Source organism: Bubalus bubalis, chromosome 16, assembly GCF_019923935.1.
Source record: "Bubalus bubalis isolate 160015118507 breed Murrah chromosome 16, NDDB_SH_1, whole genome shotgun sequence".
NCBI classification, from domain to species: Eukaryota; Metazoa; Chordata; class Mammalia; order Artiodactyla; family Bovidae; genus Bubalus; species Bubalus bubalis.
Genome location: NC_059172.1, coordinates 28,947,715 through 29,073,181, shown reverse-complemented (window position 1 = coordinate 29,073,181; position 125,467 = coordinate 28,947,715). Strand labels below are relative to the sequence as shown.

The following is a 125,467-nucleotide window of genomic DNA, read 5'->3' as shown; positions in this document are numbered from 1 at the left end:
TTAGTGGTAAAGAATCCACCTGCCAATGCAGGAGATACAGGTTTAATCCCTAGGTCAGGAAGATCCCCTGGAGAAGGAAATGGCAACCCACTTCAGTATTCTTGCCTGGGAAATCCCACTGGACAGAGGAGCCTGGTGGGCTATGGTCCTTTGGGGTCGCAAAGAGTCAGACACAACTTAGCGAATAAATAACAACAAAGGAGGGTAAGCCCGAACAAAAGAAGACTTGCTGGACCCTAGCTCTGAAACCAAGGCATGGATATTTCTATTTCACTATTCTCTTTGCTGGCTGAGGTCGCCTTGGCCTCTGTCCCTCAATCAGAGAGAATTCTATACTGGCTTTTCCTCCAGCAAGCCCAAATCCAAACCAGGATAGCCAACAATAAAAATGAATGGGGAACAGCGACAACCATCAGATACAAAGTGGCCTGGTCTGGGAATCCCTGGTTACAGCGATGCCTCCTCGGTCCAGGTGAGAGGTTCACTGATGCAGCCGTGACACAAACATATGAAGCACGACAGCGAGGACCTGAGGCCTCCTGGCTTGGGTCATGCAGTACATTTCTCTCCTTTCCTCCTTTGTCCAGAAGAAACCAACTTCTTCAAGTGTGCTGCCATCCAGATGGCTTTGGAAGGCCAGGAGCTGCTGCTGGTCTCAAGGCATAGCCACGGGACACCCCAGGGTTTCATATTTTCTCCCTGTTTCCATTTTTCATTGTAAATTGGTTTTTTATTGTGCAAATAAAATAGTGATAAAAACAGAAACCTCAAAAATAGGAGAAAGAGGAAAGAGAGCATTCACTCACTCATCATCTGTTTCCATTTCTTCTTGCCCCTTCCTGCTATTCACTGTGAGCACAATTTGGGGGGAGGCAGCTTTTTTTTTTTTTTAATGTAAGACCTTCAGCTCAGACTTCCTTGGTGGTTGAGTGGTTAAGAATCTCCCTGCCAATGCAGGGGACACAGGTTCAATCCCTGGTTCGATCCCACACGCTGCAGGGCAACTAAGTCTGTGTGCCATAGCTACTGAAACCTGCGAGCCCTAGATCCCCCTGCAATGCCACTGCAAAGAGAAGCCCAAGCACCGCAATTAGAGAAAGCCTGCGTGCAGCAACAAAGATCCAGAGTAGCCAATAAATCAGATAAAATACAAAGACTTTCACCTCATGTACTTTATTATTTTTTAATATTTATTTATTTGGCTGCATCAGGTCTTAGTGGAGGCACATGGGCTCTTCATTACTGTGCAGGCTTCTCTGCAGTCTCCAGAGCATGCGGGCTCAGTAGGTGAAGTTTGTGGACTTAGTTGCCCTACATGTGGAATCTTCGTTCCCCAAACAGGGATCAAATCCATATTATCTGCATTGGAAGGTGAATTCTTAACCCCTGGACAGCCAGGAAGCCCCTGGGGTAGCAGCTTTGATCACTGATACAATTATATACCCTTATTGCTCAACATCGTATTGTACAACTTTTTCTGTTTTGCTACTTACTGTCAATCTCTGGTGTCCACACAGTCTTGACCTTGTTTGCTCACTCAAGACTAAAGAAAGATTGCCAGCATCATGTAAAAGGGATGCCCCATAGATAATATAGTGGTCATTGACTCTTGACATCATGGTGCATAGGAAAGCACTGGCTGCTCAGCCATTGCATAGACTTGGGCTGGAATCTACTTCGAAGCTGGATAGCCCTGGGTAGATCACTCCATTCCTTTGAACCTCAGGTCCTTGTCTGTATTGTGGGGATGCAGTTCATACCACCCTCATAGGATTGCTACCGCTGTGAGGATTAAATAAAATACCAAAAGGCAAATGCCCCATAATGGTGCCCCCCTGCCTCTGCCCTTGCTGCGACTGACACAGGGTCTACTCTGCTCTGCCATTCTTAAGACTCCTGCCCACTTTGGACCTTCTCACCTCCACTGAGCCCAGAAAGCCTCCTGGATGAGTCCACCTTAATTTCGACAAGCACTCCAAGCCTGTATATTTATTATTCACTGGATGAATGCATCATCTTTTACTTAGGTATTCTCCTCTGATGGAAATGTTGCCTGTTTTCCAGTTTTTCGCTGTTTCCAATAATGATGCAATACATATCTTCATATATATTGCTCATTCCATCCTTAAAAAAAGTATTCCTTAAGAACAACCCCCCCCCCAAAAAAAAGAACAACCCCCAGGAACAGGATCACCAGAACAGATGTTAGACTCATTTTAACAACGTCTCATGTATATTTCCAAGTTTTAAAAATATTTTAATTTTCACTTATTTATTTGACTATGCCGAGTGTTAGTTGTGGCACACAGGATCTTTGATCTTCATTGTGGCATGTGGGATCTTTAGTTACAACCTGTGGGATCTTTACCCGAGGTATTCGGGATCTTTTGGTTACAGCATGCAAACTTAGCAACGAGTAGAATCTAGTTCCCTGACCAGGGATCAAACTGGGGCTCCCTGCATTTGGAGCTCGGGCTCTTAGCCACTGGACCACCAGGGAAGTCCCTTCAAGTTGTTTTTCAGAAGACTTGTATCTATTATTTTGCCACCAACTCAAGAGATAGGACCACTGGGACTACATTACAGGCTCTTGGGTTCTGGCCACAAACTCTCATTCCTGCTTTATTTTCCACCATTTTCTTCCCTAAGATGCCTCCCACACTGCAATTGCACAGGACAACTCAATATTTTCCCTCCAAAATAATGCTCCAATACTTTTGTGCCTTTGTACTTCCTATTACTCCCCATCACCCTTGCCTGGAATATCTTTTATCTTAACATATCCACTCACCACAGATCTCATCCTCTGTGAAACTGAGAACTTCTATGCTATCTTCAAGACCCAGCTCAAATGTCCCTTCCCTGTGAACTAGTTCCAATCCTCCTCCTCAGTAGAGTTAGTTACTCTTGCTGCATGTGGTGATGGGAGGGATCCTTGGCATCCAAATGCTTTCCAAGAACAGTCATCCTTGTGACTTCCCTGGTGGTCCAGTGGTTAGATTCAGTGCTTCCATTGCAGGGGGCCCAGGTTTGGTTCCTGGTCAGGGAACTAGGCCCTACATGCCACAGCTAAGACCTGGTGCAGCCAAATAAAATAAATAAATAAAAGCCCTGCATCTCCATGTTAAAGAAAAAAGGAAAAAAGCAGCAGTCCTACTCTAACCCCAATTTACACCCCCAAATCTGTGTGATTCTACTCTCTCCTCCTCCCTCATTCCCTGCACGAGGCAATTACCAAGTTATGCTAATTCAAATCCTAATTACAATTTTGGATCCATTTCTCTCTCTCCTTGCCATCACCATTGACCATCACCTCTCATCAGGATTCCTGGAATAGTTTCCTAAAAGAAAAGAAAAAGAATGTGTACACAGTTCAAAAGTCAAATGTTCTCTAAAGCTTATAATAAAAAATGTAGATTATTTTGGGAGAGACTAAGATGGGAGACACTTCCCATCTCTCCCCATACTAAGCCCATCTCCTCGGAGATAACTAGACAATTTCAACTCTTCCAGCTGTTTCTTTTGGGATTTACTTCTGTTTTCCAAATAATACAACTATCCTTTTGTTTCTTGATTTTTAAGTGCACTGTATATTGATTTTAAACAATGGAAGATTTCTGTAACACCACTTCCCTGCCCCATCTTCCAATATAATTATATCACAATTTTTTGTTACATATTATGACCAGGAGTACCATTAAAAATATTTGCCTTCTGAGATGCCAGCATTATCTCTAGAACCATTGTCTCTAGGGGGGTGAGGTTTGAGCCTGCTGGGGGAAGGCAGAACAATTAGGAAAGGGGGTTGCAGTGTAGGAGGAGGGGCAGGCTGAGCACGGGCTGACAGCCTGGTGTTCCTATGCAGAACCTCCTGGGCCATGTAAGTGTAGCAAGCAAGGCTGAGTTAAGCGTTCTGGGGATGCCAAAGGCAGTGCCCAGGAGGGGCTGGAGACTGCCTACTTACACAGGCAGTGACTGATCCAAACACATGCTGGTCTTTCCAGCTGTGCTAGCTGTTGTCTCTGCAATCGTGAACCCTGGGAAGGTTCAAGGAGTTCTAAGATGTTGGGGGGAGGGGGATGAGGGGCGGGCAGTGAGGGCAGCTGGAACAGTGGCAGTGGGGTACTCAGGGAGCCTGGGGTAGCTACTGTTTACTAACCACTGTAGAAAAATGTCAAAATGTTAACAACTTATGAAGTCTAATATAATTAATACAGTCCTGTTGACCCTGATTTTGACTATGTAAATGTTATTCATAGTCAAGCCTCATAGGACTTTGTGATTGCATTTCCATTTTTGTTAAGATTTTTCCTTGGACTTTTTCCTAGAGTTAATAATTGTCCTGTTATTTTCTTTTGCTTAGTTTCAATACACTCATCACTAAATCTTCTCCCAAACTCTTTGGTAGGATAATATGATTACCAAATCCATCAAGTCAACTCTCACTTTCAGTTATATCCCAGGCACCATGCTAGGCACTAGGGACTGTGTCTAGAAACTGTGAACAAGAAAGACGTGGTTTCTGCTTTCACTGAGTTTCAGTCCAGCAAGGGTTAAGATATAAGTAATTACAGTAATTTTTAGTCACAATGAGAGAGGTCTGGGTTCCTCTTAGAACATACAGCAGAAATACCTCACTCAGCTAGAAAGACAGGAAAGATTTCAGACCCGAAGAATGGAAGGAAGCAATTCATCTAGATAATATATGTTTATTGAGAGCCTCTTGTATGCCAGCCACTGTTCTAAATGCTGAGAACACAGTACCAAAAAGACAGACCAAGCCCCTGCCTTCCTGGAGCTTACATTCTAGGGAGGGGAGACAGATAATAAACACAAGATAATTTTCAATTGAAACAAGGACTATAAATAAACAGGATGATTTAATGGCTGAAGCAGGATGTGGGGGAGATGAGGCTAGTTCAAACAGATTGGCAAGGTCGTGGAAAGTTGCTCTGAGGAAGGGATATCTGATGAACAAAAATAGCCAGGTATGTGAAGAGCCAGAGACAGCGAGTTACAGGCAGAAAGAACAGTATATGAAGATTCTGAGGAGAAGAAAATCACAGTTTTAGAGCAGAATTGAAAGCAATTCCATGTAGCTGGAACACAAAGGGCAGGGGGCAGTTGCTGGAGAAAAGAGGATGGATGTGAGCTACAGGGTGGGAGTTCTGGCATCTCCTAAGATTATTATTTGTTGTTCAGTCGCTCAATCGTGTCTGATTCTTTTCAACCCCATGGACTATACCACGCCAGACTTCCCTGTCCTTCACCATCTCTAGGAGCTTGCTCAAACTCATGTCCATTGAATCAGTGATGCCATCCAACCATCTCATCCTCTGTCATCCCCTTCTCCTCCTGCCTTCAATCTTTCCCAGCATCAGAGTCTTTTCTAATGAGTTGGCTCTTTGCATTTGGTGGCCAAAGTACTGGAGCTCCAGTTTCAGCATCAGTCCTTCCAATGAATATTCAGGACTGATTTCCTTTAGGATTGACTGGTTTGATCTCCTTACTGTCCAAGGGACTCTTAAGAGTCTTCTCCAACACCACAGTTTGAAAGCATCAATTCTTTGGCACACAGCCTTCTATATGGTCCAACTCTCACATCCATACATAACTACTGGGGAAACCATAGCTTTGACTATATGGACTTTTGTTGGTAAAGTAATGTGTCTGCTTTTTGTATGATATCTAGGTTTGTCACAGTTTTTCCTCCAAGGAGCAAGCACCTTTTAATTTTGTGGCTGCCGTCACCATCTGCAGTGATTTTGGAGCCCAAGAAAATAAAATCTATCACTGTTTCCATTGTTTCCTCATCTATTTGCCATGAAGTGATGGGACTGAATGCCATAATCTAAGTTTTTTGAATGCTGAATTTTAAGACAGCTTTTTCACTCTCCTCTTTCACCTTCATTAAGAGGCTCTTCAGTTCCTCTTTGCTTTCTTCCATAAGAATTGTTATTATAATTATATATATTATTATATTATAAATATAATACTAGAGTATTGTAATTATTGATAAAACCCCTATTCTGCAGTTATTTGTCTGTTTGCTCTAAGACACATTCCCCCACTCTTTGCTTTCTTCAGTATAATAAGTAATATAGAAACTTGAGAAATACATTTTTTTAAAGCCTCTCTTGCCAGAAGAAAGGTATTGGCAGGAGACTGAAAGGCGCTGTGAAGGGAAGAAGCCATAGTTTTGTCCCATTTTTTGGTGGTGCCTCCACCAGCAGCACCTCTAATAGATCAGTACCTACCGTGGGGTGGCTTCGCCCAGGGTGACAGTACCTTCCCCATCTCCCCTTTTCTCTTCTAACTCCCATAAGCTGTTTCTTCCTTAGGCTACTCTCAACAATTTCTTGTTCTCAATCCTTTTCTGTTTGAAATGATCTAGAGCAGTACGGCAACCCACTCCAGTGTTCTTGCCTGGAGAATCCCGGGGACGGCAGAGCCTAGTGGGCTGCCGTCTATGGGGTCGCACAGAGTCGGACACCACTGAAGCGACTTAGCAGCCGCAGCAGCAGCAGAGCAGTACGGCGGAGAAGACAATGGCACCCCACTCCAGTACTCTTGCCTGGAAAATCCCATGGATGGAGGAGCTTGGTAGGCTGCAGTCCATGGGGTTGCTAAGAGTCGGACACGGCTGAGCGACTTCACTTTCACTTTTCACTTTCATGCATTGGAGAAGGAAATGGCAACCCACTCCAGTGTTCTTGCCTGGAGAATCCCAGGGACGGGAAGCCTGGTGGGCTGCCGTCTATGGGGTCGCACAGAGTTGGACACGACTGAAGCGACTTAGCAGCAGCAGAGCAGTATGGTCCCATATGATATTCTGTGATGATAGAAATGTCCTAACTGCACTGACCTATACAGTATCCATTAGGCATATATGGCTACTGACTTCTTGAAATGTGACTAGTGTAACTTAGGAACTGATTTTTTAATTACTTTTCATTTTAGTAATTTAAATGTAAATAGCCACCCGTGGTTAATGGCTACCATACAGGACAGCACAGACCTAGAAGGATTTGTTTTTCTGACGGATATTGGCTGATACAATAGTTGATATCAAAAGTGGTTGTGGGAAATCAACCCTCAAATATAGGACTCTGGGAGACTTTCCTGGTGATCCCAGTGCCTAAGACTTCCTGCTCCCAATGGAGGGGGCTCAGGTTTGATCCCTGATCAGGGAACTAGATCCCTCATGCCACAACTAAAGATTCCGAGTGCCACAACCAGACCCATGACAGCCAGATAAATAAATATTTTTTAAAAAGATGGGACCCTGGGATTGCTAAATGACCTCACTGGGCTTGAATTCAGTGATGAGCTCATTGCCAGTGGAAAATGAGTTACTAGGCAGCAAAGAACCCCAACCTCATGGAAGATGGCAGGCAGTAACAGGACTCCAAGTTGGTTTGACATACTCCAGAGGTCCCTAAAGTAGGCAAATTCAGTGGAACAGAGAAAGACAGTATAGTTCACAGGCAAACAGCAGGAACAATGGCATGATATAGCTGGTTTTATTGCCCTGAAGTCCCCTGGGGCAATCCAATGGGCCTAGATGGCAGCTACACACCAATGGATTTGCACTGTCACTGAGGAGCCCTGGGTAAGGGCTCAGAACCTTTTATAACAAGCAACCAACAAGCCAGTCTCCTTCCCCAAGGGAGTGAGAAGAGCTGTACAACAGTCATGCTGTGGTCACCTTGGTCTACTTCACTGTCTTTGAGATTAGTTGCAGAAATGACCCAGAGTCCGAGCATGGATAGTCCTCGCAGTCTGGCACACTTAACAAGGATCTACAGAGACCCTTGGGGCCCCTGGTGGGCTGCCTCTTCCAGTAACTAGTGATCCATAACTTGCAATAGCAAAAGAGTTACTTAAACCACCACCTGTGAAATTAAAACAAAAAGAATTTTTTAAAAAACCTATCACCTGTGACTACCTGGGATGAACTGCCTTTTGGTGGCCAGTCTTTGGGAGAACAAATTTCAGCAGACCATGCTGCTGAAATTATTGTTATGGTCAGAACTGTGACTACAAGGGTTTTGAGACAGGTTGGCTGCTTCTGACTGCACGAGAAGGCTTGTTGGAAGAAAATCATAAGCTCAGAGTTCTAAACTCTCCAGTTGTAGGCACACTGAGAGAAGTAGAGAGTTTCTACTATGACTCTAAAATAATTTTATACCTATTATAGCTTCAGGACTAATATAATTGAAAATCAGATGCAAACTTTGATTCTCTGACTGCCCAATTAAAATGTTAGTGGAATTCACAGATTTCTTAGAGGAAAGTTAGGGCATGAATGGGAAGGAATGGAATCCTGAGATTTAGAATAGAGAGATTTGGTTTGATTCAGACAAATAAGAGAATCTGAAGTGCCCAAAGTCTCCTGCGATCCAGAAATATTAATATAAAGAAGCTTCAGTTCAGTTCAGTTCAGTCGCTCAGTCGTGTCCAACTCTTTGCAACCCCATGAATTGCAGCACGCCAGGCCTCCCTGACCATCACCAACTCCCAGAGTCTACCCAAACTCATGTCCATCGGGTCGGTGATGCCATCCAGCCATCTCATCCTCTGTCGTCCCCTTCTCCTCCTGCCCCCAATCCCTCCCAGCATCAGAGTCTTTTCCAATGAGTCAACTCTTCACATGAGGTGGCCAAAGTACTGAAGTTTCAGCGTTAGCATCAGTCCTTCCAAAGAATGCCCAGGACTGATCTCCTTTAGAATGGGCTAGATGGATCTCCTTGAAGTCCAAGGGACTCTCAAGAGTCTTCTCCAACACCACAGTTCAAAAGCATCCATTCTTCGGTGCTCAGCTTTCTTCACAGTCCAACTCTCACATCCATACATGACCACAGGAAAAACCATAGCCTTGACTAGACGGACCTTTGTTGGCCAAGTAATGTCTCTGCTTTTGAATATGCTATCTAGGTTGGTCATAACTCTCCTTCCAAGGAGTAAGCGTCTTTTAATTTAATGGCTGCAATCACCATCTGCAGTGATTTTGCAGCCCAAGAAAATAAAGTCTAACATTGTTTCCACTGTTTCCCCATCTATTTCCCATAAAGTGATGGGACCAGATGCCATGATCTTAGTTTTCTGAATGTTGAGCTTTAAGCCAACTTTTTCACTCTCCTCTTTCACTTTCATTAAGAGGCTCTTTAGTTCCTCTTCACTTTCTGCCATAAGGGTGGTGTCATCTGCATATCTGAGGTTATTGATATTTCTCCTGGCAATCTTGACTCCAGCTTGTGTTTATGGAACTCTTTTCTGTCTAATTTCTTGGGGAAGTATGAGAATATGATCAAGTTTTTTTAAATCACTCCTTACATAGGGTGTGTGTGTGTGTGTGTGTGTGTGTGTGTGTGTGTGTGTGTGTTTGTGTGTATTGTAAGAGAGAAAGAGAGGGAGAGCAGAGAGCAGCACATGTGTGCATAAAGGCGTCTGTATCCCCTAGGACCATTTAGGACCCTATGTTTGAAGATGGAATGTACAAACTCAAAGTTCTTTCCAAGTCAGAAGAATCTAGGTCTCCCATCTCCTTCAAATCACTTTCATTCTATGTCTAGCCTTGGCTGTTAGCATAATAGAGGCAGGCAAGGTCCATGTGGAAACACAAAATTCTCAATCATAAATCTATCAGCCTTAGAAAACATTCACAGCCTCTTGCCAAGTCTGATTTCAATTCTCCTCTTGAGGGCCCACATTTCTCTCTCCCATTTGTTCTACGCTTTTATTGTTTGTTTATTGAAATACTCCACTTGCTGGAAGGCTCCCAAGGAAGTAAGTCATAATGCTATTTTGTTACAGCTGGGATTCTGGGGATGATGAGGGAGGGAAGGTGAATGTGGTGTTATGTGGGACTCCACACAACACCCATGGCAACTTCATTGATAAGACTTCAGTGCAGTGATAAAACTTCAACACCCTACTTGTCTGAGGATAGAGCAATGAATAAGTTGGGGGACCCTGCCCTCAACTCATGGTCTTACAATCTAGTGGTGAAACTTAAGTGAAAGTTGCTCAGTCGTGTTCGACTCTTCACAACCCCATAAACTATAGCCCGTCAGGCTCCTCTGTCCATGGAATTCTTCAGGCAAGGATACTGGAGCGGGTAGCCATTTCCTTCTCCAGGGGATCTTCCTGACCCAGGGGTTGAACCCTGTTCTCCCACACTGCAGGCAGATTCTTTACTGTCTGTGCCACCAAGGAAGCCCCAACAATCTAGTGGTAAAGATAGAGAAGAAAAAGGGACTCCCTGGTGGTTCAGTGGTTAAGACTTCGCCTTCCAATGCAGGGAGTGCTGGTTTAAACCCTGGATGGGGAGCTAGGATCCCACATGCCTCACAGCCAAAAAAAAAAAAAAACAAAGCATAAAACAAGAAACTATATTGTAACAAATTCAATAAAGACTTAAAAAATGGTCCATATTAAAAAAATCTCTAAAAGAAAATAGAGAGAGAGAGAGAGAAAAAAAAAAGGTACAATCCAAGGAGATCAATGTTAGAAGCAAGGGCAAGGCGCTTCAGGATCAACTGAGTTGAGAATAGGAGGTGGAGAAAGAGGGGGTGCTTTCCTGAACCTCATCCTGAAGGATGAGGAGAGGTGTTCCAGACAAGCATATGGGTGGGGTTGGCGTTGATTCTGGCAGAGGAAGTAGCACGTGCAAAGTCTTGGAGGGGAGATATAGTGTGTCTCTTCAGGGACAGCGGTGACCAGTAACCAGAATTTGAAGGGAAAGTGATATAAGATGAGGCTGCACTGGTGAGCAGGGACACCTGTTCTGGAGGAATTTTAGGTGTAAGAGTGACATGGTCGGCTTTCTCTGTCAGAAATGTCATTCTAGAGAATAGCACGGGGGCCAAGAAACCGGTTAAGAGGTTGCTGCCTTACTCCAGGCTGCATTACTCAGAGAGATGTTGGAGGCTTGAAACAGGGTGGTAGGAGTAGGAAGAGAGAAGGATTCAAGAATTTCAGTGTTATTGAAAAGGCAGAATTAACCAGACCTTAGTAACCTATTAGACATGGAGAGTGAGAGAGAGAGGGAAGGGTGGATGGTGAGCCCAAGTGTATGGCCTGGCTAACTGCATGTTCTCTTTAAGTGTGAATCAATGGGAGGTTCAAGCAAGTGCTCATGGAACTCAGAGGCTAGAGAGACCTTTGTGGGGAGAGACATGGGAGGTGTGGTTAGTGAGGGTCTCTGCTTTCAGAGAGGAGGTTAAATGAGAAGAGTAGGAGGGAAAGATGGGTCAGTGGAAGAGCATGGGATTTTGGCATCAGAGATACTGGGATTCAAATCCCTGCTCTGCCATTAATTTGCTGTGTGATCCAGGCCAATCTTGGGTTCTCTGAGCTTCAGTATCATCATGTGTAAAATTTAGGCTAAGGCTAATTCCTACCCCTACTGGAAAAATTTAGTTTGTAAAAGTATAAGCACTGGACTTAGGCTAATTATCATTGTCTTCAAGTGCATATGTGCACAAATTCACCTTCTGTAATCCATCAGCAAATAGTGAGTACTTATAAGAACATTGTTCTAGGGGAGGAGCCAAGATGGCGGAGGAGTAGGACGGGGAGAACACTTTCTCCCCCACAAATTCATCAAAAGAGCATTTAAACATCAAGTAAATTCCACAAAACAACTTCTGAATGCTGGCAGAGGACATCAGGCACCCAGAAAAGCAACCCAACTCTTCAAAAGGAGGTAGGAAAAAATATAAAAGACAAAAAAAGAGACAAAAGAGGGAGGGACGGAGTTCCATCCCGGGAAGGGAGTCTTAAAAAGAGAGAAGTTTCCAAACACCAGGAAACCTTCTCACTGCCGAATCTGTGCCGAGCTTTGGATGCACAGAGGGCAACATAACAAAGAGAAAAAATAAATAAACAATTAAAACTCTCAGATTGCGAGCCCTATGGTAACTCCCCCAGCGGAGAAGCAGCGCAGACGCCTGCACACGCCATTAGCAAGCGGGGGCTGGGCAGGGAGGCACGGCGCGGGCTGCATCGCTTAGAGTAAGAATCTGGCCTGATTACCCTGAGCACTATCTGAGCGAAATAATTTGGGCTAGCAAACCAGACTGTGGGATATCTACCACGCAAAAAGCCAGCCCTAACCTAAGACACCGCCAGGCCTGCGCACGGAACAAAGGACTGAACAGAGATAGCCGGCTGCAGACCTTCCCCCTCCGGTGACAGGCAGCCAGAGCCAGAAGGGGGCAATCGCAGCCCCAGAGAGACATTATTTATAAAACTGTAAGCAGGCTTCTTTGCTAACTAAAACTTCTTGGGGGTCTGGACGGTCAACATCTGCCTGAGAAGGTGCGCCGGTTTTACACCCAGATAACCGAGTGGCGGGGAGGCGATAAGTCGCAGCATTGGCGCTCACCAAACACCTCATCACCTGAGCTGCTCGGACCTGGGAAGAGCACAAAACGCAGGCCCAACCGAGTCTGCGCCTCTGAGGACTACCCGAGTGCCTGAACCTGAGCGGCTTGGACCTGGGAGGTGCATGCAGCCCAGGGCCGGCCTCGGATTGTTCCCAGTGGAACAACCTAGAGCCCAAGCAGTGTGGGCAGGGAGGCTACACGCACCGTGAGCGGGGGCAGACCCAGTGTGGCTGAGGCACTGCGAGCACACGCCAGTGTTATTTGTTTGCAGCATCCCTCCCTCCCTCCCCACAGCGCGACTGAACAAGTGAGCCTAAAAAAAAAAAAGTCCTCCACCGTCCCCTTTGTGTCAGGGCGGAAACCAGACACTGTAGAGACCAGCAAACAGAAGAAGCTATAACAGAGGGAAACGCCTTGGAAGCTACAGGCAATAGATTAAAACCCTGTGGTTACTATGGACTACATAGGAAGGGGCCTATAGATCTTGAGAAATATAAGTCAGACCAAGGAACTAGCCAAAAATGAACTGAACCCACAATACTCACAACAAAACCAGAGAAAGTCCTAGATATATTTTTACTATTTTTACGATCATTCTTTCTTTCTTTTTTTTTTTCAATTTTTAAAAAAAAATTTTAAGTCCTCTATTGTTCCTTTAATTTTCACTTTTATAACCTATTACTTTGCAAAAAAAAAAAAAAAAGACCCTATTTTTTTCTTCTTCAGCAAACTTCATATATATATATTATAATTTTTTGACCTTGTTTTTTTTTTTTTCTTCTTTTCTTTAACATTGTATTTTTGAAATTCCAAACTCTACTCTAGATTTTTAATTTTAGCTTTTTGGTATATGTTATCAATCTTGTACCTATAGTTTTTTTAATAATTTCTGTGACTTTTTTTTTCTCTGTTTCTTTCTCTTCTTCTTTTAAATAACATTGTATATCTGAAATTCCAAACTCTACTCTAGATTTTTATTTATGCTTTTTGGTATTTGATATCAATTTTGTACCTGTATTTTCTTTATAATTTTTGCAACATTGTTAGTTTTTGTTTGTTTGTTTGTTTTCTCTCTTTATTTTTCTTATCCTTTTTTTTAACATTGTATTTTTGAAATTCCAAAGTCTACTCTAGATTTTTAATTTTTGCTTTTTGGTATTAGTTATCAATTTTGTACCTGTATTTTCTTTATAATTTTTGCGACCTTGTTTGTTTTTCTTTGTTCATTTTTTCTCTCTTTCTTTTCCTTCTTCTTTTCTTTAACATCGTAGTTTTGAAATTCAAAACTCTACTCTGGATTTTTAATTTTTGCTTTTATGTATTTGTTACCAATTTTGTACCTTTAAGAACCCAATCTTCAGGACCCATTTTTCACTAGGGAGCAAGATTACTGGCTTGACTGCTCTCTCTCCCTTTGGACTCTCCTTTTTCTCCACCAGATCGCCTGTGTCTCCTCCCTAACCCCTCTCTACTCTACCCAACTCTGTGAATTTCTGTGTGTTCCAGACGGTGGAGAACACTTAGGGAACTGATTACTGGCTGGATCTGTCTCCCTCCTTTTCATTCCCCCCTTTTATCCTCCTGGCCACCTCTGTCTCCTTCCTCCTTCTTCTCTTCTCTGTATAACTCCGTGAACATCTCTGAGCTGTCCAGTTGTGGAGTGCACATAAGGAAGTGACTACTGGCTAGCCCACTCTCTCCACTATTGATTCCACCTCACCTCATTTGGGTCACCTCTAACTCCCTCCTCCCTCTTCTCTTCTCCATGTAATGCTGTGAACCTCTCTGAGTGACCCTCACAGTAGAGAAACTTTTCATCTTTAACGTATCAGTTTTATCAATGGTGCTCTATAGAAGGAGAAGTTTTGAAACTACTGTAAAAATAAGACCGATAACTGGAAGCAGGAGGCTTAAGTCCAAACCCTGACTCCAGGGAACTCCTGACTCCAAGGAACATTAATTGACAGGAGCTCATCAAACGCCTCCATACCGACACTGAAACCAAGCACCACACAAGGGCCAACAAGTTCCAGGGCAAGACATACCAAGCAAATTCTCCAGCAACAAAGGAACGTAGCCCTGAGCCTCAAGATACAGGCTGCCCAAAGTCACCCCAAAACTATAGACATCTCATAACTCATTACTGGACATTTCATTGCACTCCAGGGAGAAGAAATACAGCTCCACCCACCAGAACACCGACACAAGCTTCCCTAACCAGGAAACCTTGACAAGCCACCTGTACAAACCCACACACAGCGAGGAAACGCCACAATAAAGAAAACTCCACAAACTGCCAGAATACAGAAAGGACACCCCAAACTCAGCAATTTAAACAAGATGAAGAGACAGAGGAATACCCAGCAGATAAAGGAACAGGATAAATGCCCACCAAACCAAACAAAAGAGGAAGAGATAGGGGAATCTACCTGATAAAGAATTCCGAATAATGATAGTGAAATTGATCCAAAATCTTATAATTAAAATGGAATCACAGATAAATAGCCTGGAGACAAGGATTGAGAAGATGCAAGAAAGGTTTAACAAGGACCTAGAAGAAATAAAAAAGAGTCAATATATAATGAATAATGCAATAAATGAAATTAAAAACACTCTGGAGGCAACAAATAGTAGAATAACAGAGGCAGAAGATAGGATTAGTGAATTAGAAGATAGAATGGTAGAAATAAATGAATCAGAGAGGATAAAAGAAAAACGAATTAAAAGAAATGAGGACAATCTCAGAGACCTCCAGGACAATATTAAACGCTACAACATTCGAATCATAGGGGTCCCAGAAGAAGAAGACAAAAAGAAAGACCATGAGAAAATACTTGAGGAGATAATAGTTGAAAACTTCCCTAAAATGGGGAAGGAAATAATCACCCAAGTCCAAGAAACCCAGAGAGTCCCAAACAGGATAAACCCAAGGTGAAACACCCCAAGACACATATTAATCAAATTAACAAAGATCAAACACAAAGAACAAATATTAAAAGCAGCAAGGGAAAAACAACAAATAACACACAAGGGAATTCCCATAAGGATAACAGCTGATCTTTCAATAGAAACTCTTCAAGCCAGGAGGGAATGGCAAGACATACTTAAAGTGATGAAAGAAAATAACCTACAGCCCAGATTATTGTACCCAGCAAGGATCTCATTCAAGTATGAAGGAGAAATCAAAAGCTTTTCAGACAAGCAAAAGCTGAGAGAATTCTGCACCACCAAACCAGCTCTCCAACAAATACTAAAGGATATTCTCTAGACAGGAAACACAAAAACGGTGTATAAATTCGAACCCAAAACAATAAAGTAAATGGCAACGGGATCATACTTATCAGTAATTACCTTAAACGTAAATGGGTTGAATGCCCCAACCAAAAGACAAAGACTGGCTGAATGGATACAAAAACAAGACCCCTACATATGTTGTCTACAAGAGACCCACCTCAAAACAGGGGACACATACAGACTGAAAGTGAAGGGCTGGAAAAAGATTTTCCATGCAAATAGGGACCAAAAGAAAGCAGGAGTAGCAATACTCATATCAGATAAAATAGACTTTAAAACAAAGGCTGTGAAAAGAGACAAAGAAGGTCACTACATAATGATCAAAGGATCAATCCAAGAAGAAGATATAACAATTATAAATATATATGCACCCAACACGGGAGCACTGCAGTATGTAAGACAAATGCTAACAAGTATGAAAGGAGAAATGAACAATAACACAATAATAGTGGGAGACTTTAATACCCCACTTACACCTATGGATAGATCAACTAAACAGAAAATTAACAAGGAAACACAAACTTTAAACGATACAATAGACCAGTTAGACCTAATTGATATCTATAGGACATCTCATCCCAAAACAATGAATTTCACCTTTTTCTCAAGCGCACATGGAACCTTCTCCAGGATAGATCACATCCTGGGCCATAAAGCTAGCCTTGGTAAATTCAAAAAAATAGAAATCATTCCAAGCATCTTTTCTGACCATAATGCAGTAAGATTAGATCTCAGTTACAGGAGAAAAACTATTAAAAATTCCAACATATGGAGGCTGAACAACACGCTGCTGAATAACCAACAAATCACAGATGAAATCAAAAAAGAAATCAAAATTTGCATAGAAACGAATGAAGATGAAAACACAACAAACCAAAACCTGTGGGACACGGTAAAAGCAGTCCTAAGGGGAAAGTTCATAGCAATACAGGCACACCTCAAGAAACAAGAAAAAAGTCAAATAAATAACCTAACTCTACACCTAAAGCAACTAGAAAAGGAAGAAATGAAGAACCCGAGGGTTAGTAGAAGGAAAGAAATCTTAAAAATTAGAGCAGAAATAAATGCAAAAGAAACAAAAGAGACTATAGCAAAAATCAACAAAACCAAAAGCTGGTTCTTTGAAAGGATAAATAAAATTGACAAACCATTAGCCAGACTCATCAAGAAACAAAGGGAGAAAAATCAAATCAATAAAATTAGAAATGAAAATGGAGAGATCACAACAGACAACACAGAAATACAAAGGATCATAAGAGACTACTATCAACAATTATATGCCAATAAAATGGACAACGTGGAAGAAATGGACAAATTCTTAGAAAAGTACAACTTTCCAAAACTCGACCAGGAAGAAATAGAAAATCTTAACAGACCCATCACAAGCACAGAAATTGAAACTGTAATCAAAAATCTTCCAGCAAACAAAAGCCCAGGTCCAGATGGCTTCACAGCTGAATTCTACCAAAAATTTAGAGAAGAGCTAACACCTATCCTGCTCAAACTCTTCCAGAAAATTGCAGAGGAAGGTAAACTTCCAAACTCATTCTATGAGGCCACCATCACCCTAATACCAAAACCTGACAAAGATGCCACAAAAAAAGAAAACTACAGGCCAATATCACTGATGAACATAGATGCAAAAATCCTTAACAAAATTCTAGCAATCAGAATCCAACAACACATTAAAAAGATCATACACCATGACCAAGTGGGCTTTATCCCAGGGATGCAAGGATTCTTCAATATCCGCAAATCAATCAATGTAATACACCACATTAACAAATTGAAAAATAAAAACCATATGATTATCTCGATAGATGCAGAGAAAGCCTTTGACAAAATTCAACATCCATTTATGATAAAAACTCTCCAGAAAGCAGGAATAGAAGGAACATACCTCAACATAATAAAAGCTATATATGACAAACCCACAGCAAACATTATCCTCAATGGTGAAAAATTGAAAGCATTTCCTCTAAAGTCAGGAACAAGACAAGGGTGCCCACTCTCACCATTACTATTCAACATAGTTTTGGAAGTTTTGGCCACAGCAAGCAGAGCAGAAAAAGAAATAAAAGGGATCCAAATTGGAAAAGAAGAAGTAAAACTCTATTTGCAGATGACATGATCCTCTACATAGAAAACCCTAAAGACTCCACCAGAAAATTACTAGAACTAATCAATGACTATAGTAAAGTTGCAGGATATAAAATCAACACACAGAAATCCCTTGCATTCCTATACACTAATAAATAAGGAAACAATTCCATTCACCATTGCAATGGAAAGAATAAAATACTTAGGAATATATCTACCTAAAGAAACTAAAGACCTATATATAGAAAACTATAAAACACTGGTGAAAGAAATCAAAGAGGACATTAATAGATGGAGAAATATACCATGTTCATGGATTGGAAGAATCAATATAGTGAAAATGAGTATACTACCCAAAGCAATTTATAGATTCAATGCAATCCCTATCAAGCTACCAACGGTATTCTTCACAGAGCTAGAACAAATAATTTCACAATTTGTATGGAAATACAAAAAACCTCGAAGAGCCAAAGCAATCTTGAGAAAGAAGAATGGAACTGGAGGAATCAACCTACCTGACTTCAGGCTCTACTACAAAGCCACAGTCATCAAGACAGTATGGTACTGGCACAAAGACAGAAATATAGATCAATGGAACAAAATAGAAAGCCCAGAGATAAATCCACGCACATATGGACATCTTATCTTTGACAAAGGAGGCAAGAATATACAATGGATTCAAGACAATCTCTTTAACAAGTGGTGCTGGGAAATCTGGTCAACCACTTGTAAAAGAATGAAACTAGAACACTTTATAACACCATACACAAAAATAAACTCAAAATGGATTAAAGATCTAAACGTAAGACCAGAAACTATAAAACTCCTAGAGGAGAACATAGGCAAAACACTCTCTGACATACATCACAGCAGGATCCTCTATGACCCATCTCCCAGAATATTGGAAATAAAAGCACAAATAAACAAATGGGACCTAATTAACCTTAAAAGCTTCTACACATCAAAGGAAACTATTAGCAAGGTGAAAAGACAGCCTTCAGAATGGGAGAAAATAATAGCAAATGAAGCAACTGACAAACAACTAATCTCAAAAATATACAAGCAACTCCTACAGCTCTACTCCAGAAAAATAAATGACCCAATCAAAAAATGGGCCAAAGAACTAAATAGACATTTCTCCAAAGAAGACATAGAGATGGCTAACAAACACATGAAAAGATGCTCAACATCACTCATTATCAGAGAAATGCAAATCAAAACCACTATGAGGTACTATTTCACACCAGTCAGAATGGCTGCGCTCCAAAAGTCTACAAATAATAAATGCTGGAGAGGGTGTGGAGAAAAGGGAACCCTCTTACACTGTTGGTGGGAATGCAAACTAGTACAGCCACTATGGAGAACAGTGTGGAGATTCCTTAAAAAACTGGAAATAGACCTGCCTTATGATCCAGCAATCCCACTGCTGGGCAGACACACTGAGGAAACCAGAAGGGAAAGAGACACGTGTACCCCAATGTTCATCGCAGCACTGTTTATAATAGCCAGGACATGGAAGCAACCTAGATGTCCATCAGCAGATGAATGGATAAGAAAGCGGTGGTACATATACACAATGGAGTATTACTCAGCCATTAAAAAGAATACATTTGAATCAGTTCTAATGAGGTGGATGAAACTGGAGCCTATTATACAGAGTGAAGTAAGCCAGAAAGAAAAACACCAATACAGTATACTAACGCATATATATGGAATTTAGAAAGATGGTAACAATAACCCTGTGTACGAGACAGCAAAAGAGACACTGATGTATAGAACAGTCTTATGGACTCTGTGGGAGAGGGAGAGGGTGGGAAGATTTGGGAGAATGGCATTGAAACATGTAAAATATCATGTATGAAATGAGTTGCCAGTCCAGGTTCGATGCACGATACTGGATGCTTGGGGCTAGTGCACTGGGACGACCCAGAGGGATGGTATGGGGAGGGAGGAGGGAGGAGGGTTCAGGATGGGGAACACATGTATACCTGTGGCGGATTCATTTTGATATTTGGCAAAACTAATACAATTATGTAAAGTTTAAAAATAAAATAAAATTAAAAAAAAAAAAAGAAGAACATTGTTCTAGTTGTTTTAAATCACTAAGTCATGTCCGACCCTTACAACCCTGTGGACTGTAGCCCATCAGGCTCCTCTACCCATGGGATTTCCCAGGCAAGAATACTGAAGTGGGTTGCCATTCCCTTCTCCAGGGGATCACTTATAAGAACATAGGCATCATTTATTAAGCCTCATTCAATTTGATAAGCATTACGTATAGCCACTGGGCTTCCCTAGTGGCTCAGTGGTAAAGAATCTGCCTGCAATGCAGGAGACCTGGGTCCGATCCCTGGGTTGGGAAGATTCCCTGGAGGAGGATGGCAACCCACTCCAGTATTCTTGCTTAGAGAATCCCATGGACAGATGAGATTGGCTGGCTACAGTCCATAGGGTTGCAAAGAGTCAGACACAAATGAAGTGACTAAGCAGCAGCAGCAGCATGTATAGCCACCATCTAATTTAGCCTTCACCATAATTCTAATGGATATTATATGATCATCCCCATTCTATAGAGGAGGAGCTGCTGCTGCTGCTAAGTCGCTTCAGTCGTGTCTGACTCTGTGCGACCCCATAGATGGCAGCCCACCAGGCTCCCCTGTCCCTGGGATTCTCCAGGCAAGAACACTGGAATGGGTCGCCATTTCCTTCTCCAATGCGTGAAAGTGAAAAGTGAAAGTGAAGTCACTGAGTCGTGTCCGACTCTTTGCAACCCCATGGACTGTAGCCCACCAGGCACCTCCGTCCATGGGATTTTCCAGGCAAGAGTACTGGAGTTGGGTGCCATCGCCTTCTCACATAGAGGAGGAGAATGATACTCAAAAAGAACTTTGCCTAATGTCACACTACTAGTAAGTGCTAGAGCAGGGATAAGAGCCTGGATCTGACAAAGCCATAGTTCTAGGTGCTTCGAGAAGATGGTTCCTGCCCATCAAGCTTCACTCTTAAGCTGAGGACTCAAAGGCCAAGAAGTGAGATCTATTCTTGTTGGTAGATGGGTTGTTAGTCTTAGACCATCAATCCCTTAAGCAGGGGAGGCCTCTAGTGCCCTCTTGGGGCAAGGGCGTCAGGGCAGTGGGCCTCTTAGCAGAATCATTTCTTACAGGGTCCCCTGTCACAAAGGCATAGGTAATTGTTCCTGAAGGATTAAGGCTGGCAAATTAACAATCACAACTAGAGGACGTTACCTATGAACTGCTTCTAGTGCACATGCTTTTGACTTTTTCAGGCCGGGGTCAACTGCAGGAACCTTTGTGGGAGACCTCAGCCTGCTGCTCAAATCCTCTGGCAATAATTATGTACAAAATTGTAATAAACAGCTACATTTACTGAGCACCAAAGACTTTATATATGCCATCTCATTTAACTTTATAACCATCCAACAAACTAGAAAATTAGCATTCTAGGAGATGTGTGACTTGAATAAGTTCACACAGCTAATAAGAGTTAATAACAATAGCCAACATATATTTAATGCTTATCACATGTCAGGTTTCATGACAGACACTGTTGGTTTTCTACATAACAACTATTTCACCCCTTCTCTACTCACGGAATCCTAGTTTTGTTCAGCTATCCATCCCTAAGAGAAGAGGACTCTATCTCCAGCCTGACTGGCCGAGCCAGTCAATCATGGTGATTCTATTCCCTTCTGTCAGTGATTAGATTAAAGGCAGCCTTATGACCCAGCTTCAGCCAAAAATGTGAGATGGAGCATCAGTGAGGAAGTAGCGTCAAGACTTCAATGGGAGAGACAGTGTGTTTTATAATAACATCAGGGAAAGGTTTTCTTGCTCTTAAAAAAACATAAAATAAATGACCCTCTTTTGCTTTTATACATTGTAGTGTCAGAATGTGATGCCTGGAACTGTGGCAGTCATTTTATGATCATGAGGAAGACCAACCTAGGAAAGCCTGTAAGCTGAGGTTGAAAGAGCATAAAGATGGAGCAAATCTGATTTCTTTATGAATAAACCAATCCTGGAACTTTCCTATTTCTAGATTTCTTGTTCTGTGAAATAATAAATTGTCCTAATCATTTCAGCCACTTGTAGTTTTTGTTATTTTCAACTGAAAACATTCTAACTGGTACACATGTACTGCATACATGTACACATGTACTTAATAGCTTATCACCAAAAATCAGTGATGATGGTGTTATTGTCCCTATTTTACATATCAGAAAATGAAGGCTCAGAGAACTTGGGTAACTTGTCCTTAGTCAGAGAGATAGGAAATAGTAGAGTAGTGTCTGAACTAGCTCTGTCTAAATCTGGAGCCAGAGTTCTTTTTTTTTTTAATTATTTATTTTTGGCTGTCCTGGGTCTTTTGCTGCTCATGGGCTTTCTCTGGTTATGGTGAGTGGGAGCTACTCTTCATTGTGCTGTGTGGGCTTCTCATTATGGTGGTTTCTCTAGTTGCAGAGTACAGGCTCTAGGGTGTGTGGGCTCAGTTGGTTGTAGTGCATAGGCTTAGTTGCCCCAAGGCATTGGGATCTTCCCAGACCAGGGATCAGACCTGTGTCCCTGGCATTGGCAGGCAGATTATTAACTACTGAACCACCAGGAAAGTCCCAGAGCCAAAGTTCTTAACCACATCATACTTATGTGAGACAATTAAAGCCCAATCTTGTCTGGTTGGCTCCAAGACCATGATTATTCCTTCAGATTTCATTGCTTCCCAATTTCTGGGATGAAGTTCTCAGAAACTTGAATCCATGATGACTGGTACTTACGGTATGATGTTCCCCCATCAGGAAGAGGAAGGGCAGTCACAGAGTGCAGGCCGCATAGTTGCAATCGAAAGGGACCCAGACCTATGAGTATGAGTCCCCGTTACCAGCAGACTGAGACTTCCCTGCCACTATGGCTTGAGGACATCTGTTCTAAGTGATTGCCTGGCCTCCAAAGAGAGACAACTGGATTAACACTAATGCTTTTGTATATAAAATTCCTCTTTTGTCCCAGGTATTTAGTTCTACCTGGATGGACCTAACCAGTTTCCAACTGCCCCAGTAAGAAATTACTTTGCATCATCCCCTGGTAGCGAATCGGGGGTGACAGGAAGGGAATTCTTATAATCAAATTCAGGATTAGACAAAATAACAGTTAAGGTTCCATTCCTTTTCTGAAGAGTCTATAATTACCTGAGAGGTACCAAGAAACCTAGAAAAGCATTTTGGGATCATTCTGAGATAGTTTCAACATGCCAGGGAAAATGATTTGAATTTGATAGTAAATGAGTAGCCAGTGAAGGCTTTTGATCAGAAACACAACATGCTCAGCATTGTGATTTAGTGTATGTTATTTCAGCAGGTATAAGCAGAATTGATGTAAGAAAAGATGGGGATGGGAAGACCAGTCTGAAGATTTAAGGGACCCCCTTCTCCTTTACCACCTAATGAAGGCACTACTTTCTGATTAGCAGAGCCCAAGTGTCTTGCATACCACAGAAAACAGCTTCAGTGACCTGGGAAGAAACTCACACCTCACTCTGAATGTTCCCACCCAGCTCAAGGCTCACACATGTCACGCTGCACACAGCAGAGGTGCTGACAGAGCCAGAGGACCAGGATCAGTTACACGGAGAGAGGAGGTAAGACTGCCAGAGCCAAGCTGCAGAGAATTATCACTGAAGACAGCAGGCCCCAAAGGAGCTTGAGGCAGCCTCTCAGCCAGCTGCAAGGAGCTCAGAGCAGGAGTTCCAGGCTCTGGGAAGGCTGGAGGTCTTAGACAGTAACTTGGAAGTGCAGGGTCATCAGTCCCAGGATGTGAGGACTGGGGGGTTTCTGAAGGATCCAGTAACCCTCTTCCTGAGAAGCTGGGCCAGTTCTGCATGATTACTGGGGGCAGCCTGGTCTTATGGCTCTGGTTCTGGAAGCAGGGGTTGCACTGCATTTCCTCCACGCTGTCACCAGCTGCAGAGAACTCCTGTTGTTAGCTGCCTTTGGGGCCATGGACAAGCTCTTTTCTGAGCCCTCTCAATTTCTTTCTACTTGATTCATCAACTACTCAAGGCTGTGAGAGTCAGTGTTGGCTTCTCTTCGACAAGCTCTGGCCAGACGTGCACATGTCTCCTACACCTTTAAGACCAGCACTCCCGGCACATTCCTTCTTGATGGCCTGTGAACATTGCAAGATTTTACGAAAAGTAAGGCGGCCCCATGAAGTCATCGGTCTTTATATAGCAAACCCCTGCAAGGCAACATAAATGAGCAAGGGGCCTGGGTTTAAGAGAAAGTTGCATTTCTCCAACAGATACACGTTTCTTCACGTCCACAAAGAAACATGGTATTCCTTTTTTTTTTTTTTTCATTGCCATGGCCCTTGTGATCTAACCTCCATTTCCCCCACTTTTCACAGAGACATGGGTACTAAGAAATATTTGTTCTCTTAAAGAAAAACATGAGCACAAGTGTGATGATCAACAGTGTGGTGGAGACTAGCAGGTTATAAAACACCTTTGGCATTCAAGAAGGACAAACAACACTCGGCTCATGTGAGAATGAGAGTGTGGTAATGGCTAGATCTTCTGATTTTTCAACAGAAGCTGGAGATCCAGAATTTTACGTAAAACCTCCCAGTTTTAAAACATTGGCTCATTTCCCTGCACTTACCAACTATGTCTCTATGCTCTTCCCACCACACCAAGCCAGCTGTCACTCCTGCCCAGACCTTGATCTCTCTGTAATGTTGGTCCCTGTCTGCAATGCTTGTCCTCCCTTTCTCTGCCTGAGAATCTCTTACAATTTCTCAAGACCCAGATTGAACCACCCATCCTTCTAACATCTACCTTTCTCTTTGTAAGATCAGGTGCTCTTCATTCTTTCTCTGCCCCCACAGTACCCCACACATACTTCAACCAGACCTCTTACCACACTGTCCTGGAATTGCTGGTTTCCTTGTCTTTTGTTCACCAACCTGAGAACTCCCTGAGGGTAGGAACTTTTATAGTCTCTGATATGAGAACCTAGGGTAGGACGGTGAGAAATATGCCAAGAAAGTATTGGGTTGGCCAAAAAGTTCATTTGGGTTTTCCCATAAGATGTTATGGAAAAACCCAAATGAATTTTTGGTCAACCCAATAGAAATACTTTCTACTATACAGAGAAGATAAATATTCAGACAAGACAGAGAGCCAAAGGCTTGAACATTTCAAGTAATAGGTCCAGGAGGTGATTATAGGTGATAAAGAGAAGACAAGCCCAGAAGCCAGGAATTAGGGTGATTAAAATAGGTTGGGAACTGGAATGGTTTAAGACAGATGCTGTGGATGGAAATAGTGTCTGGAGCCTGTTTTTACAGGGTGCTGAGAATGTAATAGGGGCAGAGAAGGGTCTCATTGCCTTAACATCTTTGTGGTGGCCTCCACTATTAGCCTGATAGTCTGATGAGTTTCCCTTCTCCATTTCAATGATTCATTCTCAGCAAGCATCTGTTGAGCATCTATTCTGTGCCAGGCTGTTAGGTACCGTAACTATATAGTGGAATCAGATATCATCCCTGGGCTTGAGCTTGTGATCTGGTGGAGGAAATAGATGCATAAATAGATAATGACAAGAAAATGAAATAAGTGCTACAACAGAGAGAAGCACAGAATGCTCTGGTAGCACAGAGCAAAGGCTCTCGATCCATTAAGATCCAGAAATGTAATTTGCCTGAGGACATACAACTAGGGAGGATTAGAACTCGGACCCATTAGACTTAAAAAGCTATTCTTTTTCCATTGTAGAAAATTGGGACAAGACAGAAATGACGATAGAAGAAATTTATGTGTGTATGCTTGGTTAAGCTGCAACTGTATGAGTCTAGGTTAAACTTGGTTAAAAAAAAAACGGTAGTTGCCTGAGATTTGGGAAGCAGAAGTGAATCAGAAGGTGCAGCTCTCTGAAGTTGTGGGTCTGAAGGCAGACATGGAGGTGCCAGCACATTTTAGCTTGTCTTCATTCTCCTCCACTCCACACCCTGGTCTTCCCACTGCTGACTCTCCTGGCCAATCGTAACTCCAAGTCCACCACCAGACGTTTGGCTGTGCACCCACAGACTTCCCCCTGAGACGTCTCCATCAGCTCCCCCATCACAGTCCCATTCTGTAGCTTGGTGTCCTTGGCTTCTTCTAGGATTGGTGACTCCTAGGATTGGATCCGTTGGTGACTCCACTGGTCCACTTTCAGAGCTCCACTATCAGAGCTCCACTGCCCCAACTCCTCCCACATTGTACAAGTTTCAATTCCTACGATAAACCCCTTATCCCATAATTCAGAGTAGTTCTGCTTTCTTAGTTGAACACTTACTGAAATACTGTGCTTTTCGCAAAGATGAAAATAATTGAGTAGATAGAAGAACTGACTGAGATTGAAAGTCTGTTTTCACCATTATCTCTGTAACTCCAATGCCTCTGCACTTAGCAATTCAGTAAATATTTGTTGAATTGGGTTGAATTTGTAGGTTGCTTCCAGTTCATTAGTACAGATCTCATTTCAAAGAATAGCTTCTGGGGAAGAGATTTTTTTTTTTTAATTTTTAATTTTTTTGCTTTTGCTTCTGTTTAGTTATTTTCCTAGGATCAATGCAAAGGTATGGAGTCCTTTATGACTCAGGTTCTGACTCAGGACAGCATCTGTTGCATTGGCTATATATGTTCGTTTCCTGGGGTACAATATATTTTCCTCTGGCTTCTATTTTCCTCTTTCTTCCTTTCTATCCCTTGCAAAAACAGAGGAAAACCTCACTCTTGTGCACTTTCTTCGAAGAAAGTATTTCACACTCTAATCAGATCAGGAAAAAAAAAAAAAAAAAAAACCCCATATATCAAGTTACCCTCATGGGAATGCTCCTCTGGCAGGGGCTGAGTTGGAAGTGAGAGAAACAAAGACATCTGGAAGTGGAGGGGCTCTGCTCACTTGGGTTGCATGGACAGCAATCAACTCTGAACCATTTAATTGCAGGGGAATTTCCTTCTTGCCACTTAGACCATTCAGCACTGGTTGAGAGAAGACACATTACATGCTCACTTTGCCTCCTGGAAAGCTGGGTTAAATGTTGTTTCAATTAGATAACCATTTATGGAATGTCTGTCCTAAGCTAGTCCCTAATGTAGCTGCTGGAGATACTGCCCTTGAGGCATTTTCAGCCAAAGAGGGAGGGAAACACGATGAGTTATAGCACAAGTTAGTTCATACCAAGTGCTAGAAAATAGGAGAGGAAATACCTCTCCTATAGAAAATACCAACAGAGGAGGGAGCAATTACACTTGATGAGGGACTCTGGTGAGGGGGCGGGGGTGAGGGAAGAACGCTAATGGAAACATTAAAGAATGTACTGACAGAGGGACCTAACATTTTTAAAGCACTGAACTGGGTTTCAGAGAGCTAACAGTTACTGATAATTTATCCTGTGCTGGTCGCTGATCTAGGTGCCATATATATGTTATAACATTAAATCTTCCCCAAAACCCATGTGGAGGAAACAGAGGCACAAAGAAGTGAGGTAACTCATTCAAGAACTTAAAAAGAGGTAGCACTGAATTCCAACCCAAATCTTTTTGATTTCCAAGAACATGCCCCGCTCCCATCTGCTTGGAGAATGATTTTCAAAAGACATTTGAGATGGACAGTAAAGAATAAGAAGGATTTTGATAGGCTTCAAAAGGCAAGGGGCTGCATTGAAGGCATGGGGGGAAGGCATTCCAGGCAGAGAAAGAGTGGAAAGAGAACAGCCCCAGGGCAGAGCATGAAGGTGTGAGGCCTGCTTGGCAAACCTTAGGCAGTCTGGGGTGACTGTGGAAAGACACTGCCACATGCACATACCAACCACTGTCCTTTTGGGTTCAACACGCCATTCAGTAATTCACTCAACAGTTTTGGGAATTTAGAAGTCAAAATCCTCAGTCCTTGCTCTCAAGGAGTCTCCGATCTAATGAGACTCTGGTGAGATAACTATCAGCAGATTGCCTTGTACATTTCAGGTAGGGGGTGTGTGTGTGTGTGTGTGTGTGTGTGTGCGCGCGCGCACACACATGCATGTGAGCATTTCCTTCCCACAATCATTTCTCACCACATATATTCCCCAGGCTCTCCATAAGCACGTGTTCCTTTATTACCTCTGCCTTTAGCAAGGATTGGATTTGAACTGCTGGCCTTGACGTGATAAGTTTAAAGCCTGCAGCATCTCAGCAAGTGCCCTCTCCACCCATAAGAGACCTGATCTGGTGTTCCACTAGCTCACTTAGAAAATAATGATCAATCCTAGGGTTACAAGGGAAAAAAAACTTTCACTGAAACTGACAAGAAAGCAGACACTTTCTACTATTTCTCTGCAGACTTCACAAGTGCTCAACACTTCTTGAAAGAGAATATGGCTCTGAGGCTTTCGTTCTGCTGGCTGGAGGAGAGTTTTAAAAAATACATTTCATCTCTGGCAAATCACCTCAGAACGTCATAAACAGCTGGAAACTCTCTGAGGTGAAGACAAGTTGAATATTATGTTTGGATTTATAGTCCCCTCCCCCTTACCCCATGTAGCTGATTTCCATTTCCGACAGGGTTATTATTTCCATCTTTATGAAATATCTTGGATCTCATCTCAGATAATTAGTAATTATCATCAGCTCCTCACCTGAGGCACCTTAGCACTTGGGTGAACCTAATTTTTTTATTTAAAAAATGAACTAGGGAAAAGTTAATGTGTGAGATTATGTCTTTAATTCTATTTTCATTTGCAATTCCCTTTGCCTTTCTAATGATCAGGTCATTAATCAGTGTCAAATCACCATCCAGAGCACAGACAGTAAGTACTCTTGTTACTTGGGCTCCAATATGGATTAAATGGCAGTAACTTGTGTTTTTGGGTCTGGTGCTCTTTTGTGAGGTGGTATGGTGATTATTTAGGGTACAGACAAAATCTCAGAGGCCATCTAAGGTTTTTAGCCAAGACTGTACATTACAGCCTTCTGAAATTTGATAGAACTTCCCAAGCTGTTCTGACAGGTACTCCCAGTTGAGGACCACTAACTGGGAATCCAATATCCCTCATTTCACTTCTATGTGTCCTACGCTTCCATGCCTTTGCTTCTCCTATTTTCTCTGCTGTGATACCCTTGATACCCTCTTCTTACTTCTCTGTCTGGTAGAATCCTGCTACTTTGTGAAGCCCAGCTCAAATGCTACCTCTGCTAAGGAGCCTTCTGTGATGGAAATAATCCTTTTCTCCTTGATCCCATAGCACTCATTAAATGCCACGTCATCGTGGACATTGTGTTATCACGTTCTCCTATGGTAAATAGAGCTATCTGCGTATGTCTACCTTCCCCACTCAACAGTGAGGTCCAGGAGGATAATGGTTATAACTTATTCATCTTCGTAACTTCAGGGCCTGACATTCATTCAAAGAATAATATCAGATCAGATCAGTCGCTCAGTTGTGTCCGACTCTTTGCGACCCCATGAATCGCAGCACACCAGGCCTCCCTGTCCATCACCAACTCCCGGAGTTCACCCAGACTCACGTCCATCGAGTCAGTGATGCCATCCAGCCATCTCATCCTCTGTCATCCCCTTCTCCTCTTGCCCCCAATCCCTCCCAGCATCAAAGAATAAATTGATACCCAAAAGTAGTAAACATTGGCCTGCTAAATTTAGCCAGATCTGGGCTTCCTTTGCATTTATTCACTAGGATGCTTACAAAGAAAGATGTGCAAGGATGTGAAAGGTAAGGACCTAAAGGGCCATGATGTTAAGCTTTTAACTTTTTTTTAAGAACATCACTTTTCCAACAAACACAATAACTGCTTTTATCCAAATTAGTAAGGCTAGATACCTACTAGAAATTGAAGATGGGTTTTCAGAAAAGCAGACAATCTCACCAAAACCCAAATCTTAATCAATTGGTTCAAATGGTAAACTTTTACATGTGCCTATTTATTCATATAATCCCCACTTAGATCAAGATATAGAACATTTATAGCACACTGGCACATTCCTACATGCTCCATTCAAGTATTTGCTCTCTTCAAGGTATTTACTTTTCACACTTCTAAAACTATAAATTATATCTGATGGCTTTTGATCTTTATATAAATGGAATTTCACAGTATGATTGCAACCTCCTAGTCTCTGAGCAACCCAGGTCTGCTGTCATAATGAGAAGGAATGAGTGTGTTTTGCATGTGAGAGGGATATGAATTGTTGTGGACATTTTCCAAAAATAGGCACAGCATCATGTCTGGCCCTACATGTTCTTTCAGGACTCTACCACTCTTCCATCAAGCAATGGAACCCATTTCCCACTTTCCCCTTAAATTCAGGTGGGCTTAACTGCTCTAGTCAAGAGTATGGCAGAAAAAAGGCTCGGACTTCCATAGCTTGATCATAAAAATGATAGTTTCCTTCTCTTCAGTCACTTGTCCTTCAAATCTGGCTACATGTTGTAAGGATGCCCAGGCCACATGGAGATGCCACATACAGATATTCCCAAGAATAATTCCAGCAAAGATTCCAGGCAACAACCAACATCAATTGTTAATTATATGAATAAATGAGCACTCATATGCTTCCAACTCTTAAGGTATCAAGTTGCCCCAGCTCATGCCCAGAGTAGAGATGAGTTGTCCCCACTAAACCCAAACTTGGAGATTCAGGAGCAAAATAGATTGTTCAAGGCAAAGCAAAGGTTTGTTATGCAACCACAGATAACTAAGAGTCTGTAGTGTCTGTGTGTTCTTGAGAAGAGTCTTCTGGTGATATCCGACTTTGGACAATTTTTTCTCTTTAGGCCATTGTAAAATGTAACAATAATTACTACGTTAAGGGAATTTTGAGGTTCAAATGAGGTAATACATGCCCAAGTGCTCTTTTTATAATAGGATCCAAACCACCTAAAGGAAATCAACATTGCATATTTATCAGAAGGACTGATGCTGAAGCTCCAATACTTTGGCCACTTGATGCGAAGAGCTGACTCACTGGAAAAGATCCTGATGCTAGGAAAGATTGAAGACAAAAGAAGAGGGCAGCAGAAGATGAGCTGGTTAGATGGCATCACTGACTCAAAGAACACGAATTTGAGCAAACTGCAGGATAGTAAAGGACAGGGAAGCTGGGAGTGCCGCAGTCCATGGGGTCGCAGAGTTGCACACGACTTAGCGAATGAACAAAAATGCTACCTAATATTATTTCAACTTAGTTTCATCAAGCTGTTCTAGATTTACTGTTTTGTACCAAGTCCCTTTCATGGTATGTATGTGTCATATACACAAATATAAACCATCTTTCTGTATACACATAGGCAGGCACATCATAATACCACAGCTTCTATTTTGCTTAGATCACTTGCTCTGGGGGAATCCAGCTACAATGTCATAAGGATGCTCAAGCAGCCTTATAAGAAGTCCCTGTAGTGAGAAACTCTTTCATCACTAGTTTGCCAACCATGTGAGTGCCCTACCTTGGAAGCTGATCCTCCAGCCCTAGTCAGCTTTCAGATGATTGCAACCTCTTAGAGCTCCAAAGCCAGAACCACTCTCCTAAGCCACCCACAGAAACTGCAAAAACTGTTGAAATTAAAAAAAAATTTTTTTAAGTCACTAAGGTTTGGGATAATGTATTATACACTAATATTTAACTAATAGATCAATCAACATGGGGAGGGATGCAGAGATGAAACTGATCCAAGGTTGAGGGCTGCTTTAGGGTCTATGTGGAAGGATAGAGACGGTCGAATGGACTTGAAAGCGCTGATGAGACTGAGCTTGAAATAAATCATCTTGGGTGTCCAGGGTAGAAAGCAAAATCAGAGGAGGGAGGACTTGGAACTGGGAGACTGTGAACTACACATTTCACTGAAGCTGAAGATCAGACTTAGTGAGGGTAAAGGAATAAGAAATCTGTAATAAATGAGTTTTGATTGTGGAATACCTTGCTTAGTGATTTAAAAGGTGGAACAATTCTGGAGAACAAAGTGCAGGACGGCAATGATGGGGAAAGGTTTGTATACTTTTCTGGGGAGTACATGGGCCAAGCAATGGGGTAACCTAAGCAGGTATCAGCAGATTATTAAAAATCTCCTTAAGAGTCTTTCATCCCTAGAGTTACAAAATGAGAGTGGAATGGAGTTTGAATGGCTTGATGGTAAAAGCCTTAATACAAGAGTAGTTGGCTTTAATACAGATGGTAGTGACAAATTAGAAGAAAGTCAGCCCTTATTTCTGGTTCAGGATACTGAAGATGGGAGGAGGAGAATTCCATTTGAAAGAGTTTCAAGGGAAGCAGTGAACTTGAGGAAAACATTAGATTTTAGACAAGATTAAAAGGCTATGATTTTTCCTGTGGTCATGTACGGATGTGAGAGTTGGACTGTGAAGAAGGCTGAGCGCTGAAGAATTGATGCTTTTGAACTGTGGTGTTGGAGAAGACTCTTGAGAGTCCCTTGGACTGCAAGGAGATCCAACCAGTCCATTCTAAAGGAGATCAGCCCTGGGATTTCTTTGGAAGGAATGATGCTAAAGCTGAAACTCCAGTACTTTGTCCACCTCATGCGAAGAGTTGACTCATTGGAAAAGACTCTGATGCTGGGAAGGATTGGGGGCAAGAGGAGAAGGGGACGACGGAGGATGAGATGACTGGATGGCATCGACTCGATGGACGTGAGTCTGGGTGAACTCCAGGAGTTGGTGATGGACAGGGAGGCCTGGTGTGCTGCGATTCATGGGGTCGCAAAAGAGTCGGACATGACTGAGCGACTGATCTGATCTGATCTGAAAAGGTGACAGCAGTGTTCTAGGAACAGGTTAGATGAGTAAGCATGTTTCTTTAGTTCAGCATGGGTTTGCTCATAAAAAAGCTAAAACTTTATTCTTTTTAAAAAAAAATATTTATTTTTATTTTGGCTGTGCTGGGTCTTTTTTGGCTGAAGCTGCGTGGGCTTCTCATTGCAGTATTTCCTCTTGTTGTGGAGCACAGACTCTAGGCCATGCGAGCTTCAATAGTTGCGATTCCCAGGCTCTACAGCACAAGTTCAGTAGTTGCTCCTCAGCTTGTGGGATCTTCCTGGATCAGGGAAGTAAACCTGTGTCTCATGCACTGGCAGGTAGATACTTTACCACTGAGCCACCAGGGAAGCCCTACAATTTTATCACTAGCATCTATGCATGCTTAGTTGCTCAGTTGTGTCCAACTCTTTGCAACCACATGAACTGTAGCCTACCAGGCTCCTCCATCCATGGGATTCTCCAGGCAAGAACTCTGGAGTGGGTTGCCATTCCCTTCCCAGGGTTACCTTCCTGACCCAGCAATCAAACCTAGGTCTCCTGTATTACAGGCAGATCCTTTTACCATCTGAGCCACCAGGGAAGCCCGTTGGCATGTGGGAGCTTTCCAAATTTTATGTAGGTGACTGACGTGTTTGAAAATCACAAAACTCACCCTGACTGTAGTGGCTGTGTGGCAGATGTAGTGGCAAGGAATACAGAAGTTCCTTTGGAGAAAGAGGGTTGGTAAAAAGGTCCATTCCACACAGATGATGAGGCATCACCATCAGCCTACTAAAACAATGAGGTCAGCTACTTGGGAAGTAGAGACTATAGAACTGAATGGTTAGCTGGAGAGAGGAATGGAGGCAGTTGACAATGCAAAGGCCAGATCTTTTAATCATTTTTGAACCTGTTCCAGACTGCTCAAAGCACTTCTGATCCTTCACTGAGCCTGGATATGTATAATAATTGTCAGTTATCTCCAGTTTACTTCCCTTCTTTCTTTTCTGTCCCCCAAATCCACTTATTTTTGATCTATTTTATATTCTACTTTTTTTTTAATTTTGGTCTTGTTATCCCTTTTTAGCACACACCCTGGCTATACTAGTGCGGTAATACAACTTTTTGATGGTACGAATCTAAAGGCAGTGTGATAAAGTGGAAAGGGCTGGTTTCTAGTCTCACTCCTGCCATGAAATTCCTATATGACTCTCGTTAACTCACTTCACTTCTTTAGACCCCCAATTTTTTTAATTTAGAAAATGAATCTTTAAGGTCTTATCCATTTCAATTTTCCTACCTGTACAATATCATAGGAGCTTAACAAATATTTTCATAAGAGTGAAATCTACCATCTCCAATATAGTACTGCAAAATTAGAATGGTAGATGACATGCATCTTGAAGTTTGTTCCAAGAAACATACTTAATCTGCTTTGTCAATAGGGGGATACAGTTTGAAATAGGTATTGAACTACATTTCCACAGACCAGAGGTAGAGGAGAATGGTTCTCACTTTATTTACATTTCCTGGAGTTAAAGTGACTTCACTTGAAATCATGGCTTTGCTACTTACCAGCTTGTTACCTTGGGCAAACTATTTGGTATCTCTGTGCCTTAATCTCTTCATCTATAAAATAGGGGTAATAATATATCTCATAAGGCTACTGTGGAGATTAGATACGTTTGAAGCAACAGTTGAACTGGACATGGAACAACAGACTGGTTCTAAATAGGAAAAGAAGTACATCAAGGCTGTATATTGTCACCCTGCTTATTTAACTTCTATGCAGAGTACATCATGAGAAACGCTGGGCTGGAAGAAGCACAAGCTGGAATCAAGATTGCCGGGAGAAATATCAATCACCTCAGACATGCAGATGACATCACCCTTATGGCAGAAAGTGAGGAGGAACTCAAAAGCCTCTTGATGAAAGTGAAAGAGGAGAGTGAAAAAGTTGGCTTAAAGCTCAACATTCAGAAAACTAAGATCTTGGCATCTGGTCCCATCACTTCATGGGAAATAGATGGGGAAACAGTGGAAACAGTGTCACACTTTAGTTTTTTGGGCTCCAAAATCACTGCAGATGGTGACTGCAGCCATGAAATTAAAAGACGCTTACTCCTTGGAAGGAAAGTTATGACCAACCTAGATAGCACATTGAAAAGCAGAGACATTACTTTTCCAACAAAGGTCCATTTAGTCAAGGCTATGGTTTTTCCAGTGGTCATGTACGGATGTGAGAGCTGGACTGTGAAGAAAGCTGAGCGCCGAAGAATTGATGCTTTTGAACTGTGGTGTTGGAGAAGACTCTTGAGAGTCCCATGGACTGCAAGGAGATCCAACCAGTCCATTCTGAAGGAGATCAGCCCTGGGATTTCTTTGGTAGGAATGATGCTGAAGCTGAAACTCCAGTACTTTGGCCACCTCATGCGAAGAGTTGACTCATTGGAAAAGACTCTGATGCTGGGAGAGATTGGGGGCAGGAGAAGGGGACGACAGAGGATGAGTTGGCTGGATGGCATCACTGACTCGATGGACTTGAGTCTGAGTGAACTCCAGGAGTTGGTGATAGACTGGGAGGCCTGGCGTGCTGCGATTCATGGGGTCGCAAAGAGTTGGACACGATTGAGCAACTGAACTGACTGACTGACTAGATATGTAACTGCATCTGTAAGAGAAAGCCGTAGATAAGTATTAGCTATTATTATGTGCTAGGCAGAAGAGTACAAACTCTTGTGCCTCTCCTTAAAGAGCTCACTCTCTGTCAGAAAGATTTTCATACAAATGACTGTAACTCAATGTTCTGCGTTCTGTAACAAGAACTTACTACAATAAGTGGTGTAGGAGCAGAGACAAAAAAATGCCTCGCTTATCCAAGAGGGAAAGGTAGGGACAGGATAATTGTCTTGAGCGTAAAGTTTAAGTCTGATCATTAAAGAAGAGAATTTAATGTTAGGAATATTTGGGGACATGGAGCAGAGAGAGGCATCGTGTGGAAGGCAGCTTCTTGCTGCAAAAGACAAACAGGTTCTGAGCAAAGGGAGTATGTGTGGTAGATTAGAGGTAGTAGTTGATGACAGAACATCATTACTTGAGAGCTTGTTAGAAATACAGGATCTTAGTCCCTACTGAGATCTACTCAATCAAAATCTGTATTTGAATAAGATACTTAGGTGGTTCACTCAACACTGAAGTTCGTGAAGCACTAGCCCAGGGCAGACTCTGGAGCCAAGGTGCTTAGGTTTAAATCCTGGCTTTACCATTTACTTATTATTATTTTTCTGGCTGAGTCACTGCAACATGGGAACTGGTTTTCCGACCAGGGATTGAACCCATGCCCCCTGCAGTGGAAGCACAGAATCCTAACTGCTGGACTGCCAGGCAAGTCCCACCATTTATTTACTATGTGTAACTTTAGGCAAGCTAAATTCCTTCCTATGCCTCAGTTTCCTCATTTGTAATCAGAGATAAACAGTATCTACCTCATAAAAGTTTTAAGAATGGAATGAATATTTTAAAAGCTTAGAACAGTATTGGCACCTATCAAGCACAAGGATAGTATAAGCTATAGTAATTCTTGACTCATATACTAATTATGATCAGAATTGGTTTTATAAGCAGCTTGTCTTTCCATTTCTACTCCATTACCTGTCACCTTGACATATGTTGTAGAGGAAGACACTTGGAAGTCAGAAGACCTGGGGGAAAACCTAGCTCCCTTCAATTCCTAGCTTTGTGGAATAGGGTGAGTTCTTGATCTGTGTTTTTCTTTTGCATAGTAGGGAGTAATCTTAATTAGACTTGGCTCACTAAGATGCTATGAGACTCAAAGAATATTTAAAATCTTCTATTAAAGTTTCATTTATCATCTTTCCAAGAGTTAAGAAACTGGTCAGAAAACAGGTGATACTTTTAGGACAGAGGGAAGAGAATGCATTGGAAGATTAGGGATGAGGTGGTGGGAGACTATTTGTCCCACTTCCTGACTTTCTCAAGGGACAGACTTGGGTTCCAACACTATAAAATTTTCCTGGGCCTCAGAGAGGATTCTTAGCTAATGGGCAAATAGTACACACATGTTGTTATTTATTTTTTTCTACCTAACCTACAATGGAAATCCAAGAACTTTTCTGTACGTTGTGTATCACATCCCAATAGGGTAAAATTAACCTAACACTTCTTGTTAATATCATAAAACAGATTAAAAACTCCTTTCCATTTGACCATTTTTACCAGAGCAGTCGTTTCCCAAAGAAAAAAATTTGAAAGGGTGGGAAATCACAAAATTTGATTAGATCTTCAACAATAACGGGTACTGGCTTCGATCTTACGGCCGCAATTAACTATATATTGGGCTCTTTTTCTCATCCATACCCTCTTCACACAATTGTTCTGTGATTAAGAACAAAGGCTAAAGGGTGAACCTACCAAGTCGCTGGGCCTCAAATAAATCCCTTCTCCTTCTTGCCTTTGACAGAAATGGCACTATCATTCCCACTTCACAGGTGGAGAAACCCGAAGTCGAGAACGCTCGGGTCCCCTTTCTCTACTTGCAACTTCGCAACCCCAAGTTCGGGTACGCCCAACTGCGGTTTCCACTGTGTCAGGTCTGGCAGTGTGGATGTTCTCTCCTCAAGCTGCGTCTGGCGGGGCTGGAGGCCGTAATAATTGCTCCCAATACTCTTGAGGAATCCGAGCCTAATCCTCAACGGCGCTTCAGGGACCAACAAACTTCCCAACCGTTCCTAACCCCGCCTAGAATAAAGGTCGCAGGGAACCCTCGGCTCCAGCTACCGACGCCATCTTGGCCGCTACGTGTGACGCCACACGTAGCGAAACACGCAGCGGAGAGCCAGCCCATTGGCTGAGAGACCCGAGGACAGGCGCGCGAAGCTGGGAGAGGAGGGTATGGGAAAAACTACAATCCCAGCCTTCTTTGCGCGTGCCCACCGAGAGCGAAAGAGGAGGGAGTTTGAGTTCAGACCACAAGTCCCAGCAATCCTCGCGATGTCTCTCCCTTTGCTTTCAAAACGTGGAGGAAAAGAGGGACAGAAGAATGGAGATCTTCTGGTGTCCGTACTTCGAAAGGCGGGAAAGGCGAACTACACCTCCCGACTTGCAACGCGCGGCTGCGCCTGCGCCCTGATACCTGTCGCCATCTTGCCCGTTCAGAGGCACCGCAAACAAACCCAATTCCTGGTGTCCCCTAGTCTTGGCGGAGGAGCCTTTTAGATGAGCTCAGAAAGGCCGGGCAGGTGGGTGACTCTCAGACAGAGTGCTGGGAAGAGCTGGCAGGATAGCCAGTCTGAAGGACCGCCGGGCCAAGCATTTGGAGCCTGGCTTGGGGCGCCCAGCCCCATCCTCCGTTGTCTCCTAACGGGATCGTGGGGCTCCCCGAAGTGGGCTTAGGGGAACTGGCAGGCCTAGTGCTGGAATTGCGGGGGTCCAGCTCCTGGGGGCCTGCCGGTGAGTCTTGGTCATCTACCTGGCTGTCCGAGCGTCTACTCTTTCTCTCCGTTGTCCTCTCCGCTAAGGAGGGAGCGAGGCGCTGATGCCTACCAGAGCCCTTGACTCCGGCTACTGGTCCTTACAGAGCTTGGGTCGCGGGCTTGACATTGGGGTGGGCGCTGAGCGGCACGGGTGAGGAGGGTGGGCGGGCTACTCTTGTTGTGGTGTTGCGAGAGAGTGCGTGTTTGGGGAGGGGGCGGGGCGGGCTGGCCTCCTTGACACTTGAGTCGGGGGAGGATTAGACAGGATTCCGTTTCCCGGAGCGGGCTCCGGCAACCTCTGCCCAGGTTTCCAGTGCGATGCGGCCCCGCAGTAAGGTCCTCTGGCGGGGACGCATCGGGATGCCGTGACGTGGTGCTTGATTCCGGCGGTCGCCGGCCACCTCCAAGATCCTGTCGGGAGGCGGGGACTGGCTTGTGGAGGGAGCGGATTCCTTTGGCTCTGCCCCTTCTTCCTCTTCCCCACCCCTTTTCTTTATGTCATTCTGCCGACTGGGGCGCGCAGTCCAGTTCTCCTTGCTCTGGGTTGGTTCTTAGCTGAGAGGACTATGGGAAGTAGGGGGAGGGGGTTCAACTCCAGGCGTGGAGCTGGAGTTAGCAGCCCTAGCTCTTGGAAAAGAGATAGCAGTTATTACGGATCGATGCCTGATTCCTAGTCTAGACACTGAGCTCGCTTCTTCTTACATTCACTCATTCATTCATTCGTGTTACTCTTCTCAATCACTCATTTATTTAACAGATATTTACAGCAGATCTGCTGTGGGCTAAGCAGGTATTGTGTAAGGGCCCAGCGCCGTTGTCTTTTTCTAGACCAGGGGATTACCAGTCCGAAGTTTCTGACATCTAAACTTTTGGGAAACGCTTTTGTAAAGACTTCGGGGTGTAAATTCATCTTTCATTGTTAAGACGAGGAGACAGTTCCATTTATCCACTTAGCATCTTAGGATCTTTACATACTGTATCTCATGTAATTCATAGTGAGAAACCTGGCAGAAGTCAAGTAAATTAATTGCCCAAGATTACATAGGTAGTGGCACCTATTAAATAATGTGCCTGCCACTAGAATAAGAACTTCACATACACTGTTATTCAGTTCTTATAGCTGGGTGATAAAACCTCTACTTTATAGTAACACATGTTCAAGTAGACCTGTTTACCCAGGATCACACAGCCAGTAAGTTGTAAGATCTAATTAAAGCCTATAGGTGTCTGATACCTATGTTCTTTCCATGTGATAGCCTGGAATAGTAAACTCCCAAATGGTTAAGTTCTTCATTTGTCAGAAGTTGTAAAATGTGGAGGTGAAATAGGATTTTGAGATACTTTTACTGGTTTTGCTTCTTAACGTGTGGATAGCCAGGTGAGTGGGCTTTTGAATGCACTTTAGCAATGTGCCCTTTTGTAATTTGACCTTTTGGTTTTTGCTTTGGAAGGGAAGACAAGCTCTTTGGGGCTACCAAAAAGAAGCAGCAATGCCTGTTGTGTGGCCAACACTTTTGGATCTCAGCAGGGATGAATGCAAAAGGATTCTTCGAAAATTGGGTATGATTTTCATTTCTGATGTTTTGTGCCTCTCTGTGATGCTTTTTGCTTTCTATTTGGGTCATGACTGTTTGCATGGATGTCATATTTCATGCTGTGTTAGAAATCCTTTAGAGGTATATAGTTCTTGTTTTACTCTTTGTTATTTCCTTAGTGCCTAGCATAGTGCTTTGTACACAGTAGATGCATGAATCATATTAATAATAATTGCAGCTAAGAATTCTTCAGGGCTACTGGACTGAGTCCTTTACATTCAATATCTCATTTAATTGTCACTCAAACCAGATAGGTATTTTTCTTTTTATGTCCACATTTTACAGATGACAAAACTGAAGCTTAGAACCCAGACTAATTCTTTAGTAAGTCGTGGGGTCAGAATTTCAACCCAGGGAATAGGATTCCAGTCTCACTTTAACATACTCTTAGGCTTCATGAGTGTGTGTGAATTACATGTGTGTGCGTGTGTGCTCAGTTGCTCAGTTGTATCTGCGACCCCATGGACTGGAGCCATACTGTTTCTGAATTCTGAGTTAATGTAAGCTATGATGACTTTCCCAAATTATATTTTACTCTCAGTAATAAAACACCATTTATGCTTGTAATGAACTATTTAGTGCTTCTTTTCCTTTAGGGCAGTCTTTCTCAAACAGCATTTAGGGAGAGAATTAAGCCCTAATGCTAAGGCCTTCATTGTATGTAATGAACCAAGTTTTCTACCTGCATCTAGAATGGTATGTTATGTATTATCTTTGGGACAATTGAGAAAAAAAGAGTTACTCAAATCATTTTCTGTATTCTGTGATTCAAATGAGAATCCTTGGTTGAGAAATGTAGCCTTAGACTCTGAGATTCAAGGAGGACATTTTTGTCTTATTTACCACTGTAGTCTCAGACCAGCACATAGTAATGACTCAATAAATGAAAAAAATAATTTGGAAAAGAACATTAAATGTTTTGGCAGAGGAGAGCCTGGTAAGCTGCCGTCTATGGGGTCGCACCGAGTCGGACACGACTGAAGCGACTTAGCAGCAGCAGCAATTATTTAGATATCTGTGATTTTGAAGGGGAAAATGCGGACTTTAAATTCACATAGATTTAGGATCTTGGTCCTGTTACTAATGACTGACATCCAAAAGCAAGTTGTTTAATCTCCCTAAATCTATTGATAATTTTGTAAATGAAGGGTAATAATAATCTGCCTCATAAGTTTGTGGGTTAAGTGTATACAGAAAGGGCCTATCACAGTGTCCAACATCTGAGTATATAGCATTTTAAAGCAATTGCTTTCAGACATTTATTTATTTGCAGTTGAATCTTTTCTTCACAAGAAATCTTTGTTGGAAATTCCTGTGGATAAATCTGAATCATAGCTAGTCTGGCCTTAACTGCTAATAACCTTTGCCCTTTTTATTTCCCCTTAGGGGCTACCATGAAGATTTCTATATTTTAAACTATTTCTTAGCATTGTACTCCAGTACCTTGGTGGTTTTTTTTTTTTTTTTTTGGTCAATTATTCCTTTATTTTATTTTTTTAAATTTAACCTTATAAGTTAAATTTTTACTACCCATTCAAGGTTTTCTATACACTGATAGACAATTGGTCTAACTTGTTAGCTACCAGTTATAAAATTGGATTTGTATTTATTTCATAGCTGAAATAGTTACAGAGTTATTGTGATCTGTTCAGATCACAGCTGCAGTCAGCTGCTTTAGTTTCTGGGCTTTTGGAACCTCAAATCAAGAGATTATGTTTAAATATAAAAATTGTAAGCTTTAAGTCTTAGATTTATCCTTACTTTTAGTCAGAGCTGTGTAGGTAATGTTGCTGAAGAGCTGCTTCTGTACTGAAGAGAACAGCCTTCCTATAGGGTAATGTCATCTTCAAGGATCCTTCTTTTGGGAGGTGAGCTTTGATAGTGATTTGCGGAATGACTTCCTCCTCACCCGTTGGCTCATTATCATAACAGTGAAACCTTTGAATTGCTTTCAGACACTGGCTCTAGGTCCAGAGTTTAGAGAAGGTACTGTGTTTAAGAGTTAGCTTAAAATATTTTAAGGATTAGCTTTTAAAAAGATTCTTCTAAAACAGTTATAAATTATTTTAATATAAGATGTTAAACATTTATATTTTACTTGTGAAAGTGTTAGTTGCTCAGTTGTGTAGCCCACCAGGCTCATCATTACTTGGGATTCTCCAGGCAAGAATACTGAAGTGGGTTGCCATTTCCTTCTCCAGGGGATCTTCCTGACTCAGATCAAACGTGGGTCTCCTGCCTTGCAGGCAGATTCTTTACTGTTTGAGCCACCAGAGAAGCCCACATAGACATTGGGATAGAGAATTTCTATCTCTATATAATGCTAACATGGGGCTTTATGAAATACAGTATTCATATTGAATGGCAGGTTTGCTTAAATGGAATGGGTTGAGGCGTTATTAAAATAGTTCAGATCTTTTGTTTTCTGTGGTTTTTCATGTGTTAATTGTTTCATTATACTTAAGTCTCATTAAAGTTCACACTGTAATAGAAGGGTATAAAAAATAATACCAGAAATTCAACTGAGCTTGATATTTGTCAGAATCTTAGGATTCTCATCAAAATGGAAATCCACAAATGTGAATGAGGTTGGGAAGCTAGCAGATGTTCTTTATAGTGAGTGAATTTCTCATTGAATGAAAGGAAAGTGTGCCTTGGATTGTGTACCTGTGAGAACTGTGTTCTGAGTTATATAGTTTTGTGTGTGGTTGCTACCTCTTCTATCCATGACTTTTTAGTTAGACTTGGAATGAGACTTGAGTTGTCAAAATCTTTGTCTTTAGTTAATTTCACTTTCTAAAAAATACTGTGAAATAGTGAAATTTTGATCACCATAAATTTCACAGGCCAAAAGTGAACCTTTTCCTCAAATCACTTCTCTCTGACCTCTCCATTTCTTTTTATGGTATTGTCATTTTCCTAAATATCTTGGAAACTGAAAAACCTGGTTATTTTCCTTCTGCCATTCCTTCCACATTTAATCAATCACTGAGTCATATCAAAAACTTTTTAGACTGGGGATAGTGGCTTTTCTTAGTCTGGCCCCAAATTCTTTTTCTATTTTTATCCTTGTTGGATTTTAATCACTTTGAGAATACGGACCTTGTTTTGTTTATATAAAGATTCGCCTTGGTACCTTGCAGTAGTAGTAGTGTTCAGTTAGTAGTTAGGTTTGAATTAGTGACTAGCCAAGTACAGACATATTTTTACTTTTCCTAGTATAAAACTCTCAAAACAGTGACTATTACTGGAAGTTTAACATCTTTATGAAACATTATATGCTCTTTTACTCTATATTCTTTTTGCACATTTGCATCCCGGCCACCCCCGCCCTGCCTAGAGCACAGTTCTGTTTCTGAGTAAAGCTTATGCTTCTAGACTAGATGATGTTTTTCCTCTGTGCCTTTACCACTGTATTGTAAACTGTATCAGAATTGTCTGATGACTTGTTTCATTGTAACTTTACTCTAGAGTTAACTTCTTAAGGCAGGGTTTAGCATACTATCTCATATATATAATGGGATTCAACACTGATTTGTTGAACAAAATACTCGATAAATGAGGCATAAACATTTAGAGTATAGGATTTCTTAAGTTATCCCCAGTGTCTTTCTGAACTCTACTTTGGGTTCTGATAAAAGCTGAAATATGTTTTTTGGATCAAAGTATTTCCAGGGAAGCAGAGATTGTCCTTCCAGAAGGACCACATGAAACATCTACCTAATATCCAGTGTAGATTGAACATGCAGGATGTTTACACATGGAATAATTCAGTTGGACAAGACATGTCTAGTTAATATGGTCAACTCACTCTTCTATATAAATTCTTTTTTTTTTTTGACAGAACTGTGGATAATACAAACTGAATGAGGCTACTATTTTACTGTTATTGTAGTATCTTGAATGCAGCTATGCATGCCTTAGTTATTTGGCTAACATTCAGTATCTATTATATGTAAGGCATTGGCAAATACTGGTAGTAAGTTGGATCTATTAAGAAGATAACTGTAGTTTGGATACTTATTTCCCATCATTTTGTTTTGTTCAGGTCTACTTGTCTCATAGTGTTTATGGTTTGAAACAACTATTTTATTATTTCTCATGATTCTGTGGGTTGCTCGTGTTGCCTGAGCTCGCTCACATGGCTCTATTCAGCTGGAAGCTTAGCTGGTTAGTTGGGCTCAGCTAAGGTGGCTGGGCCGCTCTCTCCATGTGACCTTTCATCCTGTGCTTCTTCACAGCTTGGTGATCTTAAGGTTCCAAGAGAACAAGGCCCTGTGTGCAAGGCTGCTGTTTGCATCATGTATGTGATGTTCCATTGGCCAAAGCAAGTCACATGCCAAGTCCAGAGTCATTGTTGGAGGTACTATAGAAAGGTAGTACATGAGGAAGTTCACTGAGAAGCAGGCATGGTTCATTGGGAGCCATTGAGGGCTTTTTGGTTTTATAGTTTAACCACTACTAGGGACAACAGTTTCATTAAATAATAGTTGTTGCTGTGGAAAGTTAGTGAAATGAAACTGTCTGGAATTAGGTTTCTGTGTATTATGTCCTAATTTCTGTAAGAGTGAAAATTCACGTTTGCTAATCTGCCTTAGTCATTTTGCTGGTGGTTTCAATTTGTTGGTGGTTTCTTCAAGGTACCTTCAAAGTGTCTTCTAGGACACTAGGTAAAGAAGCTAGGATCAGAGATGAGAAAGGACTTACCCAGGGTCACACAACTAATGTCAGTGCTGGAGCCAGAATCTGGTCATTTGACTCTTGATCCAGTAGTTTTTCAGTTGCACGCTACTCACAGATGGAATATAGGTTGAATTCTTAGGCAAGCTTAAGGAATTATTTCAAAATTTTATCAGCAAAGCTACCTATCAATAATACTAAGAACTTCTCTTACCAGCCTTATTATACCACTGGGAACCTATTCCCAGTTGTTGGTAGCATCCTAGTTGAATGTTCTTCAGTGATATGTAAAGCAAAATATTTAGACTTTTCTTCCTAAACTTTTACACACATGACTTCTGTGAGGCAGTAAAAAAGAAAATAAGCTTATAAAAGCCACATTTAATGTATGTTAGTAGATAAAATTTTTAATAAGAGGACATTAATGAAATATTTGCATATTGATTTTTAGGTTTCCTGCCTTGAAGTTTCACTGTATATAGCCATACTATTAAAATATTGATGGTCTATTTTGATAAAATAATTTTCTTCTTCTAGAATTGGAGGCATATGCTGGAGTTATCAGTGCACTTCGGGCACAGGGAGATCTCACCAAGGAAAAGAAAGATCTTCTTGGAGAACTCTCAAAAGTTCTTAGGTAAATTATCATAAAAGTTTGTGAGACATGACTCTAGGAATTTCATTTTGAGATATTTTGGTACTTTTCACTCTTAGGTGTTCAAGTTGTTGGTACTTAGAGATCCCATCCCAGTTGTGTGCTTTGTTACAGAAAATTATGTAATTTACCATTTATTCTGTACTTTAATCAGAAAAGGTTTAAGGCAGGTTATTTTAGCTTTGGGCTAGTTGGAAAAGGGAAATATTTTTAACCTGGGTAAAGGAAAGAAGAGCTAGGAGTGACTGGATATGAAGATCTAGAGTGGCCAAGTGGCATCTGTTAGGGGGTAGAAGAAGACACTAGGAAGTTGTTGTCTTAGTTATAGAAACGGGTAGTGATTATATAGTCATAGCATTAGGGACAGTTGATCCCTTCAACTTCCCATTAGTGTGGGACTTCAATTCATTAAAAAAAAACCTGGTGAAAGGGGTTCTTTGATACTTTGCCTTGATCCATTCTTAACATCTTGAGCTTTCTCAGAAAATTCAGTGTTTTTTTAACTGAAATTTCCTTTCTACATTTAAGACCATTTTGTCCTATATTTAAAGTGAAAATAGGGAAGAGATTTCCTCCCCCCCCATGTTCAATTATCAGTCAAGTAGATATGTTATTAAATCCTGTCTTAATGCCTCCATACTTAACAATTTATATTTTTTGTTTGTTGTTTATATTGCCTCATAAATTCTGCTTTTAAGCCCCTTAAATATTTTAATCAATGGTATAGATTTAGCTTAGTAATAAAGATTACAGTTTCAAGGGTGGTATTCATTTTATTGAGTATTTATGAATGGAATGGGTATAGCCTTTTTTTTAGTTGTTTAGATTTAACTTTACATATATTTAATCAGGATCAACATAAGCACATTTTTACCATAGTGGTGATGTGATATAATGCAGAAGACATGTAGCTTCAGTGTTGAGTAATAAAGGAGTAATATCCTGGTATCAAGTTTCATAGCATATGAAACATTATCTTGTCACTTTTATTTCTTTAGTATATTCACTGAACATAAAATTTTAGACTCTTAAGCTTTAGAAACGACTTTCTTTTGAGGGCCAAAATCTCAGTAACCATGATTAGAGGTCATTCAGTGGTTTGTATTTTTAGATAACAGGAACCTCTGCTGATCTTGACTATGGTCTGACATTTCTGAGTTTTGGACGTTAATGACTTCATATCAAACTGAATTTGTCTTTCTGTGATTTGTAATTTGTATAATTTGTACAAATTTATAATTTGTAATTTATAATTAGAATTTAGTTACAAATTCTCTCTACAATTACACAGAATCAGTCTGAATCCTTTTCTATGACTTTAATTAAAGCATTTGAAAATATATATATTAGACCCTTGTCTTTATCTTTTTTACACATCAATTCCCCTCCTCCCCCACAAACAAAATGTTGACTTAAACATAAATAAAAGTATAGAGAAGAGCTGCCTGCTTGGCAGAGTTCTATAATGGCTATTTTTTTTCATAGCATCTCAACAGAACGCCACCGTGCTGAAGTTCGGAGAGCAGTAAACGATGAACGGTTAACAACAATTGCACATAAGTAAGCCATTAGTCATACCACCCCTGATTTTTCATGACGTAGTATACCATAGTTTTGAAACAGTCTTCCTATTGTGTAGAGATTCCTGAGTCTTTTATCTTGATAGTAATATCTCTGTACTCAGGGATCCTAACCATAGCTGTGTTAACTGTTTATTTTATTGGTTATGTTTTGCCTTTGGTTAGGCAAGCTTTAAGTACTCAGGTCAAATCCTGTTACAATGTAATCTCTGTGTACCTAAAGGCCTCAGCAGTTTAGCAGGTGATTCCTTTATTTGAAACAAAGTTTAATAACAAAGTAGCGTGCTTCCCAAATTTGACAGCCCCTTAGAGTTTCTTTGTAACAGTATTTGATATGTATACATATTGCTTTGTAAATAGGCATTATAAATTTTTTGACTAATATTTCATGTATTTTGAGATTCAGAAAAAAGATTGTAACATATAGCCTGGTTTTAAGAAATATGAATACAATGTATTTTAATTTATTTTGAAAAGACAACAAAATACAATTATAAAGGATTCTTATCAAATTGCTTTCAGATCATTATAACTATTTGATAGATGGGGTGGAGGGTGGTGGAAGGTAGGGACTGAGCATTAATGGAGTATGTATGGAGAGAGTGCCTCCTGAAAAATAGAAAAGAGCAGAAATTATCCTTTAAATGTTAATGCAAGATGGTAGGAACATTTGATAATTAATAAGGTATGTTATAGAATAATTCATTTGCTTTTTATTTTTGTCTTAATATGAAGTAAAGCTACAAGAAAAATTTTGATACCTTTCCATTCTGTAATAAATAGTGCTTTTAACCCAATTGGCAGTATTAGTATTGACCCCAAAGATCCATTAGCTTCATGTTGTACTTCTCTGTTCCTCATTTTACTTGACTGATAAAATGGGGTGCTATCTTTTTAACTGCATAGTTTGAAAGATAAGCAGTTTGAATTTGGAGATTTTTCAGTGGTAGATATCTATGCACTGTGGAAATTTGGAAATTTTCCTCTAGTGACATTAAGTATTGTTAGGCCAACATGGCTGAAACATTTAAATATTAATGTGCTCCTTCTTTTAAATTTCTCTAAACTTTTAAATTGAGATACTCTAAAAATAGTAATTGAGCCTAGATTCTAATTTGAGAACTGGTAATAGGAAACTTATGTGCCAGATAATGAAGTAGTGAATAGTAGTTTGCAATCAGGGGCACTTAGAGACAAAATTAGTACCTTAAAAACATTGGAACAATATTGTGGGGCAATTAGTTATAAGTTGATGCATCAGTTTCATACTTAAAGATAACATTTATTTAGTCTCCTTTTCCTTTTTTCCCCTTTAAAGAATGAATTTATCCTTATATTTGGGTGAAAGACCAAGTTACAGGTATGCAAATAGGTTATTATTATTTCAGGCTTTTTCTTGTATTTATTTCAAAATTGAAGCTCTCAATTATTCAGGGGCACATACTTCATTTATGAATTAACCGAGCCCCTTGCTTTTCCTTCTCTTCTCCTCCTCCCCTTCCTAATACTGCCCACCCTTTAGCTATTTTGCTGCTTGAAAGTAGTCAGAGGGTGGGAAGGGAGAGGAGGTGAAAATTTTAATTAGTCATTTTACTACTTGTTAGTTGTTCTGGAAAAGGTTTGATGGAAGAAATTTTAAGTATTTGCCAAAGTATTTTGGTTAATATGTGAGTTTCTTTAATCTGACCTCTCCCTTTCCCTCCTCTCTCTATTAGCATGGATAATTGAGAGTTGGCTTCTACCTACCTGTTTCCTCTTTTTTTCTCTCCTTTTCTGATTTCTTTAATACATGAATTTAATTTTTTGAAAAACGTTTACTTCAGTGTATAATTTTAAGCTTCTCAGGCGTTTCCATACTCCTGTTTTAATATTTTATATTGTGGTTTTAGTTTGACCAGATGTTGTATTTACTTGTGGAGCCCAACGGGCAATGAGTGGGTAATGCTGAGGAAGACATAGATCCCTCATCTGTCCGTCTCCTTTGCCGTCTGTAGCAACAGAATCTAGTTCTAAAGATTATCTATAGGTTTCATACTCTGAGCCTGAAAAAAGTAACTTGAGCCAAGGAGGAATGCATCTGAACTGACTGCATTCCCTTTCTCCTCTCCCTTCCCTCCCCCACTCAAAACAGCAGCTTAGGCCAGAAGGAATGTTTGAAAGGTGAAAAGAAAGCCAAGAAGATTGAGCACAAAGGAGGTGGAAACAAAAGGAGTCGAGTGTCTGGGATCAAAGAAAAGCCTCGCTTGAACCATAACACGTTTTTATTATTTGATACTCTAATTCAGTTTTGAAACATGACAGAATATTATAGTATTAAAGCCTGGAATGTTAAGAGACCTCACAGTTTTTAATTGGGCCACTCTCGGATCTAAAGAAAGTAGCTATCCAGAATGACTGATCTCTTAACTCCTTCCCCATCAGCTAGTCATTCATGGATACTGTATGAGCCTCTCTGTGAGGGTTTCATGCTGGTGCCATGCACACCAAAGGATGCAAGGGCCAAGGTAGTTCTACTAGTGTCAGACTTCTCAGAAAAGGGGCTTGGAGCAAGGTTTCCACCCCCCTCTTGCTATATTTAGTATAAATAAAGAGATGTTCTCTGAAACTTAGGAATCCCAGGGAAGCCATGGAATAAGATGTTTACAGAAACCTGTAAAATTCTTTTTAGATGATTTGTGCAGCTAATGCATATTTACACCCTCATTAATAAGCAAATAGGAATTTTAAATCTAATTCTAACATGATGAGTAATTTTTCACTCACTCAAAAAAATTTGAGCATGTTTGCGTGAGTAGAAATTTGGAAGATTTATAGATGTTTTTAAAAGTTGCAGTTGTGTTTTTTGCACTGCAGATTCTGTCTTTTCAATAGCATATATATTCGTGTGTTTAAATTATTAATCTTCCATAATTTCTGCCACTATTTAACAGTGTACCAGGTAAGTGTAGACATCATTTTATTTGTGTGGTAAACTTTCATCAGCAAATTTTTTAGCGACTTTCTAGTAAAATGGTAGCAAAATAGGAGTAAGCCAAGAAAATACTGAATAGCTTTTAGAATTTTTTCCCTTTGACAATCAGTAATAGCCCTTTTCTGTCTCTCTCGTTGTACCATTCTCTGTTTCAAAACTAGCATCAATTTGGAGATTACATGGTAACAGATTTGTGAGGGTTATCGGGGTCTTAGGAATCCCTCTTTCCCGTGTCTTAGGTAGGCCTGTGTTAAACCATAGGGAATTTGCAGATTTTCCACAATAACTCAGTTGGATTCATCAACTCCTAGAAATTCTTTTCTTAACTGAATGTAAATTCTTCTCAAGTTGTAATTTGTTTCATTTACTGAAAGTTTGTAGATTAGACAACAGTGTCTAGTTAGTATAAATCAAAGGCAAAAGTTTGACATGAAACACATTTGAAAATTTTTATACCTTGTACTTGTGTTGTGGCAGTTCATTTCAATAGCATGATGTATGCTTGTTAAAGGAGCTGTTTAGTAACTGTGTGACCCTAAGCAAGTTATTCAACCTCTTGGTAACTCAATTTTCCCATCTATAAAACGGAGATGATAATATTACCAATTTCATAGGATTGAAAGAATTATATGAGTTAATACAGGCAAAATATTTAGAACAATATATCACATATACTAAGTGCTAATTGATGTTAACTATCATCATCACTGTCATCATCATCATTCCACTATCCACTAACAAGAACTTTTGTGTACTCTATCAAGAATCAGTGGACACACAGAATCTTAAACTCTAGGTTGGGTTGTAGAATCTTTGGTTTTGAAAAAGGTGCGCAAGTATTTCCAACTTAGTGAAGAAATTGATTGATTGATTCTGGGTGAATTTTAAACCTTGACAGTCACCATTAGTTAGACCGCTGCCTTTATTGAAGCCAAGCAAAGGGAAGAGAAAAGCTGTCTTTTCATGCTTCAACCTCCGTTTGGACTCCTAGGATAAAATTTGCTCAACAAGTTTAGAGTAAAATTGAGAATAGTGTCTGCTAAGGAATAGAGTTCAGTTGCCTCAAACATTTCTAAGAGTGAAGAATAATATAAATAAGTAAAATTAAAATAGTGGCAGATTTCTTCCAGTGTCCTCAGATCTAGTCTACTTATTTTTAATAGAAAGGATAATAATATAACACATTGTCAGTGACACCTGCAGTGATATGTACAGCTTCGCACCTCCCAGTACCTAGTCTCCCTCGTTTACTGCCTCAGTTTCCCTTGTTTGAAAGCCTTAGAACCTCTGGCCATGCAGGCAGTTAAGATAATTTTGCAAAAATTCAGTGAATTTCATCCTTAATTATTAAGGAAAGTCTGATTTTTGAAATTGAGTAATTTTTACCTTTTTAGCCTAATTACAACATTGTTCTAAAAGTTGGTAGAAATACTAGTTTTCATCTTCAATACCAACCAGATTTAAACTAATGAAAATAATGTTGATGTTTATTTACAAGGCATGGGACAATTTTCCACAGTTTCAGAGATGTTCGTTATAAGATTCAGATTATGGAATAAAATGTGTGAAAACCTAAGTGTATGTAAGATTCCTTAAATTCTGATTTTTATTCATAGTTTTGATCTTGCTTAAAATAAAGCCTCTCCTGTTCACTCAGGGTACTTTTTTTATAATTTAAAAAGTTATATTTGAATATATGTATTTAATTCAGTTTTAGCTATCGAGAACTCGTGTAGCAGCATTTTCTTTTTTGTTTAGTATGTCTGGACCTAATAGCTCCTCAGAATGGTCCATTGAAGGTCGTCGATTGGTACCCCTGATGCCCCGGCTGGTTCCCCAAACTGCCTTCACTGTAACAGCTAATGCTGTTGCCAATGCAGCAGTTCAGCACAATGCATCTCTTCCAGTGCCTGCAGAAACAGGAAACAAGGAAGGTGAGTAAAGAAATATTTCAGTGTGTAGAGATGACTTTCCTTGGATACTTTCAAGAAAAGTTATCTTATCTTTCATCTGTTTTTGTCCCAGTATTCAAACGCTGTGAAACGTAGTGAATAACTCTTGTTCTGAAACTAGAAACTGCCGAGTTTTTAGTCTCAGCCAAAATTAAATATCCCTTTTGTTCAAAGTGAATTACATTAATCACAAAATTGCAAAAAGCCTTGGAATGAATTTTTTGATAGGAACCTGTCTTGTTAGAAGTGGATAAAAGGCCTTAGAAAATTAATAAGGCAATAGAAGTCATTTATAATAGCTGCTGGAGAAAGATCCTGAACTGATACTTTAGAAAATAAAGTTCTGTTTTTGTCTTCTGAAATCAGTGGTATATGCTGCTTCTCTGTTCCAGTCAATGTGTTTAATCTGTTAGGGGTTACATGGCTGATGGAGAAGGCTTTCTTATTGTTATTTAATCTAGTCATTGACACATGCTTTAAAATTCCTTGGAATTTCCTAAGGTAACCAAGAGTAATATTAAATTTGAGAGTGCATGTTTGAGTTGACTTCAGTAGCTTAGTTTGGTGTTATATGAAAATGACCCTGAAAATAACACAGTTGTCAGATTATTTTGGGGAATTATCTTTTTTTGACTATCTATGGATAGTGGAACAGAATGAGACATTCCTTTCATACATGCCAGACTCTTTTACATGTAAAGAAGCTATATTTAGGGAGAGACAGTTACTAAGTGTGCAAACTTGGCCTTCATTGAATTCCTGTTTTCTTTGTTGCAGGAGAGATATCTTTTTTCTCTGCCCTCTTTTATCTCTTCTGTTTACCACCTCTCTGATTCAGTGGAAAGAATATAGAATTTTTGATAGTTCTAATCTAGGTTTAAGTCCTCATTTGTCATTTCCTTGCTCTGTGACCTCTACCCAGTCTTTGAGCTTCTGTGAGCCTTGGGTTCCTCGTCCTTAAAATGAGGATGTGGTGTTGTGAGATTAGTGATAATATATGGGAAGACTTTAGCATAATCCATGGTACTCATTCCTGCTTGTTACTGTTATTCAAGCAGTTAAAATACTGTGTTGTCATTACCTTAGTTATTATTGCACTGTTTAGATGGCAAGTGACTAGTGAGTTGTTTATAAGAGAAATTTACCTTGGTTTTCTCTAGGGGCTAAGTTGGAAATTTCTGTGGTTAGGGAAAACTGATCCATCACTCCATCATTGATACTGCTATTAGTATTAGAAAAGAGTATAAGTATATGCTTTTTGTCCAACTCCTGCCGTGAGTAAATAATGATTTTCATTTTTCTCAGTTTTGAACTTGGTTTCTTTGTAACTGTGCTCTTCTCTGTTGTCAATGCCACCTGTAGACAGCTGCTAAATACTTGGGGAAAACCTAGTTAAGTGATGATTTTCAGGAAAGGTTATTAATTTTTTTAACCTGTGGACCTAATTCTTAGTATTGGCTGCTAACTTCTGGTTATATGAAAATGTTAAAATTGGCCTGAAGTAAAAAAAATTATCTTTGTGTATGTGTGGACCGTTTTGGTGAAAGTTAACAGTGGACTTTTTTATCGTTCCTTCAGTAGTGGTTTGCTATTCCTACACAAGTACCACGTCAACCCCAACCTCTACCCCTGTTCCAAGTGGCAGCATAGCAACGGTTAAGTCTCCAAGACCTGCCAGTCCTGCCTCCAATGTAGTTGTCTTGCCAAGTGGAAGTACTGTTTATGTCAAAAGTAAGTGATATTCTCAGTGTTATCAGGGCCATCTTGGCTAAAAGCTGCAGCATAGGCTCTGATTAGATCTGCCTTCCTGATTAATTCATTGGCCCACTGGCTATAAGCAGTGGTTGGTTTTTGAACATTGTAAAGAATTCCTTTCCTGTAATTGTAGTCTTTGTAGTGTTTTTAAAAATTATGCAACATATCATCTAATTGTTAAATTTCAGTGAAGCATTCTAGAGCATCTTTCTTTCATATTTCTAGTTGACTGTAATTTTTTGAGGTTTATTTGAGTTGTTAACCCTTTGATTCTACCCTGTGAAGCACTTTGATGTCCAGTTCATTTTTTGCTTTCAATGTCTGTTATGTCAGTATTGATTTGCTTTTAGTGTTAACTCGAGATCATTACTATTTGACTTTCATTTTTCTCAATGTAGTTATAAACTTAATTTCTTTGTAACTTTTAGAGGTGGACTTTTCAGTTTTAGACAAATAATTTTAGCTCATGTCAGTCTTGGTTAGAGTCTAAAACTTAAAGGTATAAGGAGTTATGTTTTATCACCAATTCCATGAGTCATGCTGAGTGCTTTTGTAAATGTCTGCTTTATAAAGATTTCCTATGTATATTGCAAAATTTTGTTTTTCATTTGATTTTTTTCTTAAGTACAAGACAATTGAGGCTTTGGTACATAAAGAAAAAATTTAAACTTCGGGAGTATTATACCTGATTTCTGTGGATTTAGCCAAAATGGTCTTTTAAAATAACTGTAGAGGTCTATTTTTTAATTGTTTTTTAAATGTTGAAAGTGAATCCCAAACATGAAGAAAGTATTTCACATAATATATAGCTTGAAGTACCTGAAAGTTTATTGCTTTATTCTCAGAAATCACACAGGCAACATTAGTTTGAGATATGATCATTCATTCTCCTAACTTCATATGTGCAAGGCACTGTACCAGGGAAACAAACCAATAAGACTGAGTTGTTGACCTCTGAGAGTCCCTTAATAACAGGAGATGTGCAGACTGACTGCCACATTGCCATGGGATAAGTGATACCAAAAAGAATGTATGAAGTGCTTTCCAAGCTCAGAGGCGACATGGATTAGCATTGCTTGGAGTAAGGGAAGGCTTCACTGAGGAAATAGCTTATAGGATGATGATTGCTGGATGATGAAGAGGTCATTGATGATACTTGGTGTTCCCCAAAGAACAAGAGTATATAGAGATTCCACATGGATAGAGAATGTGATAAGTTGGCTTTGGGGAATGGTGAACATGTCAGTTTGCAAGGATTATAGGGTGGGTGGAATAGGGTATTGTGTTCTTAGAAAGATATGGGACCTTGAATGAGACAGTAATGATTTTTGTGCCTTATCTTGTAGGGAGGTAAAACTAAAAGATTTGAGGCAGGGCACTGGCATGATTAGATGTGAGATTTTTATAACTTGTAGTAGGTTGAAAGGTAGAATGGAAGTGGAGAAATTAGAATCATGTACACCTTTTAGGAGGTTGTCGCTGAAACACAGGCAGGAGATAAGGAGGCCTGACATGGCTGTAGGGTTAAAGTCGGGAAGACTCAGAGATAGCTCCCCTAAGGGAGGATTGATGAACTGTCTGATTGGGCATGAGGCAAAGGGAGAGGTCAAGGATGACTGATGACACAATGATTTTAAAATGAAGTATAAATACAAGATTAGATTGCTATAAAATTTAACGATGTTGTTATTGCCTTACAGGTGTTAGCTGTTCAGATGAAGATGAAAAACCCAGAAAACGAAGGCGAACAAACTCTTCCAGCTCCTCCCCTGTCGTCCTTAAGGAAGTTCCAAAGGCTGTCGTTCCGGTCTCGAAGACGATCACTGTGCCTGTGAGTGGCAGTCCTAAGATGAGCAACATCATGCAGAGCATTGCCAACTCCCTGCCACCTCACATGTCTCCTGTGAAAATAACCTTCACCAAACCATCAACACAGACGACAAACTCAACAACACAGAAGGTATGTAGTAGAGGGAATCTCTGTCTGCCAGGTGCTGCTTTAATCTCTTTCAGTCAATGTGATTCAGATTTAACAAACATGCACTGAGTACTTACTATGTGCTTGGCATTATGGTGGAAATGTTCACATCTTTCTTTAATTCTACATATAAAGCTTTGGGTTAGATATTATTATTTTACTTTTTGTTTATGTTTTTGTAGATGAGGCTCAGAGATGCCACATGACTTGCCTGATATGATATAGCTAGCAGATCTTCTAAGACTTCCATTTATTTCACTTTTATGGTTCTATTTGGAAAAAAAATTAAAATATAGAGGATTCTTTCAGCCTCTATTTGGATAACTTTACCTTTAGGAACTCAGTATTTATGCTGCCAGAGTAATGAAGTTGTCAGACAGTTAGGTGTTTCATAGAGGAAAGGAAGGATATGATTAAGTGAATAATTGTTATCATCTTATTTTTTAATTCTTGAAAGCTATCATTAATTCATTTCTAAACTCTTCTCTCAGTATGTTCAAGTCATCAATATTTGGTCAGTTTTGTTATTAGAACCCTCTACTTCCGACATTAATCTGGAAACTGATGGTGCCCTAGGCTTGTTACACACTGCTGTGTCTAAGATCTCCCTTCACTGTCATTCTGATCTTCCCCTTTCTTGGTTTATTTACAAATTTGCTGAAGTATATCCTCCAGTAGCTTCTTGGTATATGAGTGGGGTGGAAAGTAGAGTTGTTCAGACCTTTTGTGTGTGCGTGTGTGTGTGCACGCATGTGCATATACTCAAGTTGTGTCCGACTCTTTGCAACCCTGTGGACTGTAGCCTTCCAGGCCACTCTGTCCATGGGATTGTCCAGGCAAACATACTGGAGTGGGTTGTCATTGGAACCCACTGGAGTGGGTTCCTCCTCCAGAGGATCTTCCTGACCCAGGGATCGAACCCATGTCTTCCACATCTCCTGCATTGCAGGTGGATTCTTTACCACTGCGCCACCTGGGAAGTCTTTGAGACCCTACATGGTAGACTGGAAATTTCTTTATTCTATCCTCCTACTGTCTTGATGTCAATTTAGCAAGGTAAGTATTCTAGGTGGGAGATCATTTTCCTTGAGAATTTAAAGATGCTGCTTCACTGGCTGTTGGCTTACAGTATTGCTTTTGAGAAGTCCAGTAATGCCATTATTATTCCAGACCCTCATTTTCTCTTGGAAAGCTCTTAGTAACTGTCAGAGTTCTGAAACTTCAAGGTAATTTTCCGTGGTTGTGGGTCTTTATTTTATCCATTGAGTTGTGGACTCAAGTGGCCCCTGTTATTCTAGTCACTCCTATCCTTCAATTCTGGAAAATTTCTTGAATTATTTCTTTGATTTTTCTCTGTCTTTTTTTGGATCACCTCTTATTCTGGATATTAAATGCCTAGATTGATCCTGGAATTTCAATCTTTCTCATCCCCAATTTCCATTTGTTTGCTTTTCCTACTGTAGTAAAGTAGTTAAAAGCTTGGATTTTAGAAGTAGACTTTCTGAATTTTGAATCCCATTTTTTGCTACTTACTAGTTATGTGACTTTGGGAAAACTAAACTCTTGATGTAAGTTTTTCTGTAGTAAAATAGTGAGAATAATATATCTATTTTATAGGGTTTTAAGGTGTAAATAAATGAGATAATAAATGTAAATGCGTAGGATAGAGCCTGGCACATAGTAAATGCTCTGTATTATTTTCTTTATTTTTTAACTTTATCCTTCATTACTTGTCAGAATTTTTCATTTTGGTTTTTCTGTTTAAAATTTCTAGTAACTTTCTTGCTCTCTGAAAGTTCCTTTTTTTTTTTTAATAGTATCTTGCTCTTTCATGGTCACTATGTTCTTTTCTAATGATAGGATAATTTAAAATTTTTTTTTCTTTGATATTTTCTCTCGTAAATTTCTTTTACTTATTTGTTTTGATCTCTGTCTTTAAGTTTCCTTAAACGTTGGCCACATCTATATATGGAAATGGGGACTAAAAAGCTGATGAAAGCTTTGTGAGTTGGATGGGACATAACTGGCTGGTGACTTTCATTGTGGGTTGACTTAGCTGGGCTGTTCTGTTGATAAACACTCAGTACCACTTTACCTCCGCCAGTTGTCATTCTCATTAAGGCTTTTTCTGGACGGATTCTTTAGAGAAGAATCTTCTAGTCTTCGCCTACAGTAGTAAGCCTGTCTGCCAATATTTTGCGAACGAAGGGAGGGAGAGGGCTGGATAGTCTAATCATTCAGTACATAAACTTTACTAAACCCCTCTGTTTTCACCATAGCACTTACTCTCCTCAGCCTTGTATCATCAAATTCCCTTGGATTCAATCTCTCCCTCAAGAGAATAAGTTTTTAGTCTTCCTTTAGGATAGGGGAGGATAGCTGGGGATCCTAATGCTGCTTGAACAGGTTTTCAACTGATTTCCATTTTTTTAATCCCTCTGTTACCCCCACTTCAGAAGCATCTGGTACTCTCAAGTTCCTGAGTCTTTCTGGGATTCTCTGAAAGCTGTCTTATTTTTTGTTTCTCTGCTTGCTGGTCTTAGATGTTCAGTTTTTTGAGTATGCTCGATTGGTTATTACTTCTGTTTTCCACTTTTCAAAAACGTGGTAGCTGTTGTCTCCTTTCTATTTTAACCTTTTGGGTTTATGTGCCTCTTCTGAAAAATCCCTTCATACTGTTTTAGAGGGATTTGGGGGAAGGAGTAGAGGTGAATTCTTGTTTTCAGGAGTTTGCTTTCCTACTTTTAAGTCTTTAGATCCATGATAACTTTCATTTAAAGAAGCTCCTTGAGTTTCTTGGAAAGATGTCATTATATAATATATAAAAATTTTAATTTTCTTGATAAACTAGAAATGATAATGAATTGATCTGTGGAATATAATTTTGTCTTCAGCCTTAGGATGAGGCACCATAGTTTAGTATTAAAAATCAGGTAAGGATTTTTATAGTCAAAGAGGCCTGGGTTAGAACCCCAGCTCTTCCAGTATGACTTGAGATAAATTAACCTTTCTAAATCTGTTTATCCATCTGTGAGATGAGGATAATACCTATTTTATAAGGTTATTGTGAGGATTAAATGAGACTGGGTATTTTATTTTTAATATTTATTTTTATTTATTTGGCTGCATAGAGTCTTAGTTGTGGCACATGGGAACTAGTTCCCTGACCCCCAGGGATCGAACCCAGCCCCCCTGTATCGGGAGCACAGAGTCTTAGCCACTGGACCACCGGGGAATTCCCGAGATTGGGTATTTTAAAGTACACAAAATGTATGTACTCAAAAAATGTTAGGTCTCTTCCCTTGCTGGTGTTTTAATGGAAAGCAGTGTTACCTAACACTAACTTTCTAATCTTTTTTGGTAGACTTATATAAAAATATTTTACTGGAAGAGATAAACCTATAAGTCAAGTCAGTGAACTTTAAAAAAAAATTTATTTATACTATTGGGAATGAACTGTTCCAAATAATGAATTTATTTCACTAAGCCTCCCCCTTAATATATAGGAATTGACTATTTTTGCTGACTTCTTAAATGTTACACTGAACATAATTTTTGTATTTGTATTTGATGGCTCCAGGGTAATCTTTCTGAATATCAATTCTTATACATTTTAATTATTGTTTTCTGGGCCAGCTGGATATTAGGTGTCTTTAGCCTGCTATACTCCAAGAATATTTAAATCTACTTCTGTAAATTTTTACTACCTTCTTTGCTGGATCCATTTTATCAGTAATTCTCTTCTCATCTCCCTCTTCTCTTCTGCTCTTTTGATATTTGAGAAATAATGTAGCAAAGTTATACCTAAAAGAGCACCCACCTCTAGTCTATGTCCTATTATTTCCTTATTCTGTCTTATTTTACTTTTATTCATTATACTTATAACTAGTTGACATTATGTTACTTGTTTGTTTATTTTCTGTTTCTCCCATACAGTATAAGTTACTGAAGGTAGAGACTTGATCTTATTCATTACTATTTCCTAGTGTTTAGAACAGTGCTTGACATGCAGTAGGTGTTAACTAATATTTGTTGAATGAATAAGTATATATGGTTCTAGTAGTTGCTCTCAATCTCTCTTGAGCCTCAGTCTCCCTTAAAAACAAAGATAAAAATAGTGCTTACTACTTAATTGAGATGATTCGTGCAATGTACTTAACATAGTACATATGATGAATACTCAGTAAATGTCACCTGACATTTAAATTAACTTTCCAGTCTTCTTAGTAAACCTATATAAAAATTCTTATACTAGATGGGGGCTCACCTATAAGTGAAATTGGTGGACTTTTTAATTTTAATTTTTCCTTTTCTTCTGAATTGTCAATTGAAAATGGATAGTTGAGATTGTCAGACTTGTAATGCTCATAAGAGGACATATTTATCTCCAAAGTCATGCATGAGTCATCCCATAATATTCCAGGCTTAGAACCTTAGATTTGTCCTACTGTGTTGAATAAACATGTAAAACAAATTAAATTGGCTTTTCTGGTGGCTCAGTGGTAAAGAATCCACCTGCCAGTGCAGGAGACATGGGTTCAGTTCCTGCTCCCAGAAGATCCCACATGCCATTTAGCAACTAAGCCCCTTTACTGCAGCTACTGAACCTGTGCTCTAGAGCCCGGGAGCCGTAACTGCTGAGTCCATGTGCCACACCTGCTGAAGCCTGCATGCCCTGGAGCCTGTGTTCCAAAGAGAAGCCGTTGCAATGAGAAGCCCACGCACTGCAACTAGAGTAGCCCCCACTTGCCATACCTTGAGAAAGCCTGCCCAGCAATGAAGACCCAGCACAGCCAAAAAAAAAATTAAGACCTATTCATTCCACAAATATTTACTAAGTATCTAGTATTTATTTTGTTTTAGGTGCAAAACTATACTCTTTTACTTCATGTGTATTCAGTGCCATTAATTTTGTTATTTCTTGGAGAAGCTGAATGTGGGTAGGACTAATAGATACACTGGATTTTTGGTATGTTTTTTGTTTTCCTTTTGCTGGATAATTGGATTTTTTTGAAATCTCTGTAAAGCTGTTACCATTATTCTATTCACCTTGGATTTCTCACAAATCCTATGGAAGTCAACTTAGGAATTACTTTACATTAAGTATAATTATTTATGACTTTGTGGACTTGATTCAAACTCAAATAGGTCATGTATTTTCAGGGTAGACAAATTTCCACCTGTGTTAATGTGGTGCCTTCATTTTAAGTATAACATTGGTACAACACTTATATAAACAAAGCAACAGAATATAGCTTTATGCTTTCACATGCTTGATTGATATTTTTCATTTTATCCTTAGGGTGCAAGTCCCAGCACTCTTAAGGAGTTTTTGTGAGTGCTAGAAGGTCAGTAATTTGAATTATGGCCTGAATAAACACTGTGTGGTTCTCTTGGTTTCAAAATCCCTTTGTTTCCCTTATTGTAACACGTAACTGAAGTACAAGTAAATTTTCTTCAAGGTGGATCTCTAATTTTGGATAACCCCTTTTCAAATCAGAAATTAGCTTGCAGACTGAAATCTCAAAGTATATTTTATCATTTATACCTATAATCTAAAACATGCTTTCAAAGATTCTATATTTATTTTGCTGAAATGTTATTGTCTTAATATTAGAAGTCTACATGTATACTCTAGTTCTAAAATTAAAAATATTTGACCCAAGTGTGAATGCTTCCCTTTCCCTACCCATGACAGATATTGCCTGTTAAGTGTGGCATACTTTCCTGCCAAGCCTTGGCTAATTCTCATCTGTGCCGCAGAGTCCCTCTAAAAACTGTGCTCTAGGAAGGTACTACCATTAGTTCAGAATTGGCAAATATGAAACCTACCATTACTATTACTACTATTAATTGGCTTGGCTAGTTGATAGTAACTGTGAGCTCTTTGGATTCTCAGGAGTATCAGAATTTGGGAAAAAGATATATAAAATTTTTTAATGAAACAAAAATAGAGAACATTAAAATAAATTTCCACATTAATTTGATATATTAAAATTTTAATTTTCAGGTTGATTTGATCTATAACAGCTTTACTGATATCCTTGTAACATTTATTAAGTAGTAGTAATAAGATACTATTAAGTACCATTTGTAAACTGCCAAATATTGACCACCTGCTATGTGCCTAGCACTATGTTAGATGCTTCACATCATTATCTCACTTAATCCTTATAATGGTTTGTAAGGTAAGTATTATTATCCCTATTTTATAGATGAAAATTGAAACATAGAGATTTTCACATATCCGGGGCCCTACCATTTGTTAGTAGCAGAGATTCTCTACTCAGAGTTCTCAGGTTCATTTGACTCTTAACTTCGGGTCTTTTTACTATATTGGTCTACTTCTCAGTTTATATGAAGGCTAATGGTTGTGTTTGTAGTAGTGCTATGTAGAGGTTTGCTGATTGAGTCTATGTAGAAGTACGCTGGTCAGCTCTATAGAGGTTTTTGCTGGTGAAGACTCGTATGTCTCTTGACTCCTCAAATAATCAACAAACTTCTTAAAGTAATGGACACTACTTAGAATTCTCTAACACTGGAATATATAATAATAATATGACGTCAAAGCTTCTTTGAGATGTCAGTACTGAGTACAGACAGACATCAGTAAGTTTGACTTACTGATTTAATTTCAGACATTCTTTAGGACTGATATAAAAATTAAAAAAAAGAATTTCTCCCTTAAATTCTTTGGGTTTTTCAAAACAATTTTCTGTCCTAGGTAGGTAAAAAGTAATTCTGGTTAAAGAGGAAAAATTCACTTAGTATCATTTGGGGTATCACTAAACTACCATTATCCTTGCCCAGAATAAAGCTGATACTACAGATTTATAAATGGTTTTGTGTTCTCAACTGTAAAATGGGGATAATAATAGTAATCTCTGTGGTAAAATTGTTAGGAGATTTCAATAAACCAGTGTGTATTAGCTCTAGGAGCTAATCTTGATTCTCTTCTTTTCCTCAACTCTGCCATTTCCATACATCAGCAAGTCCTGTTGACTCTTTGTCTTAAAGTAATCTGAATCTGATCACTCCTCTTTGACTACTAACACCCTAGTCCGAGCAGCCTCTCCCATTTCTTGCCTAGTCTACTGCAGTGACTTCTTTACTAGTCTCACTGCTTCCACTCTTACCTCTCATCACCTAGCAACTAGAATGATATTTTAAACTATAAATCAGGTTTTGCTATTTCTTTACTTAAAATCTTCCCATGGCTTCCCATTATACTTAGTATAAAATTTAGATTCTTTACTCTGGTTTGCAAATTTGATCTGGCCTCTGCTTACTTTTGTAACCCTTCCTTGCCCTGTATACTTTTGCTGCACTGGCTCTCTTTTCTGTTTTTAAATACATCAGACTAATTCCTACCTTTGATCTTTTGCGCCGTCCTGTTCCCTCTTTCTGAAATGCTTTCTCCTCTGTCACCTACATTTTTCAAGTCCTAGTGGTTAACCTTGAAGTCTCTATCCTGCCTCTTTTTTCCTCCATTTTCTGTGTCTGTGAGCAAATCCAGTTGGTTTTCCTTTAAATATATTCAGAATTTGTTCACTTTTTGTCAGTTCTACTACAGACATTTTGGTCACCATCTTCTCTGCTTGGTTTTCAGGAGTCTCCTAATTTGTCTTTCTGTTTCTCCTGTCTCTGCCTGGCTGTACTTTTCACCTAGCAAATTGAGTAGTGCTTTTTAAAAAGTACTTTATTTTTTTGAACAGATTTGGATTTATAGGAAAATTGAAAAAATAGTACAGAGAGTTCTCATATACTCTGCATTCAGTTTCCCTTGTTCTTAACATTTTGTGTTAATATGGTACATTTGCTCCAATTAATAAACCAATATTGATACATTAATATTAATAAAGCCCATGGTTTATTCAGATTTCTTTAGTTTTTAGCTATTGTCTTTTTCTGTTCCAGGATACCACATTACATTTTCTTGTTATGTCTTCTTAGACTCCTCTTGGTTGTGAAAGTTTTTCATACTTTCCTTGTGTTTGAGGACCTTGACAGTTTTGAGGACTAGTCAGATATTTTGTAGTATGCCCCACTTCTTCAATTTATCTCGTGTTTTTCTTATGATTAGATTATGGTTATGGGTTTTTAGAAGGAAGACCACAGAGAGAAAATGCCATTTTCATCATATCATATATCAAGGGTATACATATCAATATGATCTTACATCATCTAGTCCCCCATTACTTTACTAAGTCTGTCTGCTACTACTCTCTGTCTTATAAATTCCAATCCAATTTATTAGGTCCTTGAGGTTTCTTGAACATACCAAGCTTGTTTCTCCCTCAGGAGCTTAGTATTTGCTGTTCCCTGTTCCATTGGATGCTCTTCCTCTAGGTAGCAGTGTGATTTAACCCCTACTTGGAGTTTCTGCTTATTTATCACCTTGTCAGAGAGATCTTCATTGAACATTTTATAAAAAACTGTATACCACCCCCTTTTTCTTTTGTTTTCTGCCCTGCTTTATTGTGTCTTCCATTTATCTCAACATGACATATATTTACTTTTCTACTCGTTTACTGTTTTTCTCCCCTTACTAGACTGTAGTTTAATGGAAATTAGAAATTTTTCTGTTTTGTTCATTCCACTAGCCTCAGCCTCTAGAACCATGCCTGGCACATAGTAGATGCTCAACAAATATTTATAAATGAATGACTATCCAAATTATTTTCTAGAAAAATTATGCCAGTTTATACTTCCTGAGCATATTGAAATGCTGCATCTTGTACAGCATTGAATGTTGTCTTTTAAAATGTTTGGTTAGCAAAAGTTGTTTCTTTTAAATACATTTTGATGATCACTAGTAAAGGAAAGCTTTCATATATTTTTAGTTGTAAATTTCTTTTTCTTGAATTGCTTCATTGTGTTTCATAAGCTATTTTTAAATTGTATAAACTGTGAGTCTGGATACATTAGTAGTGTGATAGGTACATGAAAATAACTTATTTTACCTTCCTTAGGTTATTATAGTGACCACATCACCAAGTTCAACCTTCGTGCCCAACATTCTCTCCAAATCCCATAACTATGCAGCAGTCACTAAGCTTGTACCAACATCAGTCATTGCTTCCACAACTCAGAAGCCACCAGTGGTTATAACTGCTTCACAGTCCTCTCTGGTCAGTAGTAGCAGCAGTGGCAGCAGCAGTTCTACACCATCACCTATTCCTAATACAGTTGCAGTAACAGCTGTGGTTTCTTCCACACCATCTGTGGTCATGTCAACAGTAGCACAAGGTAAGTGGTAATTCATCACGAAATTCTGTCCATGTAGTGTATGGAATTTTTTTTCATAATATTTTAATTTTATTGGAGTATAATTGATTTACAATGTGGTAGTTTCAGGTGTACAGCAAAGTGATTCAGTTATACATAGATTCATTCTTCTTTAGTTTCTTTTCTCTTATAGATTATCACAGAATATTGAATAGAGTTCCCTGTGCTATATATATAGTAGGTCCTTGTTGATTATCTCTTTTATATATAGTAGTGTTCATCCCAAGCTTCTGATTTAATCCCCGCCCCCCAACAACACACGCACATTTCCCTTTTGTGAAATTGTTATTTGAGAAAAGAAGGGTATTTCTCTTGTTGTTCAGTCGCCCAGTTGTGTCTGACTCTTTGCTACCCCATGGACTGCAGCATGTCAGCGTTCCCTGTCCTTCATCATCTCCCAGAGTTTGCTCAAACTCATGTCCGTTGAGTTGGTGTTGCTATCCAACCATCTTGTCCTCTGTCGTCCCCTTCTCTTCCCGTCTTCAATCTTTCCCAGCATCAGGGTCTTTTCCAGTGAGTTGGCTTTTTGCATCAGGTGGCACAAATATTGGAGCTTCAGCTTCAGCATCAGTCTTTCCACTGAATATTCAGGATTGATTTCCTTTAGGATTGACTGGTTTGACTGACTGGTATTTCTCTTCATTATTATTGAAATACCTTTAGGCAAATGAATATTCCATGCTTCCATTTTTCATTCTTAATTTTCTCCAGGTATCTTCTGAATCTTTTGGGAACCTGTGACTTTGACTTCCCTATTTTCTCCTTTGTTTCTTAGCATCCTGTATATCTTTGAGCCCTAAGTCGTCATAGGAGAGCTAGACAAGACATCTCAGAGATTTCTCCTAAATTCAGTGGAATTCAATAGAGCATGAGAGATATAAAAGTAAACTATCCAAATGTAGATACTCCAAGGAAAGTGTATGATTATTTTGAGTTTTTGTTTGAGATATTTAATTTAGATATAAGGGCTAAGAAATTAAGGCATTTTCTTAGAAAAAGGTAAATGTTAGCAGAAGTGGTAATATATAAACTGCAGTTGTGATCTGAGTGCAGGGCTTCTTCAGTAGCTTCTTTGTAGGTACCTGGGGCACTATGGCATTCAGTGTCTGCTTCTTTTGGGGACTAAAGACAAACTGTTTTAGAGCTGATGTGTCTGTTTCTGGTTATTCTTCTAGGGGCAGCTGGTGGTGGAGGGGGAAGAGTCTTAGTAACAATAAGACCTGGTGGAGGACTCCATGTTAATAAGTGTAGTTGTTCAGTTGCTAAGTCGTATCTGACTCTTTGTGACCGCATGGACTGCAGCACACCAGGCTTCCCTGTCCTTCACTATCTCCTGGAGTTTGCTCAAGCTCATGTCCATTGACTCAGTAATGCTGCCCAGCCATCTTATCCTCTGTTACCTGCTTCTGTTGCCCTCAGTCTTTCCCAACATCAGGGTCTTTTCCAATGAGTTGGCTCTTCGAATCACATGGACAAGGATTGGAGCTTCAACTTCAGCATCAGTCCTTCCAATGAATATTCAGGGTTGATATCCTTCAGGATTGACTGGTTTGATCTTGCAGTCCAAGGGACTTCTCAGGAGTCTTCTCCAGCACCACAATTAGAAAGCATCAATTCTTTAGCACTCAGCCTTCTTTATGGCCCAGCTCTCACATCCATGCGTGACTACTGAAAAAAATCATAGCTTTGACTATGTGGACTTTTGTCAGCAAAGTGATGTCTCTGCTTTTTAATGCACTGTCTACGCTTGTCATAGCTTTTCGTCCAAGGAGCAAGCATGTTTTAATTTCATAGCTGCAGTCACCATCCGCAGTGATTTTGGAGCCCAGAAAAATAATCTGTCACTGTTTCCACTGTTTCCCCATCTATTTGCTATGAAGTGATGGGATCAAATGCCATGATCTTAGTTTTTTGAATGTTGAGTTTTAAGCCAGCGTTTTCACTTTCCTCTTTCACCATCATTGAGAGGCTCTTTAGTTCCTCTTTGCTTTCTGCCATTTAAGTGATATCATCTGACTGGCTCTAAAAGTAGAGTTTAGGGGAATTGTGTATGGTTGGCTCATGTGTATGGAGAGGAACTACATATTTGGAATATAAGAAGTCCTAAATTCTACCAATTAGAATGTTTATACTGAATTGGTCATCTATGAAATAGGATAACTGAAATTTTCTTTTTTATTATGGAAAATTGCAAGCACATAAGTAGATAGAATAGTAAAATGAATACCCATGTGCCCATTACCCAGCTTCAGTGATGAGCAACACATGGTCAGTCTTGTTTCATCTATACCTGCTTTTTTCCTCTACATATCCCTGACCCGGAATATTTTGAAGCAAATCCTAAATATCATAATTTCGGTTATAAATACTTCAGTATGTATCACAACATGATTCTTCCCTTTTATCCCCTCTAGTTTTCATACAGTATTTATCAGACTATAAGTCATAAATAACCTTTTTTATCTTATCTCTTAAATTCATCTGACTCTTGTTCTTCATTAACAGAAGAATGGACTATTATTTATTACTCAGGTTGATTACTATTATTTTTCTACTTTTTATTGTTTCTCAGATATATCCTGTTGCCATTGTCTTTTCTCTTACTTTGGTGAGAGAAATTTCTTTTGTCTCATTCTTCTAATAATGTTTTATAGACTTGATGAATTACCTTACCCAGTATTGTGACAGTCTTCTGCTTTTATTTTCCTCCTTGATTGCACTTCAACCTAAGTAATATGGTACTTCCTATTTTATTGTATACACTAATACTCCTGTTCTCTTTACTATATTTTTTTTTTAGTCTGGCCCTGAACCCAATTCCCAATTCCCATTTTCCATTTCTGTTTCATGAAATCTTCTTATTATGAAATTCCTCAACCCTGTCAATTCAAATGTGCTCCTATATAAAAGGATGTAGAGAACATAGATTAGTTAGGTTACTCATGTGCACAGTTTACCTCAGTTAATACAAGAGTTCATTAATGCAATGTAAAGGTTAAAGTTTTCAGATAGTTTAAAAATACTTTCACTTGAATAACACTTTATATTCATTAAGTTTTAAAACGTTGGCACTTGAAAGGGGCTCCAGAGATAATCTAGTTCAGTAAAACTAAGCAATATAGCAGACACATGTCACTAAAATCCTAGCAGTCAGGGAGGGATAGAGGTGAGCAAGGTGGAAGAATAATGTGTAAATAAGATGAGTAAGCCCTTGAGCTGATTCTAACTGCATCTTTCTTTTCTCTTCTCTCAAAATATTCCTCAATCTGTGGTTTTACCTGATCTGTTAAACAACCCTTAGAGAATTATAGTGCAGGGTAAACTCAACATACAGGAAAACTGAGTTGGAGTGTCTTAAGATTTCTTCTTCATTTTTATTATTCTCCAGAAACATTTTACATACAAATGTGATATTTAAATTTTTTTTCTGTAATGCAATATAAATGTCATAATAGGGCTGTGGGGGAGGAAGGTGTGAAATAGCCTGTTTGATAATTAGATTTTTATAATTAGGTTATTAATTTATCAGTTTCTCTTCATTACAGATAATAGTCCTCTTGTGTTGTTGATGAATTGTAAGATTACTGATGAAAAATCTGGGAGAGGGAATAATTTTTCTCAAACTCATAACATCTGTAGTGAAAATTGTTGGTATTTGCTTCCTGTGCATGCTTGCTAATACTAGCATTGCACTGAAAAATTTCGTAAAATCTCTTATCATGAGAATTTTTTGCTATAGATACATTAAATAGTATGCCCACTTGTACCTTTCCACATGATTATTTAATGACCCAGTTCTCAAGAAACAACTGATATTTACTTTATTGGAAATGAGATACAGAAAAGCTGTTTTACCATGCTAAATAATAAAAGGTGAATGTTTCAGTATAAATTATTTTGTCTAATGCCATTTTTAAATTGACTCATTAAAACCTGAAAAGCAATATTTAAAAAACGGTATTCAAAACTTAGTTTGCAAAAAACAAAACCAAACTTAGTTTGCTTTTGTTCTTTTATTCACATTGAGAATCTATATTTTCTAAGAGAAAAACCTATTGAGAGATGTGTGAGAATGTGCTGGCTGATGTTTCTTTTGTTTTGACTCTTCACCAAGGGAAAATGAATTAGTTTTTTGAGTGTTGGAGCAATGGTGCCTCTCTTGCAAAGTTTGAGGACTAGATATCAGATATGTAAAATACTACATCCATTATATCTGACACTAGGTGTTGAATAATCATTGTTTTTATTGATTTACCTAGTTTTAAATTATTATCTACTATAATAACCAGAAGTAGCCTTAATTATGCTTTAATTTTAAATGTTCTTTTCCTTACTTTTCTATAGGTGTATCTACATCAGCAATCAAAATGGCATCAACCAGACTTCCTTCTCCCAAAAGCTTAGTGGGTGCCCCAACTCAGATTCTTGCACAGTTTCCTAAACAGCATCAGCAGTCTCCTAAGCAGCAGTTACATCAAGTGCAGCAACAGACACAGCAACAGGTGGCCCAGCCTTCTCCAGTATCTCATCAGCAACAGCCTCAGCAGTCTCCTTTGCCACCTGGTATCAAGCCTACCATTCAAATCAAACAGGAGTCAGGTAAATGGAAAAATGTTTATAGGAGATGGTAATTCTTCCCCAGTCACCAGTTCTCTGAAAATTGTAATAATATATATGGATTTACTTCCACATATAGGCTCCTTAAGCACAAGAGTTTTAATTCCAAAGTATATTCTGAGGCCCTCATGTTGGGGATATTTATATAGAGGAAACTGATGCTTGGGAATAGAGAAGAATGAAAAAGCAGTTTGCACAGCAGGAAGAGGTTTTCTTCAGTGAACTTTCAGGAGAGATAAAGGAAGCAGAGGAAACAAACCCAGATTTTAGAACTATACTCTGGAGCCCACTGGGGTTATGAGAAGTGAGCAGTAGAAAAATTAGTCTGGGGAGTCTTGTGTTAGAGATCATATTGTGAATTTGGCATGAGTTGCTAGGTGCTAGGCAGAGGTACTAAGATTAAAAGACACTGTACAGTGAAGAAATGTGGCGTAACAGTTTATTGAAATCATCTCTAGCACAGTGGGCACTCAAAGGTAGAAGACAATAACATAAGTTACTGAATCATAAAGGTATTGACTAGAAAGGCAGATAGGATAGAGTCTTAGATTTAAGGAGATTAAATGCCTCATAACATACTTAATATCTTTAAGAAAAGAAAATGGATTTTTTTTTCCTCCATGGAATCTATATTTTATTTCAGAGTAGAACAGGACTTTGGGAGATCCTGATATTTTCAATTTTTTGTTTACTTTCTTGATAGGAACATATTATTTTTTTAAGATGTAATTGATATAACATTGTATTAGCTTTATATGTAGCATAATGATTTGATGATTATATATATATATATATATATAACAAAATGATTACTACAATAAGCATCATCACCACACATAGTTGCAGTGTTTTTTCTTGTGATGAGAACTTTTAAGATTTACTCTCAGCGACTTGCAATGTACAATGCAGTACTGTTAACTATAGTCATCATGCTGTGCATTACACCTCCAGCACTTATGTGTCTTTTAACTGTAAGTTTGTACCTTTTGACTGGAACTTTGTACCATTTGGTCACTGCCTCACAGCTAGTATGAGGTATGGATAGTACAATGTATCAGTAGTCATAGGGAAATCGATCTCTCGTTTTCTTTTTGCCTGCAGTCTCTGTCAGGCTTTAGTTTCAATGGTATATGTGCTTTCAAGAAAGAAGTGTAAAGTTTTCCTTTTCAAAATGCTCTGAAATTTTTTTAAAAAAAGAGCTTTATTGAGAGAGAATTCACCTACCATTCAACCCATTTAGAGTACTATTTAATGGTAGGTAGTATATCCTTGGTGGCTCAAATGGTAAAGAATCTGCCTACAGTGTAGGAGATCTGGGTTCAGTTGCTGGGTCAGAAAGATCCCTTGGAGAATGGAATGGCTACCCACTCCAGTATTCTTGCCTGGAGAATTCCATGGACAGAGGAGCCTGGTGGGCTACAGCCATAGGATCACAAAGAGTCGGACATGACTGAGCAGCTTTCACTCACTCCGTATATTCACAGATATGTACAACCATCACCACAGTTGATTTTTAGAATATTTTTATCACTTTCAAAAGAAGTCCCACCATGACAACCTCTTAGCCTTAAGCAACCACTAATCTACTTTCTGTCTCTAGATTTCTGTATTCTGGGTTTTTATGTGAATGCAGTCATTTAATGTGTGATCTTTTGTGACTGGCTTCTTTTACTTCACAATGATTTCAAGGTTCATTTATGAAATAGAATTATTAGTGTTTCATTCCCTCTTATGGCCAAATAATATTTTCACATTCTGTTTATCCACTTGTCCATTGATAACACTTGTTTGTCTCTGATTTTTGGATTCTAGCAACTAGTACTTTGTGTGAAGTGTGAAGTGATATTTCATTGTGGTTTTGATTTGTGTTTCTCTGATAACTAATAGTCTTGAGTGTCTTTTCATGTGGTTATTGGCCCTTTTTATATCTACCTTGGAGAAATGTCTATTTATATCTTTTGCCATTTTTAAATTGAGTTATTTGTCTTTTTATTATTGAACTGAAAGGTGTTTTTTTTTTTTTTTTTGCTATACATATTTTAGATATTAAGCCTTTATCAGATACATGAACTTCCAACATTTCCTCCCATTCTGTGGGTCGTTTTTTCATCACTTGATGGTGTCCTTTGAAGCACAAGCGCCTTTAATTTTGATGATGTACAGTTGATTTTTTTCTTGTGTTGCTTGTACTTTTGGTATCTTATTTAAGAATCTTTTGCCAGATCCTAGGTTATGAAGATTATCCTTATGTTTTTCCTAAGAGATTGATACTTTTACCTCTTAAATTTAGATCTTTGATCTGTTTTGATTAATTTTGTAATGGTGTGAAGTAAGGATCCCACTTCATTCTTTGCATATTGAGCTTTGATTATCCCAATACCATTTTTAAAAAAGACTGTTCCTTCACTCAATGATCTCAGTACCCTTGTGGAAAATCCACTGAAAACATGTATGACTTTATTTCGGGATTCTCAATTGTATTCCATTATACGTCTGTCTCTGTGCTGATTTGATTACCATTGGTTTATATTAAGCTTTGAAATCAGGAAGTGTGAATATTCCTGTTCTGTTGTTTTTTAAAAGATGTTTGGCTGTTCTGAGTCCCTTGTGATTCTGTATGAATTTTGAAATCAGCTTGTCACTTTCTACAAAAGAGAAAGCTGAAAATCTCATGGGTTTGCTTTGAATCTATAGATCAGCCAAGGAGTATTACCATCTTTATAATATTAAATCTTCTGATCCATGAACATGGGTTGTTTCTGTGTTTATTTAGATCTTTAATTTCTTTCAACACTGTTGAAATGAATGGTTTTCAGTGTATTAACTTTACACTTTTGTTAATTTATTTTTAAGTATTTTATTTTTCTAGTTACTTGGATTAGTATAGAAATGCAACTGAATCTATTGATTTTACATCTGCAACTTAGCTAAACTCACTTTTAGTCCTAATAGTTTTTAGTGAATTCCTTAGGATTTTCTATATGAAATAATCAAATCATCTGCAAATAGAGATAGTTTCTTCTGTTACAATCAGGATGCCTTGTATTTCTTTTTCTTGCCTGATTTCCCTGATTAGAATGGTAAAATTTTGAATATAACTGGCAAGAGTGAATATCATTGTTTTGTTTCTAGTTCCTTCTATTCATAGAATTTCTTTCAGTGTCTGTTGTAAGGTGGTCAGCAACAAATTCGCTTCATTTTTAATTTATTTGGTAAAGACTATTTCATCTGCAATATTTGAAAGACAGCTTTGCTGAATATCAGCTTCTTGGTTGACGGTCTTTGACACTTTGAACACATATTTCTACTGCCTCCTGGCCTCCATTGTTTCCACCGAAAAGTCAGTTTCGAACCTCGACGCAATTCTGTTGTAAATGAAAAACTGTTGTTCTCTTGATGCTTTTTGGATTTCCTCCATGTCTTTGACTTTCAGCATTTTAAGTATGGTATGCCTGTTTGTGGATCTCTTCGTATTTATCTTCTTTAGCATTTGTCCAGCTTCCTGATGTGTAAGTTACTGCTTTTCAATAAATTTGGGACATTTTCAGCCATTATTTCTTTGAATGTCCCCTTTTCTCTCTGTTCCTTCCTTTTTGTAGTTACATATATATTGTGTACTTACTGGTGTTTCACATTTATGTTCATTTTTTTCATTCTTTTTTCTTTCTATTCTTCAGCTTGCATAATCTGTAAGTGATCTGTCTTTAAATTTGTTAATTCATTTTTCTGCCTGTTCAGATCTACTCTTAAGCCCTTCTAGTGAATTTTTTATTTCAATTGCTATACTTTTCAGCTCTACATTTTCCATTTGATTTTTTTTTGTAATTTCTATTGCTTAATTCATATTCTTTATTTGATGCAACTTTGTTATCATACCTTCTTTTACTTCTGTAATCATGCTTTCCTCTAGTTCTGTGAACATATGTGTAATGGCTGTTTTGAAGCCTTTTTGTTGTTGTTGTTAAATCTGAAACATGATTGCTCTCACAGTTTCTGTTGACTGCTTTTTTTCCCCTGTGTGGGTCATATTTTCCTGTTTTTTTGCATGCCTCCTGATGTTTTTGTTGAAAACTGGACATTTTAGACATTTTACATTGACATTTTAGATTGTATATATAGATAATAGACATTGTGTGTTGTAACTGGGTACAGGTCTTTCTCTACCCTCATTTGTGATTTGTTACTGTTATTAGCATGGTTATTTGTTGTTTAGTGACTGGATCAATTATTTTGTTGAAGTTCATTTCAGTTCAGTCGCTCAGTCATGTCCGACTCTTTGCAACACCATGAATCGCACCACGTCAGGCCTCCCTGTCCATCACCAACTCCCGGAGTTCACTCAGGCTCAATGTCCATCGAGTCAGTGATGCCATCCAGCCATCTCATCCTCTGTCGTCCCCTTCTCCTGCCCCCAATCCCTCCCAGCATCAGAGTCTTTTCCAATGAGTCAACTCTTTGCATGAGGTGGCCAAAGTACTGGAGTTTCAGCTTCAGCATCATTCCTTCCAAAGAAATCCCAGGGCTGATCTCCTTCAGAATGGACTGATTGGATCTCCTTGCAGTCCAAGGGACTCTCAGGAGTCTTCTCCAACACCACAGTTCAAAAGCGTCAATTCTTCGGCGCTCAGCCTTCTTCACAGTCCAACTCTCACACGCATACATGACCACAGGAAAAACCATAGCCTTGACTAGACAGACCTTTGTTGGCAAAGTAATGTCTCTGCTTTTTAATATGCTATCTAGGTTGGTCATAACTTTCCTTCCAAGGAGTAAGCGTCTTTTCATTTCATGGCTGCAGTCACCATCTGCAGTGATTTTGGAGCCCAGAAAAATAAAGTCTGACACTGTTTCCCCTGTTTCCCCATCTATTTCCCATGAAGTGATGGGACCAGATGCCATGATCTTCGTTTTCTGAATGTTGAGCTTTAAGCCAACTTTTTCACTCTCCACATTCACTTTCATCAAGAGGCTTTTGAGTTCCTCCTCACTTTCTGCCATAAGGGTGGTGTCATCTGCATATCTGAGGTTATTGATAAGCCCCCACTATTGTTCCTTAGGGAGGTACAGCTCCAGGTATGCCCAGTTATTCTGAGGTGACAGTGGTATTGGTATGGCTCTTTCTTCTTTTTTCCTGACCACATCTAGTTGTTAAACTTCACTAACTGATTTCTCTGTTGTATCCAACAATGCTCTGGAGCATAAGTTGCTCTACAAACTGTTGCAAATTGTGGCTTCTTTGAAGGAATAATTTCAAAGGTCTATTTTTGATATTTGTTCTTACCACAGGAGGGTTCCTCTCAGTCTCTCTTCTACAAACTATCTGGCCTATAGTCTATCTTAATCAAATCCATGATTCTACTTATAGAATTGCCTTTCATCACATCTTCCACTGTTTTGAGATACCCTTAGGCTTGAACTTCTCCACTGTTTTTCAGTTGCTAAGTGGAGTCCGACTCTGCGACCCCATGGACTGCAGCATGCCAGGCTTCCCTGTTCTTCAGTATCTTCTTGGAGTTTGTTGAAACTCATGTCCATTGAGTCGATGATATCATCAAGCCATCTCATCCTCTGTTGCCCTGTTGCAGGAATGGGAAACCCCTTTCAGAGCCCGAGAGTGGGCTCTTGTCTAACACTTGGAAATGAATTGTCCAAGGAGACATATGAGCTGACAAAGCAAGAGATTTTATTGGGAAAGAGGTTGCTTGGCAGAGGGCAGCAGGCTAAGGGAACCCAGGAGAAGTGCTTTGCCACGTGGCTTGCAGTCTCTGGTTTTATGGTGGCGGGGTTAGCTTCCTGGTTGTCTTTGGCCAATCGTTCTGACTCAGAGTCTTTCCTGGTGGTGCCAAGGATTGCTCAGCCAAGATGGATGCCAGCAAGAAGGATACTGGGAGGTAGTTGGACACATGGTGTCTCCTTTTGACCTTTCCCAAACTCTTCTGATTAGTGGTGGCTTGTTAGTTCCGTGTTCCTTGTGAGGACCTCCTGTCATAAAATAACTCAAACAGATGATTACTGTGGTGCCTGGCCAGGGTGGGTGATTTCAGTCAGTATGCTTCTAACAGCCCTCTTCGCCTCCTTCCCTCAATTTTTCCCAGCATCAAGGTCTTGTCCAATGAGTTGACTCTTCACATCATGTGACCAAAGGATTGGAACTTGAGCTTTAATATCAGTCCTTCCAATGAATATTCAGGGTTGATTTCCTTTATTATTGACTGATTTTATCTCCTTGCAATCCAAGGAACTCCCAAGAGTCTTCTCCAGCACCACAGTTCAAAAGCATCAGTTCTGCGGCACCCAGCCTTCTTTATGGTCCAACTCTGACATTCATAAATGACTACTGGAAAACCTATAGCTTTGACCGGAAGGACCTTTTTTGGTGAAGTAATGGCTCTTCTTTTTAATACACTATCTAGGTTTATCAAAGCTTTTCTTCCAAGGAGCAAGCGTCTTTTAATTTTATGACTATAGTCGCTGTCCACAGTGATTTTGGAGCCCAAGAAAATAAAGTCTGCCTCTGTTTCCATTGTTTCCCTGTCTATTTGCCATGAAGTGATGGGACTGGATGCCATGATCTTCCTTTTATGAATGTTGAGTTTTAAGCCAGCTCTTTCACTCCCCTCTTTTACTTTCATCAAGAGGCTCTTTATCTTTAGTTCCTCTTCACTTTCTGCCATAAGGGTGGTGTCATCTGCATATCTGAGGTTATTGATATTTCTCCTGGCAATCTTGATTACAACTTGAGCTTCATCCAGCCCCACATTTAGCATTATATACTCTGCATGTAATTTAAATAAGCAGGGTAACAGTATACAGCCTTGATGTACTCCTTTCCCAATTTGGAACCAGTCTGTTGTTCCATGTCCAGTTCTAACTGTTGCTTCTTGACCTGCATACACGTTTCTCAGGAGGCGGGTAAGGTGGTCTGGTATTCCCATCTCTTTCAGAATTTTCCAGTTTGTTGTGATTGACACAGTCATAGGCTTTAGCATAGTCAATGAAACAGAAGTAGGTGTTTTTCTGGAATTCCCTTTTTCTATGATCCAATGGATATTGGCAATTTGATCTCTGGTTCCTCTGCCTTTTCTAAATCCAGTTTGTACATCTGGGAGTTCTTGGTTCATGTACTATTGAAGCCTAGCTTGGAAGATTTTGAGCATTACCTTGCTAGCATGTGAAATGAGTGCAGTTGTGTGGCAGTTTGAACATTCTTTGGCATTGCCCTTCTTTGGAACTGGAATAAAAACTGACCTTTTCCAGTCCTGTGGCCACTGCTGAATTTTCCCAATTTGCTGGCATATTGAGTGAAGCACTTTCACAGCATCAACTTTTTAGGATTTGAAATAGCTCAGCTGGAATTCCATTACCTCTACTAGCTTTTTCGTATGGCACTTCCAAAGGCCTTTGACTTCACATTTCAGGATGTCTGACTCTAGGTGAGTGATCACATCATCCTGGTTATCTGAGTCATTAAGACACTGTTTTGTATAGTTCTTCTGTGTATTCTTTCCATCTCTTCTTAATATCTTCTGCTTCTGTTAGGTCCATACCATTTCTGTCCTTTATTGTACCCATCTCTGCATGAAATGTTCCCTTGGTATCTAATTTTCTTGAGAGATCTCTAGTCTTTTTCATCACATCCTCCACTGTTTTTGAGAGCACCCTTAGGTTTGAACTTCTCCATGCTCTGTTACAAATGAGTTCAGTTTCTCTGGGAAGAGGCTAGGGAGCTATCTAAGACCTGTTTTTATCCTCAGGCAGCTCTGGAACTCTGGGGGTAGGGTCATGGCAGTCTTTTCTATGTATGTTACCCCTGCTCTGTAAGCTGACAGCACTCGGTGAAGTCAAGTGTGGGAGAGTGGGCAAGCAGCCTGAGATCCTCTCAGCTTGCTTTCCCCAGTGGTGGAGCCACTGTCTTACAAGCCAGAGTGGTCACGAGCCCAATATTCTCAGAGGCTTTTTTTGTCCAAGATAGAGCCATGGATTGGGGGCTGGGCAGAAGGGAGTAGCCACCTCTTGACTGCAGTGGCCTGTGACTTAGCAGCAGGTACCAGGGAGCAGAATGAGATAAGCTGAAGTCCTTCTACTCCTCAGAAGAAAGCCCTCCAACTAGGAGCTGGAGAAGGAGGAAACTGTGCCCTTGACTATGGCAGTCTGGAGAGGAGTCCTTGCTTCACATGTAGGGAGGGATGACGAGGAACAGGTCTTAGTTTAAATATTAGAGATTTCCCCTGTCTTACCAAATGTATTCTTGAATAGATGCTTTTCGTTTAGTCTTGAGACTGTCACCAGAGCCTTTCATTGGTTGGTTTTATTTATTTATTTTTTGAAAATCATTTTCACCAGTTTCATTGTCAGCAGAACTCCTTATGCTTTCTTGTCAGAAATCAATCTCTGGAATGGTTTTTGTAATTTGCTTATTTTAAATTGAGGTATAATTGACATATAACATATTATTAGTTTGAGGTGTATAACATAATGATTGATATATGCATGTATTATGAAATGACCCCCAATAAGTTTAATTAACATCCATTACCACACAAAGAGGAGAGTGAAAAAGTGGCCTTAAAGCTCAACATTCAGAAAACTAAGATCATGGCATCTGGTTCCATCACTTCATGGGAAATAGATGGGGAAACAGGGGAAACAGTGTCAGACTTTATTTTTCTGGGCTTCAAAATCACTGCAGATGGTAATTGCAGCCATGAAATGAAAAGACGCTTACTCCTTGGAAGGAAAGTTATGACCAACCTAGATAGCATATTCAAAAGCAGAGACATTACTTTGCCAACAAAGGTCCGTCTAGTCAAGGCTATGGTTTTTCCAGTGGTCATGTTTGAATGTGAGAGTTGGACTATAAAGAAAGCTGAGTGCTGAAGAATTGATGCTTTTGAACTGTGGTGTTGGAGAAGACTCTTGAGAGTCCCTTGGACTGCAAGGAGATCCAACCAGTCCATCCTAAAGATCGGCCCTAGGTGTTCATTGGAAGGACTGATGTTGAAGCTGAAACTCCAATACTTTGGCCACCTGATGTGAAGAGCTGCCTCATTTGAAAAGACCCTGATGCTGGGAAAGATTGAGGGCAGGAGGAGAAGGGGACGACAGAGGATGAGATGGCTGGATGGCATCACCGACTTGATGGACATGTGTTTGGATGGACTCTGGGAGTTGGTGATGGACAGGGAGGCCTGGCATGCTGCGGTTCATGGGGTCACACAGAGTTGGACACGACTGAGCGACTGAACTGAACTAACTGAACTGAACTACACAATTGGCTTCCCAGGTGGCTCAGTGGTAAAGAGTCTGCCTGCCAGTATAGGAGACACAGAAGATGCAGGTTCCATCCCTGGGTTGGGAAAATCCCCTGGAGGAGAAAATAGCAACTGACTCTAGTATTGTTGCCTGAAAAATTCCGTACAGAGAGGAGCCTGGTTGGCTACAATCCATGTGGTTGCAAAATGTTGGACATAACTGAGCAGTTGAGCACACCACACAGTTTGTTTTGTTTTGATTTGGTGATGTTAGGGCCAAAATCTTGGCTTTCTCTGCCCTCTGAAGCCGAATAAAAAAATACGAAGACAGAGTTTGGAGGAATTAGAAAGGTGGCTTTAATCCTCAGCCAGCAGAGGGTGGAGGAGCCTGATAGGCTGCAGTCCATAGGGTCGCTAAGAGTCAGACACGACTGAGTGGTTCACTTTCACTTTTCACTTTGATGCATTGGAGAAGGAAGTGGCAACCCACTCCAGTGTTCTTACCTGGAGAATCCCAGGGATGGGGGAGCCTGATGGGCTGCCGTCTATTGGGTCGCACAGTCGGATACTACTGAAGCGACTTAGCAGCAGCAGCAGAGGGCGACACAACAGCCTCATGCCTCAAGAACTGAGCTTCCACTTCTATGAGGAGTCTACGAGCTTATATAAGATGAGGGCTTGCAGTCAGGAGTCAATGATGAGGAACAAAGGTGTAAGGATCTTGTATTCTTCCTCTTGCATTGTTTCTAAAAACAATGATAGGGTGGCATCAAGTAACCCAGTAATTGAATCTGGCAGTTTGGTAGCCCTGTGGCCTTCTTTTTGTAGTGCAAAAAGAGAAAAACTATGAGGGGTGGTCTATGAAGCGAGTGCTATAAAGGTGAGCACCAGATTCAGGATGTAATTCACAGAGAGTCAAAGGATAATAGGTGTAAAAATGTAGCTCATGTCGAGTTAGGGGGCAAAAAAGCAATCTTAGTTACAGACTAGAGATTAGGATTGATGCTTTTGAATTGCGGTGCTGGAGAAGACTCTTGAGAGTCCCTTGGACAGCAAGGAGATCAAACCAATCAATCCTAAAGGAAATCAACCCTGAATATTCGTTGGAAGGACTGATGTGAAAACTCCAGTCCTTTGGCCACCTGATGCGAAGAGTAGACATTGGTAAAGACCTTGATGCTGGGAAAGATTGAGGGCAAAAGAAGAAGGGGCTGACAGAGGATGAGATGGTTGTATGGCATCACTGACTCAATGGACATGAGTTTGAGCAAACTCCAGGAAATAGTGAAGTACAGGGAAGCCTGGCATGCTGCAGTCCACGGGGTTGCAAATAGTCAGACACGACTGAGTGACTGAACAACAACAGATTAGGAACAGTTAAAGTAAAAAGTAGGAATGATCAGGCCTGCTGACTGTTCTCTTTATCTTCTTTGTTCTCAGGAAAGGGAAAGAAAAAACTTAATTCCTCCTTTTTCTATTTACTGCAACAATGAGAGGAATGGTTTTAAAAGCATGGGAGTTATCTTCTTTATGTACCTTAAGCATTGTTGTAATTCATTAATGAGATAATTCTAGAAATCATTTTTCCCCTACAGCTTTATAGTTTATGATTTATTATAATCAGAATTTGTTTATACAGTAGTAATACTTTTTTTTCTATTGAATCCTTGCTATGCATTAGGCAATTCACAATTTTCCCATAATTAATCTTCACAACAATCCTAGAAGGTATATATACTAATATTATCTTTATTTTATGAATGGAAAGCTGAGTCATAAAGATCATTAAGTAATTTGACTAATTATGCCTAGATGTTATTATTTTAATTTCTTTGTTGGATATAAGTATTTTATAATTATTTAAGGCTATTAAATAAATATATTTGTTTGCTACCTCATATCTTAACCTAAATCACCATCCAAAAAAGTAATACAAATTTTAGTTGTCTATTGAAATACATTCTATTCCATGAATTATTTCAGTGAAGTTTAGTGGGGAAAAAGTGTTACCAAAATTTTCCTTCCTTAGTTAACAGCTGTTAGGACTTAAATTTGTTGTTAGCATGAGAGATTTCTTTTAAATGGACATCTGAAATTTGTTAAGTCAATGTAACAGTAACATTTAAAGAAATTTGAAAAATGTATGAAAAATATAACATCACCACCCTAATATTTTAATTTTATTTTTATATATTGTTTTCAAATTCTTGTCCACATGTGTATTTTATGTGGGTTCAATAAGAGCATATTCTTTACTTTTGACAAAGTGAGCTATTTAAATACTTTAAAATAAGTTTAAAAATAAAAGGTTCAAAAAGAAAATGTTCTTGCTTTTTGTAATCTTAAGAGGTTAGAAAAATCTTTGATAGAGTAGAGAATATATAAAAGCTACATTAACTTTTATTTTTGTCTTCTAATCCTTTTATCCCAAGTATTTGCATAGAACACAGATTGTCTGAAAGTTAAGATCAATGGCTAATTTGTTTTGAAAGCTCTCATATGATGTAATCATAGACAAAAATCATTTTTTATTAACAACTTGTTCAATAGTTTTTGTAGTATTTTAATTATATTCCTGAATCAAAGAAATTTGGAAAGATAGTTTGAGGGATAAAAGTTAAAAGAGTATTATTCATCAATATGAAAGAAAGCTTCTTTAGTCAAGACTCAGTAAACGTGTATAACTGCTGCCCTCTTGGGTTGATATAAAGCACATTATTAAAAAATAATTTGTATTGAGATTTATCTTTCTTCTTTCAAAGGTGTTAAAATCATCACACAACAAGTTCAACCAAGTAAAATCTTACCCAAACCAGTGACAGCAACTCTGCCTACCAGTAGCAATTCCCCTATTATGGTGGTTAGCAGTAATGGTGCAATTATGACAACTAAACTGGTAACCACTCCTACTGGTAAGTTATCTTGAGCATCAGTCCATTCATTCATCATACTCACTGAGTAATTTCTCTGACCCAGTAATTTGCTTGATATTGGGAATATAGAAATTCAGGAGACAATTCTTCAAAGAGGCCTCTCTTGACTCTTCCCTCCTCCCAACTCGAATTAGCTCTCTGCTGTTGTCATGGTCCTCTTCTTTTCCTTTGTAACACATACTACAGTTTCTAATTACTTAGGTATTTTTTTGTCAATTGTTTGATGTTAATTACTTTATTAGCTCATGAGCTCCATGAGGATAAAGGATCGTGTCTATGTTATTCACCTTATGTATGTAGAGCTGATCTGTAAGTAGGTGTTCAGTCAGGATTTGTTGAGTGAATGAAAACACAGTCCCAGCCCAAGAGAATCTCACCCTGATGAGGCTGAGAATCTTTGTTACATTATTGTATGGTAAGTGTTAGTCTGACTAAGAGAAGCATTGGATGCCATTTTACCCAGTTATGAGAGTATCCAGACTGTGGCCCAAGGAAGTGAAATAGTACCATCCTTTGTGACTTTGACCAGTTTAATTCCTCTCAGTCTTTTCTGTTGTCTATTTCTATGTGATCTTAATACCTTTACTAAATCTGGTATGTTAAGTCCCCAGGAGAGTGCTTTACTAGCCATCACTATAATAGCCATTACTATAAATTAATGTTAGAATTAGTATTATCCATTGGTGTTATTTTAAATTGGTGTAACTCTTACCAGACTCTTTGAAGAGGGCCAAATTTAGATGATGAGATGAGATTGTTGGCTGCATCACTGACTCAATGGACGTGAGTTTGTGCAAATTCCAGGAGATAGTGAAGGACAGGGAAACCTGGCATATTGTAGTGCATGGGGTCGCAAAGAGTCGGACATGACTTAACAACCGAACAACAACAATTTAGATGATAGAATCTAAAGAGTGTAAAGTGATTCCTTTCTCAAGTTTATAAGCTATCACCTATTGGCCATTATGTAAAAGTGTGTATAAACATATACCCTTAGTCTCCCTTAAGCTTTAATGTCTCCATTTTCAGAAACAAAACAGAGACTGACAGGACTGGAATTTGAATCCAGGTCTGTTTGACTCCCAAAACTTTTTTTAAAAAGGTTGTGATAAAATATAGATAATATGAAATTTATCATTTTCACCATTTTTAAGTGTACAGTTCATTGGCATTAAGTACATTAACGTTGTTTTGCAGCCATTAAAACCATCTAGCTCCAAAACATTTTTGTCTTCCCAAACTGAAACTGCCCATTAAACAATAACTGTCCATTCCCACCTTCTTCCAATCCCTGACAACTGCCATTCTGCAATACTTAATCTTCTTGCAAAGCCTATGCTTTAAAAACAGTTTTTCTTTTATTGAATCTATCATTCTTCACCCAAAACTTTTCTCCATTTTGTACAAAGATGTGATTCCTCATGTTAGGGAAAGGTAGTGAAAAATAATGTATCCTTATGTATCTATGTTAGAATAAATGTTTCTGCAAATTTTAAAACAAAAGCTAAAGTTGAAATATTTTCCACTTATAATTAATTCAAGCTATGTATCTTCATAGCATATTTATTTTGTACTAGATTTATTTTTCTGATTTAGATGTATGTTTGTAATCAGTTTAATTCTACTTAATGTTCCTCTGCTTCTTCCTTTTTTTGGGTAGTGATTGCATTATAAAATGGTAAATACTAACTGGATAAAACCAATTTTAGGGGGGTTTTGAAAATGATTATTACAGCGACTTCTGAACCTAATTATGAAAAAAATGTTTTCAGTTGAAGAAAGTGTTGCCTGAATTATCTTCTTTCTCCTCAAAACTAACTGTTCTTAGGAACAGTTTTAGAAACTTAGGAATAGTGTTTCTGAGTTACCAGATGTGTGAGATGCTACAATAGGCTAATCTGGTTAATTTTTAGTTCCTGTTTGGGGGAAGGAAAAAGTCCTAAAAATAGTGGGGACGAGTGTAAAATCTTTTTGAGAGATATGAAGAAAAATATTCTAACAGGTTGGTTAAAGTTGAGGAAATATGTAAATAGTGAATTTTCTCAGTAAAAAAATATTCCTGGCAACTCTTGGCAGCTACAACTTTAATCTCTAGTAAAATGATGGAATAACTCTCTAATGATGGAAATATATTTAGAGGGTAGCAGAATACAAAACAGTAAAAGTTTATAAAATTTTAGGCAAACAATATACTGCCTTATTTGCTGAGTGCTGACATTGGATTTGGCACTGAGAGCATAAAACAGATGCGGAGACCTTGAAATCTATAACAGAAATATCTAAAATGCTCTGGCAGGAAAGATGATTAAATTTAAGTTTCTTTTGGCACCAAGCTAGTGGAAGAAGGGTAGTGGAAGAAAGGAACAGAGTTAGTTATGCTTTTCTTGGGGTTAGTAATTTGATGCAACACATCACAAAATTTTATGTGTAAAGTTAATTCAAATTGAGTTGGCTGTAGTTCTTGCTATGTGCATTGAAAACTGGCTGTAAATTGTTACTTAATGGCTTGACACCTTGAAATTCCATTTTCAAGTTAAAGCAATGTAGATTACATTGAATTACAGTTAAACTGTATAAATTGTCATTCTTCTAAAAGTGATGACAAGTTTTTTTCTTGGCTTTTCCCTTTTTATAGGCACACAGGCAACCTATACTCGGCCAACAGTGAGCCCATCTATAGGTCGGATGGCTGCAACCCCTGGAGCTGCAACCTACGTGAAAACTACCAGTGGTAGCATTATTACAGTAGTACCCAAATCATTAGCTACCTTGGGGGGCAAGATAATTAGCAGTAATATAGTTTCTGGTAGGTATATCTGAAATATGTTAAAGGTATAGGTGACCAATAAGAGGAAAAAACATTTCACTGTCAAAGGATACTGTTTGATCTCAGTTTTCTGCTTAGAAATCTATAACTTTGTTTTTAGCCCTTATGTCTAGTGATTAAATATAGTTTTTTAGTTCCAGTATAAAATCTTTACATGTTAAGCTTTTGAGAGTTTTAAAATAGAGAGAACATTTAGTTGCTTTTAATCAGAATGGGAGGATTATAGTTTACATTTGCATAGAGATGTTTCATTTATAAAATATTGTCCCATCTATCAATTCATTTCTACCTCAAAACTCTGAAATAGTTGGTATCATCTCCAGTTTATAGGTATAGATGTGTTGTACATTTCAAGAGATGAATGTGACCTGTCCAAAGCCACATAAACTAGACAGTGAAAGAACTAGTATTTATTTGTCTAAATATGTTTGTGGGATCATAATCTCAATTACTAACTAGTATTTATTTGTCTACTTATGTTTGCAGGATCATAATCTCATAGTTTCAATTACTAATGTCACTTTAGCTTATAAAAAATAAAAATACTTGAATATTTTTATTTGCTTTTCACCATTTATAATGGCTTTTTACTTTTTAAAAATATTTAACTCAGATAATGAAAGCTAATATTTATTGGTATTTTAGAACCTTACCTGGTTTTTAATGGCTCATTTATTCCTGCAATATTTGAGTTGTGTACCCTGAAGTGGAATGTTAACATGGTATCTATTTCCACTGAATATTGTTTTTTAATTAAAATGATGTGAATAATCTCTGACCAGGCAAACCCTGGTCTTTTACTGTCTACCATTTTTGAAGACTAGCTGTATTTTGTATGCCCCCAGTGAATTGTTCTGACATTTTAAAGTGAAGGAATTGAAGTTCCTGGCAGTAATATGATGTTGCTGATAACTCAAGGAGTGAAAAAAAACAAGGCAGGTCGTGGTATTGGCATAAAGCTCTATATTTAAAGCTGCTAACTTTGGCTCTACTCTTTAAGTGTAAGTGAGAAACTTTGATGTTTGCCAAACTAAGGAGGGTGAAACCAGTAGGGAAAGAATCATCATACTCCAGCTTTTAAGAGGATATTTTAAATAACACAGTTAAAACTAGATTGTAATTTATTACCTGACAATATCTTTAAATAGTATAGAGCACACACTTAAAACTTTATTTTTCAAGAAGTAATCATGTTTTTTTATTAGTGTATAACTTTTCATGACCATAGGGTATTTCTTTATTTAGGTGTAAGTTCTTAATACCATATAGCTTGAAGGAATGTCATGAAGCCTCTTGTTTTCAAACCTTATTTATGATTTAGCTGCTTTGTGTGAGGTTAGAGCAATATACACAAGCACATTTTCCTAGAAGCAAAGAGGCAGTGAGGTATATACCCTACACTTGTAACCATACCTTTGTTCTAAAATATAAAGTAACTGGTGGTTAGTTGCTATTTCAAGTGTATAGATATATAGAGGAAGAGCTCTTAAACTTTTTCAGCACGGTAGGGTATAATGGACTCACAGCTGAAATAGCTTTATTCATTGCGTGGGGCTCGTTTTGCCTCTACCTCTGCTTCACTATTTGACACTTTCATTCTAAAGAACTTCTCTCATTTCTGAGTACTTTAAACTAATCCTTATGTTACGTGTCAGTGTTTCTTATTATATTCTCGTTCCATGATACTGGGGTTATTGGTCAGTTTTTAAATTTTCAATCCCTGTCTTTTCACAGTAAACCAATAAGCCAGGTTGAATGAATTTAGACAGTTTTCTGCCTTCATCTATGATCAGATGCTGGATGCTAGAGTCAATGCCCTCACCACCCCCACAACAAAAAAGAAATGCTTTTCTTAAAATACACTCATACATCTGGCTTTGAGAATAGAAGGCTTTTTAAAAAAAAATAATACTTTTATGTTTATTGTGGGGAATTTAGAAAATACAGAAAGGTATACAAAGAAAACTAAAAACCTATAATTTTTGCCATCTAGGGAAATAATCTGTGTATGTTTCTGTTTATTCCTTTTTCTATTTAGATTTCTATATAAATGTTTTTGTGCATATATGTATATTTTAAAAATTAAATATAGATCTATATAATCAGTTTTAATCTTTTTTCATATAATAATGTCATTTTCTCATTCCATTAAATGTATTTTGATACCTCACACCCCAGATTAATGACTATACAATATTCTCTCCTATAATGCACCATAATTTAACTGTTTATTCATTGCTGAATGTTTTAGGTTACTTAACAATTTTTTTCTCATTGATAATCCTATGAAGAATATTATTATACATAAATTATTATATGAAATTCTTATTTCCTTTGTATAATGTCCTGGAAGGCAAATTCATGCTTCCAAAGTAGTTTCCAGAAAGATCAAGTTTTTATTTTTATTAGAATAAGCAGTTAAGTTTGAAGGCATGACTGTTTTTGCAGTTATTCATTTATGCAGTCAAATATTTACTTATATGTGTGTGTATATATAGAATTATCAGATAAGTAAGTCTGTTGGTGAGCTTTGTTGAAAGTTGGTTGAAAAATCGTGTCTGTTTTATGCAGAAGATGGATTCTTTAGAGGTAAACTCATTACCTTGAATCTAAGGACTTTATGAGAACCTGTGACAATGGCAGGACTTGATTTTGATTCCCCTTATCTTTAGTACAATGTCCAGGCAAGGGGCTAGTGTTTGTCTGTATTTGTTCATTCGTTACATTCATTTGTTCATTCATTACATTTATTTGTTCATTCTTTGAGCAGAGTAACATATAAAAAATTACCCCCAAAACCAAAATTGCCAGAGTGATTTAAGAATCAGTGAATAATAAAGTCTAGGCCAATTAATTTGTGTTCTTTACGCCTACGTTCCATAATGCTCAAAGTTTTACAGGCATCTTATTTTTGAATAGGAATCTCTGGAATGCGTCAGTGTCATAGCCTTGATCCAAATGTGATTCACAGTTTCTTGCACCTATTGTATTTTGACTCTTTATAAGTAAGGACTGTATGTCTAGGTGAGTTCTCTAATATGCTATGAGCTAGATGTGGGGTTGGGTGCTGTGATACACAGTGATGTACATAAGGGATATTCTGTGCCCTACAGAACGCTAAACAAGTGAACTTCATACATTGTCTTGTAACATGAGAACTGTAGGCTGAATACTATGAAAGTATAGAGGAAGACTTTTTTTTAAATGAGTAATACTTCTTACTTCAATATAATAGATATCACCTGAGATACAAAAATATACTATTAGAATTTTAAATTTTTATAATTTGATAGTTCTAGTTATAAATCGTATTCTATCTTAATATAATACTGTACTTGCTTTTCCTTATGTTATGCCTTTTTCTTCAGTTTTCTAACACACCGCCTCCCATTTTGTTAAGCTAGTGAACTTGGTTTGCAGCTGTCTCACAAATTGACACACCTGTAATAGAAAGGATTTGATATTTTCATAGTTATAAAGATAATTCATTTGTTAAGTAAGTTTTGTCAAAAATGTGACCCTTATACTTTGCTATAAAGTTAAAGCTTGGTTTACATTTCCTTGAGCTAGTATTTAATGCTTACTTTCTAAAAACATTTTTTTATTAACCAAATATTTGATGAGGGAGCATTGTCAGAGAAGGCATCATAGTCAATCACATGAGGAATTGGAGTTAATAAGAGTTAAAGTTGATATAAGTAAATAATAGGCAGCTTGGTTTTTGTGGCTTTTAACAGCTTACTATTCACAGACCACAGATAAAGGAAAAAATATTTGTGAAACTGGCCCATGGACAAAAGTGCTTTTTTATGTAACCTGAGCATGTTACCTCAGACTGATAGAGGCATTAGATGATGGCAAGTGTATTATATTGTAACAAGATTGCCAAAAATTGACACATAACTAGAACATTCTTATTCTTATCAATCTTATTTCTGAAACTATAGTAGAGAATGCTAAGGTTTCCCAGTAGAAAATAATAAAATTTTAATTTTTCTTCTCAAGAGTATATTAATCATGTATTTAATGTGTATCCATTCTGTGCTTAGTCATTTGATAAATGATATGCAAGCCTGTAGAGGAAAACTATGACTTGCCTGTTTGCATAGCCAGAGGAAATTATAGGTATAAAGGGTGAATTGGGTCTAGTAGCTCAAGGACTGATGTGGAAATCAGCACACTGAAGAAGAGATATATATTGGGTAATCCTGAAAATTAAAGTCTGATGGAACCTGGAGGGCTAAGCTGAAGAGTTTGGTCTTTGTGTGGTAGATAGTAGGAAGCCATAATAAAAGAAAATACTCGTTAAACTATAGAGATTATGGTGTACATTGTGCAGTGGGAACAAATAAGATCAAATTATAAAGGATTTTGAAACCCAAGAAGGGAAGTTGAAACAAAATACAGTGAGGATTTGGAAGGTTTTTGACCAGTTTCACATGTTGTTGGTTCGTGGCATGATGAAATGAGGTGGTTTTTTTTTTTTTTTTTTTTTTTAAGAATGTTTGCTATGGCAGGATACATCAGAGCTGTTTGCATGACAGAGAAGCTTGAAATAGGGAGAAGATACCGGAAAGCAAGAGAGATGTGGGCCTGTCTGTTGAGCTGACATTGATAACATTTTGAAAGAAGACATTTGTTATGACAAATTTAGTTCATTTGTATACTCACTGAATGATAACTTGAGTAATTGCAATACGGTGTGTGCTAAACACTGAGGAGTCAGTGGTATAAAAAAATATGGTTGGAGCTAAGGGGCTATTATTTTGTTAGAGGATGCAGAGTGAAGACAAGGCAAGAATCAAAGATTTGCTCCAGGATTTCCAATTTGAACAATTAGAAGAATATAGGGTATGAATATGATAGGAAGATAAATTTGATAGAAGAGAAACATATTGTGGAAGGATGTGCGGGAGAGGGTAAGATACTAATATGTTTGGATTGGTAGACATAGATCTATTATATAGAACTTAATGATTGAAAATATAAATTTATATATTTAAGTATATAAATTAGGGTTTCATCCTCAGACTTTTCAGAGTGTTGAAAATTATAAGAGTACATGTTTCATCTGACTTGGTCTGGGACTAGTGTTTATTTTCTTTTTTGTTCTCATAAAAATAAATGACATTTCTTTTTCATAAATTTTCTCTACAATTTAGTGTTATATGAGAATTTTTATATACATTTATCCTTTTTTATATTCTTTTTTTGAAGTGTTTTCCTGTCATACTAGTCACACAGGTAACACTGTTGAGTTTGGGAGAAATGTTTGTCATGAAATAGTCTAATTTGTTCCAGTTAACTAGTCAGAAGAAGAATATCGATAGGGAAGCAGATGGTGATATATTTAGATTCTGAGTTTGTTATGTAGGTCTTCAGATTCCAAAAAGATGAATGCTGTAAGAATCGATTCTTAATATTCTTTCATTCTAGGACAACTTGTAATTTATTATTCCAAGGCCTTCATTTTCATCCTCATGACAGCTTTGACATCATCTGGGGTAACACTGACTACATGTATTTAATTGTGTACAACATAAATAGAAATAACCAAATATCACTAGTCCTTAATTAACTCAGGCCTCCTTTTCTCCCCCCTTCTCTAAGGAACGACTACCAAAATCACTACAATCCCCATGACTTCCAAGCCCAATGTGATTGTTGTGCAAAAGACTACAGGAAAAGGAACGACCATTCAAGGCCTCCCGGGCAAAAACGTTGTCACAACGTTGCTAAATGCCGGAGTAAGTAAGAGCTTGAACTACAGACTGAGCAGTCCACTAAGGATTTTAAAGACCAGCTATATAAATATTTGTCTAAGGACTTGAGAACCCACAATGGATAGAATGGCTTGATTTACTCCTGCTGTGATGTAAAAAACACCACCTATTGATGCCATTTTTTACAGTAATTTCTAAAACATGTTGCTCATGACTATGTTGCTTATGACCATGATTTCAGTCTTAGGTTGGTTCAGATGGAAGATTTTACCAGCTTAACTCAGAGGGAACTCTGTCAGTGGACAGTTTTATTCCTGCTTATGGCCAGTAGATACCAGTCTAGTATTGGACATAGGCTAGGCAAAGAGAAATATTTGCCGCTAAGACTAAATTAATGATAAGGATTTGTTACTTTCACTTTTACTTCTTTGAGCTAGTGGGAAAAAAATCAAGTAAATTAGAGATGCATTTATAGTTCTGAAGGCAGTTGTTACGAGGTTAAGAGATTTGAAGTTAGCCAAACCTAGGCTTTGTCTCTGAGTATCATAGGTGTTTGGCTAACTTATTCCACTTCTCTCATCCATAATTTCCTCATTTGTACATTGGTGATCTCTACCAGTGAGTTTGTTGAGTAATGAGTAACTAACTGGTAACTGTTTTAAAAGTGCTTAAAACAGTACCTGGCCCATAAGTCCTCAATAAAATGTTTCTTCTTACTGTTATTATTCTTTGTACTTAACTATAGAGGTTTGGTAATATCTCTACTTTGCTAGAAAAAAGAATACTATGCTTCATTGTAGTTGATCTCTAGTGGCTTCCTTGGCATCATAGTCTTTACAGTGCTGGTGGGTGTCTAGTATTAGATATTTTCATCATGTAGGAAAGCGTAGATTGTTCCTCGCCTCGGTTCACATAGTAAGCCAAAAATAAAGCCGGAATTAGAATATAGATTTTCAGAAATTACATGGTTTGTAATTTCATGGAACTTGATATTAAAAGAGAGGGGTACCATGTACTCTAGGTCCTATGGTCATACAGATATAAAAATAGTATATGTGAGTACTTGCTGCCATATATATCTAATAGCAAAAAGTTTGATGCAAGAAATGATAGTCAAACAAGAAGATCAGGGTATAAGACCATCCTCTTCACCACATACCTACATGCACCTATACTCAAAACTTGCTTACCTGTGCATACACACACACACACACACACCTGTGCATGTATGCACACACACACCAAAAGAGCTTTTTCAAAAAAGCCTGCTAGTCTGTTTTGAATGGGTCTTTATAATTTTACTTGGACAGGGCCCATTGAGCTTCTTAATAAAAGGGCACGCCCACTTGCAAACTAGCAGCTCTTGGCAAATGATTATAGAGCTCTTTCCAGAGATGCTGCCGTGAAGGGTGTGTTATGTATTAAAATAAGTAATCGCACGGTTGGCAGACACTCCATGTTTTCCTTAGATTATTGCAGCAGATATTTAAACTTGTGAAGTTTGTAATCATTTAACCTAAATTTACAGAGTAATTACCTTTTTGCCAGTTCACCTGGGTGTTTTGTTTTTACTGGCTGCTAAATTTCAGTGGCTACACATTTAGGTGATGGTGACTGAAAAGAAAAACTGATAAGGTGAAAAAATTTTAGATATTTTCCTTTTTAATTTTATGGATTTTTTAAAAAAATTTTAGTACTTTAGCAAAATGACTGAATTTAATTTGTTAAGCTCAAGTATTGACTCCATAAATGATCAGAAAATAGTACTTAAGAATAAAGCAGATGAAAATGTAGAAAATGGTGAAAAGTTAATGGGCTTAAACTATCTAGTTAGTAGACTAAAGTGATATTAGTAACATGCTAATGTGGGAAATGTCCTAAGTTTTTTCTTTGTTTTTTCCAGTGTAACCTCAGAAAAAATGTTAATATTGCTGCTGATTACATTTCTTGCCCATACCATTTCACATAGACATTCTGCTATATAGCCTTATAACTTCATATTTGGGGAACTTAATTTATTTTGTATGTGAACATTTAGCTATTGGTAGAATGCACACTAATTTTTTTATTATACATATGTTTATTTCATATAAACTGTCACATAAAGATGAATATTGAGGGAGCACGACCTGTAGTTCCAACACTTAGAGATAACAGTATATACTCTCTAAATTTTGACTCTTTTAGTATATATATTCTGTGAATGACAGAGAATACTAAGTATTCTTAAATAAGGTAATTTTTAAAATTCACTCACCAAGAAATATTTACTGCCTTCTTTGGACAGAAGGTTGGTCAGATGACTTCTAAGATCATTTCAACTAGGTCTAACATTTTTGATCACCTGGAAGCTTATACTTTGTTGCACAATTTGCAACTCTTTCCTCATCATCCTGGTAAAACTTTTCTATGATTTTTCAGTAAAAGGACTTTTTTTTCCCATTTAAATGTATGTAAATCTCATGTATTTACTGACTTCAATTTAGGGAGAAAAGACTATTCAGACGGTGCCAACAGGAGCAAAGCCAGCTATTATCACTGCTACAAGACCCATCACCAAAATGATTGTAACTCAGCCAAAAGGTATAGGTTCCACAGTTCAACCAGCAGCTAAAATCATCCCAACAAAAATTGTTTATGGGCAGCAAGGGAAAACACAGGTATGCTAAGATATGGTGATTTTTCTTGACTCTGGTATATTTCAAATTCCTAAAATTCCAAGGTAGAAATCTGAACAAAAAGATGAGTAACATTGAAAGAACCAGATTATTAAAAGTTATGATTGAGTGTTTATAACCGTCTGTTTTCAAAACCTGTGTTTCTCTTTTCAGTACTTAAAAAAAATTAAATATTTGTATCATGTCATGAGCAAAAATTAGAGAATAGAATCCCCTTGGAGTAAAATTTGCTGAAGATGTATGTCATTACTTGAGAAGTACATGGTTGACAGAGGATAGTAGTTATTCATAATCTGTCAAAGAATATTTTTGTGTAAGCTTATATGACCTTTGAAAGCACTTGAGATATTTACTTATAAATTTCATTTCCTTGAAACCTAAATAATGGAGAAAGTAAAGATCTGTTCATTTTTCAACCAGTAAATGATAAGGGAGCTTTTCTAGAAATTTACCTGGGAAATTGAGGCTCAGGATTTAATGTTGTGTTGGTGGGCTACTGTTTATTTTTCAGGTACTTTACTTTCTTGAGAATATCAAAGGAAATGATATCAGCTTTGGTTGAAAAATGCCATTTTTAGAATTTTTGTAAAAGATAATAATTTATCTATAAACTAATAGTTTGCCTTTAGAGTCAGTTCCCTCAATATTATAGCCAAATAGTTTATATATCAAAACCATTAGTTTTGTGATTTTTCTAATAAGGTCAAATTGCTTTAAATTTCAGTGGCAACAGTTACATTTTCTCCATCATCTTTGTCATAACCCATGTTTTCATTCTTGAATTTTTGGAAATGGGTGACTTAATAGAGTCTGAAAGATTTAGATTCTTATAAATGGAGAAGTAAAAAATAATTGTGGTGAAGTAACATTTTCATTCCATGTACCCCATTGAAGTTAACTCCTGGAGTCCACACTTTGAATTGAATAGTTCAGTGTGAAACTTTCTTCCCATTTCACTTGTTCTACTGTCTGTGTGGTTTTGACCTTTGCCAAGGTTGATCTGTCACATGTTCCTTATTGACTATAGTAGTTGTCTAAATTGTGGCTCAGCAGTAAAGAGTCTGCCTGCAATGCAGGAGATGCAGGAGACGCAGGTTCAATCCCTGGGTGGGGAAGATCCCCTGGAGGAGGGAATGGCAACCCACTCCAGTATTGTTGCCTGGAGATTCCCATGGAGAGAGGAGCGTGGTGGGCTAGAGTCCATAGGGTTGCAAAGAGTCGGAAATGACTGAGCATGCACGCACACCCAGTTGTCTAAATTAGTGTTCCTTTGGAGATTTCTTAAAAGATGACTTAGGTCCTAAGCAAGATTACTTTGTGCAGGTGTGTTAATTAGGAATTTCATTTGGTTGCTAAAAAGAAACCTGAAGAACAGTGGCTTAAACAAATTAGGGTTTTATTTTTATTATGTTGATAAATATTTAGAGGAAGGAAATCCTGGACTGTTATTGTGACTCAAAAATTCTCCTGGGAGATCTGAGGAAATCTTTCCTCTTACGCTGACTATGTATAGTATACATAAATACTTAAATTCTATCTCACACACACACACACACACGGGAAATCTTTCCTCTTATGCTGACTATGTATAGTATACATAAATACTTAAATTCTATCTCTCTCTCACACACACACACACACACACACACACACACACACACACACTTCCCCTGGGAATCTAGGCTCCTTGTGTCTTTCTGTTCTGCCGTCCTTAGCTTGTGGCTATCATTCTACTATATAACTGCAGATTGTAAAATGATTCCTGAAGTCATTTTAGGCAAGAAAAAACAGAGTAAAGGCTCTTGTCAGGATTGTAGCTGTTGTAGCATGAACTGTATATGTGGCCTGTATAATTGATTCATAGATTGAATTTGTCTGTGATGATCAATGCTGTGCCCAAAGTATAATAAATAGACAGAGTACTGTTTTCCATATCAGGAAAATATTTGTTTTATTATGATCTAGAAGTTAAACATATTTTAAATGCTCAAAAATTTATACTGGTTGTATTTCCACTTGTCTTCTAGGTTCTTATTAAACCCAAACCAGTGACGTTTCAGGCCACAGTTGTTAGTGAGCAAACAAGGCAACTTGTCACAGAAACATTACAACAAGCCTCCAGGGTGGCAGAGGCTGGTAATTCATCTATTCAAGAAGGAAAGGAAGAACTACAGAGTTATACAGATAGTAGTTCCTCTTCTACAGAGTCCTCCCAAAGTTCCCAAGGTAAGACCCATTTTACTTCTGATTTATATAATTATTGCTGAGATAATGCCCTAGTTCTAAAATAGTTGAATCTAAGGATCTCAAACAAACATGTATACTTTGACTTGTCATTTCTTTTGATTTTATTGTCTTTTGTTTGATGTGAGCAGACATTTTGTTTTTGGTAAGGCCATTCTTTCTTGCCTGGCATATGTTCATCAAATAATTCATAAACTAGGTGATGATTTTGGGAGATAGGTATTATCAAAGTGGATAGAGCTGTGATTCCTTTTGTTTGCTTTGAGTAAGTAGAAGTGTGCAAGAAAGTGAGTGTACCTTTTGAAATGATTTTTGCTGAATCTTGAGAAAGGATCATGGTGGCCAGAGATAGGCCTATAAATGGGCTGTATGTGGGTGTTCATACATTGCAGTTTGCATGGAATAAGTCTTAGTTTATTTCTGTTCTAGAATAATAATAGCACTGTCTTTCACTCTCATAGGTGTTCCAGTTTAGATGATAATTGTATGGTTGTCCTAATTATAAGGAAGGTGATATGAAGCCAGGCTCCATAGTAGGGAAACTAGTTATAGTTAGTGCTATTTTAATTATGTTGTTCTAGGGAGTCACTTATTGAAATAAACTCAATGATCATAAGCTTTGAGATTTTCTACAAATCTAGTACCTGTGTCTGTCAGTTACCTTAACCACCATATTGATCATAAACTTTGAGACTTTGTACAAATCTAGACCCTGATGCTGGGAAAGATTGAGGACAAGAGGAGAAGGGGGCGACAGAGGATGAGATGGTTGGATGGTATCACTGACTAAATGGACATGAGTTTGCGCAAACTCAGGGAGATAGTGAAGGACAGGGAGGCCTGGCGTGCTGCAGTTCATGGAGTTGCGAAGAGCTGGACATGACTGAGCAACTGCACAACAACAACAGATCTAGTACCTGTGTGTGTGTCAGTTACCGTCACCACCCAGGTAGTATATTTATGCCTGTACTTAGAAGCTCTGATATATTGAAACAGAACTGTTTATCTTTCTTTGATCATTCCTCACTCACTGTTTCCTCTCCTCATCGTCCACATTATTCTGTCTGGAATGCTTTCTTAGCACCTTCACTTTTTCAATACAGTTTCTTCATATTGTACAGGCATTATTATTTTAACTCTTTGGTGGAATCATCCCAGATTAGTCTTATTAACGGTTCATATTGCTAATTATTCCATTAATTCAATTTGAACATTTATCTTTAAATTTATACTATGTAGTAAGCTTTATGAAAAAGCTTCATGAAGGAGGTAGCGTTTGAAATGGTCTTTGGAAACTCATTGATAAAAAAATAAAATATTGATTTTAGCAAACAGTATGGCTCTCATTTTAGAAAATGGATAATTTTCTTCAGCATATTATCAGTAATAGTAATATTTTCTGAATCAATTTACTAAGGTTTAATTTATCATTCCATATTGGTTATGAATCAGTTTATGTCTGGTTACAGTGGGGTGATATTTACTCTGTTTCTTTTAGACTTACTGATTTGATGTGTATAGATTCTATTCTTAAACTAGCAATAAGATTCTTTTTTTCTCTTTTATTTTTAAGTCTGTACTTATTTGAATAATTCCAGCTGTTTTTTCCTTTGAGAAATATTTTCATAAAAGACAGGTAAAATGTTTAGGTTATGAATTGGTGCTGAAATGGGAACCTGAACAGTAAATTATATATACACAAGCTCAGGTTACCTTTGAAATTGCTGTTTTTTTCCTAAGGGAGCTATAAGCCAGTCATTACTTCCCTAACATGCCATTTCATTAGGGAACCTTTAGTTTTCATTCTAAGAAAAGGACAAAAGTTTGACTATTTTTGGAAGTGATTGAGTATAAATTTCTTGCTCTTTGATCTGTTATTATATGTGGCATCATTTATTTTTATTTTTGTTATTTATCTCTCATTGCATATTACTTCTTTTTAAAATATTTTATAATACAGAAAAAAATCACCAAAGAAGAATATCTAATATAGTTAACTATAAAGCCAGTTTAAAAAAATATTTATTTATTTGCTTTTTATTTGGCTGTGCTAGGTCTTAATTGTGTCCTGCAGAATATTCGTTGTGCTGCACAACTCTTTAGTTGTGGCACACAGGCTCCAGAGTGTGTGGGCTCAGTAGTTGTGACATTCCCCGACCAGAGATCAAACCCATGTCCCCTGCCTTGCAAGGTGGTTTCTTAACTACTGGGCCACCAGGGAGGTCCCTAAAGCCAATTTTTATAATACTCCTCTCCCCATTTCACTGTATAGTTTCTTAGTATATTCTCCAAAGACAAGGGACTATATATGCTGTGGGAATATATATGCTGTGTTATAAGAGAAAGGGATAAAGGTTTTGTTAAGTTTAAGACTCAAGTTTGGTTTTCATACCTACTGGGAATATAAGCACTATATAACAGCCCATTTTTTTCTTTATATTGTTTTTGTAGTTTTTAGCCCACCTCTGTTTAGTACTTTTAATGTAATTTCAAATTTATAAAAAGTTACAGGAATAAAAAGAACCTCTGTGTATAGTCTTTTACTAGATTCACCACTTATTTATATTTTGCCCTATTTACTTTGTTGTTGATTCTCTTTCTGTGCCGCCCCCTGTGTGTTTATAATTTTTGAAATTTTTAACCATTTGAGAACAAGTTGTAGATGTCATGCCTTTTATCTCTAAATACTTATATATTTGTCGGCTTATATTTCTTAAGGGTTAGTCTCTTCATAACTAAAATACAGTTATCAAAATCATGATTTAAAGTTTTAGTTCTATGATCTACAATCCATTCAGATGTCATCAACTGTCCAATCACGTAATCCTTTGTAGTTTTGCCAGTACAGCAACCTACCCCCACCACCAGTCCACAGCCCACATCAGTATTATGCATTATGTTTAGTTGCATTGTCTGATGTTTCTCATCTGATTCAGCATGAATTCCACAGATGTAGTGTATTCTTAGCGTTACTTATCAGAAGGCACTGATGGCAGTTTGTCCCAATATTGGTGATGTTGTGTTAATGTTGATCTCTTGGTTAATGCCTTCCCCTCCCCCCCCTTTTTTTTTTGCATTATGAAATTACCATATGTCCCTTTGAGATTAATGGTAATATATGGAGAGATGGTTTGAAACTATATAAATATCATATCCCTCATCTTTATCTGCTAGTTTTAGCATCCAGTGATAATTTTCTAAAGTCTATTATTTGTTACCTAGTTGATAGTTGGCATTCTACTGTAAGAATAGATTGACTTTTCTTGACTTCATATCCTTTTTCTAGTGACTTCCTTTATACAAGTCTTAGAATAAAGATGTCTTTTTATGCCAAAGGTTTCCTTGATTCTACTTGTGGTTTCTAAACTTTTCCCACCATTCCCTGCCTGAAAGGAGAAGCAGTTTAGGCCTTATACATTATTTCTGAACTGTCTTCTCACAGGTTAGAATGGAGACCTTCATCTTCACCTTGTTATGGCACTTTCCTTAATCACCCTGGGAGGGTTCATTACTCCTTCTATACTAGGCTTCCAAAATTGCTTTGTACTACCAGCTAGTTTATCATTGATCATTTTATTTTGTACTTTTTTTGTTTGTTTAATATAATTATTTTCTTTTCCACTAGGCTACTAACTTCTTAGAGGCAAGCATCATACTCATCTCTGTATATTCAGTATTTAGTGAAGAGGTTAACTAGCTCTAAGTAGACACTCAGTAAAAGTTTCTCTGAATGAACAAACAAAAGAGCAGCTGTAACAGCGACTGTGGCACAGGGTTAAGCTTCAGCCTTATAAATTCACTTTTGTTTCCTGAGTCCAAAATATTTTTTCCTTTCTGGGGTTTCTCCTAACCTAGTGGGTTAAGTTCTATACACCTGAAGTATTTTTACATACTGATAGACAGCTAGATGACCAACTCTAATAGTTCAGGGTCATACTTGCCTAGGTCGCTAAATGAAAATTGGGCCACATACCTTCCACAACTCTTCAGCTTTCCTTCCTATTTGGATCTTCTTTTTTTCTCTTTTTCACTTGGGAACAGGGTTATTGGGCTTATTGGGTTCCATATTTTTTTTTAAAGAGAGTAAAAAACGTTAAAAGAAAAACTTTGTTTCCAAAAAAGGTTTTAAGTAGACTAGAATACAAGATTATGTGAAGTAAAATGAAAGAGAAAAAGGAGACAAAACCAAGGGTAGTGATTTAAGATGGAACATGAATGAAGCAAATACGAAAATGCATCCTATAAAGACATTGTTTTAAATAACTTAGTTTCTAGGATGATTTTTCCAGAAGCTTCATGATCTCAGCAGGTTATGGTAAGGGTAAGGAATGAATGAAGGTTAAGCAAAACATACCAATACTTATTGCAGAACTTTTCAGAGTCATTATGTGGTGATATATATTGTGAAAGATGAAGAATGGCGTATATAATATAAAATGCCCTCCAACTTTTTTGAGCATGGAACCCTTCTTTTGCAAAATGTTCATTGGAACATTTGGGGGAAAGCTGTGTAAGCCATTAAATACTGTGAAGGCCTTGTTTTTTATGACAGTATTTCAGAGGGAAGATACCTATTACATCATGGAAAAGATACAGACATCTTGGGTTTAGTATAGAATAGATGGATTAGGTGCGTGCAGCATCTGGGAATCATTTTTATGAAGAACAGTAGGTGGAAAGAGGACATTTATCATAGAGAAGAGAAGATGAAGATTGGGTTGGGTTGTGGGGGACATAGGAACTGTTGTCAGTTATCTTAAGGAATGTGACATAGAAGAGGGAAAAGAATTGGTCTTTGATAGGTACATGGGCAGAACTAGAACCGTTGAGAAGCAATCAGAAGACCTGTTTCCACTCCATACAAGAAAATTTTCTAATTGTCATAACTGTGCAAAGATGGAAGGAAACTGCCTTGGAAAACAGTGAGTTCTTTAGTGCTCGATTCCTGGACTGGTGGTGATATTTTGAAGATTTTAACATAAGATCGATGATAGTATTAAACATACTTTTAGATTTTATTTTTTCTAGCTCAGAGGTCTCATGTGAAAGTTGAAAGTAGCTCAGTCGTTTCTGACTCTTTGCGACCCCATGGACTAATACATAGTCCGTGGAATTCTCCAGGCCAGAATACTGGAATGGGTAGCCATTCCCTTCTCCAGGGGATCTTTCCAACTCAGGGATCAAACGTAGGTCACCCACATTGCAGGTGGATTCTTTCAGCTGCAGGGAAGCTACCAGGGAAGCCTGAGAGGTCTTACCGCTGCTGCTGCTGCTGCTGCTAAGTCACTTCAGTTGTGTCCGACTCTGTGTGACCCCAGAGACGGCAGCCCACCAGGCTCCCCCGTCCTTGGGATTCTCCAGGCAAGAACACCGGAGTGGGTTGCCATTTCCTTCTCCAGTGCATGAAAGTGAAAAGTGAAAGTGAAGTCACTCAGTCGTGTCCGACTCCTAGCGACCTCATGGACTGCAGCCTACCAGGCTCCTCCGTCCATGGGATTTTCCAGGCAAGAGTACTGGAGTGGGCTGCCATTGCCTTCTCCAGAGAGGTCTTACAATTCTCTGCAAATGTGATAGAAGTTTTTTATAGTAAAGACATAAGAGACATTCTTCCATAGAGATGCCTGAATCTGCCTTTGGATATAACAGTATAGTGTGTATCTCTAGTACATAACATACAGTATATGCCCGGTAAATACTTGTTAAATGACCTATGGGGAAGGATATCTGAGGGTCAGTAGGCCACCATCCCCAAGACAGGTAGGAAAGTCTGGATGGATGCACACTGCATAATCAAATGGAACTGTTGTATCAGGCTCCTGCTGTCTCAGTCATTACACTCAGACCTCAGCGTCAGATTTGGTAGGCAGTAGATTGATCTAGTCTAAGCTAGAGGAAAATCACTCAAGGAATGTTTTTGATGTTTAGGTTCACACCCATTCTGTGTCACAGCCATTGTGGTTGCTGCACTGACGCTTTGTGTGGTCAGCTGCACTTTTTGTGTATATGGGCAAAAAGAGAAAAACCAGTCTCCCCAGTCCCTATGGGATGCTGTTATGTGGGATGATGTGTCGGATTAGGTGCTCCTTGTAGAAATGTGTTTTCTTTTTCAGTCTTGTGTTACCTTATCTCTCTACCAATGCAGTTTTTGCTTTCTTCTGGGTAGTTAATATGTGTATTTTACAGAGTTGGGTTGCAAAGTCATTCTTTGCCTATAGGTCCTTGCACCTAACCAAGGGGTACTTATAGCATCATGAGAGATTCTTAAAATTGAGAACTAAGTTTATATAAAATGAATGATTCCCTAATATAATCAGTTTTCTTTAAGTTTAATTTCTTACATATGCTCTTAGAATTAGTAAAGAAAAACTGCTGTAGGCCTCACATGGCTTTTGATATTACTACATGATATTGTTCTTCAATCATCTAGATTTTTTTTGAAAGTTTAATGGAAATTGTACATCCCTGGTGTGGCATATAGTCTACCTAGAGTTTAGAGGATAAGGTAGGGAGCAGAAACACAGTTTTGTTTTTATGGTAAATAAAAACTCCAGATATTTTGTATATAGATTTTGTTTTTGGGGGAAGATAGCTTTTTTGGTTTTGTTTTGTTTTTGAAGAGTCATTCCTGCTGCTTCAACCTTTTTGAACAACTTTGTGGTTTTCAAAACTATAAAATTCATAGAAGGGTGAACTTAAGTTGTACTTATTCTTGGTTTTGGGGCTGCATGAATTATTTTCTGTGATACTTTCACTGACCATTCCAACTCATAGTAGTCTTTTTCTTTCTATTATATAATTGCCCTAATCATTTGACTTTATCTCAGGGTACAAAGCTACACACACACACACACACACACACACACGTTTTATGTCTCCTCCATTAGAATCTAAACTTGGGAGTAGGAGTCATGCTTTTATAGCCTATGTAATTTCTGTGTGGTATCTTGGACCAAGGAGTTTAGGAACTTAACAATAGTGTAGTATACTACACTTATACTACTTATTCCATCTACTTATTCTGTAGATGGAAAACTCAAATAATTTGTTGTTTGATTTTATGTGTCTAATATTTACATGCATGCTTATATAGCATGAATATAATAAGCCTTGAGTTAGTTAGGGCTATAATTTATTTTGAAATTAACAAAAAGGCTTAGAATTGAGAAATTTTCAGGCCACAACCAGAACAACAACAACAAAAATAAAGCATTTCTATTGTCCTTCATAGTTTATAAAGCTCTTTTACATATATTATTTCATTATATCCTCAGAAATCCTGTGAGCTAGAGAGGTAATTTTAGTGTTGCCATTTTAGAAATAATGATACTAAGACCCAAAGAATCAACTTGCTGGTAATTGCTAGAGCTGGGACTGTAACCTAAGACTTTGAATTCTGAATGTTATATGTATCCTATTATATCATGCGGCTTCTAGATCATTTATCCATTTTTCTTGTCAGTGGACAGGATTTCCTTTCAGTAATTCCAGTAAGTGTTGACTGAATGCTCAGGTTGTACTACAGAACACATTTTTAGGTGCATTGGGGAAAATAAGACTCATACTGCATTTCGTTCTTATGGTACGTGGACATGCACCCACCTACAGAAATGCACACCTATTTATCATAGCAGTTATAGCATTGAATTGTAATTTGTCTCTTTACATGTCTGTCTCTCCAACCAGATTGTGTGCTTCTTGAGCATCCTTTGATTATTCTGTGAGCTCTTTTATATCCTCAGTGCCAAATGTAGACTGGCACATAGGTGCCCAGTCTGTTGAATCAATCAATGAATGAATACGTGAATATAGACATGAAAGACATTATGCCCTCTGGGAGCTTACCGTCTTTTTGGGGAGATAAAGCATGAAGTTTGTAGTAAAACAAAGATTTTTTTAAAAGAACAAATTGTTTTTTTGTTTTTTTTTTTTTTAAGAGAAACTTTGTTTATAGGGTTTTTTTTTTTTAACTAATATAAAACAGATTCCCAGCCTGTAGTTCATGTAATTGCTTCCCGGCGTCAGGATTGGTCAGAACATGAGATTGCAATGGAGACTAGCCCCACCATAATTTATCAGGATGTATCCAGTGAATCACAATCAGCTACTTCAACAATCAAAGCTCTGTTAGAACTCCAACAGACAACAGGTATGAATTCACATGCTCAGCTGAATGAAGCATGTTTTCTCTAGAGATGGGTTGTGCTAAAGTACTACTACTGTTATATTTTCTTTGTTACTATTTGAGCACATTTCCCCCCTCTGGACTTGTCTATAATCATTGGTTCAGTCTGTTTACTTGTCAGTTCATTAAGATGTTCACAGGAGTACTGAAGGATAGACAGACTGTAGTCTATCATTTCTATCAGAAGAAAGAAGAAAAAACAGCACAGTTCTTTTCTGCTCTCTCTCCAGCTTAAAGTGGACAATCCTGTTGCCTTTTGTCACCAGAAAGGAGTAGGTCTATCGATTTCTAAGCACAAAGATAAATGCAGTACATTTGCCAATTCTATTCAAGAATAGTAGAAGGCAAATTGGAGGGCCCCTGCCATCCTGCTTGATATTGGTGGAGCAGTTTTGTGGTCATAAAACATTAAGGGCCTTGCTAACATTCTAATTTGTTTTTTTATCTTCATACTTCTTTGTATAATTTTAACAACCTGAGCTTCCATGCAAAGCTGTTCTCATTTAGCAAGATCCAATCGGTATTTCCAGTTACCATATATCTTCTATAAACTCTAGGCAAAACTGTGTTAGTTATACTGACTTTTCTATTATAATAGATCAGATATTGTCAGAGTTCTTAGGGGACCTTAGTGATGATCTCGTCCATTCGTTTCATTATGAATAAACATACTGAGACCTAGAGAGGTTATCCAGTTGGCTAGTGGCAGAGTGAGATTCCATGTCTTTTGATTCCCAATTCAGTGTCCTCTCTACTTGTGGGGTGACTTTTGTATTCCTTTGGTTTTGTTTTACTTTCTTTAAATGATTATCTTGATTTTATCACATTTTATGCTTGGTGAGAATAATCTGAATGATTGCTTACTGGACTTAATTACTTACTGTTTGTTGTAACATCCACTCTACACTACCCAAAGAATACTAGCATTTATTTTAAGTCTTTGATTTTTTTATTGGTGTTATTTTTGGCTTAGGCATTTCCTTAGCTTCTTGTCTTTAACATACTCAACTATTTCCGTTAATGCCTTATAGAGGGTGGAAACCAAATAATTTTGTAGAAAAAGTGATAATTTAGAAAGTTATTCTATCCATGGAAACCATTCATGATTCCAGACCATTCCATAGACATTTTTGCAGGAACATATTTTCCTAACAATGAATATTTTTATTCTTCAAGAGTCATAAAAATGTAACATTTCTTGGGGAATTATCTTGAATTTTTAATAGATCAAATTAAACTGGTCACTGTGTTGTGCTCTTCCGGGCAGTTGTGTCCTGGAGCAAATAATGCTAAGTAGTGCTTACTCACCCTTTGTTTTCAGGTTGGTGAACTGAAGAGTACCAGGTACTGCCTTGACTAAGGGTAAAGGAAGTGTTCTAAAGGGCTGTATGTACAAGGGGAACAGGTCCAGTTGTTTGGCCTAGTGATAATAGGGGGCAGATTTTAGTCTGAACGCCTGTGTGTTCTTGCTGTGCTACTGAGTATGCTTGCACAAGTTGTGCACTCTATAGCCATCCAGTAGTCTGCGCTTTTGTTTTCAACTTCCTATCTTCTTAGTCACTGCCCATGTGGCACCCCAGAGGTCTTGTTCATTTTTCCATGGACAACTCTGGTTTTAGTACTTGTTTATAATAAAGTTAATTTTTCCCCTGACTTTTTTATACAGTGAAGGAAAAATTGGAATCTAAACCAAGACAACCCACTATTGACCTAAGTCAAATGGCAGTGCCTATTCAGATGACCCAGGAAAAGAGACATTCTCCTGAAAGCCCATCAATTGCGGTGGTAGAGTCAGAACTAGTTGCTGAATACATCACTACTGGTAGGTGTCCTTTTAAAAAGTAGTATTAAGGTAGGAGTGCTACCTTTCTGGATTTCATGTGATGATTGGGGGAAAATATATTTTTTATATTTCTCGATCTCGTCCAGTTTTCTCTGAGAGCAGATTCACATTGTCTTTGGGATTTACCCTGCCTTTAATGATTAGAGGGAGAAAATTGATAGATTTTACAAAGTTTGCAAGTAATATAAAACTGTAGTTGGCCTTAAAGAATATCTGTGAACATCAGGCAGCACCGGTAGCGAGAGGATAGAATATCTTTTATGGGGGAATAAATACTCATACATTTGAATTTTTTAGTTTTGGGAAGGGGAGGTGGGTCAAGGGTGAAAGAAAGTATAAAATCCAACCCTTCTCCCCATTTTTAATGTAAAGAAAAAAATGTGGAAAATTTTAAATCCTTGTAAATAGTTAAGAGTTGTGATGGAAAACACATTAGGTATTTATGTGGTCTGGCAGCAAAAACACTGATGATGTTTTTGGATGGCATATGTAGAGAAGTGGAGCAGGAAGGATAATAAGTTCGTTCATATTCTGGTGAGACCACACCTGGAATACTGCTTTCTGTTTTGGGCCCTCTGTTACTTTGAGATTTGGAGGAGTTCAGAGAGTAGTAACATGAATAATTAGGGCTTAGGAGAGATGACTTATGAGGCAGTATATAAAGAACACCTGTCTTCTGTTTTCTTAAGCATAAGAGAACAAAAAGTTGCAAATATTTGAAGGATGTAAATACCAAAGTGGAAAGGGAATTTTTTGGCATAATTTTGGGAGATATTGTTAAGACTAATGGATTAAAATTGCCAAAAGGGAAAATCCAATTAAAAATTATGTAAAGCTATCTAGCATCTTTCTTTAGAGATACTTAGCAAAAAGCAGAGGGCAGTATGTTGGGAAAATCAATAATAACCTCTGGGGATAGACTAGATTATCAAACGGTAAATAGATAAAAAGACCTATGATATCTTCCCTTACTTATCCTTTTCAGAACGCACTGATGAGGGGACAGAGGTTGCTTTTCCCCTTCTAGGTAAGTGGTGTGCATCCATTTGTAAAAGTAACTGAAGATAAAAGATGATTGTTTTGGGGGCAAACCACTTAATGGATGCGCTCTACTCTGATCTGGTAGAGGAAAGGTAAGCTCTACTCAGTAAAAGGGAGAGAGACTTTCCTTTTGCAGAGTAGTGGGATTCTTTCTCAGAAATGAGCAGTCTGACATTGGAAAAATAAGAGTTGTTTAAAGAAATAAGTGACTGTTTTATGGTGTTTACATGGCCCAGTTAAAGGTCACTTCAGCTGTTTTCCAAATACCTACTCTGTGACCTCCCTTCTATAATCTTCTCCCATCATATCTTCAGCCTCACTGAGTGTTTTTTTTTTTTTTTTTAACTTCACAGCCAACTTCCTGACCCTCTTGTATTATTCTGCAGTGGATGTTATTTTTCTTTAACTTACCTGCACTCTGGAGAATTACTATGAAGAGATTTTAGTATTTTGAATTTATAGTATCTTGAGGATTATTCTTAAATGGTTTCAGTTGATCATCTGTGAAATCTACTTCATTTCTTAATAAATGTAATAATTATGAATATTAGTGTGGGCAGTAAAAATGTTCCATATAATCTGATAATTTCATCAGAAATTATATATATTATTTTTCAAATGTCATTCATTTCTGATGATGCTTCTATCAGTAAAAAGCTTCATTGATTTGCTTGCTTAGTTTTAATATTATTAATATGATTTGTTTTTTCTCTTACTCAGTTGTACTAAAAATGATTTAAGTATTTGTTATTTTAATACAAACCATGACTCCCTTTTTTCCAGTTTCGTTGAGCACATATGGAAGATTGTATTAACTCATATAATTTAAAATGTATATATAAAGCTTATTGTGAAATGCAGTAAGATACTATAGTGCATTTATAAAAGAGTACTGGTGCTGCTGCCTGTAACCTCACACCACATGTAGGCATATATATAGCAACAATAGAAAAACTGCATTGTGGGACTTCCTTGGTGGTCCAGTGGCAGACACTCTGAGCTTCCAATGTAGGAGGCCTGAGTTTAATTCCTGGTCAGGGAACTAGATCTCACATGCTGCAACTAAAAAGATCCTGCATGCTACAACGAGGATCAAGGATCCTGCATGCAGTACTGGGACCCAGTGCAGCCAAATAAATAAATATTAGAAAAATGTTCAAAAAAAAAAAAAGAAAGAAAAATGGCATTTTTGAATATGGATAAAATGTGTTATAAAAATGAAGCTTATTTGTATTTCACTAGATAGTTTTAAAGTTCTATACTGACAGTGGCGCTTTTACATTGATTTTGTAGTGATCATCTTATCCTTGGGCATTTGACTATGACTTTTCTAAGTATGGAACCACTGCTACTTGAAATTGTAGATCAAGATATATGAGAATTAGAACCATGGATTATTGAGAGGTTTTGATATTCTCAAAATCCTTAGCTAATTTTACAGATTTGTTTTTATCTGTTTCTGATTCAAAAAGTTGGTTTCCAGTAACTACAGACATTTTTAAAGCTCTGTAGAATAAGAAGTGTTGAGTATTTATACTGTTTAAAAAGTTGAAATTGAGGCTGATTAAAAGTGATAGTTTGGCATCAACATAGATGTGTAGTTTAAATGTATAGTTTACTCCATGGGACCTTCCAGCAAGAAACTAAGAGGTGGAATTATTTCCTGAACTATACTCTTACTCATTTGTTTTGGATGAGCTGAATTTGAGAAGATGAAAGAACACTAACTTTTCTGTTATTTTGTTAACTTTATATTTTGGTACTTAATAATCTAAGGACCATTTTCAATTCATTACTTCATTTGGTCCTCTTCTAAGAAATAAAATTTTATCCCAATAAAAAACAAAAATAAACAAAATAAAACCTCTGAACTTTAGAGATTAATAACATAGAGTTTAAGTGTCCTCTTCAAATTCACATAGCTGATTGGTGGCAGAGTGGGACAGAATCCAGTTGTGACTGTTGATCCCGTTTTCTTTCTGTAGTATCACCTTGACCTATCATATCACCTTTAGGATATGAGAGAGTGTCTTTTGTATATAAAGGAGTGAATGCTTCTGGTTTTTGTATTACATTTAGAACTGGGATCAAGAGGTTAAAAACTTGCACTGTCTCACTATCCTTAAAAATATTAGTCTAGGATTTGATTGCAGAAATTGATTGTTGTTTTGTTACCTTAATGGGGTAAAGGTCACTGGAGAAAGAGTACAACTCACAGGAGGATATAGCTTTAAGGGATTTGTTCCTCCTTTGTGATAATAGTTTTCACAGTGCTTCCACATACATTTCTCATCTCATCCTTATAATAGCTCTGTTATTCCCATTTTACAGATGAGGACACAGAGTCTCAGAGAAGATAAGTGACTTTCTCAGAGTTACACAGCTCATAAATGGGCAGACTCTGGTCTTCTGCCTCCTAGTACCACACTTTCTCTCTGTGATGCAATCTCACAGACAGTTGTTTAAAATGACTACTGGTTACAGATGCTGTGGTGATTTCTGGAGAAATATCATCACCTCCTCTATTTTCAGTCAGCCACCGCTCCCAGCCCCAACAGCCCTCCCAGCCTCAGCGGACCCTCCTCCAGCATGTGGCTCAGTCACAGACTGCAACACAGACATCCGTGGTGGTGAAGTCCATCCCAGCTTCTTCCCCTGGAGCAATCACCCACATAATGCAGCAGGTTGTATCTCTGCTTTTTCCTTCTACCTTCTGTAGCCGCTTCCTTCCTGAAATAAGATTCAGTTTCATCTCCTATTATAAGAGGGGAAATAACTGAGTTAAAGAGTGTTAGTGTAGTTCTTGTCATCTGTGAGGGGTGAGTAAAGGAAATGAACTGAGAGTCTTAACACCAGAAAGTAATTAAGAAATAGTATTCTTGGATCTTCTGTGAACTCGTAACATTTCAAAAGGGCAAAGCTATCTAGATGAATCTATGATATCAGAATTGGTCACTGTTTCTATGTATTTTCTTGTTATGGAAGGGTTTATCACTGAGGCAAGATTTTCAAATGAAATAGAAGTTGGCTTCCTTAAGCTGTTTGATGCTGAGTTTTTCATTTGTTTTACTTTTTGCTTTCATAATGAATCCTTATGGGAACATTAAAAATAACTAGGTAAATATTATTTGACTTCTTTTATTGAATGTGACCAATTGAGGAAGAGACTCAACAGGAAGAAAAATGAATTAATATAAAACAGAAAATGTGGTACCAAGGGTAATGGGGAAAAGGTAAAAAATACATTGATATATTGATTTTGTGCCAGATACTGTGCTTTGAGCTTTAAATGCTTTAACTTATTTAATTCTTGCTATGAGCCTGCAAGGTGATTGTATCATCCCTCTTACAAATGAGGAAACTCATGCCCATAGAAATTAAATAACCTATTCTGGATGGCAGAACCAGGATTTAAATCTAAAGAATCCTGCCTCTATTATAAAGTGATATCATAAATATCAGATTTAAGCATGACTTATCATTAGCAGCCACATAAATTATCATTACTCAACTGGTAGCAGTTGACCATAATTACAGGCAAACTACTCGAAAGGCATGAAGAAATTGTTGAATTAAAAACCTGTATATGTAAGGTCATTATGAGATAGGGGAGAGTTTCGATTGAATCTCAAAGTTTTAAAGTTTAAGATGTGTAGCATTTGACAAAGCAGTGGGAAGGATGGGATTGGGGTGTATCTTCTGTCACTGAGGGAAACCAGATGGCCAGAGATTTTGCTGGGTGTCAGCTCTCAGCCTGGAGTCTGGCCCTCATCTGGCTGTCCTGACTGACTTTTCTCGAGACACCCAGGGAGGTCGGACAGCTGGCTCTAACCATGTCACTCAAGATTGCTGCTGCCTCCCAACGCTGTTAGAACTGACATCAGGCCATCTCTGTTTCTCCTGACAGGAGTGCTCTTATTGCTGCCACAGTTTCCTTCCCTCCTGGGAGGAATCCGGGTGTGTGAAAGCCATTGCCTGGTGTGCGTGGAACCTGGGCGAGGAGGGCTGGGGCAGAGGGCAGATCACTCAGACCTTGGTAGGCCTGGCCACCCGTCTCCACCCTTAGCAAAGAGGCCCTCTGTGGAGACTGGGATGGGCATGGCCTTCAGACAATGCCTGCCTCCTGGACTGTGCTGAATGGGTGCACAGCACAAGTGGGCGTCTCTGAACCTTGGATTTTCTCTAGATACCTCACTTCTGGGTTGCTGCATTCTTCCTTTGGACAGATTAACAGCTCTGGAGCTGTGTCCTGAGCCAGGGACCCTTTTCTTTTCCCATCTTGTGCTGTGCTTACAAAGCATCCTTATTTTTCTTACCTTTTAAGTTCTGGGCCCTCTGAGAGTTTTCTTACTGCAGTGCATTTGCCAGTTTTTGCGGTATTTAAGAGTTGAAATTTTAAGAGTCTCAATCTAAGGCTGCCTTTAGATTTAGAGACCTTGAGAGTTTTTTGGTCTTCTTAGGTTCTCCCTTCTGAAAATTTTGAATGATTCTCATAATCAAGTCTTTTCCAATTTGAGGAAAATGTAGCAATATAGGTGTTTTTCTTATTTCATTCTTACTTTGTGCCTTTTTTACTTAGGCATTAAGCAGTCACACTGCTTTTACCAAACACAGCGAGGAACTTGGAACTGAGGAGGGCGAGGTTGAAGAGATGGACACTTTAGACCCTCAGACAGGTCTGTTTTATCGATCTGCCCTGACTCAGTCACAGTCAGCTAAGCCGCAGAAACTTAGCCAGCCACAGCTGGAACAGACTCAGCTGCAAGTGAAAACTCTGCAGTGCTTCCAGACTAAACAGAAGCAGACCATCCACCTGCAGGCAGACCAGCTCCAGCACAAACTCCCGCAAATGCCCCAGCTTTCCATCAGGCATCAAAAACTCACCCCTCTCCAGCAAGAACAAGCACAGCCCAAGCCAGATGTACAGCACACACAGCATCCCATGGTGGCCAAAGACAGGCAGCTTCCTACCTTAATGGCACAGCCCCCACAGACTGTAGTACAGGTGCTTGCAGTGAAAACCACGCAGCAGCTCCCTAAACTGCAGCAGGCTCCGAACCAACCAAAAATCTACGTGCAACCCCAAACCCCCCAGAGCCAAATGCCGCTCCCAGCCTCTTCAGAGAAACAGCCGGCAAGCCAGGTAACGGAATATTGATAGCATGCAAAGTTAAACTTCTCTGTTCACGGAAAAAAATGAAAACATCACGACCCTATCGTGATTAGCGGTGCATTCTCCTGGCAAGAGGAAACTCAAAAGCCTCATTACGCTGGTATTACTTTACTCCATCAGAAGGTTGACATTAGGGAAGAAATGTACGCATTAATATAGGAAGAAAAAAAGCATAGCACTCAGAACTTGAATTTCCAGGCAGTTTTTAATGAAATAACTTCAGCATTGATCAATAATGCATAGATATACCTAAATTATTTTTATTTTTTAGGCATAAAGTATTTATCTCCATGCCTGTAAGCTCTTGTTTCTGTGGCAATAATGCTAATAAGTAAACTACAGTCTTTTAAGGAGCTTCATTGACCGTCTTCCTTTGTAGTTTACACCACCACCATTTGGTTAATAAATTTATCTTCTAGATTTCAGAGGAATTATCTGTGAATATTGAAAACAAAAAATTATATTAGGGAAAATTAGTGGCTTTGGAGTGATGTATGTGTATATGTGTGTGTTATAAATACATATATATAGAATATGTTTGTATAAACGTATTTTGAAGCAAAAGATTGAAAAAACCCTACTTTTATTTTAAAAAGCTGAAGATTATATGAAATTATTTGAGATGGGTTTAAGGTATACTGTGTGGGGATGTAAATCCCAAGGAAAACAAGGCTGCTGTGACTTTTTTTCCTTTACTGCTATGAACCTTGGCTGGCTGAACAAAGGTTCTTTTGACCCCTCCTCTTTCGCTAGTTTTCTTAAAGGTAACCAGATACTTTGCCATCAGCCCTCTTATTGAAACACCAAGCTTCAAAATATCTTCCTAGTATACAGCACAAATGTTTCTTTTGCCATTATTGTCTGGGGTGTTTGATAGGTTTTCTCAAAGATATGTAGCTGTAACACACACAACCCCAATTTGTTTTCAGGTGGAGCAGCCAATTATAACCCAAGGATCCTCTGTTACAAAGATAACTTTTGAGGGGCGCCAGCCTCCCACAGTTACAAAGATAACTGGTGGCAGTTCTGTGCCTAAGTTGACATCACCAGTTACAAGCATATCTCCCATTCAGGCCTCTGAGAAGACAGCAGTGTCAGACATTTTGAAAATGTCTTTGATGGAAGCTCAGATTGATACAAATGTAGAGCATTTGGTAGTGGATCCCCCAAAGAAGGCTCTTGCCACTAGTGTGCTCACTGGTGAAGCAGGATCATTACCCTCCACCCATGTGGTGGTGGCAGGGATGGCGAATTCCACTCCCCAGAAACAGAAATGTAGAGAGTCCTGTTCAAGTCCATCTGCTGTTGGCCCTCCCCTAACGACAAGGAAAATCGATGCACCAGGAGTGCCTGCGACAGGCCAGTTCATGCGTATTCAGAATGTAGGCCAAAAGAAAGCTGAAGAGAGCCCAGCAGAAATTATCATCCAGGTAAGAATCAGAAGGAACACAAGAAATCTTGGGTGTCTTGAGGGTTGTGGGTTTGGTGTGTTTTGGGATGTCACAGGAAGAGTCAAGCCAAAATAGCAGAGAGATTATCAAATTTGGTTTATTACCTATTACAAATATACAAGTTTATAATTATTTTCTGAAACAGAGTCCTTGATAGATATTATCACAACAGTACACCTTAGAGACAGTCAAGGGCCCTGAGCCCCAGTGTCCACTTGATTCATAGATGCAAGCCACACTTGCCAGTGTTGACTCAGCAGTCAACCTACAAGATCAGCAACTTTCCAGGTCAAATTTTGGGCTTCTCAGTCTTTGCCCAGAGTATAAGTAGTTTGTACTCTTGGGATATAACTGGATTGTACTCCTATTTCAAGTTAATTTTAGAGACCCTTGTAGAAACACAGTTCTTGATCTTGATCCAAATTTATGGTTTTCAGCACTATAAAACCTTAATTAACTGAAATGTCTAGAGAACCATGTTGTAAGAGAATGTTTCTTAGTAATTTAATTTTATAACTAACTTGGGATTAACCGTAAAGCTTTGTTTTTTATTTCAATCATTATATTATTGAAAAATCTTATTATGGTTACTCTCCTGTCTTGGTAAGTACAGGCTAGTGAACATGATGGATTATTCATTGACAGTAGATTTTCCTATGCCTCACATTCCCTTCATTCTAAAACTCATCTGTTATCATATATAATCCAGACTGAAGAGTTACTGGGTCCAGACTAGCTTTTAGAAGTTGTGTTTTATTTCCCTCTCTCCTTGCAAGGTTTCAGGTTTTTTTCTTGACATTTGTCATTTTTTTGCTTGGAAGGTATCAGAGCAGCACATTTTAGTTAATTGAGAATTTGGATTTATTGAAATGTGGATAATCTAGTATTTACTATGGATAGTAGTATTTATTGTACTATATTGTGTGACTTAGACTATTCTGTAGTAAATTTTGCCTTTCCTGTGATCCCAAGCCATGAAAGAATGCAAATTGACCGATATTAACCCAGATGGGATTTATTTTAGTATAGGGGAAATGCTTAAGTGCAAATAGATCTGGCCATTGAATTATTCAAACATTTTGTTCCTGTCAAAACAGTGAACTAAATAACCGTTGACCAGATGGATTTGTTACATGTTTTTTCCCCCTGAAGAGGTAGCATTGCATGCTAAGTCGCTTCAGTCGTGTCTGACTCTTTGCGACGCTATGGACTGTACCAGTCTCCTCTGTCCATGGGATTCTCCAGGCAAGAATACTGGAGTGGGTTGCCATGCCCTTCTCCACTGAAGAGGTAGGGTTTGGTGGAAAAGGAGGTTTCGTGGCTTTGCTGTTTATTCACTGTGTGACTTTGGGCAAGACTACTTAACCTCACTGTGCCTTAGTTTCCTCATCAGTAAAATGGGAATAAGGAATGCCTACTTTACGTGATTGACATAAGGAGTATATAAAATTGAAATGAAGCACTTAGCACAGTACCTGGCTTGTAGTGATTGCCCAATATATGATAGCTATTCCTATTTTTACTAAAATTTACTGTGGCCCCTGGGAGTTTAAGTTCTTTAAGTTCGTATACTTGCTAAATTGAAAATTATTTTGAATAGCTTATGTGGAAATTATTTTCTATACTTCATGAACAGGGGTTAAAATGTAATTTGCTTCATGTATCAAAGATGATAGCTAATGAGTAGGTTCTCTGCAAGAATACTGAGCTAATTTTTAGCGTTTACTATATGCTAGGTTGATGTGTCACTGTGTCAGAGGGAAGAGCAGCAGTAAGGACCAAGCTTTTGGAGTCAGAAATATCTAGATTTGAATCCCGTAATCCTTACCTACTTTGTGGCTTTGGGCAACAGTTAACCTCTGTTCCTGTGATGAAGGGGAAACAATAACAGCTCAAAGAGTTGTTTTGAGGATTGAGTAAATATCTGGTTAAATGTCCTATATAGAGTAATACTCAATAAGGATAGCTCCTGTTGTTATAATCATCACTAACAGATTGTTAGAACATTTATTTTCAGGTCTCAGTAGTTATGCTTAGCTTTGACCCAAAGTATTGATTTTTACTCATTCAGTAAAATACCACTGACTTGAGTGAAGGAAGTCTGCAGAAGTTCCTTGAAAAATGTTCTGTAAAAATTCAGCATGTTTAATGTTAAGTACCTTGTAGACAGATAATCCATATTTCTTTTATTCATTCATTCATTCCACATGGATTATTTGACCTCTGTGTTCCAGGCACTGTGCTAGGTGTAAGGATAGAGGAGTACACAAGATGAATGTATCTTCTATTTTGAAGGGGTCTATATGTATATGGAATTCATAGAATTTAGATCTGTAGGGATATTTAAAGCATATCTTTTCTAATGATCTTATTTTACACAAAATTAAACTAAAGCTTAAGAAGGGAAGTGACTTATTCAGAGGTCCACAGCAAGTCACAGCTAGAGCTCAACTAAAATTCTGACCCCACTAGAGACTTTTTCACAGCGATCAGCTGTATGGAACAAGGGCAGGAGGGTGAGGGGAGACAAAAAACTTTACCACTTTAGAATCAATGCCTGGGCATCTTACACTATTTTCTTGATAGTATTAAAACTAAATTTGCATCTCTCCTCAGTAGAAGGTTGTTTTGGTTAGGTATATTTTCCAAATGCTGATATTCAGCTTTGCTCCTGGGTTCTTTATGTCAAAGATACATTATTCATTGGGAAAGTTAAGAATCTGTTGGCAATGCAGGAGACCTGAGTTCAATCCCTGGGTTGGGAAGATCCCCTTGAGAAGGGAAAGGCTACCCACTCCAGTATTCTGGCACAGAGAATTCCATGGACTGTATAGTCTCTGGGGTCGCAAAGAGTCAGACACGACTGAGCGACTTTCAGTTTCAATGTGTGCCAGACTCTGTTCAAAGTTCTGGGTATCTAGCAATGAAAAAGATAGTCAGGATCTGTGCTCTGGTTCGTACTGTCTTGGATCTTACATTCTAAGGATGAGAAGAAAACAAAGAGATGATAAATCAATAAAGAAAATGTACAGAACATAATAGGGGTCAGGGGTGGGATCGACCCAGTACTCTGGTTTCCTTTCATAGAAGGAAGGCTTCTCAAAGCCTTTTACTTGAAGCATTTGAGCTAAGATGCAGATGATAAGAATGGAACCAGCCATGTAACGATTTAGAGGAAGGATATTCCAGGAAGAGAGGAAGAACTAGTGCACACACCCCATGGTACAAGGGAGTTTGGCATAAGGCTGGAGACATGAACAATAGGAAACAATTGTAGAATTTTAAGTAGGGGTATGATATGAACTGATATACCTTTTAAGAAGGTATATAATAAAGTTGAGAAAAAAAAGAATCTGGCAAGGGAGTATGTGGTTATCTTTTGGTACTTTCATTGTTTAAAAGACTGTTTGTCTTCTCTAGCCTCATCTTCAATAAAGATTGTTACTATGTGACCCAAACAAATAAGTTCACCTTTGAACTGCCAAAGGGCTTAAAAATATTGTGGTATCAGTGGATTAATCATTCATCTTGCAGAAGCAAAATCTGATGCATTTACATTTAAAATTTGCTTAATGACCAAATAAAAATATCCTCAGAGTCTGTCTCTTGAATTAGGCATGGACTTCAGCCTCCTTTGTTAGAAGAGGCACCATCAAGGAGTGGAGAGATCACTTTGCGTTGTAGAGGACTTGGATTTGAATCCTGGCATCCTAGCATTAACCCTGACCAACTGTGTGACCTTGATTAAGTCACTTACTGTCTTAGTTTCCTCATTTGTAAAATGGGAATAATATTAAGCATCTAGCATAGTGCCTGGCATCTAGTGGTTGTCCAGTTAATGTCAGTGTCCTTATTTCCTTCCTTGTTATTGTTGAGGACATCCTTCTGTTACCTTTTTTTTAACCATGAAGCTTCTCTCCTCTGTCTTCTCTTCCAGGCCATTCCCCAGTATGCTATTCCTTGCCACTCCAGCTCCAACGTGGTCGTAGAGCCGAGCGGGCTCCTTGAACTGAACAATTTCACCAGTCAGCAGTTGGATGATGATGAGACGGCCATGGAGCAGGACATAGACAGTAGCACAGAGGATGGAACTGAACCCAGCCCCTCTCAGAGTTCTGCTGAGCGATCCTAGTGTTTTGGACACAGGAGTGCACTTTAAAACCTACTTGGTTACCAAGTGTCCAGGGAAGCCCTTGTATTTTGATGTCTAAAGAGAGCACTTTGCCCATGCTTAGACTGTGGACCCTGAAACAGCAGTGTTTCAACAAGAATTGCTGCAGGAGTAGCATTTTAAAACAAGATAAAACTCACAGGGGAATGTACTTTTTTTTAGAAAAAGAAAAAAGATGCACATCTACAGTGACATAAGACCTGATATTCTTTCTCTGTTGGACCACGGCTAATGGAAAAGTTTGTCTTGCAGTGGAAAGAGACTTTTCCTGTGAATGTTCTTCAACTGGTTTCTACTGAGCAAACACCATCAAAAAAGGAGAATGTGAATAGATTGTATTTTGAAACAGTGTGTCAGGAATAGTTTTGTTTTGTTTTGTTTTTTTTAATCTTGTATGTTTTTGCAAATCCCTGCAAGTGCTGAATTGGTTAACATTTTACATCTCCGCAGTTCGTATTTTATAAAATAACTAGTTATTTGATACTGGCATTAAAGAATCCTTGTTAGATGGTGGAAATCAGGTCCCTAACCAGTGGGAAGTGCTTTTTTGGGTGATTTGTACATTCTCACCAGTTGTATGCTAATTTATTGTGTTGTTGTTCCTTTGTGCTCTAGGCAGCACACTTGCTTTCTATTTATTTAAATGTAAACATTTCAAAGCAGGCCATATTCCTTCTGACAAATTTCCTGTAAGCCAGGATTGTCTACCCTTTCCACCTCCCACCCCCTCCCCCTTTCTCCTTTAAGAAAACTTATGAGAAAATGTTTCATTGTGAAACAGAGGAATAGAAATATTTTCTAGTCCAAAGGAAATGTTCAGTTATGTTCAGGAAAACAAATTATTCATATGATGCTATCTTAACACTGAAATTGCACATTCATGTTGGACTGAGACTTTGAAAATAACTTTTACATACCTTTGTTTAACCCCCTTTGAAATGTATAAAAAGTTCATTTACAGTTCTAAATGTAATGTTTTTAAGCATTCTACCTTTTTAGGACATGATTTGTTTAAGCAATATGTTTGGGTCTTGTGATCACTGTCTGTCACAAGTAGAGTGAAGGGTAAGAGGGTGGGAACGGGTAAGAGTCAGTTTTGACAAGTTGTGGCAAAGGAAACTATACTTTTCATTTTTTTAAAAAATGTAAATAGAAAAGTTTTTAACGGTTTTATATAGATTTCACTATAAATAAGCATTTTAAGACTGACAAATGTTGAACTGTATATACATATATCAGCATAACTGCCCAATTTTTTGGTGCTGAAGTACTGTAAAGTAGAATTCATCAATGGTCTCCTAATTTTTACATCTATATCTGGGGAAAAAAAAAAAAAAACTGTGATCCTATAGTTAATAAATTCCCACTAGAGTGACACTGAAGATTTAAACACAGGCATTCACAGATGCACTGATTTCTTGTAGTTGTCCTTATTTCTGCTACATGATAATGACTTATACCCATAGATGGAGCTGTTGGGTATTATTTTATTGTACAAATTCCTGTTTAAAAGACTTGTGACTGTTTCTAGTTAAGTAATTTTTTTAACCTTTTGGGTCATAGACTTCTTTGAAAATCTGATGACACTTTGAACTCTCACCAAAAAGTGAAAACTCTCACATGCCAATATACATGTTAGGTTTTGCAGTTTTTAGGGGTTCATGGGCCTCTAAGCCTATCTATGTGTTCCAGGTTAAGCCCTCTGTTAACGGTCAGTCCATTACTTACAGATGTAAGTTTTTATAAAATAAAATATCTTTTAAATATTCATGGATCAGGTAACAGCAAACTTGAATAAAGTCATTATGTTCTACTTCTGCATATTCCGGTACCATAGCATACCTGTGTCCCTTTGAGAATTTAGCCTTAATATGTTTCAGCAACTAAAATGGCGGATGAAATTTCCATAGTTTACATTTTAAAAAATTAGTATATATTTTAACAAATTATCAAATGAGGGATTTAATTTTTTTTTTCTTTTAAAAACTGTTAATCTGAAGGACAGCATGAATTTCAATTTATTTGATAAATATTAATTAAGCATCTTCTGTGTGCCAGATGCTAGGCTAAGCACCAGGTATGTACCATAGTGAATAAACAGAAAATCCTTCCCTTATGGAGTTGACAAGCAGGGTTACTGGCTGATGAAATGGATATGAAGGCTAAAGGAAAGAAGAAACAAGAGTGGCTCTTAGGTTTCTTAATTTAGTGGGTGGATGGTAATGCCATTCATGGATCTCTAGGCATCCTTTAACTGAAGATCTTAGCATTAGCTCTTTTACTATTTCATATGTTTAAGTTCATAAATGTAAGTTTACATCATCCATGTGAAAGATATTCCAAGATTACAGTGCAAATGCTACGAAATGAATAAAACCCTAACAACTGTTGTAAGCAGTGATAAGAAAAATCTGTTTGGCTTAAAGGAAACTTTGATAAATGCTTCGTACTAGCAGTTGCAGTTTATGGTGAAATTACAGAACTTTAAAAAAATGAGCAGTTTTACTGAGATTACTTCACGTCATACCATTCACCCATTTAAAGTATCACAGTCAGTGGTTTTTTAGTATATTTAGAATTGGGCAGTCATCACTACGGTCAATTTTAGAGCATTTGTATAACCCCCCAAAGAAACCCTGTATGCCTGAAACCACCACCACCCTGGCCCTAGGTATCCTCTGATCATTTCTGTCTCTATGGATTTATCTGTTCTGGACATTTCATATAAATGGAATCATGTAATATGTGGTCTTTTATGACTGTCCTCTTTCACTTAATGTAGTGTTTTCAAGGTTCATTCATGTTGCAGCATGTATCAGTGCTCCATTCCTTTGTGTGGCTCAGTAATAGTCCACTGTGTGGATATACCACATTTTGTCCATCCATCAGTTGATGGGCATTTGTGTTGTTTCTACTTTGAGGCTCTTATGAATGATGCTATTATGAACATTTGTGTACAAGTTTTACGTAAGTTTTCAGTTCTCTTGGGTAAATATCTAGGAGTGCAATGTCTGGGTCATGTGGTAAGTATTTTTAACAGTTTGAAGAACTGCCAAACTCTTTTCTACAGTAACTGCACCTTTTATATTCTGGCCAGCAGTGTCGGAGATCTCCAATTTCTCTGTGTCTTGGCCAACACTGGCTGTAATTTTAATTGTAGTTATGCTAACATATGAAGGGTCCTGATACATATTTCCTTGATGGCTAATGATGAGCATTTTTTCATGTGTTTATTGGCCATTCATACATCTGTGGAGAAATGTTCTTTGCCTATTTCTTAATTAAATCATTTTCTTTTTTATTATTTTAATTGAGAACTTTTGAAGTACAGAAATATTACTGCTCTTAAAAGTAAGTTGTTTTCTGGAAATTAATTCATCACCCTTAAAATCTTAATCAGGTTCTTGTTCTTCATCTCTAATGTAGCAAATTACTTAACATCCTTAAAAATGTATAGAGCTTTATAGTTGAAAATGCTTTTAAATACATTTCAATACACTGCTGTGATAGGAGACTTCAGTAGGCACCTGGGATGGTGCAAAGGAAATAGTGGTTAGGTTTTGAGTTCCAGGCTCCTCTGTTTATTCGTCATATGAACTTGAGGAAGTCACATTTTCCATGATTCTGATCCCGTAGAATTATTGTGAAGATTAAATGAAATTGTTTATGTGAAAATGCCAGGCACAGTTGTGCTCTATTTTGTAAGTCTAAGTTTGGTGATCTATTTTTTAAGTATTTGTACCACTACCACTTAAAAAACTGAGGGCTCAGAGAGGTGATGTACCAAACCTCACAGGTTAAATGCTAGCAGGCATCAGGCTGAGCCATGAGTTGCTACTTTCCATAGAAGAGTATATTTGTGCCACCAGACACAGGACTGATCTTTGGAAGGTCAGAGGAACTTGGCGTTGGTCTTTAAGATGATCATTATGCCAGCCTAACATGCCTTCACTCAGAGGTGCTCAACTCAGTTTAATTATGTGTCACAAACTCCTGATAAGAGGAAGTAGAGTGAAAAAGCACCATATGGGCAAGGCCTTTCCAAGAAAGGACAGTGAAAAACAGTCTTTTGCCTCTGCTTGCAGGTTTATAAGCCTTTATGTAAGTGAGGTTTGATGACCTGTATGTGTGTGTGTGTGTGTGTGTATATATATATATATGAAACACTGTACATTTGTACTTGTGAGAAGGCCCACTCTTGCTTTTTTCTCTTCCTTATTTACATATACAGTGTACCTGTACACTTTTATTTAAAAAAAAAAGCAAGCCTGAGTTTGATTCCTGACAAGCCATGTGAGTTTGGACAAGCTCTAAGGGGCTTAAAACAGCAGAAGATGGAATGAATTATAATTCCTACTTAAAAAAAACTGATAGGTGAACAAAATTCCTCCAAAGTGGTTCTTTCTGACTTTTTCTTTCTCTTCCAAAAAATATCAATAGTTACTGTATACTTCCTTTGCATAGACATCAGGGACACAGTTGTCAGCTAGAGGAGAAGCCTTTGTCCTCATGGAGCTTAAGCATAGCAAAGGAGATAATGTTCATCAAAGATCACACCTAGATCTATTCAGTGTTAAATGCTGTGACAGAAAGTGCCATGACAGCATATAAATGGGGAGGTTGGGGAGTTTTCCTTCAGGAAAGATTGTTTAACCTGTAATCTGAAGGAAGAGGACTGAGCTAGGCAAAGAGGAGGGCAGCAGCTGTCCAGTAGATGGACAGCAGATACAAAAACCTCGTGGTGGGAGGGACTTCTAGGCCAGTGTGGCAGCAGTTTGGAGAGCAAGGGCAGTCAGTGAGTACAGTAGGAGTGGAAAGTAGAGACCAAACTATATGGATCTTACAGCTTGTTATAAAAGTTTGAATATTTTTTATAAGAACAATGAGAAGTCATTAAAAAGTTTTAAGCCATTAGAGCCAGTAAAATGAATTAATACTTTTACAAAATATTTGGAGTTACGTTGGTTCATTGGAACAGAAAAACATTTAACATTTCTTTTTTGATGCCGGTCTCATCTCTTTATGTCCTTTTTCTCTAACATCTACAATGGTTCCCCAGTACTGTGGAATCTGGTATTCAAGGTTTTTAGCCATAGCTTCAGCTTAGGTTTCTAGATTCATAATTCATTTCACTACCCTGGTCTGTTGCCTATGTACCCCACCACACACACAGTTTATGCTGTGTTAGAAAGTCTCACTCATTCCTCAAAGCCCAGCTTGAATTTCACCTCCTTCACTAAGACTGCCCAGATCTCTTCAAGGAGAATTCATCCCACCCCACTGCTAGGTTCCTCTAGCATTTTGGGAGAAACATGTGTTTACTAATCATTTATCATTAGTTACCTACTGTGAACCGTTTGTATTGCATGTGAATCTCCCTTACAGACATCTTTTGGGGAGGGGGTCAGTTCAGTTCAGCTCAGTCATTTCCGACTCTTTGTGACCCCATGGGCTTCAGCACGCCAGGCTTCCCTGTCCATCACCAACTCCTAGAGCATGCTCAAACTTAAAGTGTTGCCAATTTCGTTGATCTCTTCCAATAAATGACTTGACTTCATTGATTCTATTGTTTTTCTATTCTCTGTTTATCTCCATTCTGTTCTTTATTATTTGCTTTCTTTTGCTAGCTCTGGTGTTAGCTTTTCTTCTAGTTCCCCAAGATGTAAAGTTAGGTTATTGATTTTGAGACCTTCATTTTTAATGTAGGCATTTACAGCTATAAATTTACCAGATGCATTACTTTTGCTATATTCCATGCATTTTAGTATGTTGGGATTTTTTTTTTTTCCCATTCATTTCAGGCATTTTCTAGTTTCTCTTGTGATTTCTTCAACTATTGGTTATTTTAAAATGTGGTTTAATTTCCACATATTTGTGAATTTTCAGTTTTACTTATTTTTAAAATTATTTACCTTTGGCTGCACTGGATCTTTGTTGCTTCGCACAGACTTTCTCTAGATGCAAGGAGTGGGGGCTACTCTAGTAGTGATATGTGATTTTCTCATTGTGGCTTCTCTTGTGGAGCACAGGCTCTAGGGCACACAGGCTCAGTAGTTGTGACTATTCGGCTCTATAGCACAGGCTCAGTAGTTGTGGTACACGGGCTTAGTTGCCCATGACATGTGTAATCTTCCCAGACAAGGGATCAAACCCATGTCCCCTGTATTGGCAGACAAATTCTTAACCACTAGACCACCAAGGAAGTCCCAGTTATTTTTTTTCTTCATTCTACCATAGATATTCTATCCCCGATTGATGAAAGGGGTGAACTGAAGTCTCCACAAGTCTCTAGTATAGTGGAACGGTTTCTCCCTTCGGTTTTTATTAATATTTGCTTCATATATTCTGGAGCTCTGTTTGGTGCATATATCCTTAACAGTTGTTTTGCATGGATGGAGGTGCCTGATAGGCTACAGTCCATGGGGTCACGAAGAGTCGGACACGATTGAGCAACTTCACTTTCACTTTTCACTTTCATGCATTAGAGAAGGACATGGCAACCCATTCCAGTATTCTTGCCTGGAGAATCCCAGGGACGGAAGAGCCTGGTGGGCTGCCATTTATGGGGTCACACAGAGTTGGACACGACTGATGGGACTTAGCAGCAGCAGCAGCTTGATGAATCAACCCCTTTATCATTGTATATTGTGCCTCTTTGTCTCTTTAACAGTTTTTACTTAAAATCTATTTTTTCTGATAGTAGTATAGTCACCTTAGCTCTCTCTTGGCTACCATTTCCGTGGAATATATATTTCTATCCTTTCACTTACATTCTATTTTACCTTTAGATCTAAAGTGAGTCTCTTGTGGATAGCAGATTGGATATTTTAAAATGTAATCTGCCAGTCTTCTTGAAAGGAGAGTTAAATCCATTTACATTCATGTAATTATTAAGAAGGAAGGATTTACTTCTGCCATTTGCTATTTATAGTTTTCCAAATGTCTTATATCCTTTTATCCTCCATTTCCTCCATTACAGTCTTCATTTGTGTTGATTATTTGTAGTGAAATGTTTTGATTCCTTTCTCAATTCTTTTGTGTATATTTTTTAGATATTTAGATATTTCCCTTGTGGTTACCATGAGAATTACATGGAATATCTTAAAATTACAGCAGTCTAATCTGAATTGATAATTTTGATAGCATACAAAACTCTGCCCTTATATTCATTTGCCTGTGTAGTTATTGGGTATCTTTATTTCTTCATGTCTTCAAGTTACTATCCAGTGGCCTTTTGTTTTAACCTGAAGGATTTTAGCATTTCTTTTAGGGAAGATCTATTGGTAATTAAGACATTTCCTCATTTGGAAATGTCTTAATTTCTCCCTTATTTTTGAAAGTTTTGCCAGATATTGAATTCTTGATTTTTTTTTTTCTTTTAGCACTTTTAAATATGTCATCCCACTTCCGTCTAGACTCCGTGGCTTCTGGTGAAAGATTGGCTGTTGATCTTATTGTAGAGCCCTTGTACATGATAAGTTGCTGCCCTCTTGCTTCTTTCTAGAATTGTTTCTTTGTCTTTTGAGAGTTAGATTATGATGTGTCTTAATGTGGGTCTGTAAGTTTATTCTACTTGAAGTTCCCTGAACTTGGTATGTAGATTCATGTCTTCATCATCAAACTTGGGAAATTTTCAGTTATTTTCTGTTCAAATATTTGCTCCGCCCTTTCCTCTCTTTCTTCTTCTGGGACTTCCATAGCACATATATTGATCTGTTTGCTGGTGTTCCATACGTCTTTTAGACTCTATTCATTTTTCTTCGTTCTTTTCTCTTTCTGCTCCTCAGACTGGATAATACCAGTTGTTTTATCTTCAAATTCACGGATTCCATCTTCTGCATTTTCAAATTTGCTGTTGAACCCTTCCAGTGAAGTTTTTTAAGAACTTACCAACATATCCCCCATTTTCCCAGCACCTGGCAACCACTATCCTACTCTCTGCTTTTATGAGTTCTACTTTTTTAGATTCTACATATATGTGAGATCATGCAGTAGTTGTCTTTCTGTGCCTTGCTTATTTCATTTAACATCTTCCAGATTCATACATGTTGTTGAAAATGAGTTTTACTCTTTTTAAAAGCTGAATAATATTCCATTGTATATGTATACAAGAGAGTTCCAGAAAAACATCTATTTCCGCTTTATTGATTATGCCGAAGCCTTTGACTGTGTGGATCACAATAAACTGTGGAAAATTCTGAAAGAGATGAGAATACCAGACCACCTGACCTGCCTCTTGAGAAACATGTATGCAGATCAGGAAACAATAGTTAAAACTGGACATGGAACAACAGACTGGTTCCAAATAGGGAAAGGAGTACGTCAAGACTGTATATTGTCACCCTGCTTATTTAGCTTATATGCAGAGTACATCATGAGAAACACTGGGCTGGAGGAAGCACAAGCTGGAATCAAGATTGCCGGGAGAAATATCAATAACCTCAGATATGCAGATGATACCACCCTTATGGCAGAAAGTGAAGAAGAACTAAAGAGCCTCTTGATGAAAGAGGAGAGTGAAAAAGTTGGCTTAAAGCTCAACATTCAGAAAACGAAGATCATGGCATCCGGTCCCATCACTTCATGGCAAATAGATGGGGAAACAGTGGGAACAGTGTCAGACTTTATTTTGGGGTGCTCCAAAATCACTGCAGATGGTGATTGCAGCCATGAAATTAAAAGACGCTTACTCCTTGTTCACTGATGTTGAAGCTGAAACTCCAATACTTTGGCCACCTGATGCGAAGAGCTGACTCATTTGAAAAGACCCTGATGCTGGGAAAGATTGAGGTCAGGAGG

General features: G+C 38.4%; 1 protein-coding gene across 16 annotated transcripts; it reads left to right on the top strand.

Annotated features, from left to right (window-relative positions):
- Positions 1–37,647: 37,647 nt before the first annotated feature.
- EMSY (EMSY transcriptional repressor, BRCA2 interacting) lies at positions 37,648–119,164 on the top strand. Of its 16 annotated transcripts, none has more exons than XM_006041056.3 (22): positions 37,648–37,846; positions 39,532–39,640; positions 44,893–44,992; positions 46,496–46,570; positions 47,909–47,950; positions 51,320–51,495; positions 53,095–53,244; positions 54,969–55,228; positions 64,219–64,495; positions 68,879–69,133; positions 81,165–81,314; positions 83,971–84,141; positions 89,773–89,909; positions 92,372–92,545; positions 94,591–94,789; positions 102,789–102,953; positions 104,656–104,811; positions 105,818–105,859; positions 108,406–108,557; positions 110,453–111,016; positions 111,976–112,476; positions 116,435–119,164. In XM_006041056.3, exons 2-22 carry the CDS (start codon positions 39,571–39,573, stop codon positions 116,627–116,629), a joined length of 4,011 nt encoding a protein of 1,336 aa, XP_006041118.1. In that variant the 5' UTR covers positions 37,648–37,846; positions 39,532–39,570; the 3' UTR covers positions 116,630–119,164. The 16 variants fall into 16 exon arrangements, with proteins under 16 accessions (XP_006041118.1, XP_006041117.1, XP_006041121.1 ...); XM_006041055.3 differs by having other exon boundaries at positions 53,092–53,244; XM_025266375.2 differs by lacking the exon at positions 37,648–37,846 and adding an exon at positions 37,875–38,057 and having other exon boundaries at positions 53,092–53,244.
- Positions 119,165–125,467: the final 6,303 nt, after the last annotated feature.

Coding starts and splice junctions, on each gene's coding strand:
- EMSY (XM_006041055.3), top strand. CDS start 39,571: ATGCCTGTTGTGTGGCCAACACTTTTGGATCTCAGCAGGGATGAATGC. Junction 39,641..44,892: donor AAGGATTCTTCGAAAATTGG/GTATGATTTTCA, acceptor TTCTTCTTCTAG/AATTGGAGGCATATGCTGGA. Junction 44,993..46,495: donor GAACTCTCAAAAGTTCTTAG/GTAAATTATCAT, acceptor TTTTTTTCATAG/CATCTCAACAGAACGCCACC.